Genomic DNA, 144,179 nt, shown 5'->3' on the forward strand with positions numbered 1-144,179 from the left:
TATCATCTCTAAGGCCTAATTCTTACAAGTTTCTACTTACTTTTTTGGTACGAAAAAAAAGTGCCAGATATCCCCTCTCCTCTTGCTCATGTTGACTCTGAATGAAATCTGAGTTCAATAAAGTAGTCATACATTTCACTAATACAGTTACTCAGCCTTCAGCACACATGGATTTTAATATTGTTCAGTTACCCAACCAGGTAAAACTGCTTAATTCCTGAGTGAAAACAGGTCGGGAGTGAAGTGAAAATAAGGTCGGGAGCCACTGCAATGATATGAGTGAGGCAGGCAGACCGGACGAGACGTTCAACTAACGTCAAGGTTAAGAAATGGTATTGTCCACTTTAGGGGTGTCCGAAATCGTACTACAAGATTAGTCCAGGCATGAATATGGGAAATATATTGTTATGTTTACAATTACATGAAGAACGATATATAAATGTTTCATGTTTTCGACCCCCCCCCCCCCCCCCCCCCCCCCGTCCCCCCCAAAAAAAGCCCAAAAAACTGGAGTCACCCCCTTTTGGAGGGGGCGGGGCAAATCTTAATTAGGGGGGGGTCAGACCCACTCTAATCCCCCCGTAATTCTAACCCTGGTTATATCTACCTTTATGATTTAGGACTGTGCGATATGACGATAAAAAACGTTTACATGAAACATCTAAATGAAAGGAGAAAAATAATCAAATATGAGTAAGTAGCCTACCTTTTTATTTGTCGAGTAATTAATTCAAAATGTAATAAGAAATATGCCTTTCCATGTGGTCATTTTTAATAAACTATTTATTCATTGAATTACAGAAAATGTGCTATATCGAGATATGTATCGTTATCGAGATATGAAATCGGGATAAGAGATTTTGGTCATATCGCACAGCCCTATCACACCTTCGGACGCTGCAAGTCAAGTTCCGCTCTGTTACACAGTCTGTTGTTTTGCTATAAACACCTCCTTTTCAGGGCGAAAATATTCGGGGCTATAGCCCCTAGTTATCGGACCTAAGACTCCACTGCTCCAGGCCAAGTCACATTCTTGCTATCCTGGCTGCACACTGGCCCTTCACGTTTGATATGAATATCGATCCATATGTAGTAAATGTTAATGTATCAACCATGCTGTCCTTTTTTTCTGCTGAAGAAATAAATTAATCTTGTTCTTTTTTGTTGGAATCTGAGCACTTGCAGATTTTTTGCATCGCCAGTGCCTCTAGTTAGTGTATAATAAGCTACATGCAATTCCGTCATCTTAAATGTTTTTTTTTTTTTTTTACCGAAACAAACACCATGCAACTGTTAGTGAGAACCATAACCTCAATTGACCTTTTAGAACTTGTCCGCATGCGGTGGTTGGACCTTGAACACATTCCTTTTCTATCGCTGTCTAATTAAAGGCATACATTGTGTGGATACTTTCACAAACTGATAGCCGAAAATGTAGCCTTCCATGGTTTTGGTTTTTACTTTAAATTTACCGTCTTTATTTCAAATTTATGTCCTAATTCCAAATTATCTGTATCTTCCATCCCGCTGCGCGTTTTAAGGATTTAAGTTGTTTCTCCTGGATTTCGTTGTACAGTAACTGTTAATGGACAAGAAATGAGAAAATTACTCTTTTACAGCCACTCAACTAGTAACATAAAATAATGAAAAAATATCGTAGTGTCACAGCGTAGTCTAGTCCCCATCCATTTGAAACTGCATTTCCTTTGAAAAGTGTTTGCTATTTCCTAATAACCTGTTCCCAACTAATGTCTGTATAGGACAATGTGCATGGTAGCAGGGAAAATGCTACCTTGAACTTAAAATGAGGGGATTCTCGATAATATTTTTGTTGAGAACTCCCTGACAGGACTCGCCGAGGACTATAATGTGAATCGGGGGGCTTCGAACCTCCCTTTAACGGGCGTGTCAGTCGGAGTGCTCTGGACACTCCCAGCGCGGCTGTCTCCAACCCGTTCCCAGCTTGCTTTGTAATGTAATTTTTTGGCCACGTCCCTGGGCCACGTCGCTGTGGGCACGCCATATTTCAACTAGCTATCTGACTTGCTGACTCCAAAAGAGTCTAGAAAACGTAGCCAGCCGGTTCAGATTATTAGTCAAACCGGAAAGGTTTTTGCACAACAAAAAGCTGTTGTAGCTACCGACGTCCTTGAGCCCAGCTTCGCCCATCTGAAGACACACCAGGTTCTGCATCCAGTACAGCCATGAACATTTTCAGACTCACCGGGGATCTCTCCCATTTAGCAGCCATCATTATCCTGCTGCTCAAAATATGGAAAACCAGGTCTTGTGCCGGTAGGTTCATTTGATTCCTAGCGAGCTAACCAGCTGTCTCAGATAGCCGCGTTGCAAGCGGGTTAGCTATAGTGGTTTTGTTCAGTCTGGCCAGTAAGGTGATCAGCAAAGTAATGGATGTGTTTGCATCATATAGCTAGCTTGCTAGCAAGGTATATGCCCAGCTAGCTAATAGCAAGCTACTCAATGGTAGCTAAGGCCTCACAAGTATAATCATACACTCTAACGGTAGCTAGCTAGTTCTGCAAGTAACTTTGTTTGATCGCATTCATTTTTTTGTTTTGCTTCCATTTGTTTTGTATTGTAACTCGAATACGATAGCTACCTGCGTGTTTGCTGTTAAAAGTAGACCGATAGGTCGCTAATGCTGGCTAGCTAGGCAGCTACTGCAGCTAACGTAGCGAAATCTCTGTAATATTACCTATTTAGGCGAACTAGCGTTAACACAGTCTAGTCTTGTTTGGAGTAGAGACATGTAAACATCTTACAAAATAGTGCCATTCTGTTGCATGGTTGGTACAGGTGTAGATGGTCAGCTAATGTCTTTGCTGGCTACCTAGCTATTCAAAATAATGTTGTACGTGGTAACCTCAAAAGACCTAGCTAGCTGTAGCTGTGGCGTAGCTACAGAGATTGCTAGCCATGCGTCTGATAACTATATGACGAATCACGTAACTTTAGACGCTGTATTGGTGTGGATAGCAATATTTCAATAATCCAGTTAGGATATATTGCACTGGATTTTAGAAATTGGCTAATAGCCCGATAGCGAGGTAGCTCATTGATTGCGGGGGCGAGGAAAAGTTCCTCACGTAAGTGGGGAGGCATCTTCACCAGTAAGTTAAGATGTGGTTCAGGTTTGACAATCACGCTTTGATTATGAAGCCTCAAAGTCTTTCTTAGAGCTAGACAGATTTACTGTATATCTATTTTTAGACTGGCGAGCTACCTGTTCATTTCGAAAGTTAGGCACTCGATGTCATGGTCTGGCTCTGACGTGGCAGCGCGGTCAGAATAGACAGATTGTGAAGCAGTTGGGACAACATTAATATAGCTGCAAGTTTTGGATTCATACGGCTCATACTCTATTGTTTTAATTCAATGGATAGTTTACGTAATGCAAAATGTTATTTAAACAGTAAAGCATTTCATTGGCAGGGTGTAGGATGATACGGCTTGATGCTGAACGCGGCCAGAAGAAGCGCTTTATCTCGGAGTTAGGTATCTTATGTCTGCACTTTGTGCTTCTGTTTAGATAGTTACCTAGCTACCGGACTTTGTGGCGTTTTGACGTATATGTTTAGCTACTTACAGCGATCAGCAAGCGAGGTCAGTCGATGCTTTTGAATGAATGGGTGTAGAATCAATGCTTTATCTCCACCGGTTGGTATGTGGGACCTCGGCACCGGCAGCGTCAATGTGATGCATGATACAGGGGACACTCCAGGGACAGAATGAAGTGTGTATTAGGAAAGTGCAACTCCGGGTCGCCGCACCACTTTCTCCTGGTCTGTTTGCATTTCACTATCATTGTATGTCTCCTTACCGGTTTTATAAGCATCGTTCACTTAGCAGTTTTTCCAGCTAAGGGGTTTTGCTGCCCTGTCCAGTTTTGCTTCAAACGAAGGACACCTCAGGTTTGGGTCCATCCTCTCCTCCGTCCTCCGCCTTTATTTGAGGTAACCAGTTGAAGTAAAACAAATACCACAGATGTAGGACTGTATTTGCATGAATTGCCTCTCATATGCTGTCCCTTAAACATGCCAATAAAATGGATTAAGAAACCGGTTAAGACTCAAGATGAGGCAAATGGCAAAAGACTGCGATTTTGATTTGTAACAACCCCTGCTTTTCTAAGCTATGTTCTTGTTGGTTGGCTGTTAAAATAGTGTTAAATGACCCCTTTGTACCTGAATGTTTTTGCATCATGGTCATATAAAGCAATGGATAACAGTCAAGAAGACCTTGTGACCGTATTTCAGTTTATCAGTCGTCCTGACTACAGATGAGTTTATAATGTGAGTGATCGCTACCCTAAAAATGAAAGTTGTTGAAGCAAGTCGGTTGTCAGTAGCATTTAACCTGAAAGGAGGAAATTGTAGGAGAGACAATCAAACCAGTTAGGCTACACTATTTTAGAGATGGAGGGCAGCAGACATTTAGATTATATTTTACATTTTTATCATTAAGTAGGTGCTCTTATGCAGAGTGACTTACACCAGTACACCAAGGTATACCATTAAGAAATAACAGGAATTGCCAACATCAGGGATGAAGAAAAACCTTACATGCTCACATTGGTAATGTGCATTGATGCTATTATTTATTCAGTGTGTGTAAAATGTTCCAGCCCAGCTTTGCTCGCCATCAAGCATCCACTCTGTTGTTTTCTATTCTCTTGATCTAAGCTGAGCTGAGTGTGAGTGTGAGTGTGTCAGCAGCTTCCTGCTTTGTACTCCTGGTCTTCAGTACTATGTTTTCGGTATGGTTTGACATGTGGTTTGTAATTGGCACCGCCAGCTTCGCTAATGCCGCTGTCTCATTTACTGAATAGCTTCCTCCCTGCCATTGCATGTTGTGTTTTGCGCGCATAGGGAAGGAGAACGAGATTCCTGTAGGTGGTTCTACCAATCAGGTGGTCCTTAGTAGCAGTGTGGATTAGTGCTGAGGTCCCATTTACCTGGGGTTTGCCAGATCAAATCCTGGGTAGAACTCTGGTGTTATTTCATAGAGCGAGGCCTAATCATTTTGCTATTTATCCAGCAGAATACAAGGATGTAAGTGTCTATATCTAACCTAATTTGCTCAACTTAAAACGGAACACTAAGCTATTTCACACACCCAGAGTATGTATGTCTGGCAAGCAATAATCTGTGCTGCTCAGCCTGTGAGTTCAGCAAGCTCAAGGTGTCCTCTTTGTACATTTACATTTACATTTACATTTATTTATTTAGCAGACGCTTTTATCCAAAGTGACTTACAAAAGTGCATACAGCAAGTATAGTGACAGTACGGGGACAGGATGTGTACAGTTCCACAATGAGACAGTTCCCAGCTGAGAGCAAGGTCTGTTTGAGGACACAGTACTATTAGATTTGTACAATTACAGCCTATAGGGCAACTAATATGATACACTTTCAAACGGCGGACTTCGACAACTTCAAACGGTGCAATGAGCGTCAGGGTAAAGGCGGTGCTTTGTACTTTGGCCATGTGAGGTTGTGTTCAAGGTAATGCTCCTTAGTTTTTGCTGTCTGTTTTTTTTTGTTTGTTTCTTTTCATTGGTACAAGCGCTTTTATCAGGACAGGTCTTTCCTCTTCTTCTGATTAGCTGACCCCGACACAGACACTGGGCTGTGCTGAAGATGCATGCTGGGGACTTTAAGTCAATCTTTCCTAATCTTTCCTGAGGCCAGTATTCTGGCTTATTCCATTTCAACTCCATTCTGTTGCCCGAAGAATATTTACATTCAGAAGATGTGATTAGAAAACGAAACTTAATTAAGAGGGTGAATTATGAGCCTGGGAGTTGCTTATGGCCTCAGACTTCCCTTGGGGCATTGCATACCTTAATGCCTTCTTGAAAAGGTAATGTATAGAGATTTGGGGACTTGTTTGAAGCTACCATTCATTTTAAAGTACCAGACATCCTATGATAGTCTGTTCATACATGATGGTTATGATCTTATTTTAAGTGTGTCAAAGTGTAGTTGACCCATGAGTGGGAGGGCGGCCAGTGTAAAACGAGTGGAAATCTGTCACCCTAACATTTTGCCCTGTCCTCCAGGTATCTCTGGGAAGAGCCAGATTCTTTTTGCTGCCGTCTTCACCACGCGGTACCTGGACCTGTTCACTTCCTTTATCTCCCTTTATAACACCAGCATGAAGGTGAGTGCTTACCATGGCATTTGGTAGTTTGAAAGGAAGCAGCCAGGGGGGGCTGCCCTCTGAGAAATACAATTAGTTCATTTTCTTGTAATGTGTATCTACTTGGAGCAGGTTCTACTTTGAAATCAGGTTTGTTTTTTGGAAAAGTGAAGTGTTTGAAAGCTCCACAGAAGGTGTTAAGCTATGCTGAGCAATGGCCCTCATGAGGCTAATGCATCAGTGAAAGTTTGCATGTGCAACGACACACTTTCCCATGTATGCTGTAGAACGTCTGTATAGGGCAAGCTGTGACTGTGCAAACAAGCACTGCTACACAGACTCTGAAAGGAGCCTCAGATAAGTGTAATGACCCAACTAATACGGGTGTCACCGCTGTAGTCTTTAACTAGTGCCTCTGATGATGAGTCACATTGAAAACATGTCTGCTAGCTCAAAGGTTTCTTCTGCCATGCACCATCTTGCTTACCTTCTTTTAAATGGAAAAGTAAAGTCCACAGTAGCTTTTACAATTGTAGCTCAGATTGTTGGCAATTTGAAGAGGTAGGGGGAAGGGTTGAAAGTGTACTGTAAATCTTTAAAGACAATATCTTCTATTAATGACTTTTCTTGACTTTTGAGGAGGGGCAGCTCAGTACTGTTGAGCACCAAACTGTGAAGTCAGAATACAAAAATAAAAGTGATAAGGACCTACTTGTCCCAACTTCCACTCCCCCGTAGGGTAAGGGGGAAAGGATCTTCATGTATTTGCGTGCAGCACTTGAAGTGTGTGGTTTCATGAACCCCAGAAATCAGTTAAGCTGTCAGTGACTTGCAGATTTCAACCAATTGGAGCATTCAGCTGTGGAGAGCAGAATCTTCTCATAGGTTCTTGCATGTGAGTGCCAGGTAGCTCCACCCACTCCTGTGTTTGGGAAGCCTTTTTCGCCCAGCACAGCCCACATAACGCCGCTGACATTTCCTCTCTGCTCTCCGCCCCTCAGGTGATCTACATCGGCTGCGCGTACGCCACCGTCTACCTGATCTATGTCAAGTTCAAGGCCACGTATGATGGCAACCATGACACCTTCAGGGTGGAGTTCCTGGTGGTCCCAGTTGGGGGGCTTGCCTTCCTGGTCAACCATGACTTCTCTCCGCTGGAGGTACAACGCGTCTCGCATTTGGGCATTTCGTCATTCAAACCCTCAGATCACCAATGGACGCCTTTTGATGAGGAATCCCATCTCTCTCTTTCCCTCCCTGTCTCAGATACTCTGGACGTTCTCCATCTATCTGGAGTCAGTATCCATCTTGCCGCAGCTCTTCATGATCAGCAAGACGGGCGAGGCGGAGACCATCACCACACACTATCTATTCTTCCTGGGGCTGTACCGCGCCCTCTACCTCATCAACTGGATCTGGCGCTTCTACTTCGAGGGCTTCTTCGACATGATCGCCATTGTGGCCGGTGTGGTGCAGACCATCCTCTACTGCGACTTCTTCTACCTGTATGTCACGAAAGGTGAGCAGCGTGCGCCACTAACCCCAGAAGCATCAGGAGTCAGAGGGTTGCAGGGTTTGAATCTGAGGCGGTCATTGCCTGTGGAAATCTTCAGCAGTATGAATGACAGGCTGCATGTGCGTGCGTGCGTGCGTGCATTCTTGAACAGGTAAGTTTTGTTCAACACATTTCAACACTAGCACCTTGAACACACCCAGGACAACAACATCTTGTGTAAGCTGTTTAAATTGTTCAATTTAACTTAATCGGTTGCGTCAAGGCTCCATTGAATAACCCACTATTCTCCATCAATATATTTCAATACCTCTCTGTGTCACTAATTTGCTGAATGGCCTCAAATGATAACTTACAGGGCACCCTCATTTGTATCCTTCAGTCACAACAGTTCATAGATCCAGATTCCAGATTTAACCTCTCCATCAGACATAATTCAGTGCTTGGTTGGAGTGAAAGCCAGCATAAATTGCACACACTCATGTTGTATGCAATAAGTCACGACAGCCTTGTTAAACAGGACTCTACAGATCTAGGATCACATCCATTCTAAATATGCACTGTATAGAATACCGGCCATTAAAGTGTTCTATGTAGGACTGTATCCATAAAAATGCTATATCTGTTGATAAATGTGCTGTATCAAGGATGCTGCTCCAAAATGTGCTGTTCCAGGGTTGTGGTCCTGAATGTGGGATGGCAGATTATAAATGTCTCCTGTTGTCTATGGTGCTAGTCCGTATGTGAGATGCTGGGTCATAAATGTCCTGTGTGGGATGCCAGTCATGATGAGCATTACACTGACCTGTGACGTCTTCCCCCCCAGTGCTGAAAGGAAAGAAGCTCAGCCTGCCCGCCTAAGTGCCAAAGACCTGCAGCACCGCCTCTGCGGTCTCCCAGGGCAACGCAAGTCACCGTTGCCACGGACCTAGCGCAAGATGCCTGAGACGGAGTGGGAAAAGGGAACATTAGTGGGTTTTGCTGTTTCAGTAACTCCTGATCATTGTCAGTGAAAAAAATCTACGTCTCCGGAAATGAAACGGGGTCTCTCTGGGTCTCTGTCATCCGCAGGTCTCTGTGTCACGCATCTTGCCTTACCGTAACTTTTGTATCGCTGTTTAAAGGTTAAAAAAGGTTTTCTACATGTGAGGTGTAATCTCTACGATTAAACATGCATTTCGATCAATTTGCTGATGATGATGCAAAATCAATTGCCACACCTAAAAGAAAAGGAACACTAAAAATGTTTGAGAATGTTTGCAGACCCAATTTTTTGAGGCCTGTTTTCAGGACATGACTGTACAAGATTTACTAGCCTTTCAGCTGAAAAGTAAGAAAAAAAACCCCTCAGAATTTATCATTAAAATGCCAGAAGTTAGCGTTAATGAGTTGGCTTTTTGTATTGGATTGTCAACTAATCAATGTCCTAGTTCACATTCCTGTCAGTGAGTTATGCCAATTGCAGAGAAGTTAATTAGACCCACAGTGCTTCCTCTGTTTTTTTCCCTTCTGAAAGAGATTGCTGACCTGTCTTTAATTTTTTTTTTTCTCGAGTTTGGTCCAGAAGTCAATGATTTCAAATTAGTGCTGAGATTTTTCCCTTTAAGTTCTTGAGGTCAAATGTTGCCCCCAAAGAGATTTTTGAATTGAAATGCAGGGTTTTGCAATAATGCCTTATCTTGATTAGGTGAGTTCCAGTGCTGTACATAGCTTTTTCTTTCTTCATGAAACCTACCTAAACAGGCAAGCCCCTATTCAAGACCAATCTTCAGACTTGACCTATGTCTCATTTAAATTGTTTTGGAGCCCCATGCATTATTGAGAGTATGGGATCGGCACCTGTGTGACATAATCTAGTGTACCAATAGAAGACTGGATTTTTTTCACAAACTGATTGTGTCCAGACTTGGGCCAAACTCTACATGTGGCCAGTTGGATTGCTGGGTTGTGGGAATCAGTTTGATACGAACCAATCAGGGTCTGTGAAATGTATCCACACTGGGATGAACAAACAGACAAGCTACCATGGTGGGACTCGATTCCTGGTATCAGCTCTCTTGAATTCCCGATGCAGTAATTTGTCCCTAAATAAAAAAGAAGAACATATTAAAACACCCACAGAATTGTATATGATGTGCATATTTTGAACTCACACAAGGAAAATTTATCTTCAATTTTGGAGGATTGTGTGACATTAATGGTTTTGTACTGGTAGAATATTAGTTCAGTATACGGTTATTTTGTTCACTTTTCTGAGACTCAGCCTCAGCTTCTGGTGTATTTTCATTTAAGTCATTCCTGTAGGTTTTTATGTTTTGCATGTTACCCTGTGATATCACCTCCAGTAAAGATTTTATGGGAAATGTTTGTGGTCCTAATTTACTCTTAACGGCTCTGTTTATCCAAAAGAATTTAATGAAGTTAAGGCTGTGGCAACTTCAACGGAGGTGTTCATGGTAAGTGAAGTCCAGAATTTAAAACTTAATTCATAATCTCCAACTATGTACTTCACATCCCATGAGCACTGTTACAAAACAATTGCTAGTTAAACTTCCTCCTTCCTATTTCTTAATTTGAGGTCAAGAAAGTATCTTTCAAGTCTGAACATTCAAAAGTAGAGGTCTGACTCTTATGCCTGTGACTGACTGACTCTTATCATGTGATTTTGAAATTCTACATTTGATTAGGGCCCTTTGACCTTCTAGCAAAGGTTGAGATGGTGAGAGAAGAGCTTAAGTGTTCATTTCAATTAACTGTCAAACAACTAACAATTGATTTGACAAGCGTATCAAAATTATTATTAGCCAGTCATGCACCTCATTTTAATGTAGTGCATATCAGATTGATCTTGGAAAGATGCATCACTCTCAGTGAAGCCAGATGTATCTGAGTGGTCCGATTCGTGAGATGCTGTATCATTTTTAGAGACTTGGCCATTCCTCGACATTGACTTAACAGTGCCGAGTTAACTTCCACGACAAGTCCATTGGGTTGTATATATTCTTTAATATATTAAAAATAATTTACAAACATGATCCACAATGTCAGCACATTCTTTAAGACATACGTCAAGACAGCTTTTCATTGAAGTTCATAGTGCAACAGTAGCAAAGGTGCGTATTAGAATAACATCTCACTGATGTTTCCAGCATGCAATATTTTAAATGCAAACAGCAGTGTAAAAAAATTAAACACTTGTTTCTGAAGTCTTTTCCCTTGTTGAAGTTCAAGTGTTTTTGGGAAAACTACTGGATTTCACCTCCATCTCATTTCCAACGTTCCACTGGTCTTCAATACAACATGACCAAAACAATACTATTTACTGTATTTCCACAAACATTTCATTGTGAGCTCCTGAAACTGAGTAAAACTGGCTCACTTCCCCTCTGACACACATTGATACCTGCTGGTTTATCACTCCATACCGGAAACCATCTATGATGAGACGAGCCAAACAGGTATCTAATACACTCATCCATTGTGAAGTGGATTTGGCTGAACCATACAAATGAGTGACATGTTCCCTTCGGTCTGAACCATCAGTACTGTAAACTGACTCTAACAAGTAATAGCTACACAAGACCTTTTCATTTTCCCTCATTGTTCCAAGTCTTTTTGAAAAATCTGGGAAGTTTTACTGGACAGTCTCCCAGTCAGAGCTCCTAAAAACTGGTTCGCTGCATAACAACTGAAATCAAATACTCCCTGGAGCTTTTTGAAGTTCCAGAACCAGACTACTCCAGTTAATGTTTTTCAGAAATGTCTCAACATTTCTATGTTCATTCTGAAGCATACTTCTCCTCAGGCTGCTTTGACTTCTAAATAAATCACAAAGAGCATTTCAGTTTTTTTTTTTCCAACAAAACCATCAGTGTTACCCTTTAAAGGATTCTGTAGAATATTTACTTGACAGTGAGCTATTTGTTTCCCAGGTACTAGACCTCACATATCTCAAATAATGATTGACATAATATTAAAAAATGCAATACAAAAATAAAGGCACATTTAGAACACTTCAAACATTTCACACAATCAAATAAATACTCCTCTCAGTAATGGCACCCATATAAAACTAGTCCTTCTCCCTGTCTCCAGTTGAGTTATTATATCAGAAAAAAATTACAATCACTGAATTACACCATTAATAAACATACTGGAAATTAAGTGCAAAATGCTCATTATCATAGATGAAATGGGTGCAAATAAAACAGAGCCAGCCAGAACAGATACCGAGAGCCAGATGATGTCAAGTATCATGTTAAACGGCAGATGATGTCAGATCTCAGGTTAATTAGCAGACGATTTCAGATATACTGTTAAACATCAGATATCAGATATCTGTTAAACTGCAGATGATTTCAGATGTCCCATTTAACAAATGGTTTCAAATCTCATGATGGGTAAACACTGGATAGCCATCAGGCTGCCGCAGCTGTGGAGTGGAACTGGGGTAGCGGTGCTGGGGTACAGGAGTCCCCTGTGAGCCCCTCCTGTGGGTAGCCTCTGTGGCCTTACTGCTTCTGTAACCCTTTGCTTTTCACTGGGTCCCTCTTCTCCAACAGTCTTCAGGAAAGACACAAACAGAGCCATGAATCCAGTCACAAAAGCCTGCGTTCATGTTCAAAATGCTCCACTGTTTCAGACACACAATAATTATGAAACTATACTCACTGAAGGAACTAATAAATGAAATTTATATTTATAAAATTTAAACAAATACAATTCAGTTCCTCATTTTATTGTGGAGAGTTCAGGAAAAGCTATTGTCCAAAATGGTCTCCCACTTCCCTTTCAGGCCTGACTTTTTGGTTTTGATTTGAGATTCTAAAGCGCACATTCCACATTTTCTCCCAGGACTGTGCTAATTTCAGGCCTACACCGTTCTGTTCCTTCACAAATTCCATATCCCCTTTTGGCAAAGCCAAAGGACAGTCAAGGACATGTCCCTCGCTCTCAACCAGCCCGGTATTTCAAAGCCTTTGTCACGCAGTAGCTGTGTATCATGGCTTGCCTTGTTTGGCTACCCCTGAATATGTCTGACAGTAATCATGCACTTAACAGAGGTAAGTATGCATGGACTGGCCCACATTGCGGGGTAGACCATTGCTCTATTGCCCACATGTTTCTTATATAATGAAAAATACCTGATAAGCGGTAATTGGGAGCTTGAAACACTTGCTGCTTTTGATTGATCAGCCCTTGTGGATACAATACATACAGTTTTAAGAACATACAGCTGGTTAGGCCAGATGGGTCAGAGAGGGCCTTGGCCATTTTGTAGTGTCAGATTGGTGCCTTGCATGCAGACCTGAGTGCTCGTACCGTTGGCTGTAGTAGAAGTTGAGTATGTTGGAGGTGGTGATGTAGACAGCGCTGAGGATGGAGGAGACTGCGATGGCCAGGACAGCCAGGCCACAGAGGACACACAGCAGGGTGGCACCTCCAAGAGACAGCAGGAAGACTGCGGGACAGAGAACAGGAACATAGCGAGAAAGAGAATGGCATACTGGGAACACACTGCAGGAGAAAGCCCAGCACACAGGGAACACACAGTAGGAGAGAACAGCACACAGGGAATGCACTATGGGAGAGAGCAGCACACAGGGAATGCACTATGGGAGAGAGCAGCACACAGGGAATGCACTATGGGACAGAGCACAGGATCTCACAAGAACATACACAGCTTTTGCTAAAAGGGACAGTATTTTTGGTCAGATTTTGTATTCAGGTCAAATGGTTCCCAAATGTCAAATGTCCCTGCATTTACAGGAGTGTTGTTTTTGACAGAGAAAAGGCCATTAGGGATATTAAATGCGGGTGTTATTTCAGAAGAGGTACTATTTTACCCTCTAATTCCCACCAAAACAATGTTTCAAAAGGCATCTACTCCGTTATTTTTCTGTTACAAAAATAAAATCTGGGGGAGGTGGTTGGTGGAGCATACTAACCATTTACATATCAGCCTCCAATGCGTCGGTGACTCATGGTTTCGTAACAAAAAATATATGTCTGTAGTTTTTTTTTACTGGCAATGTCAGATTGTTAATTCTTGTGATTGGCACCAGATGCTAACCAGGTTAACATGCAACAACTTGCTGCCTGGACTCACCCTCCAAGAGTACGAAGCCAATGGTGGCGCCTATGAACGTAATCATGGCGAAGCCCAGAAAAAGCCCAATGGGTACTGTCGCCATGGCACCGAAAACCAGCAATGCCAGGGCAAAGAAGGGGTGGCTATTGAGATACCTCCCCAGGGAGGTATTCATCAACTCAGCCATCTAAGGACAGGAAGACAAAAGCAGAAATGCAGGTAAACATGGTACTGATACTGATGTGCAGGATGTGAAACAATGGGAAAACCTACAGGACTACGTTTTCATGTTCATAGTACATTATAAGAGTGGTCATGTTAGGCGAGTGGCTTGGAGATTGGCTTGCTCACTTTAGGGTCCCTGTGCATGTGGTCCATCATGGCGTGCAGGCTACTCCGAAACTGCAACAGTGCTCTTGGCAGCGTGACTACATTGCTGCACTGCATTATGGGAGTGAAATCTTGATCAAAGCAAAGAGGAGAAAGAGGAAATTACATCTTTAGCAGAAAGGTTTGTGACGTTTCAAATCAACATTAGTGAAAACTCAAATAATCAAAAGGAACAACAGTGCTGGTTTTATTTCAGTAAACAGTTGTACAAAGTTTACGGAGCCTTTACAAAATCCTGTCATTTGCTACTGTTTAAACACAAAATAATAAAAAATAACCACAATTTAATGAACAGTTGCATGCAGGTCCAAACGGTGAAAAACAATCTAAACAGCAATAGCAACTGTTACTGTTATCTTTAAACGTTTATATTCATAGTGCATTATTGGTATTTTGGGGGGAAAAAACGATGCAATGTATTGGACTGCCATGGTATTTTGTATAACACTATTCCATGACATGGGTAATTTTAAAGTGCAATAACTACATGGAAATTTCTACCGAGACAATAGCTTGGTAAGGGGGTCTACATAGGGGGTCTAATATAGATTTTACTACGACAGAATAGTCTACCACTGGACTACCATGCTAACCTTATCAGTATTTCTTACTATGGGATTTTCTAACATGACACAGTAGCTACAGCTCCTGTAGTTGCCTGCAGTTCACCTTCCCTTTGAAGATAGCTGAAAATTTACTATAGCTAGGCTATACGCCGATGTTTACGTATGACGGACAATCGAACATGCATATTTTCCGTCCTCGTGTCATTGTGAACCTCTGTTTATCAAGCCTCGGCCTCGACTGTACTTAAACTGTATCTTTCTAAATTCATACTAGAGGAGGTGCTATCTATCTAGCTAGCTATTTGGCTTTAACTCACCAAGAATAGCGCATTTGGTTCTAGCTAGCGAGCTAAACCGATCACACCCAGTAAACTCGGGATTATTCTAAACGTTTAATAAATGCACACAACATGACGGAGGGTTTGGATTCGTAATGAAAATAAACAGTCCGGGTACCTGCTACAGAGGAAACAGCCTCGAGTTATAGGACGTCACAACAGTATTGTGCAGGAGGGCAAACCTCTCCGTCCGTCTGAGACTGATGACGCCTGCGTCCAGCCCGGGCCAAGGGAAGACGTGCGAGGGTGCGCCTTCTCTAAAGGAGGCGAGAAATTGCAAACGTGGTGACAAATAAAATAAACTAGGATGTGAGTCTCCTCCCAATGGTATTGTGTAATACGAGAAGGAAAAGCCGCTGCCACCTACCTCAACACCCTGTTTAAGACCGAATCGGTTCGGAAAGTTTTACGCACCGCTTGATAATACTTTCATATTAGCGTCAAAATAAATTGTGTTGAAATTTCAGATTTCATTAGGCCTACCAATGTAATCCGATTAGAATTCCAAAGCACACCAAATCGACACCTTTGGCATGCCTTCTAGTTCGTTTTTGGAAAAGAAAAAACCTATCTTGTGATTCATCACTTGATCTGAAAGCCGTTCGTATAACTGACCATTTCCGTCCGGTTATGTGTAAATGTCCCCATAACTCAAAAACGCTTCACTGTAGTGGTATTTCCAACTCTGTAAGAGTTGTCTGTAATTACCCCTATACAACCGACAGAGGGCACAGTATTCAACCTTCGAATGATCTAAATCAGTGGTCCAGTGCTTTTTCTGTCATCATTCCAGTTGTGGTGTGAATTGCCACTACTGCTGGCAGACGTCAGTATGCCCCTTTAATCTTCTAAAGATATAAGTATGTGTTACCTTGTTTTGTTTAAATATTTAAATTATGTCGAGATTAAATATTCATTATTTGATCAAAGCGTTCTCTGAGCATAAGTTTTACATATAATCTGCTCCCAAGATATCACAAGTTTATCATAATTGAGATTATAGTTGTATTGAGAAAAAGAATGTTTGAGGAATGGAGCGTGGCGTTGTAGCAACAAGGAATTCGCTAAATATGTTTAACTGGAATGGTTATGCAAAAATGCAAATAAGGAACGCAAAACCGAGATTGTATAGCCAAGATGCATCGCGGCTACAGAGATCGCGGGAGTAATTTGTAAATTTTGAAATGTGAAATTTACCTATGTGGGCACAGCAGCATTTCTAAAAAAATGCTGTCATGCAATTGGTAAATTAAGCATACAGATGTTTCTGAGAATTCCCAAAATGACAATTCTAGGCCTACCGATAAATCGCAGTCGACCCCTTTCCAGCATTGTCTGTAAAATTGTCATTCCCGGTTCAAGAATGTGACGTCATTACGCGATGTCTGGTCAACAACTCAGCTGTTGAAGGGAGAACAGAGGAAAATAGAAAAACGCACGACAACGGTCCCTTTAAGGGAGCTACTGCGAGTTAACTGGGTATTCAATTTCTAATTTGACATATATGAGGGAATTCGCGCAGTATTCATTGTATAAAAAATAAATACTTGTGGGGAAATATAACAAAAAACAGGACGTAAGCGTAAGGAGGGGAGCGAGAAGAAAATGGAGTTGGAGGATGGAGTTGTATACCAGGACGACCCGGGGACGTCTGCGATGATGTCGGAGCGGGTGTCCGGCCTGGCCAGCTCCATCTACCGTGAGTTCGAGAGGCTGATCGGGAAGTACGACGAGGACGTGGTGAAGGAGCTGATGCCGCTCGTCGTGGCCGTGCTGGAGAATCTGGACTCCGTGTTCGCGGAGAACCAGGAGCACGAAGTCGAGCTAGAGTTGTTAAAGGAGGACAACGAGCAGCTCATAACCCAGTACGAGAGGGAGAAGGCGCTGAGGAAGCACGCAGAGGAGGTAAACTGGGAACGCCTGGGACGCAGATAAGAGGATGCTCACAGATGATCAATGAATTCCGTTTGCTCCGCGGTTGCTACCCAAGCCGCACTGGTAGTGTTTCACACCGGAGATCAGTCGCCTAAATACGCGCACACATGTGCATGATAGCCCGTCAGCTCCTCGCTCTCAAGACCTGCGCTAATATGCGGGGAAAACGAAGTCATTCTGTTGTACAGAAATCAAAAGGTTCATGCTGTTACATCATGTATCGTTCCCCATATTATGGACCTGTCAGCGCCACGTTTACAGTTCTCAGCAAATCGTTCGTGTGGCTCATAACTTTTCACGTATGTAGCTAAGATATTTCAGATAGCTAGCAAGATGTGCCTTCTGTGAGATTGTTATAGCCTATCGTTATATCCAAACACGAGATGCTTAGTTTTGGCGATGCCAAGCATTTTCAGGCAAATCTTTTTTTTTTATTGTGTAGTCACACCGTTAGAGATTCCGCGGTTTGTATTGACAGGCTACAGACAGCTCACCAAATCTCAGATTATAGCAGAAATCCTTCGTGGATAGCCATAACAGAATGCAACTAACTATGCAACTAACTTTCTAATGGTTGAAAACATTATAAAACAATGAAAGGTTTAAGCGCTGATATGCACACTGCTGGAGTCTGGACATAATTTAAGATTTCATATCTATACTCCGGTAGTGATGTCTGTATGACTGTCAGTAGTAATTGTTAGCATTCGTTATGAGTAATCTTATAATTTAATTTAACAAAATTCGAACAGGTCTATTTAGAATATAGTCATTGTTCTGGCTTCCGTTCCTCTGGTTTTGTGCTGGTGGATAGTAGAAAGGGACTGCCCTCTGTACAGTATGAAGAGTTTATTTTAACAAATCCAAGACACGGGGTCACTCTGTGATGCAGTTCACGTGATGATAGGCGCAATAAGAATCTTTATATATGGCTTACAAAAAAACCAAGGAAAGCATTACTCAATGTGGACATATTCACCACTTTCTTAATTTTGCATAATCTCAGATTAGGGGTGCCTAACATGCCAACACTACCTCTCTCTGTTGGCTCAGTGGCAGCATCACACCATACTTAATGGTGGCATTTGCTGTTGTCACTCATACCCCTCAAGAAAGAAGAATGACAAAGACCCTCTGCAGCATTTTCCTAACTATTCCACACACACGCAAACACGCAAGAAGATGGTGAGAATGAAAGGTCCCCCCCATACAGCTCTGTAATTTTGTGGCAGCGTATAATAAGAAGAAAGGCTTGTTACCGAAAGGTTTCTGGTTCAATTCCCCCTTGGGCAAGTACGTAACCCACAATTGCCTCAGTAAACATCCAGCTATATAAATGGGTAAAATTGTATGTAATGTATTTATGTCTATGTAAGTCACTCTAGATAAGAGCATCTGCTAAATGTAATGTAATGTACTTCATTTGTGCAAACTCAGAAGGGTCTAGCTGTTCTGCATACTTTAAGGTATGACCCATGCTATTGAAAGAATGCCATGCCAATATATGACACCTCTTTTGACGTTGAATCCATTGTCATCCGCATATCAGTGTCACTTGATTTAACGTTATTGATCGTTTTTCCAGTTTACTCTGATTTACTGTTTTGTGAGACCCGTTTATAAAATCCTTTGCCTAGCTCAGCTGACATGGAGAGAAAGCCCCTCTGAGACGCTGCCCTGGGAAAGCCCTTGGTTGTATTCCCTGACCTATTTTTATGGGTGGTGTTTTTCTGCCTCTCATTGAGTGAACGCTCAGCGAAGGTGACGTGGAGCGTCTGTTCACTGGTATTTCGCCAGTAGGCAGCTGTGGTATTTTTACCCCTTTGTTGCTGTAGTGCTGAACCTGGGCCAGTGAGAAGCGATGGTCCAGGATGCCTTGCCCTGATATAGCACCACTGGTTTTCCACTGTGTTTATCCACCACCAGAGCTTTAGCGTTTGAGACACCCTCAGCTGCCATTGTTCAAGTGCCATGGCTGATGATGAAACAAGAGTGACTCAAAAAAAGGCAAAGTGTGCCTCTATGAAACTATGGAAACTGCAGAAGCCACAGCATCTAGAAATTGTATCAGAGTCATAGTGCTAATAATGTTGAAAAACATTGAATACAAATCTGAATCTGGGTTTTAACACTTTACATTAACAGAAAATGAAGTCCTCTCCCATACTGTTCTTTTCAACAAAAGGCCTAGGTCCAATGGTGGGGATGCATATTATTTCAATCATTTGATTTACATTTACATTTATTCATTTGGCAGACGCTTTTATCCAAAGCGACTTACGTAGGTTACCATTCTTTACAATGTTATCCATTTATACAGCTGGATATTTGCTGAAGCAATTGTGGGTTGGGTACCTTGCCCAAGGGTACAGCAGCAGTGTCCCAGCAGGGATCAAACCGGCAACCTTTCGGTTATGAGTCCTGCTCCTTAACCACATGATTTCTTCATTTGACTGAACTGAAACAGAACTACCCCCAACTCTGATGGCAACACCTGTACTGGTATACAGATGCTGCCATGTTCTTTTCCACAAAAGCAACGCTTCCATGCCCTGTCTGTTGATGTCAGTCTCTATAGCGTGTCTGTGGTGACACACATTATGCAGGCAGTCGGTTTTGCCATTTTCCTCAGTTCAGTCAATTCAAGAAATTAACTGAAATTTAGTTAATTAATTGAAAAATCTTCATAGACGATTTTCAGTACATGGATTGAATTTCAATGAAAGCCTTGAATTGAACAAATTTAAGTGGAATTGACCCCAGGTCTGGTTGTCATAGTGTTATATGGGGAATAAGGAGAACAAATTCTACCGTACATTCTACCGTAATCTCATCACAAGTAAATGGCAGTAGTTGAGTGTTAAAAAGCTACTGCAGGGCGTTTCCTGTGCAGTTACAAGTCTTTGCAATAGCAGGAAACATTTACAATGACAGCAGCATCTACAGATTGTGTCTGATTTAATTAGGCCATACCTACTACAGAGTATGCTCCACCCCAGCCCCAGCTTGGTCCTAGTGCAGGTGTGTCAAATAAATTATAGGAAATTAAATTTTATGGTTTGTTCCTGCTCAGCCAGACCGTCTCATGCATGTGCAGAGATGCATGTGAACAGAGACTTTGAATTTTTTGGTAAGGCAGGCAGAAAAAAGGCAAAGGGCATGGTTTTTTCTCCATGTTTTTTTCATTGCATTGCATTATTGTCATTTAGCAGACGCTCTTATCCAGAGCGAAGGTTTTCGTAGGTTTTCAATTTTTTGTATTATCCACTCATACAGCTGTACAGTTACTGAGGTAATTCTGGGCTGAGTACTTTGCTCAAGGGAAAAACAGCAGTGCCCCTGCATGGAATCAAACCAGCAAGCTTTTGGTTATGGGCCCTGGTCCTTACCACTGCGCCACACTGCTTTTCCCCCAGCTGCTTTTTCATCCAACAAGCACATAGTACTGAGCCAACGTTTCAGTCCACAAACTAATGCAATTCAATGAACTGTGGAGTTCATATTAAATTAATGATTGGCAGAAATTTATGACTGTTTACTTAGCTAGCATGATGCACCTGGTGGTGCATCTAAGACCATCAATCATATTAAAAATTAGGTATCTGGTTGCTTGGAAGTGATTGTATTGGTCTCAGATAACCTCAGCTTCTAGCTATCACTTCTAGCTATCACTCGCAATGGCTATCTGAAACACCACACACAAGAATATGCATGAAAGCATAATGTGTCTGTAAGTTAATTATATTTTTGAACTTTTACAGGCTATCCCCCACCACTGAGTAGTTTTACTGTTCTAATAAGGCACATTTTCGTCTTTGCCTGAATGATAAAGGGAAGGTTTTATTGGGACAGTGAGAGTGGCCTACATCAAATATAAAAAGGACAAGAGGCAAGGGAGTCTTTCATAACTGGTTTCTTGCTCATTTAAAAACACTCAGAAAGCTGGACTGTTATTGTCTATTTCCCTTTACTGTATATATCTATATGTAGGGGGAAGTCTGAAGACTAAAGATATAGATTAATGTATATTTTGGAACTTTGTTTAAAAAAAGATTATTATTGTTGTTTAGCAGTGTGGTGTAGTGGGAACCAAAAGGTTGTCACAGACCTTGACCGACTACTGTAGGAACACCTTGACTGTCTGGCTTGGGGATCATGTCAGGTCTTAGCTGGCCTGCATTCAGTGGAGGGACCCCAAACTCAGATGTTGGAGGCCTGGTGTGTGGGTGTGTGTGTGCTACTTCTCTCCCCAAGCCTTCATACCTAATTTCATAGGTAGCCCTAATGATGGGTGTCTGTTGTCAAAGTGATACATACTGCTGAAGATTGCACATGTGCCCTATATTTAAATATATTACTGCAGTGCAGCTTGGGAAATTCATCAGTATATGTGTTTACCAGCAATTTAAAACAATTAGGCCAATTAATCTGGGGTAACTGGTTGGAACACCAGCCCTTGAGGAAATACGTTTTGACAGCTCTGTGCTAATGTGTTAGGAGATGCCTTTCACACCTACAGTTCGTTCTGTACAGACCGCAGCCTTGCCTACCTGTCATGCGGTAGGCCAGCATGTCTGGTGACAGGGGAGCTCTAAATTGAGATAATATATACACAAAGCTGGCCCAATCAAAAGTGGTGGGTGACATACCTGTTCAACCAGAGTGCAGTCGGCCTATAAACGTATCACTTTATTTAAAGGAGCAATGGGCAACAAGCAACAGACCTCTCTGAGTGTGGTTTAACCAATGACCTAGTTGCATTACACATAGCATGTGTGTTAAACTAACAGACAAGCTTGTAAAATTACTGTGGGCTGATTGATTTAAGCAATGAGATGAATAAATACATGGATAATGGAGGCCATATTTTGTAATGTATCTTCTGGTAGAAATGAAAATACTGGTTTAGCTTGTTTGAAAACCAAAATACACTGTGCATCATTATATGCAGAGGAGAGACACAGAATGTTTTGTGTGTGAGCTTGTGTATGTGTGTTTGTTCATGAAAGTGAGAGAGTGTATGTATTTTGTGTGAGAGAGAGTATGTGTGAGTGTGTGTGAATATGTATGTGTGCAGAGTATAATAGGTCAGAGTATGAGGGCGAGTCTGTGTGTGTAAGAATATGTGTGAATGTTTGGTGTGATAGCCCCCTCTCTCTCTCTGCAGAAGTTCATAGAGTTTGAAGACTCTCAGGAGCAGGAGAAGAAGGAGCTGCAGGGCCATATGGAGACGCTACAGTCACATGCACGGCAGCTGGAGCTCCGCACCAAGAACTATGCTGACCAGAGTGAGTTACCGCTGCCAATCACTCATTTACACCTCACTCACTCACTCACTCACTCACTCATTCACACTTCATTCACAACTCACTCACACTCTCACTCATTCACACTTCACTCACTCACTCACACCTCACTTGCTCTTTCACTCACTCATTCAGTCACTCTCATTCACTCCCCAGTCACTCGCACCTCACTTAACTAACTTTTTCCATTCACACCTCACGGTCTTGCTTACTCTCTCATTCACACCTCACTCACTCACACCTCACTCTCATTTATTCATTCTCACTCACTCACTCATTCACACCACACTCTCATTCACACACTCTCTCACTGACTGACTGACTGACTCACTCATTCTCACAGAAACCCCACCCTGGCCAGAATGAGTCACCTGTCTACACCTGTTCCCACGCAGTGCTTCCTCCCACAATGCACACTCTAACACGAGCACTACACAGACACAGTGAAAATGACAGAGGCAGAGACTTAATGCTGAGGGTGACAGTAATTGGATTATATTTACAGGGCCTTTGCAATTCCCCACCCCTCATATGATAGCTGACATTACTGCCAAACCACCCCTTATGTAAGAGGATTACTGCATAGGAATAAAATAATCCATGCACAATAATACATCATCCAGGCAATGAGATGCTGTAGTGGATTTAAGCTGACCTTTCAAATGATATTTAAATGGTTTAAATGATTCTGCTTAACTAAACGTACATACTGTGTGTTATGTGGTCTGTATGGCAGTCCCTTTAAGGTGTTTCTAAAGGACTTGAGTGAGCAGCACCTGTCTAGAGATGGTTGTGTCAAATGGCTGGCCTTGTATTCCATCATTCTTATGACAGAGAGCTTTGACCCTTTCTGTGTTGTGTTCTTTAAACAAACCACTCAGATCACAGTGTCAGGAAAGCCTTAATTGTTCTATAAACAAAAGTGGGACAAAAAACAAGGCAGCTTTGTGTTTGAAATGTTTAGATGAACATCAGGTAGCTTTTTGAGTCAAAAATAAACAGATCAAACAAGAGCTCGCAAGCTACCTCAAATGCTTCCAAGCCCCAAAGGTGTAATGCAGTATAATATAACAATTAAACAAACTGATAAGAATTAACATCTTATTGCTTGAACTGTCTGTTCATTGTGTACACTGTTTTTTTCTGCACAGCATGATTCCATAATTCCATGAACACATTCAGTGCTTTCAAAACAAATTAAACAGCACAATTCAATGACATACATTCGTTTAATCACAGCTATATTCTGTTTTATAGTTACACAAATTTAAATATTGTGTAATAATAATCATCTTGTTGGATTTGCCAAGTTACGTGCAGATTCTACATAAAGAGGACTGTTGTTACATCATGACGCACACACTTCCAATACATTTTACCATATTAAATGAGTTACGCTTTGTTTTAAAGTTTAAGAAGTAAATTCTATGTACACAAGTATATTAAATATTAGCAACCTAGCTAGCACCCCATTCATATATTAAACTACTGCTGAAGGCATGCTGGTTAGAGTGAGTAAAGCAAAAAGAGTGGACCAACCTGCTTAAAATATCATGAATATCAGCTTATGTACTCTTAACTCTGAACAGGTCGTTCCTTAGGTAATGCATGCACTTCTTTCTTCGAATATGTTCTTCCATAACAAGCGCACTTCAGTTTTAGAAAAGTAATTCGTAAATGTATTCACAATACTAGCAAACACCCTTTGATATTAAACTACATTATGAAACATTTTCATTGCAGTGAATAACGTAAGAAACATTGGAAACATAATATCTTGCTAAGCCTGTCTAATTCAACAATACTGGCTAGGTGCCAGACATATAAGGTGAAGTTCAAAATGTTCTAATCTAGCGTTTCTGCTTTTTCCAATGATAAACAGAATTTAACACAAGATCAGCTGCAGCTGAGTTAATTTCAGTGATGAACGGAATCTAGCTTGCTAGTCAACTATGTTTTCATTTACAGATACAACACGCATTTTAAAGTGACAGTCATAACAAGATTTGTTCAAACAGTCCTTCAAATGATGCGTAAACTCACTGAGTCGCTACGCAGTGATATGACGACTTGCAACGTGTATTGAAGAGAAGTACTTTTCTCAGTTGAAGACCGAACTTGAGATTCGTAGCGAAGTAACCCTAAATTTTATGAGGTTCCTGTGCGCGTGCTCCGCCATGTTTTCATGTCCACCAAGTGTTTAATAAGAGTTTCCTTTTCAATACACGGGATTGCACCTCTCGTGGAAGACTTCAGTACTGCAAGTATTTGCATAGACTCCGATTATATTTTGAGACCATATTTTATAGGATTTTTTTTACGGAGGGGGGCTTCGCCCCACATCTGCAAACTTTATGACAGAATTGCATATACATATGCCACAAACCTACCAGATGTGGTGTGAATAGCTGTTACCGTTTTGGAGTTATAGCCGTGGGAAAAATCAGTTTTTATGTTTTTATGGCACAGGTAGGCTTTTGATCCAGGTAACTTCCAAATTATAGCAGATCTCCATAAGCCCCATGCAATTTGATTAATAGAGCCCTTGGGCTACATCCAGGACCAGATTTCACATTCCCTAGAGTTTTATGACATAGGAGGCTTATGGCATGAGTGAGCAATGAGTTTTTTTGTAAATATGGAGGTGGAGGGGCCTTTGGCCCTGATGCAAAAGTTTCCATGTACAAGTTCATGTCATAACAGACATGCATCCAAATTTTGTGTAAATTGGACTTATATTTCTACACATTTGGCCTGCCAGAAGAACAGAAGGAAAAATAATTTTTTAAAAAAAGAGAACAAAAACATGGGCTTGGAAGCATAAGTATTTGGCTGCCTGCCATATAGTTAGTGTTTTACATCAGCACTATGGTGACATTTTGCATTTTGCAACATCACAGAAGGGTGAGGAGAATGGCACGCTTTAGCAGAGGAATGGCAGTGCAAAGTTGAGAGACTGAAGGTAGACCTGACAGCAAATGGGATGATTATAGTGTTTAGACACCTCTAAGCCAGGCCTATTAATAATCATCTGGAAGATTACAGCATTTCCTGTCTTTTAAATTTACTGCTGGCACCAGTTTAGTATAAAATGCCTGGTTTGCAATAAATTTAGGACACCTTGTGGCCAATTGTCATTATTGCAGTGGATGGCGATTTCATTTTAATGAATTATGTCCATGGGTTTCTCATGCCAGAATATAGAACATTGTTTTTCCAACGTGTGCATCCTGAGACGGCCAATGCCGATCCAGATCTCTGAAAATTTAGAAGTATGGAAAGTAAGATATCCAAATATAATGCATCACCAGGTCTGAATTTTAGTCATGGGGTATAAAATGTATTGATAAATAAATTCTAGAAAAGTTGTAAACATTTTTTCTTCAATAACAGCAATATGATTGGCAGATTGGACTGTTATTAGTACCATGCCTCGTTGGTTGTTTTTATTTTTAGTGGAGGTTCACTGCTCCTTGTAAGACCTATGTTTGCCACTGAAAAACAACAAAAGTGGTGAAATTGTTCTCCACCAGCTGTTCTTGTGGACCAGTAGGAATTCACACACACTCTTTAGAATTTCAGTCTCATGTCTAGATGCAGTTTTAAGTGCAGCTTCACCGAAGTGTAGAAATGATCCTGACCAGTAGTGGGCAGTGTGCTCCTGAGCAGCTGTTCTAGACAGACTGACTGACCAATCAGAGGTTTCCTCTCTCAGTTGGCAGGTTGGAGGAACGAGAGGCGGAGCTCAAGAAGGAGTTCAACTCACTTCATCAGAGACACACAGAGGTAAGGAGAGTCAGGGGGCAGGTCTGAGGCATAAGGATGGGCTTGTCTTTGGCCAAGTTTAGCTCCTTATAAGAGTGGGTTAATTGCCTTGTCTGTATATTGTTTTTCATGGCTGTCCTGTCTATCAAGTCCTCTACCAGTGGTTCCATGTTACAGTGGCTACATGATATCTCCCATTGTGCTGTTTCATTTGGCAAGAATATGTCTGAGTTAGCATTAGACAAATAACCCCTTCCATTTCTAGGGGCAAGTTTCAGTCACACCCCTTCCTTCAGTCTTTGTGAACAGAAACAAAGTAATATGAACTGGGACGTATACATAAGATTCATTTATTTGCTCCACCCTCAAGGCTGTCATTCATCCCATCATTGGTCACAGGTTTAATGGACATGAGTGTTTCACTTGTTAATAATGACGGCTGGGCAGAACCATCGTGTTATCAATGGCTCATTTATTTGAACCAATCATAATGGTTTTTGCTATGGCAAGCAAAATATTTTGGCTTTTGGTTTGTACAAGTTAGTGATTGACAGAGCATGATTGCTTTCACCCCATTATGATGTGTCACTTCCTCTTAACCTGCTGATTAAGCTTTGCTTCCTGTCTGTTTGTTGCAGATGATTCACACCTACATGGAGCTCTTGGAGCGCACTAAACTACAGCAGCTGACCGGAGGAGATGCATCTGAGACAGGGACTCTGGGAAGAGTGCGGTAAACGCCACATTGCCTCTTTTCCATTGTAAAGCTGGAATCAGACTGGATTATTATTCTCCTTTTACACTGTAGAAACTGGAACCAGGCTGGCTCATTATACCCCTTTCCCACTGCAGAAGTAGAACCAGGCTGGCTCATTATACCCCTTTCCTACTGTGGAGCTATAACCAGGCTGGCTTATTATACCCCTTTCCTACTGTGGAGCTATAACCAGGCTGACTCATTATACCCCTTTTCCACAGTACACTGCAAAAAATCCAAATCTCACCAAGCATATTTGTCTCTTTTCAAGTCAAAATATCTCTTTACACTTAATATAAGACACAGTCACCAAACAAGCAAAACTTCTTGAGCTATAAGGACTTGTTTTTAGACGGTGCATCTTGAATATCTGTGTATTTCCACTAGTTCCATTGGCAGATTTTTTCAGCAAAAAACACCTTGTATTAATTATTTTATTTCTTATTTTTGAAGGGCTATTTTTTGCAGTGTAGAGCTGGATCTATGCTAGTATGAGCTATGTGTCCCAGTGAAGTATGATTGCTTTTCCATTCCGTTACCTGCAACCAGAGCCAGTCTACATGGTGTTACACTGAACATTACCATCTACCCAGATCAAGACGAGCACCTGGACGTCACCTACAGTCCAAGGCTGAGGTTTCCTTTGTAAAACTACACTCCTTGTTACTTTTGTCTACCTCTGGTTGTTTAATGTGATTGGTAATGGCGGTGTGCCCCTCTCTGCTTACCTTCCTTATCTCCTCCATTGTTGAGACTGACACTGACAGAGCTGAAGGTAGTTCTGCACCTTGTGCAGTTGTGCATAGCCTGGTGGGCTGGCAGCAGTAATATCAGTGGTCCTACCAGGCAAGGGTGAGCATGAGAAAAAAGACAATGGAAATGCACCAGGAACCTGAACTAAGCAGGCCAGCCCTACAGTGGGAGAGAGGTGAGTCCCAACTGGTTGCATGCAGCAGTCTGCCAGGTGTCTTAAAATGTCTACTCAGTCCAGCGAGTCTACCGCGGGCCAAAACCAACAATGATAGAACCGTGATACTGGTTTCTCCTTTTTTCAGGTCTAGGAGAGCTAATGCACATAAATGAAAGAATGTTTTCCTTGTGAAAGGGGTATGGCCATGCCATTGTGACCACTTTGAAGCTGGTCACAATGGCATGGCCACACCCCTTTTACAAGGAAAACATTCTTTCAATATGGACATTAAAACTCTGAAATTACATAGAAGGTGCAAATCTGGCTGGGCTGGTTTGAAACTGGCATTATTGGTCCAGAGCTGGCAGAGAGGTGATAGAGTGTATTCTGATTGAATGAAGTCAATCCGTCCATTTCTCTAATGTGAATAGATTGACATACTGCTGTTGGTGACACTTGCAGATGTTTAACTCTGGAAAAAATGACAGAGGCTGCATTGTGAATGCTCTGTGTGTGACAGGTGAAGGTGGCATGTCATAAAGCCTGATTAGGGTTAAGTTGTTGAGTGACAGAGGTTTTCTTTTTCTCACTTTGTGACAGAATTCCTACTCTGTGTGCTGTGTGTGGTATGATGCAGGCTCCTGTTTGGAAAGGCCTTTGTTTCAGCATTGGTCAGGAGCTGATTGGGGAGGCAGCGGCATGTTCGACTTGTGATTGGTTCACTGCTGGTGCAGAAGCAACAGTGTTCTAATTCAGGATTTGTCTGGAGCTGGGAGGGTTATGATACTGTATTCTGACTCACAATTGGTCAAAAGCTGCTGGGGAGATGACACTGCATGTTGTGATTGGATGAAATGGTCCATTCCTCAATTCTGTGTAACATTAGCAGAGGCTGCTGTCTAGATGCTCTATAATAATTACAATGGATTCTGACCTTTATCTCTTCTAGATGCAGGGCCATGCAGTTATTCATCCCCTTTGTATATTTTGTTTGTACATGGAAGATGTCCAGTGTTCCTATATTTGTCCTCAAGGTTGTAGCTAATTTGTATCTTTAACATGATAGATATATTTGATAACATTGCTGTGCTGATGCAGCTTGGCTTGCTAACACAGATGAGCTCTGAGTGGGTAAATTCACCTGCATTGTGAGCCGCTCCATATTTTCTCAGTGATTAGCCGCGGTTAGTGTGCTGTTTCCACTGTTTTTCTCACCTCCGCGTTTGCACTAGTGAGTGGGAACGGGGAGAGAGAGAAGAGAATTTAATTAGCTGTGCTGTGTGACAAGGAGAGAGAGAAAGCAGGAGGGAGAGAGAGAGAAAGGAAAGAGGGAAGAGGTGAACAAGGGACGTTTGAGCTGGGTAGGCAATCATAGCATCACCCAGAAACCAGATTCCTTGCTTTCCCTCTCTCTCTCCCTCTCTCTCTCCCTCATTCGGGGAGGTTGCAGATGATGTCATCCCTCCCCTCGCTGCAGCCCGCCCCCCCCTCCCCAGCCAGCCCCGTCTGTTGCGCCGCTGATGGGATTGTTTGTGTCGGCGCACTCGCTAGCTCAGCGGAGGTCTGGCCCGCGCTTGTTAGCGCTGCCGCATCCCGCCGGCCCGCGGGTGCCACACAGCCATGAGCCCCAGATGCATGCTGTTGCTGGTTTTCGGGTGCGTGGGTGGGGCGGTGGTGGTCAACGCTGCTGTGGTGGTCTCGCTGTCTGTGCTGCTGCTGGTGCACTACTCCGTCTCCACGGGCCTGCCAGCCCTGACGCAGTCTCTGCCCAGGATCAGCAGGTATACAGCGCCTCTGTTCTCCTCTCCTCTGTCTCTCTCTGTCACTCCTCTCCGCCTCTCTCTGTGTCGGTACCATTATCCTCTCCATCTAACTTTTCTCCATCTCTGCCTCTCTCTATCTCGATCTCTCTCTTTCTCTGTTTCTCCTCTTTGCTCTCTCTCTCTAGCCTCTCTCTCTGTCTTTCTCCTCTCCTCTCTGCCTTTCTCTATCTCTACCGTTCTCTGTCTTTTCTCTTCTATCTCTCTGTCTCCCTCTTGCTCTCTCTACTTTCCTCTCTTCTCTCTCTCTCTTCTCTCCTCTCTCGATCCCTTTCTCCCTCCTTTACTCTCTATCTCTTCACCTCTCTCTCCCTCTCCTTTCCTGTGTGCTGTCCTCCTTCCTCCTGTCCCTACCCCTCTTTCCCTAAACCACCCCCACCCCTAGCTGCTATGCGCTTGCCTCTGTAGCCATCTATACAAACACTGATTGGAGGGCAGCAGCTGCTCTGTTCCTGCTTCCTGCTGTCTCTGTTGTTTACCGGAGTTTAGAGGAGAGAGCGAGAGACGTCAGTGCGTGCGAAATCAATACACAGCAACACAATGTGTTTCAAAATGGCTCCCCGCCCCAAGATGGTGATGAGAGCAGATTTCTAACCTTTGATGGCTGTGCTGTATTTGCCTGCCCCTCGTGAGACTACCGCTTCAATCAAATATGTAAATGGTGCGCTTTTAATAGAGACGCCAGGTTGTACAGTCTGCCGGAGCCGGCAGGTTTTTAGAGACTCTCTGTGGTGCCTGTGTACAAAGCTTGATATGGTACAGTGTCATTAATCTGCATGACTTTGTGGTACTTGCTAACTGCAAATATATATGTCAAAGGAGCAGTACAATGAAATGCTACTTACTGTTGCTGTAGTCAGCTCCGCTGTGTTTGAACTTACTCTCATGTCCTTTTGAAAGTATGTCAATAGAGCTGTGAGAGTGGGGGCTTGGAGGATGTTGTAACCATGCACACAACAAATTATGACATAAGCTCTGCTTTAATGAAACAAGAGAGAGGACAACATGAAATTAGTTCATAATCATAAGTGTTCATCTCCACGGAGATCTTTTGTAAAGGGAGATTTATACAATCTGAAGAGGAACTGGAGTGCCCTAGAATATTTTTTTTGTTTGTTTTATCTAACATAGAACCAACCGTGTGTGTTATAAGTGTGTGTTTGTGTTGGTAGCTTCTTTACCCCAGAACTCCATAATGTAAAGGAGGCGTGGCCAGACAATCAATCTGTGTGTTTACATAGATGATTGGTTGATACTTAAAGCTGAAGGACCCAATAGCAGTGACTGGATAAAAGAGTGTAAGTGAGGTGTGATAATTTGGAATCCAAGGAAATATAATTCCTCTTTTTAACAACAAGAAATGTATCATCAAACTGTAATTTTTGTAAACCGTGAATCATAAGTACACTTTCAGACTGAATTGGAAATGAGTTACTATGTAGTTGCTAAGACGTTGATGGCATTAACCTCATTAAACCTCTCATGGTGTTAGGGTTCTTGGGACTGCATCTACACTGCATATTAAAAAAGCAAGCCTGAAAGAGACTTTAGACTTTCCACATGTATTTTCTGAGCTGGTCTTTCAGTTGGTCCACATTACATTATCTCAGGTGTTGTGGGTGCAGGTTTGAGGCTCGATGGAGGGTGGACTGTGACCTCTCTGCTGTTGCTGCTGTCATTCTGCCTCTGTGTTGTCTGTACTTAAACTTCTGCGCGTCTCTGTTTTTGTACAGGAAGGAGAGGCCTCTGTCCTTGGGGATTTTCCCACTGTCAACAGGGGGTGCTGTTCTCACTCCTGAACCCCAAAGGAAGGCGGAGACTTCGGGGACAGACACTTGGAAGTGCAACGACCTCAGCCAACCACGCGCTGGCACTTGCCTCAAGGTGTGTGTGTGTGTGCGTGTGCGTGAGTGACCACAACGATGGCAGAAGCTGTTGTAAATACACGGGTGATAGTGATAAGAATGGCAAATATTTGTCTGTATGACAGAAGCAACGACCCTGAGGCTGTTTACCATTTTAAGAGTTGCAGAGGCTGAAAGACGGGGGCGTGGCTGCTCTGCTTTCTGAAAAACTAGGCTGAAGTTTCCTGAAATGGATCTTTTGTGGACAGAGTTGTGTAGGGAACATCCTGTTCCTTTGTCAAAGGGAGCGAGAGGTCGCATTTAGGAAAGGAAAGCTGGGGGTCCTTCACCACCTGAATGTCTAATCAGGGCTCTCTGAGGCTGAAGGAGAGGAGAAAGCAGGAAGGGGAGCAGAGGCTGGGCCCATCCCATGGGACAGAGGGAGTCCCCTCCTTAAAGGCTTTCAGGAAACACTTATTACATTCAAAACACAGCACAATTATGTAATTATCATAACAATATTAGTGCATTATTGCCGTTATTACAAAATTTACAGTATTACATTATTACCTTTTATGCAATATTACTACTTACTATATACACAAGCATCTAAATCACTAGATGACAAAGTTACACAGGTCATTCTCTTTGTGCTATTGTCTCTTTTGCCCCCCTTTTGGAATGGAATTTTGGAGTTCTATCACACAAAGCATGTCTCTGCACAGGAGCACTGAAGAGCAAAAAACACAATGCTTCAACATACCTGCATATAGCCAATGGCTATATTTCACACTGTAAGTCCCATAATGCACCACAATGGAGCAAACTCTAACTGGAGGATGGGTTAATGACACAACTCAGACTCTGACACTGGTCTAGGGTGTAGGACTCAGCCTGTACTCAGGACAAGCACTCGAACCAGCTGACTTTAACTTTAAGCTCCTGGGAGGATGAGTTTTACACAGAAATAAATACACACTTGCTCGCACACACATGTGTATGTGCATGTACACATGCTCACAGATGCTGTAACTCACTGATACATGTTTGCACTTGCGCAGGCAGACACACTCACAGACGTGCACAAACGTGCACTCACGCTTACACATGCACACAGAGGCACAGTACACACTGTCCAAATTTTTACCCTGCTGACTCCACAAAATTCATTTCATGTTCTCTGCTGATCTTGGGTGTGTTTGATGAGCTTTTGTGCAAATTCAGAACAGAGGAAAATTAATTAGGAATAAAATAAAGAGGACTTTGTTTTGTCCAGCTTTAGGTCACTGCAATGCTGTAATATCAGTCTTTTGAGATGAGTATGATGTCTAGAGCAAGCCTGTGTGGTTGCTGGGTGAGAGGAACAGGAAGTAGGCTCCAGTATCCCCCACAGTGTGATACAAAGGCAGTGGCAGGATTTCCTGTCCACTCGTGTCACAGTGTGGTGACATGGGGCAGAGTGTGCTGATGTCACACAGCAAATGTGTTCAGCCTCTGTATAAACCTAACAGTAAGGAGCCAGATGGTCCTCAAGTTACTGCTGGTACTGTATAAATTACATAATAAATCACTTCCACATACAATACATATCAATACCACTGGAATAGAATGTCGTTTTACGATATTTTACAATATTTTACAACAATTTAATGTATATTTATTCCACAATGTGTTCATAAAATTATATGGGAAGAAATGATGGAAATTCATATATTTTGATGAAAATAGGCAGTATATTTTGACATTGTATGTTTTCCTTTTATCATTAGTTTCATATTTTAAATAAAAATATGAAATATGTTGTATAATTCTTGAAATTTACTAAGTCCAATGTATTTTATACTCTGCTTATTTTTGGTTTGTTATATCTGAGCAGATGTGGCCTCCCAGGCCCTGGCCTTTTGGCCAGAGTGTGGAGGAACACGGCATTTATGACGCGTCTCTGTCTGCGCAGCATTTCTGTTGAGCGCTCAGCAATCCGCAGCCTAATGCCGTAGGAGACACATGGCTTGCCCAAATTGGTGGGTGGGCACTGCCATGGAAGTGTGAGAGGACGATGATGTCGGCAGAAGCAAGGGGCTCAGGGGCATCTGTCTCCCCCAGGATGTGATGGCATCACGGCTGCATCATGTTCATCTCTCTGGTCTATTCACATGCCTGATACAACAGTATGTGGGTATGGAATGGAGTGGATGTTTTATCAGTGTTGGAAAAACCAGAGGGTGAGGTGGGGGGGAGGTTCTGCACCTGTGTACCCTTGCTGTTCCTCACCCCCCCACCCCCCCGAAAAAAAAAAAAAATTCAGTTTGTGAGCCAGCAGGGTGTGTAACATGGACATGCGCAACGTGGCTGTTCGCGCGCCATCCTGTGTCACCCAGGGGGGGACAGTGAGAATGACCCTCCCTCTAACTGTCTCCCCTAAGCAGCCAGAGGCTGAGGACGCGCTTAAGAGGGAAGACAGTAAGAGCTCACGGGACACCTGGGAGAACTCCCTGGCAGATGAGAGCAAGGTAGACACAGAAAAAAAAAAAGAAAAAACCCTGCTGGCACGAGCGATCATGATCACCACGTTTTCCTGTGGCATCTAGCTGTCATCATTTCCTGTATCATCGCTTGGAAGGGGCATTTTATTGTGTATCCAAAGCCTGAAGCCCACAGAACTGCTGTATGCAACCACTAAGGAACCTCACCTTTTCACAGGCATCCCTCAGAGTAGGCGATGCGCAGAGCCACTGATGTGTTGATTCAACAACCTATACATCTGTATCTAATTTTTTATCCATCCAGATGATATTAGGATCAGTGGATCTGCACAGCTCCTGCTCTGAACTGATGCCCAGTAATACTAAAAACACTCAGCATCAGTACAGTGTAAAATTGGTTTCCTTCCTCAGTGTGGTTGCAGACTGGGTAAAATCTAGATAAGTGAGTTGCGTTACCACACACAGAACTTTCTGGTTGCGTGCAGCAGCTGGGTGTGGCTCACAGCAGCATGGTCCTTCATCCACACTCTGTGGTACAGCTGTCCTCCTCATGGCAGTGGACATCACACCAGACTGGTTAGATCTTACAACCACCAGCGCTTATGTAGAACACTTCCGCTTGTCTGTGTCTTCAGTCAAGTAGCCTGTTAGTGTTTAGAGCCATAGACATTATTTCAGTGTTGCTTTTCATTTTCATGGCTTTAACTGTTTGTTGTTTTTTGCTCTATGTGCTTGGCCTTAATGGTCATGGCTGGTTTTGGGAAATTTGGACAGTGGGTTTTTATTTGTCAGTGTTTCTCTGTTTCCTTGAAAGAGTCTGTCACAGCTAAGTATTGTTTCAGCTTTGTTAATTTTTATGTACCGTTTTCTGGTGTGAAGTTTCAGTTTTGCCGCTGTGTACGTTGCCTCTGTGGTGATGTCATGCTTTTTGTGTTTGTTGATTGCTTGTTGCTGTGATGTTCCGGAACTTTCTGTTGAGTCCTTAACTGTTTTGCATTTGTGCTGTGTGCGTGCGTGCTCGTGTGTGTGCGTGCGCGTGCATGCACGCGCGTGTGTGTATGCGTGCATCCGTGTGTCTGTGTCTGTGTGTGTTTGGAGGGAAATCCTTTTGCCTCATCTCATCCTCAGAAAAGTGAAGTCAGTATGCCTATATATATCAGCTTTTTTTCTTTTAATCCTTTTTGTTTACTGTGGCACAAATAATTTTTGAAAAAAGTCTAAGCATAAATTGCATGATCTATGTGTGAATAAAACATGTGATGCCTTACCCACATGGCACAGCACCCTAGAACAGACACAATCAGCCTATTGCACAAAAGGCCCAGGTCCCTCCCACAAGGAGCTTAACAGACTTTTACCAAGACTGCAGGGCAACATCACTCTCTGTATCTTACTCATACACAGATCTCTGCTATAAATGCTACAAACAAGAAGGTCAGGAAGTATTATGTAGGTCATTGGCAGTGTGTCTGTGTCTCTGTCTCCACAGTGTGAAGTATCTGTCTGTGTTTGTTAGCTGTTTTATGTCTCTTAAGTCCAGGTACTGTGGGGTGCAGTGTTCTGGCAGAACTGAGATGTGATGTTTCTGTGTCTGTTTCATCAGAGGCTTTTAGTTTCACTTAGAGAAGTCAGGCTGACCCCTGACCTTTGGGTGACCCTTTTATGTGACAATGTGCATGGTGGGGTTGCCTTTTTAGGATGAACTCTCTGACGCCAGCCAGGGTGGTTCCAAGCTGGCCACGCCCATGTCCACCTCGGACACCCCCCAAAAAGAGGAGACTAAGGGGCTGAACATAAACCTGAACATCAGCAGTAAGAACATTGAGGTCCAGGTCGCTCCTGGTACCAGGTCAGTGTCAGTAGGTGAGTCCTTGGATCAATCGGTGAGATACACATCTGCCTCTCTCCCTGTAAGAAAGAGACCAAGAAAGAGACATAACGAATGTATGTATGTACATTGGGACATGTAACATTTCTAAATCTTAAAAAAAAGTAAGAGAATGAAAGGAAATATTTTAGGAAAATCACAAAAGAGCATGTTTCTTCTGAAAAGAAAACACTGGAGTCTTTTACTGATACAGCTCCTAAGGTCTGTTTGACATAAGTCATTATGAGTTTGTGAGTCTGATTATTGGTGATTTTCTGTGGCATAAGATGCACGTGTGTATCAGGTCTATTCAGTCTAACAGGTTAACTGAATTTTACCCTTAACATTGAGCAATTAACTGAGGTGAGAGTTACATAATACAAAACTGTCAGATTGCCAGCTGCTGAAATGAATGAAAATGTTATTTAACCCTTTTGTACATGACATTTCATGCTGTGTAGCGCATGTGTTATGCTACTTGGTTCCTTATGCTTTCATTAGCATTATTAAGCTTCTCATAGTTTTCACTGCTGCATTTGCTATACTTTCTACTGTTCCCTCAAAGCTAACATTAAATAGAATTTTTCCAATCTAGTGTTCTAATCACACCGCTTTGACCATACGTGCGAAAGGGCTAATCTCACCAGTGTGACCGTATGCACGAAAGGGTTAAAGGACAAACGTAGAAATTGCTGATATACATTACTCAAAGAGAAGTTTGATTGAACAGAGGCCTTGTATTTCTACTGCCAGTGCGAAACAGTTAGAGGAGCACTACATTAAGCCACTGATGCATTTAGGAACTTTTTAATTTCCCTGTCAAAAATGCAAAAGGGAAGCATGCCTGGGGCTCTCAGTCATATTTTTTGTCTGCATTTCTTGCAGGTTTAGCAGAAAATGAAAAGTCGGAGGTGCAGGACATCATTGAGTCCACTCCAGAGCTTGACATGGATATGAAAGGTTACAAAGGAACGAGGTACAGTGCTTCCACACACTCAGTGTTGTATAAGGAAAAGTCAGTCAACAGTTCAGCCACTGTAAGGTGTGACTCTGGTGTGCATGTTTGCTTTTTTCTTCCCGTCAGTGGTTGGTTTCCATTCACAGTTATGCTTTGTGCTTGTGGCTTTAGCTAAGAATGAGTGACTAACAGAAGCAGACAGGAACTTTCTCTTCTCTGAGAATCAGACTTATAATCCCTGTCTTCTACTCTCAAACACCATCTCATTTCTGTTCTAGAACCTTCATTCCACTCCCATCTGTCTTCTCTTTCCATCCTCGTAAGTCTTCTCATTCTTGTTCTGGAACGTCTGTCTCCATGAGTCCTGGAACCTTCATCCACCATTATCTTTCCGTTCTTGTTCTAGACCAGGGGTTTTCAAAAGGTGGACCAAAGTTTTGCTGTGTAAACCACTACTGCACCTCTTCTCATCACATGCATCCCACATTTCTGCTTATTGATCTTGCTTTTTTTCTCAGTGAGGCGTAGAACTGTTTAAGATGACACAGACTTACAATCAGGGATATTTAAACTATGCTAGTGTCTGTAAAGGTTGAAAGGCTCTGTGGCTAATGTTTTCATATTAAACCATCACAGACGCTAAAACAGTAAAAAATCTACTCTGAAGTAGTTATGCCCAGATGTGGCTGGTATGATCACATTTGTTATAACTATTATTTATTATTATATGAATATCAGCTCTGTCCTCACTTTGAAAACCGTTGATTATGCTCATTACTTTCCTGATTTTTGTTTTTGAACCTGTCCACATTTCTCGTTTAGTTCTTGCTCTAAGAGTATCCATTCCCTCCACTTCTCTGTGTTAGAGTTACAACATTTTGTCTTTTGGAGTGACTTAGAACTTGAGAGTCTTGCACTTACATGTTCTTGTATGAACATCTTTGAAATGTCAGATGAGCGAGGTGGAATGCACCAATCATGCCCTCTATGCAACTGTTCATGTAATCGTGCAGAAACACTTCAAATGTGCAAACTATGTACATACACTGTGAATATACAGTCATAGGAAACTGTTAACCATTACATTTTTAACTAGGGAGTGCTGACAAATCTTAAAGCAACATATGCAGACATGATTGAAGAACTGATTGAAAGACTTCAGCCCACAGCAGGCCAAAGTAATCTTTAGCCATTACTCTTTTTCACAGTTCTCCAACTAAAGGCATTGAAAACATGGCATTTGACCGGAACACAGAGTCTCTCTTTGAGGAGCTGTCCTCCGCTGGAACAGACCTCATAGGGGTCGTTGATGAGGGGGCGGATCTTCTGGGTAAGGTCCAGTGATGTGGGAGTCACATCCATTCAGTGCCAAGGATATTTACATATATGCTAATTTATATTTTGTTGGCTTGATGTACAATTTTGAAAGGATTAATGGGAAATCAACAGTATGACTCACATGACAAAATTACCCTACATTTGCAAAATGTTTCTCTTAGCTCAGAGGGAAGACACATATGTTTGATGCAATCAGGTCACACATCTAAAAAAAAGTAAATTTATACAAAATTCAATGCATGCAAATGTATACAAAAACAACTTCTCGAATATTCTGAGACTAATTTATGTAAAACCATGTGTACAAAATTCACATTATACTAAAACTCAATTATACCAAAATCCACTTCACACAAAGCCAAGTAAACTCACTAAAATCAAAAACTAATGTGGTCCGTGCCCAGATTCATATTGGTCACATCAGAACTCTGTGACCTGTTTGCAGGGTGTTGCTATGTTCAGTGTTGGGGAAGCTACTTTGAAAGCATAGCTTTGCAAGCTACCAATTACTTCACACTTGGAAGAAGTTGAACTACAGCAAAGCTACCCTAGAGAGAAATCTAGTTTGGTTAACTAAAGCCACTTAGAAAAAGTAGTTCAAACTACTTACTGCAAAAAAAAGTAATTTAACTACTTGAATCACTATGCAAATATGAATGTAGTTGAACTACCAGCAAGCTACTGCAAAATGTAGTTAAACTACTAGTTCAATTACAGGTAGTTCACAACTCCCCAGCACTGGCTATGTTATAGTCGTAATGGTTGATAGGGCAGTTTAATTTGAGCTAGTCTCTATCTCTCTCTCTCTTTCTCCCTCTCTCTTTCCTTTTCTGTTGCTATTGTTTTCTACTCACAAGGGGATGTTCTGGAACAAATGATGTCATTCTACCTATCAGCTGCTCTCTTTGTGTCTCTCCAGATCCACCCCCACTTCTCTCTCAGTCTCAATTCCACAGCTTTATGACTTGAATCATTAAATGTATTTTTTTTTTTTTTAGAAAAATTAAACTTCCGTAAAGTGCAGCTGTTTTCATAATGCTTCAATTTAGATGCTGTATTAAACAGAACAAAACAAAAACAAAACAACTGCTAGTGTTTATAATCAGAAAAGTAAACATATTTTTACTTTGGTAATCATATCTGACTAATACTGTTGAATTAAACACTGAAATATAACACAACATGGCAAAGGCATAATTTTCTTTTTTTTTTTTTTTAAATACATCCTCACAGCAAGTAGAATATTTAAGCTAGGCAAGTGTTGTGTACATCGTTAATAACATTTGTGTCACTGTGAGGATAGGTCCTAACACAAAACATCAACAGTACATCTTGTACATGTTTTTATTAAGCCTCCGTCCCTTTCTGTCATTTTCAAGGCAAAGCCGGCTGCCACATTGATATGAAAACATATCATGAGTACCAGCACCATCCGTGGAGGCATATGTAATGTAGAATTTTTACATTACATTATTGCCATTTAGCAGACACTCTTGTCCAGAGTGACTTACATAGGTTACAGTTTTACATATTATCCATTTATACAACTGAATATTTACTGAGGCAATGTTCGGGTTAAGTACCGTGCCCAAGGACAGTGCCTTTACGGTTATGAATCCTACTCATTACCACTACGCCACCACTAGGAGCATTTCTGACTCCCCTGTTCTCCACCTCTCCATTCTCTGAAGCTGATGTTGATCTTCTTTTCCCCAGGTATGGGCCGCGAGGTGGAGAATCTGATCCAGGAGAACACACAGCTGCTGGAGACCAAGTAAGGATGAGAAGCAGCATGCAGGACACGTGTGAAGAAATGCAGGCTCCATGTCCAGAGGCCGCATGGCAGCAGCAGCTGCAGGCCGCAGGGAGCCTCAGGAATGGAGTGCAACAGCTAGCATGAAACAGAAATGGAAAAATATTAATCACCACAGACTTTTATTTGTATACTTTGTATTCTGAAAAAAACAGCAGAATGTCAGGGTGTCAGTAATACAGCCCGTTCTCCCCCCCCCCCCCCCCCCCCCACAGGAATGCCCTGAACGTGGTGAAGAATGACCTGATTGCCCGCATAGACGAGCTGGTGTGCGAGAGGGAGGTGCTGCAGGGTGAGTTGGACTCCGTGAAGCAGGCCAAGGCCCGGGTGGAGGAGAAGAACCGCGAGCTGGAGGAGGAGCTAAAGAAGTGAGTGACGCAGCGTTCAGCCCCGCCCCCTGCCTGTGTGTCTGCGTTTGAAACCTGCAGAACGCTGTTAAATACCATTTCTGCCATACAGCACAGTGTTATTGTGGTCACATTCCTTTTTGCCTTTGCCTTTGGATTGCCTTTGGATAGATAAAACAGATCATAGCATTGCAGGCTATGAATTATGTATTACTGTGACTCCGTTACCATAGCTCCCACAGTCCTTGGAGATCCTTGAAAATATTTTTAACCTGTGTTCTTGAAATGTCATGAAAAATAGCCCAAATTTTGAAAAAACTGTATTCTTTTACAGCAGGTTTAATACATCCATCTTTTTCGCAGGCTTATTGTCTTTATAACATTTAAAGCGTTGTATCATCAAGTTTAGCATAACCAGTATGCTGACTATTGCCAGGCTGACAGGGTCATACATGAATCCCACTACCAGCAGTCATTGGTAACTACTATATGCTGCTCGGAGCGTGTATTGGTGCAGACAATACAATGCAATCTGTAAGCAGATGATAAACCATTGTTGTGAGAGCCGGACAGAACTAATCAAGCGCTCGTGTCTGTGGTTAAGGGTGCGTGCAGAAGTGGAGGAGGTGAAACAGAAGTCTAAAGAGGATGAAGATGTAAGTGTGCCTTATCTCTGAACACTGTGCTGGAACACAGCCAGAGTCTCACCAAAAAGGGGGTTTCTCTTCAGCAGAGAGATCCACTATAACAAACACATCCGTAACGAGATTTACATCCATAACAGATATCCATATCCATAATGGAGATCGACATTTGTAACAGAGATCCATCTTCTGACACATTTTGATGCATACAGTACATTAAGACATTTAGTATTTTATTGACATAGCTCATAATAAGTATACAGTTCATTTATACATTTAAGTTGTAATGTATATACACGCTGATATATTTTCCAAAGTTGGCACATATTTTGACTCATCATAAAACACTAGTAATAGGTTATATATTGTGTTAATGTGTTGTGTACATATTGCACTGTTATGAATCTTACGGCATTTGAAAATGTAACGTGCAATGTAATGTTCAGTATAAGATCTGATACTCAGGGAGTGTATTAAGAGTACCCCTCCCCCCATCCCCCACCCCCGACAGGGTGACGTGCCCACAGCCCAGAGGAAGCGCTTCACAAGGGTGGAGATGGCCCGGGTTCTGATGGAGCGGAACCAGTACAAAGAGAGGCTGATGGAACTGCAGGAAGCTGTTCGCTGGACTGAGATGATCCGGTGAGCTTCGGACCACCATGGTACATGCCAAACATGTACAACACACAACATACCGAACTTTAACACACACACACAACATACTGAACTGTAACACAAACACACAACATACTGAACCATAACGCAAACACACAACATACCGAATCGTAACGCAAACACACAACATATTGAACTGTAATGCAAACACAACACATACCAAAGGTGGACTGTAATGCAAACACGTGGATTGAAACCTAGCATATGGTAGATGACAGAAGTATATGCCTTAAGAAAAAACAATAAAACACAATGAAACTATTAAATATATAACAGAAATATTAATGTGTATAGTGTTTTGATGTTTTTCCTTATTTTTCTGCAGAGCTTCGAGGGAAAGTCCAGCCTGACAGAGAAGAAGAAATCCAGCATCTGGCAATTGTAAGACTTTTCATAAATCATGAATAGATGACAAATAGTTTGTACATGTCCATGTAAATTTCACATTTTATTTCGTTTGGTAGTTTCTATACATTGATAAAAAATAAACACGCACAAACCAGAATGCTTAGGTTTTTCCAAGTGTGTGTTCTCATTCAAGAGGAGACAGATAAGATAACATAAGATAGTATTTTATTAATCCAGAATGGAAATTGCTTTGCTAGCAGTCAAGCATGTGGGGGAAAACAGAAGCACACAACATAAAACAATACAACAACAAAAATTGCAGGTACCAGGTATTCATACATGTAAGAGTAAAAATAAGGTACTGCACTAATAAAATAACATAGTGAAAAATTTCATTAAGTGAGCTGATTGGTATTGGTGTTAAGGCAGCTATTTCCCTTTTAGTCTGATGTTTGTGTGAACCGTGTTCCACTGCTCCATTTCTGAACCTCACCCCTCTCCCCCTCTCTCCCCTCCGCCACCCCCATCCACCCACTCCAGCTTCAGCAGGCTTTTCAGCTCCTCCTCCAGCAACGCTGTCAAGAAACCAGAGCCCTTTAACGTTAAGCTGGGTGCTTCCACCTCCTACTCTGGCTCCTCGGGGATGAAAAGAAGCAAAACACTGTCCGAGCTCCCTGGCGATAAGTCCAATGTGTTCGACTTCCTTGAGGAGTGAGTAAAACCATGTCCTTCCATGTCCCTCTCAGTGCTGTGGGACCGGCACTCTTCACACAGCAAACAAAATGAGAAAAAAAGCATGATTTTAGCATCTAATTTGTGACACTTGAGCACATTACAGAGCATGATTGCTGTTTGCTGAAAACATGTTAGGGTGCCATAGAATTTTAACATGCATGTCTAATGGGAGGCTGCAGTAGTTTTGGTGATTTTGTACAAAGGTCTCTGACATCACCACGCACCTGTGTAGAACAATAAATGGCTAGGTTAGCAGTGTGCATTAGAAACAGGATGTGAATTGCCTGTGTTCATTAGACCTTTTATGACTGCCGTGACTTTCCTCCTCTCTCATCAGAGACCCAAGCACGCCGGCGTCTCGCCGGGACCAGAAGAGGGCCCAGCACCGGCAGGTGAAGCCACAGGTGCAGAAGCAGGATGGCCGGGTGCAGGCCCACGGCTGGAGCGTGCCACAGAAACACAAAGTGAGTCACCTGGGGCGGACCTTGCGCACACACCTTTATATCAGAACCTCAGGGAGGGCAGGGCCCAATACATGACTACCCTTAGTCAGGTGGATTGGATGAAATGTAATATATACTGTAAATTGAATAAACTTTAATCAAAAGCATTTTAAAAACAAACAGACTTACATTATGTTTAGAAAGCTGATCCATGTAGTGATCCACTGTTAGTTTCTTTGATTAATCTCTTTGCCTAGAAGATGCCCTCCTCCAGAGCAGCTTTGATAACTTAAATTTTATGTTTCATTTACAAAGCTCAATGGGTACTGAGGTAAATCGAGCTGTGTCATGCTCAAAGGTAGTTTGCTGGGGTACTGTGGTGCGATCTGTCAAATTCCGACTCTCCTCATACCCCTTCCCTGTGTGATGTCACCTCTCAGATGGCCAATGGCAGCCAGGCAGAGACGAGGATGAAAAGCCTGCCTGTCCCCGTGTACCTGAGGCCCCTGGAGGAGAAAGACTCAACGATGAAGGTGAGGAGAGACTGTTCTGGAACATTCTGCAGGGGTCAGATGCTGATGCTAATGGTAATGATGATCAGAAAGGTCATACCTATTGCAGCTTAGTTTCTCTGAAAGTTAGCCAAGTTCAGTTGGCACGAAATGCAGAATTCCATTACTCCGCAGTTACAGAAGGCATTCCGTCCATGAAAGCAAAACACTGATGTCTACGAAAGTTCAGACAGCCTTTGCTTTCATGGACAGAATGCCTTCTGTAACTGCAGAGTCACGGAATATATTGTGCTAAATCCCTTTTGTGCACATCATACTTTCAGTAATATAGCAAAATGGTTAAGTGGACAAATGAACATTTGATGGCACGGAATGATGATAGCATAGCGCATTCTGCATTTCGTGCCACAACAGCATAAATGCTGGCCTAGGACATCTGTTACGTGGACAGAATTACAAAAAACATCTACAAAATGAGTTTCTTTTGTTCACATAGTGCGAAGTGCATTCAGCCTTTTGTCCACAAAATGAAAAGCACAAAGGTCAATTCAGTCCACAATAGGAATAGTCCGTTTTGTTTTCTGTACACGAAAGTATGTGCTCTCTTCAATATTTTGTGGACACAATGCTAACATGTTTGTGTTTTTCATGGACAGAACAAGTTACAGTGTTACATGGTTTCGTAATGAATTTATGCATTTCGTAGCACAAAAGGCATTCTGTCTACGAAAAAAGGTCTGTTACACTTGGCGCCCCATATTCCCTCAGGCGAGGTTATGACAGTATTCAGATCAGCACTGAACTACAAAGCTGTTCCTACAGGTGAGGTTATGGCAGTACTCAGACCAGCACTGAATTGCAGAGCTGTTCTCACAGGTGAGGTTATGCCAGTACTCAGACCAGCACTGAACTCTAGAGCTGTTCCCACAGGTGTGTTGCGCTGCAGGGGTTGACCTCTCTGGTGGGGGGGCTCGCGATGGAGCGGGTGTCTCCGGTAGCGACATCGGCGGAAAGGATGGCCAGGGGCAGAGGAGAGACTCACGTGGCAGTCTGGACCAGGAGCAGGATCCCAAGGTGACATGGCTGAACCGCACAATCGATGGCCTTGATTAAATCAGTGGGCACCTGTTTCCATAGGCCTTGTGTCACCTGTCACACAGAGTCTGTAGAATGTCATTTACTCAAAACTGATTCCAGAGGGCTTTTGTTCAGTCTCATTCAGTGATGTAGGGGAGAGGACCTGACTCAGTTTATTTTGACTGATTTTGATCTGTTTGTGACCGGTGGGAAAACAGAAATAGCTGGGATGTTAGCTTAATCTTGTTTGTTTAGAATATACACCCTTATGAAATACATTTTACATGGCTTATATTTTAAATGCCTTTGACACAGCTGGATATCATACTGAAGCCATTGAGGTGAAGCTCCTTAGTTTAAAGAGTAACAGCACTGCCCAGCATGGGAACTGGTTCTGATGCAGGCACAGTTCAATGTGCCAGTTTTGTGCTAGTGAGAGGAGACCTGTGAGTGTGTGTGTGTGAGTGTGTGTGTGTGTGTGTGTGTGTGTGTGTGTGTGCGTGTGTGTGCGTGTGTGTGTGTGTGTGTGTGTGTGTGTGTGTCTGTGTGTGTGTATGTGTGTATGAGTGTGAGGGTGAGTACTGAATATGTATGTGTGTGTCCTTGCCCTCCCCTGGAGCAGGAGTGGGACACAGAGCTGTCTGAGGGGCTGTCCAGCCTGGTGTGGATCTGCTCCAGCTCCCACAGTGATGCCAAGGTGACAGTGTTGGATGCCAAGCAGCCCACCCATGTGCTGGAGAGCTTCCCCTTCTGCAGCCCCCACATCCTGTGTGTCTGCAGTGTCCCAGGTCAGGGGCGCTAATGGGATAACGGGCTAACGGGCTAACACACTGCTTTTACGTGTGTCTGTGTGTCCATATGTGTGAGTGGTTCTGTTTGTGTATGTGTGTCAGTGCGAGCATATCCCTGTGGATGTGTTCGTATCATTTTGTGATACGAACACACCCACAGTGAGTATTTGTTATCTGGTAATTACCGGTTTTTGCCTGGTAAAATTTATAAAGACCCGATAAATTAAAAACTTGCCAGTCAAAATGTCCAGTAGTAATGCTCATACAAAACGTAGCTATAACGAAGGCTATCCCTAAACAGGACATTTGTGTTTTCACAGCGAGTGATGCCAGCGCTCCACTGTTATGGGGGTTTAACTTTTGTAAGAGCTTGCAAAGTGCTTATTTATGAGTTCAGTTGGCTGTACCCCGACTGGGCTACACTGGCTAAAATTGCCTGTGTTCTGCCCATGTCAAGGGGGCTTCTCTCTGCAGAATCGAATTTAGACGGCGCTGCAAAGTTGTCTGGAGAAGGAGAGAGCTTATGCGCATTGCAAGCTGCAAAGACACATTGGACACATTTAATTTAAAGTCGGCAGCAGAGGACTTTGCCACAATGAAAAAAAGGAGAAAATAAAATGTTACCTGGTAGCCTGTAGGCTTCATTTGATGCCATGTAGGCCTAACCCTTTTTTTAAACAGGCTACAGATGTTACAGGTTACAGATGTTTCGTGATAGCCTACATTTTAGAGGCTAATGTTGAGGATTTGCTCAATCGTTACTGTTCGTTTTGCTTAATTGTTACTGTTCATTAAATGGTCAGACTGATTTGAGGTCGTTGTTATTCTTTTGTCAACCTAGGTGTACATTATATTTGCATTTGTAACATAGACTGTTATTGAAACGTGACTGGTAAGTTTCAAATTTGTCCAGTAAAACAAATTCTTTCCGGACTGGCAAGAAAAAATCCCAGCGGAAACCCTTTGTATGTGTGTGGGGGTGCTTCTGTGGGACTGTGCTTATGTCTGTGTGCCCCTGCATTGTGTGCATATGTGAATGTGTGCACATACCTGTGTGTTCCAGGTGCCCAGGAGACAGACTACCCCATCGGGGAGGAGGTGCCTCCTCAGATCCACGATGACAGCACTGCTGTGACGGGCAGCGATGGCATGCTGGGTAACATCATGGCTGTGGGCTGCACTGCGGAGGGGGCAGAGGGGCTGATAGCCGTCCCTCAGATAGGCATTGCGGCCACTAGCACCCTCCTCTCTGAGCCCAGCCCGCATGCAGGTACAGGTAACACCCCGTCCCCACACTGTCTGTGTGACTACTGCCTGTCCCAGTGCCCTGTGGGATACACCAAACTCCATGAACTGTATAGATGGTAAAAGTATGAAATGAGTAGGCAAAGGTTTAAGATTCTGTAGCAAGGATGTAACAGTATGTTTGAAAGAACTGTCTTCTAACAGTACAAACAGGCCATTAAAGTGTAACCCTGCTGAGTGGTGTAACCCACTGAAGGCCCGCCACCTTGTTCTCCTACAGGAGGGCCGTCACAGGAGCCCCGCCTCTCAGAAGAGGAAGTCCCTGCTGCAGAGGAGGCAACCGAGGCCACAGAGGCCAACGCCGGGTTGGGAGAGGAGGGGGAAGGACTGGATGGTGGCCGGCCGATTGTCTTTACAGAGCATGTGTTCACTGATCCACTAGGGGCTCAGAGCACAACAGATGCCCTACCTGGCCAGCACCCTCAAAGGTAAGGTACATACATACACAAAGGCACACATGCATACATAACAGAGATACACACACACATACACACATGTTTGAAATCAAATACCAATCTGTGAAACCCTGAGTTGGAGACTGCTTGTGCATTCATAACATCTGAATGTCTTTGAACTTGTGAATGCTGTAGTTTTTAACTATGACATCCATGTTCAGTTTTTATATGCGACTTTTTCAGGTGCAATTTGTCACGTTCTTTGTAAGTCACCCTTGATGAGATCATCTCCTAAATGCCAGTGCAGTTCAGTTCCATAAATGTCCTAAAATCTCAGTGATTCTCACTGAAGAGCCACTTGTGGCTAGTCAGGGTTGAGCAGGGTCTGTGAAATGATTACACCATTTTAAATAAGACTGCAGTGTTTTTTGCAGACACAGGCTTGCATATGGTTTTTGCCCAATGGGGTACAGCTGGTCTCTCCGGTCTCCACAGGGGGTCAGAGCTGCCTGGGAGCGGGGAGGCGTCCATTGCCGGGGACGGGGCGTCTCAGAGGATGAGCAGCGCACTTCCCACCATGTGGCTTGGGACCCAGAACGGATGGTGAGATGCCCCCTACAATAAATTAAATATGTGCACACATGATGGTTATAGTTGAAATCCACCCCCTGCAGTTTTTTTAACCTTTATATAAGTAAGAAGAAAGATATAAAATCTCATTTTCGTGGGACAGCTGGCAAGAAAGCAGTTTTACAGAACATATAGAGAGAATTAAAAACAGAATTACACAATACAATCCAATAAAATACAATGCAAAAACAATGTAAAAGTAATCAAAAAATGTAATAGGTGTTTGTGCACATATGACATTTTTAACACACATGGTGTTTGAGATGGATGATTTGAGACTGCATTCCCATACGGTGAAGGTTGTGTTTTGTCTCATATCTTTTGTCTCATGCATGCTAACGCAGTTATTCCTCCCTTTTCAGTCTGTATGTCCATTCGTCTGTTTCCCAGTGGAGGAAGTGCCTCCATTCCATAAAACTGAAGGAGTCGGTCCTGTGCATTGTGTGAGTACAGAGTGGAAGGACTGAACACACTGCTTTAGTACAGGCTTTAAAAGAGGAGGAAGCAGACTTTCAGCAAGTTTCAAGTTTCATCTTAAGGGCCTTTTTACACTGTTAGAAAACAATACCTCTTACACTGTTAGAAAACAATACCTCTCTACTTTTTATTAAACGTTTAACATTTTTTAAGCATTTAAGAAACTAGTATTTAATGTAGGTAATGATTAAACAAGTTTAAACCAGTTATTGTTCCGATTTTTATTTTGGGTGCATACTAGATCAGGAAATGTTTAAAATCTCACTATCTGTATGTAATGTGAGAACATACCTTTAATTTAGTAAAACAAATTTAACTTGATTTTAATTTCTAATAAATAAATAATTTCTAATAAATACACATAATTAAAATGTATTAAGTCACACTTTATAATTGTTAAAATTTTGGCCCATCTCTTATAGAATAATCAGTTCCCCAAACTAAAGTGTAACTCACTGTGTAGTAAACATGATCTTATTGTACTCTGTATTAAACATGGACCATGACCCGGGGGTTGTTTGCCTGCCAGAGTTGACGTGTGTGTCCATACAACAGTGAGGCCTAACGGAGGAGCTAAGACTATTTAAGACAAGTTCAGACTAAGATGGAGTCGTCAGTCAAAAGATCAGAGGAAGGCAGCCCTGGTCCTTGAAATGCCATGATCCTGCACACTTTCTAGGTCTCTAAGTAGTGCAGCTGTCAGTAAATTGAAGAAGTTATTGCTCATGTGACTTCAGATGCATAATGAATCCACTTACTTCTGGTTTGGGTGGAGGCTGTCCTCTCCTGGCTGAGGTGGAACATATCAATGCTGATCTGAGGTTGCTCTGTCCCCAGTTTCTGTTTGAAGCAATGGTCAGGCAGAAATGACAGTGCAGACAATATGTTTTTCTCTGTCTCTCTCTTTTTTCACATTCATATTCTGTCTGTCCCACAGCCATGTGAAGGGGCGTGTCCTAGTGGCACTGGCTGACGGGACTCTGGCCATCTTTCACAGAGGCGGGGGTAAGACGTTCCTTATAGTCACAGCCACCCTCCCCTTGCCGCTGATACTCACCGGCATTCAATAACACAGGAGCCCTCTGCAGCCAAGATCACATTTCAAATTCCACCATGTCTGTGATATTCCGAAGATTCCTGTGACAATTAAAACATGTCTATGGCATTTCAATCACATCCAGGTCTCGTCTGTGACAATTTTTTTCCAGTTACATAAATAGAAAGTAATTAGGAAGAAATGTCATCAAACAGAAATGCCGCATACTAGAAGTGGTTTTATTGAAGTGATGGGCAGAAACCATTTATAAAATGTCCCATTTGTGCATCCCAAGTGCAACCAGTCTCTGACCATGTGCATGGTGCTGCAGTGTGTGGACTGTTGTCCTATGTGTCTCCCCCCTTCAGATGGCCAGTGGGATCTGACCAACTACCACCTGCTGGACCTGGGTCGCCCCCACCACTCCGTCCGCTGTATGACTGTGGTCCATGACCGGGTGTGGTGCGGGTACAGGAACAAGATCTATGTGGTCCGGCCCAAAACCATGAGGATAGAGGTTTGCGTCCCTCCCGCTCACTAAGGATGAAGTACAGTGATGGAATTCACACAAAAACCAGAACACCGGCAGTTTATCACCCATCCTGACAGGACCAGATTTCTAGCTTTTTGAAGATATTTGAATTATTGTTCCTGTTACTGACATACTAGAGAAAGGTGTGTTTTTCATGGCAAAATGCTGGAATATTGACTATCGTACACAGTAAGCATTTCTAATGGATGTGCTGTTTGCTTGGTGCGCCCGGCCTTGCAGAAGTCCTTCGATGCCCATCCCCGGAAGGAGAGTCAGGTGCGCCTGCTGGCCTGGGCAGGGGAAGGGATCTGGGTGTCCATCCGGCTGGACTCCACACTCCGCCTCTTCCACGCCCGCACCTACCAGCACCTGCAGGATGTGGACATCGAGCCCTATGTCAGCAAAATGCTGGGTATGCCAGCCCCCCCGCCACCCCTGCAGTGCACTGCAGGACAAGCACCTGCTGGCTGTGTTTGTTGGGCTGTAAGCCAGCTGTGGGAATTACACACATGGGGATGCAGATATGGAGAGTGGATTCTCTCTTTCCCTGCTCTATCCCTCCTCTCTCCCCATCTCACTGTCTCTTTCCCCTGTTTTTCCCTCTCTCCCTCACGTTTTTTTTGACATTCCTGTTTCTTGTTCCTGCCTCTCTATGTTCCCCTCTGTGGCTCCCTCTTTCTGTTCATACTCTCCCTCTCTCAGTTTTTTCCACAATTCAGACAGCTTTATTGGCATTACAATTTGCTTCTGTTATTGCCAAAGCAAAAACAGAAAAAACAGAAAAAAGACACACAGATGAAACAGAAGAAAGACATACAAGTTGAACAAAAGAAGAGTCGCGTACAGAAGATAGAGTAACATAACATGAACATGAATGTATGTGTCTACAGGACATTGTATGTGTGTGTATGGGTGTGTGTCTCTCCTTTTTGAATATGTGGCTTTTTGTTTTGTGTCTTTGGCTGTTACTTTTCTGTAGTTTTATGGATTTTTTATTTTTACTTCTGCCTTTTCATGTATTTCTTCTCTGAAGAACCTAGTCCTTTATAAAACATATTACATAAGAACTTTTAAGAGTCTGTCTCCCTCTCCTTCCCTCCCTCAGGCACGGGGAAGCTGGGGTTCTCCTTTGTGCGGATCACGTCTCTGATGGTGTCCTGCAGTCGCCTCTGGATAGGAACAGGAAATGGCGTCATCATTTCCATCCCTCTGACAGACAGTAAGCACCCAAGCTGGGCCATAATCATAGGTTTTCTTATGGTATTCTCCTTATGTATTGTTGCGGTTCTGGCCATGCACCATACATGAAAAAACAAGTATTTTTTTTTTAAAGAAACACAATATGGAAACTAGCCAGATGTAAACCATAGCTAATCCTGCCATGCACCTGCCTTCAAAGAGTCTTTAATTAGACAGGTGTGACTCATTAATCACTTGCTCAGACACACAATTACTAACAATCACAAACACATACAATTAAACCCTTTGTGAATTGGTAGAATACACCTCTTATACTGTCTTATCAAATTGTTACTTGAAAGGAAAGACAGTTGAGAGTGGAGATGTTCAATTATAGACATTTAAACAAATATTTAATATAGAACACACTTAACACATCTTGCTAACACATTTCAGTTTTGAGGGAACGGATGAGGGCGCCTCCCTCACAACCTGAGCTAGAATTATAATCACACATTTCAGTTTTGAGGGAACGGGTGAGGGCGCCTCCCTCACAACCTGAGCTAGAATTATAATCACACATTTTACGGGGGAATTCAAAAGTGCTTCTTGTATACTGCACATATGTGGAGGTGGCGGAAATCATAAAGCGCTGTCGTTAGCCACATTTTTGTCGTATTTGCTTCTCCACATTTTGAGCCTGTACTGTGTGTACACAGCACCGTAGACATGCCACTAAGTAAATCCTGTGTCTTTGTTTCCTTAACGACGAAGCACACAGAGTTGGCACGGCGACACCAAGCCGGCCTGGAGGGGCAATGCGTGTGTATGGAGACAAGGGTGAGGACGAGGCAGCGGGGGGCACCTACGTACCCTACTGCTCCATGGCACATGCTCAGCTCTGCTTCCATGGGCACAGGGACGCCGTCAAGTTCTTCACCGCCGTCCCAGGTGAGCCCAGGCCAGGGGATGCTGATCCAGGATGAGCTCCCCCAGCTCCGGCCCAGGTGTTTAACCATGACCCCCAACACTGGTGCTCATGTCACAGGTTGCCCTCCTCAGGAGCTACCTCACGCACTGCTAACTCACTGTGGGAAATAAGCTAATCCTCTCTGCTGTTGTTGTTATTATTTCTGTCGCTATTATCATTATGATTATCATGATGATCATAATAATTGTTGTTCTTGTTATTATTATTTACTAATAATAGTACTCTGAGCCACGCCCACCAACCCTGTCGCTCTTATCCAGGTCAGGTTATCCCCCCGGTGGGACCTGGAGGGGAAGCTGCCCCTGACGGTCCCAGCTCTGCAGTCTCTGACCCCATGGTGCAGGAGCAGGTGAAGTCTGTCCTGGTGATGAGCGGTGGGGAGGGGTACGTCGACTTCAGGACCGGTGAGAGAAGCCGCTGATCCCGCCCCATCTCTCAGCACAGTTAAACTGTCCTTTAGTTTATCTCACATGATTGTCTGTAGCTTCATTACTTCTATTACATTACCATACATCTCCACAGAGGGCTGATAGTGTTTGTTAGCCTGTGATTTATTAATTGATTTATGTTTATTGATTGTTTTATGATTTTGTTTATTGATTAATTGACTGCAGCAGTGTGGCATAGTGGTAAGGGGCAGGGCTCGTAACTGAGAGGTTGCTTGTGCGATTCCCCGTTAGGGCACTGCTGTTGTACCCTTGGACAAGGTACTTTAAACCACAATTGCCTGAGTAAATATCCATCTGTGTTAATGGATGAAACTGTAACCTGTGTAAGTTGTTCTCAAATTGCTTTGCAGTGGAAGGGGTAGAGCCCAGCTGTGTGGTGCACAGTCGCAAATTTGCACTAAAACGCTCAGCGTATTAGGGGAAGGAAGGGAACTTCTTAGCCAGTTAAAGCAAGGGATGAGTTGATGGCCATATTTAAGAGTGTAGCAAAGGGCGAGAGCAGTCACCCCAACCAGCCTCGAACCCAGATCTACGGGGTACCAACCATGCGACTTTGACCGCGACGCCAAAGAGCCAGGCTTGTTAGTATGGCAGTCAGAGCGCATACTCAACCGTAGTGACGGCACTCCGTCACACTGCCCTCCCCTTCGGGAAGTGCGCCCATGTACTTCACACACCAAGGCGTCCCTCGCGCATCCCCCACCGTACTTCTCCTATCCCAGGGTGCCCCACTCACTGGTGCTTCATCCATCTCTGGGGTCCCTCACACACCGGGGTCAACCAAACCTGGGGGTCCCTCATACAGCTCACATACTGGGCACGCCTCCAATGGCCTCGTGGCCAGCCATCCCACTGACACCATTTGTAGCAAAGGGCGAGAACAGTCACCCCACCCAGCCTCAAACCCAGGTCTACGGGGTACAAACCATGTGACTTTGACCGCGATGCCAAACAGCCAGGCTCATTGGTATGGCAGTCAGAGCGCATACTCAACCGTAGTGACGGCACTCCGTCACAAAGAGCCTGATTAGGAATCTGGCCAGAACACCAGGGGAACACCTTACCCATTTCCAGTAAGTGTCAGTGGGATCTTTAATGAATCAGGGAGTGAGGGCAGAGTAGAATGAAGTGCTCTGTGTGAAGTCCAGTTTAAATGCAAGCTGTAGCCAGGAGGGTGTCAGTGGTCTAAAAGCAGCTATGTGCTTTCCCAGGGGACGAGGGGGGCGAGGTGGAGGAGCAGAACGAGTCTGCAGCGAGGCCGGCGTCTGGCCCGTCCAACAGCGAGCGCAGCCACTTGATCGTCTGGCAGGTCATGTGATACAGGTGAAGAGGAGGAGGAGGAGGAGGAGGAGGATGACCAGCGAGGAAGAGGAGGAAGAAGCACATCTCCCACAGAGAGGAGGCTTTAAGGCTCTGATCAAACTCCTGCATGTTTCTGTTTTTTTATACACAAATTATTAATGTTCTTGTTATTATTTTATTACTATTATTGATGAAATTGATTTCCATCATGATGTTATGTAATTTTTTTGGCAGCCTTTGATGGACTTACTAATTAGTGTGGGGGTGGGGGCGAGGTCAGTAACTTTTAAACAGGAAGGGAAGAACATGCTGCTCCTCCCTCCCTCTGCCTCTGAAGCAGATTGATGAGGAAATGCAGCCCTGTCCACAAACCAGGACCAATCAGACCAGGACTGAGCCGCACTACACGCCCCCCTGCCTAAGCACTGGGGCAGCACTGTCAGTCACTGGGGTTATCTCATATTTAAGACTGTGGTAAAAAGGGAATCGGAAAAGGGTTTCTAGAACAGGATGCCCTGCATGTCCTTTTCAGACCTCTTTAAGTCAGGTCTGGATTTATCTTAAATTTAAGACCGTTAAAAAAAGGAGTCAGAAAGCACGTCCCTTTGTCACATCAGTGATCTGCACTGTCAGTGTGTGCATCCTTGGCGGCTGCATTTTGCATTTTAAAATCCCCTTGTTATTGAAGTGTCTAAAGAGGGTTTGTTTGTGGCCATTGCATTGGCGCAGAGAATGTATGTACAGTTTTGGTGCCCTCTAGAGGTTGAAGCAGTCAAGCCTGAAACTGCTCTCAAACCAAAGTTTGGCCACAACAGTTCAGTCCCAGTCAGAGTGGTGACTTTGGGGCAGGTCCATGGGTTGGTCTCCGAGTGCTACATGGATCTCCGAACAGCAACAGGAATCAAACCAATCAGGTAGATGATGCAGTAGGTTGAGAGTCCTATGGCAACAGTGGGGGTGTTGGGTAAGAGACACTATTGGCTTTCATGAAGTGTGAGGGGTTTTTCCCCTGGTATGAGAGACAGGTTAGGTACAGGTGAAGCCCTTTTATAATCCCTGATCCTGTACAGTCCTTCTGTCTACACCCTCCTTTCTATAACAGCCAGAGCAAATAGACACTGCATCCTTTAAGTAGACCGCCTTAGCATTAGAATACACACACCACTACTACTAAAATATGTTAACGGTTCCACCTTGAACAAAGTAATGTGTATTTATCTTGATGTCTGAGGAAATGTCTCTAGTGTGCACTCTAGTGTGTCTCTAGTAGAACCTCACAAGTCCTCTTTAACATGTCGTCTTCTGACGAATCATTAAAGCAGACCCCTTCCTCATTATGACCAGGGAAGGGACATATACCGATATGACAGGGAAACAAAAATGTACCGAAACTCACACCTCCGACGTTGGCTCTGTGTCTTGTCATGGATGCACTCTTCAGCTTTTATGGCCGTTTTTTAAATGTGTCTTTTGTACTTACGTCTGTTAGACATTTTAATCAGTGTTTTACCGGTCTGTGTAACATGAAGGCAGATTAGACTGCTGTTAAATGTGTTGTCAGTAACCTGGGGTTGTGGGGGATCATGTTTTTTGTTTTTAAAACCAATTTGAGCGAAGAGAAAAAAATCTCATATCACAGTGTAGCCATTCCGGTATTTATTTTTTACGAACAAATCTTTTGTCATTCAGGAATTAAATTTGTACATGAATTGTATATTAGACATATATTACTTGTTAAAAAAAACAACAAGGACAACAACAATCTCTCTTGTATGGTATGTTTTGTTTGATGAAAAACGCAATCGTGGAAATGAGTGAGGACAGTGACAGTGGCCGCCGTGAGACGGTGAGTTTGCTGTACTTAGCTATGCATGTTTTATAAAGACGCACAGCGGTGTGTTTCGTCTCAGAGTCCATCTTATTCTGGCCACAGTTTTTTGAGGGGCAGGGGAGGGTTATCTGTGGGCGTAGGATGATGGTCCAATCAGAGCAGATTGTAATGAAGCCGTGAGGATGCCATGTACCTATGCCGTTAAGGATGGATACAGTGGTTCTGCCCGATCTTGACCCTCACATGTAAGGACACCTCTATCTGGAAAAGGTATTGTTCTTAATTTTTCGATGCGTAGCCTTTATGACCATGCTGGCATTTTTAATGTGACAAAGGGCGGGGACATGTGTAAAAGATATGCATTAAACTTAAAAGCGGAAAAATTAAGCCATTATGATTGGGTTGTGCTTTGGAAATGTTCTCCTATCACCAGCCTTAATAATTATGGTGTAGTTAGCCATACTGAAATAGACCAACCCTCTCCAGATTGAGGAGTGTCCGTGAGTCCATATGATAGTTCAACCCTTGATGTCCATCTCAAGCTTTACCCTTGATTGAATTGCCTTTATTTTGTGATCCGCATGACCCTCAAATGCTAAATGATATGGTCAGTCACCAATCGGTGCTGCCACACAGACCTGGTCAGCTGTTAACAACATAATGGTGAGTAGTTTCCTTACAGCTTGATTCCAGGCCTCTCTGTGTTTGTTTGCTTGAAAAGTTAACATTAGCTAGCAGAGTAGCAGGGGCCAGATATCCCATGCAGGGGCCAGATATCCACCTCCTCCGGTGCAGTGATAATCAATGTCATTTAACTGCAGGCATAAATTTTGTCTCATCAGAGCATGGTCGGGGAAAAGCAACAGATGAACATGTGATCTAGCAAATAGTTATGGCAAACATACGTTTTTACACAGCCTTAAAGGTAAGATGACAGGCAAGAAACAATTTTTCATTAGACCAACTGCCAGTGCAAGCATTAACGCAGGTAAAAAGAGATTCATCTCAGCAGGCAGTTTTTTGAAACACGGTCCACGGGCACAACAGACACCTCTCGTGGGCACAAAATTGGCCCACGGGCATGTCCTCTGAGGACCGCTGCTGTAGTGGCTTGTTGCCATGGCTGCAGTGTCTGCTGCTAGGTGAGGTGTGTGGACGAACAGCTCCATGATCTTAATTTGAATGGTGTATGAAACACAAGGAATCTACAGTGTGACTGGATCATTGATCTCTGTCTGAGAGGCGTAGGCTGCCAGCATGTGTCTGCACCTCTCTGCAAACACAGCTATACAGCAGTGGTTAGCGGTTAGCTACCATATGATTGATGCTCACCTGTGAATTTTGCAAAACAGAGCCAGGATCATTTCACACGTTGAAAATGGAAAGCATGCAAGGCTGGTTGTACAACAGAAGCCAGCATGCTGCATGACTCACTTCAATTCATGTGTGTGTGTGTGTGTGTGCGTGTGCGTGTATGTGTGTGTGTGTATGTGTGTGTGTGTATGTGCGTGTGTGTGTGTGTGTGTATGTGTGTGTGTGTGTGTGTGTGTGTATGTGCTTGAATTAACATGCTTTACCCCAGAGAATATTTGGCTGTACATTTGCATAGTCATGATCATAGGTAAAAAGCCACTTACAGCCTGTATTCTAGCTACCCACAATGCATTTGGGCCTTCCCATTGAGTATTGAATTTGGTTGTACATTTTTTGCAATGGGTATATAATACTGTGTGTGCTTTACACGCTAGGAAATAAGACAGCTTGTCTTACCCACACTGTAATTTATGATGTAAAACTAAATCTGGAACCGAATGCACACTCATTTAAGTAACGTGTGTCGTAGAGGTGTAGAGGCATGATCCTCTTCTCTAGGTGGTGGGAGTGGTAGTTGGAAACACTGAGAGAAATCTTCATTGTTTTGTGTCAGATGATGTGCCTGCCCAGATTAGACCAAGTGCTGTGTCAGTTTCATTTCCTGTCAATCACCAGTCCAAAGGCACACCATGCCTTCCCCTTCCAGTTCCTGGGTGTTGCCTGAATTCGCTGGTTTGGATCAGCAGCTCGACAGTTCGGTCAGACCCTGCGCCGAACGTTGTGAGTCCTTGCTAGTGTGTGCTGGATCAACACTTTCCAGTCATTAAAACAAACTGACAAATTGACTGCGTACTACTAGGTGAAGGAAACCATATGTAAAAAAATGCTGTGTCACAATGGAAGGTGAGTATCATCTTTCCATCTTCCAGTTAAAGGTAGATTTCACACTGACACTGGTGAGTATTCTTTCACTTGTCATGCATGGAGTGGCTTAACAGGGTGCATATTGGAAGCTGACCCAGAGCACTTAAGCACAGGTTTTACAAAGTGCAGGTACATAGCATTGGCCATAGCCAAAAAGACAAGCCCAACTGGAATGAATGACCAGCTCTTCTCATTAATGCTTATCCTGATCACCTCTTTCCTTCTGAAAGATAGTGTTTGAGGCCAAGAGAGACGATGTGACATCTCTCAGTCTACCACAAGATGGCAGCATAGCACCACAGGACAGTCCTAGCACAGTGTCAGTAGAATGATTGAAATGAAGCCAGCGAGGTGCCCCTCCTGGGAGCGCTGTCTGAGCCGGAGGCGAGTGCGTCAGGCATAACGCAGCACGCAGCATCACGCTATTGAGAATTCCCCCTGTTTTTCTCTGTTTAACTGAAAGTGGCCTTTTGAGACATCTTTACCCAAACCAATATGTGAAGTATTTCCCCCAGGGGCCCCTGTCTGTCAGCATTCTTTCATTACGCTGTCAGCACTTATTGAAATGCCTTTTTTCCGCACCCTCCCCTCCCATGCACCACTCCAGGTTAATTGGCGGAAACCATGAGAGGAACCGTGTCGCGGACGGGAGGGGAAAAGGAAAACAAATGGTGCCCCCGACATCTCACACCCTCATCCCTTCTCCCCCCTCCCTCTCCTTCAGTCGCAGCTCCAACAGAGAGTGTAGGATTCAGCTGTTATGCAATCGGGCAGCTGGTCTCTCCTCCTCTCTGGTGGGATCCTCCAATTTGCGGTGGCGCGCCTATATGCTCATGCTCGAGTGAGGGGACAGCCAACCAGAAACGCCCCAGCAAAGCCTCGCAATGAAGGACGGCCCGCTTGGCAGGGGTTCCACGGTCTCTGCAGCATCACAGGGACATTCTGTTCTTTCATGTGAGGCAAAATAAAATAATAAATAAAAACCGCTCCCTCATAGCAATGATCCCTGCTTTGCATTCAAGGCCATATGTTCTCATTCCTTTTAACTTGAGGCTGAGGCACTCATGTGAACTGCTTTGAACAGAGGCATCTTATATTCCACACACACAGCTCATCCAATGTGTGTGGTTGGATGATAATGTTCTCCCAACATTTTGACCATGCCGATGCTACGTTATTGCTTTGATACGAGGTTGCAAAACAGTTGCGATAACATCACACACTGGTTCAAAGGAGCAGGGGCAGCAGTCAGTATTTAAAAGTCACGTTTTCCCTGGCCCTCCTTCACTGTGGTTTGATATACCTGACCTGAGGTACTTCTACGGCAAATTGTTCCAGGAGTACAGTAAGTTGGCCAACTCAAAATACAACAGTAGTTTGACCTGGAGTCCAGGCCAGTAAACAAACATGCTAATCCTGTTTAAAATGATGTGACCAGATGGCATCTTTAACAATATATTATCTCAACTGGGCAGGACAGTCTTAGGAACATCAATGGTTCACATGAGAAAATAAACATACTTGTCAGACACCGTATCCAAATGTAACCGTATTTAAATGTAGCACTGCTATCTATCTCCAAAACAAGCATAACAGAAGGCTCAGAATTTCTTCCTCCCATCACGCACTAGTAAGAAGCCTCACAAATCTAGTGAGTGCCCTTGCTTATTTGTTAAGCACATACAATGTGTGTAGGTGTAGACAGCACCAGCATAACTGGATTCTGGCAGCGAAGGTGAGACTCCATCAGTTAAAATGCAAAGCGCCCCACAGAGTCACCTGAGAATGGCACATGCAATGCAGGAGGGAGAGAGGAAAGGAGACAAGAGTCTTCTGACCACATTTCAAACTTTTTGGGGTCTTTTCTGTGGAGGGTGGCAGTTCTTAAGAAAATCATGTAGAATCAATCAGCATTATTATCGACACACAAGACCCCTGTTGAAGAACATCCCCTAGTAGAGGTTTATTAGTTTGTTTTTAATGATAACATTGGCAAACACATTTTGCGATTTACCCTACAATTCCAATCAGAATTTCTTGTCATCTACGATCGCCTGTTACTGCTGAGATACTCTCCTCCTGCATTTAAAGACAAGTTTTTTCTGTCTGCCAGGATAGAGGAGAGGCGTTTCTGTGAACAGAATGGGAAGGATGACACAGCGTTAGCTAGGGAGCACCTACTGTTGAGGGGATTTTCCCTGGAGAGAAGACGAGCAGCGAGCTGCTGGAAATCGAGCTCTTGTTTGAACAGTCTCTCGCAGAGAGGGAACGCTACGCCCACCGGCACAATCACGCTTCGCTGTCACACGAGGATCGGTCTTGGGAGAGGGTGGGGGGGGTTGAGGGCTGTGGACCACATGTGTCAGTAGCATGTTAATATGCGTGCGTTTCTCAGCGTGACACCGAGCGTCACCGCTCGGAATTATCGCTGTCAGGTTAATTTGTATTCATTGGATGCTGCCTGAATTCCCCGCTTCAACTGCTCCACAGCTGTACGGTTTGGACTGAAATAAGGGTCGTGACGTATTCTTCGCTAACGATGGTGCATCATTTGTTCGTATCAGAGCCATCTCTCTACATGGCTCTGGTTCGCACGCACTGTGGTGTATTCAAATTTATATTCATGCTATCAGAAAAAGAAAACACATCTCAATCACCTCCTCTGTGTTCTACTGACAAGTAAAATAATTTGCAATTACACTAATATATGGTTGGAAATAGGCAGGAACACACAGAAACACTTTCTAGTCCCGGGGGGGATGTTGTTCCAAGCGTAATCAATATTTGCATCATTCATTTCATCCACCTAAGCAACAACATAGAGCCAGTCACTCACTGCCGCTGGAATCTGTGCAGCGCCTTTCCTCCAGTATACGCGGAGAAACATCGTGTCGGTTGGATCCCCAGCACGTGATTTTCACGGGGAGCCTCTTCTGTTACATAACACACATTTCCCATCATGTTTACTAGTAGGTGTCTGTGAAAAGGCTCAAACAAAGCACTATTTATTGTATTCAGTGTCTTAGATATAACTGAACATCTAAAATGTTGCCCACAGTCAGAGTCAGATAGCAGTACAAACACAGAGTTCCACAGTTCATGGCTAGATAAGAATTTGCGCGGGCATTTTGCTGGTTAGCGAAACAAGGCCATGTAATTTAGCACTAAGTACAGCTTCGCCAAATACGTTATAACCTAACGTAAAAACTAAATCTGCTCAAAACCTAAGTAAGATGTATAGCTACATTCTGCCGTCTTCTGGCCACTTAAACCGCTTAACGTAGCTGACTATTAACTGTCTATAGCTATACAGTATTGTTATGGGCGTTCTTTCGCATCTGCAAAATTAATGATTAGCTATCCAGAATGCACACTAACTTGATACATAAGCGTATGCCTGTTATAATCAGGCTTTCTTACTCCACTAAAGATACCGTGGATATACTTCATGTAAAAGCTAAGGATATTGCAGTGTTGTTAGCCTAGAAAATGTGTTGCATGGATGTTATATTACTTTTCTTGTATAACATTTATTAGGCTATATAACATTATTTTAAATTAATTTTCTGCTTAATGTAAAACATTATAATACAGTCTTAAAATGTTCCCAGATAGCAAAATCATTATGACCCAAATTTGGCCCAAGACTGGCTTGCCATTTTGGCAAAGTTTTGGAAGGATGTATGGCCCCTAAATGGCCCAAATTAGGGATGCCAAAATCAAAACATAAGGAGGCCAAAACTCACCCAAAACCAATTGTGGAATTCCAAAACATAGCCATAACTGTCCCAAAAAGAGTCCAGAATCCCCACAATCCAGCCAAAAAGTAGCCATAACTGACCCAAAGTGAGGCCATAATTATGCCAAATGATTGCTTCTACATTGAAAATCCTCTTTATAATCTTTAAGTTTATTTAATTTGCTATATGTCTACATGAGTTTATTGCTAATAATTATTAATTGCTATACCCTAGTGTGCTAGGGTCATAACGTTATATTGTTAAATTATATTGTGTGTCTGTATATATTTGTACAAAAAACAATAGGAAGATGAAATGCATTTCATTATGTTTTTATTGGCATATAGGCCTAGCTATTGGCTTATTATAATCAACAATTGAGTAAATATGTTTAGTTCAGTCATTCTTCTGGCTGGCAGGCGGCAGGCGCTTCTTCTGCCCACCTTCCCTATCCCCAGCCCAGTAGAACCAGCGCTTGATAGCCTGGGTGATGTCCAAGTCTGTGGCGGCGGAGCAGACTGGGTTTCTCCTCATGGCATCTAAAAGTTACAGCACATACACAAAGACAAAACAAACAGAATTACTAAATCTACCATATAAGTAGCCTCGGAAATTGTTTGGTGAAGTCAGTTTTCCATTTTATAGGATTAGAGATTAAAAGGGCTTTAAATGATATTAAAAGAATTTAAAAGTGTTCATGTAAAAGAAAATAAAAATGAGACCACAAGAAAACTACAAACACGTACATGGAGAATACTGCTTTCAGCGGACAGCCACGGCAAGGGAATAACAGATGCAGCGTTGCTAGTTAAGTTACTTATGATCTGCGCTAAGGTAAGGAAGCTACCAATTCTACATTGAGCTATCCATGCGTGGCAGCATTCATGTAGTTAAATTAGTGGGCTGGGTCTGCCTGTTTTACAGGAATCAGGTTTGCTTCCGGTAGGCCCACAGTAAGACATCGTGATAGTTAACGTTAATTGCTAGCTAACGTTAGCTATTTGCACGGGAGCTGTTAGCCTGCCTATTATCAGATATTTAAACGGGACAATAACATAAAATCCGACCTTACTAAGTACAAACCTATAGCATTTTAATCTGTACGCCTAATACATGTTAAGTATACAGTGGCTGTCTACCAGGAAAATAATGATCTGATCGCAGTGCATTTGCCTGAACTTTAAATTTAGTTACTATTTTGTGAAATGTATTGCTTGCGTAACGTTACAAAAACGAAAACTATAAACATATCCATTTATAGAGCCTATTGTGTAGCAGTAACAACAATATTTGGAGAAATTAAAATGTACATATCTTACTCAATGATCACGCTGGAGAAACTGAAGTAGGATGGCTCTTCTCTGGGTAGAAATTCTAAAAATTCCCGCTCTTTGCTCAGTCTTTTGGCTAACCAGAAAGATGCCAAAACTCACCCGTATACGTAAACAGACGCTGCCCCGCTCTTCGCCCAATCTTCTGGTTAACCAGACATATGCCATAACTCAGCCGTATATGTTATGTACCGCTGGCGCCTTTTAATCTATTATGGTAAACCATAATCATGCCACAGGTAAGCCAAACGCCTTTACCTTGGATACCTCTATGCCAAAACTAATCCAAAAATGCCAAATGTATGCCAGACTACAGCTAGAATGTTTGCTATCTGACTGAATTAAAATGGAATTATCTCAACTCTATACAGGTTGACAATCAAATTTTACCATTCCCTACAAAATCTCTCAAGGAGCCCACATTGGCAATCACCACATTTTCATAACGCTGACTGTAAATTTAATGTGTAGGGATAGGGATGCACACACCTTTGGCGAGTGTTGGGTCACATGACCCAAAGCACCATATCAGGTCCCATGGCTATTGGTCAAATGGTGACCGAGTGGTAAGGCTTTGAGAAATGCATTAAAGTGAATGGGAGGATGGAAGGATGAATAAACGAGTAAAGAATGAGTGCAAATGATATTTAGCCCTTGATTCTTAGTAGAAATCTGCATTTTGTGTATATTGAGTAGGCTAACTATAATATTTTACTACCAGAATTTGGCAGGTTGACTGAATGGATTGTAATTCGAGGGATGAGAGAAAGAGAGAGGAGGTATGTCAGAACAGCTGAAGAGTACTAGGTGAGTTTTTTTATTTCACTGGTCTTTATTTTTACTACAGTGGAACAATTTACAGATAATGCGAAGCATTGCAAGCCAACTATTGTTATCTGATAGTTTTCTTCTTCTTCTTCTTCTTCTTATTCCACCAAATTTTGTCCCTTCTCCTCCCACAATTTTTGAGATATCGACCCCAAACCAACTGTAACTCCTCCGTTCTGACCCCGATCGGTGTGCTTGTATACAGCTAAGCCGTACCCGCACTCGTTCTCCGGTTTTTGTTGTTTTTTCATCCCTTTTTTCCCATAGATTCCCATTCATTTTCAAAATCACCCCCCTCACACTTCATGACCTTCCCACTCAGTCACTTTAAACCCCATAGCCACCATACCTCACATGTTGCCACGGGACAAATCACCCAACACTCATCCAAGACCGTCTTGACCCACACTCGTCTTTTTGTCATTTTTTAATCAGTTTTTTTACTCATTTATTCATCCCTCCATCCTCCCATTGGCTGGCTCAGGTCATGCCACCTAACACTCATTGAAACCCATACTGACCTGCACTCATCTTTTTGTCATTCACTCATCCCTCCATCCTCCCATTGACTTCAATTAATTTCCCAAAGTATTACCGCTTGGTCACCTTTTGGCCTACGGTCACAGTACCTCGTATGCTGGCTCAGGTCTTGCCACCCAACAGTCAATGAAACCCATACTGACCCCGCACTCATTCTTTACTCGTTTATTCATCCTTACATCCTCCCATTCACTTTAATGCATTTCTCAAAGCCTTACCACTCGGTCACCAATAGCCATGGGACCTGATATGGTGCTTTGGGTCATGTGACCCAACACTCGCCAAAGGTGTGTGCATCCCTAGCAACCATATTGTCTACCCTAGCAACCGCCTGGCAACCACTTAGTAACACCCTAGCAACCACCTAGCAACACCCTAGCAACCACCTAGCAACCACTTAGCAACACTTTGGCAACCACCCAGCAACACCCTAGCAATGCCTCAGCGACCATATTGTTTACTCTAGTAACCACCTAGCAACACCCTAGCAACCACCTTATATACCTTAGCAACCACTTAGCAACAGCGTAGCAACCACTTAGCAACACCCTAGCAACCATCCAGCAACAACCTGGAAACTGCTTAGCAACATCCTAGCAACTACCTAGCAACACCTTAGTGACCACCTAGCAACAGCCTAGCAACCACTTACCCACTTCCTAGCGAATTTCTCATACACGTTACCACATTTTCGCTGCCGGGTTGCAATCACACTCTGCATTTTCTTCAGGAAATGCACTTTTCTAGTTTACTACAAAATAATACAGTTAGTACACATTAAATTTACAGTCAGCGTTATGAAAATGTGGTGATTGCCAATGTGGGCTCCTTGAGAGATTTTGTAGGGAATGGTAAAATTTGATTGTCAACCTGTATAGAGTTGAGATAATTCCATTTCAATTCAGTCAGTTCAATATAATTGAAATTCAGTTCATGAATTGAAAAATCATTTCCAATAAATATTATCAAATAATGAACCAAATTTATATTAATTTCTTGAATTGACTGAACTGACATGGAATTGGCCCAGCTCCAATTATTATTGCTGCTTGAGCACAGATGCATGTGTAGATATTGTTTTTTTTTTGGTATGGTATGGAGTGTTTCAGAAAATCACCTCCCTCATTGGAGTTATTTTTGACCTAGACTTGGTAAATATACAGTTTCAAAGGGGGTTAAGAATATTTTTCCAGAAAGCATAAGTGCTAATCAGATGAACCATTACACATAATAATAGGGCTGACACTGAGGCTAGGTAATGTTTTATAGTCAAGATAAGTTTCATTTTTTTGCCAGATGACAGCTTGAAGGGGAATTGTAGAAACTGACTTTGATTTTTTTTTTTAGATAAATCTGAAGCCCCTTTCAGACATGCACTGAAAGCCAGAACTTATCTAGCCATTACCCGGAGGAGCTGTATGTGAGAACGCAAATGTCCAAAGAAGGTCACTTTCCGGAGAATCCACGGTGAGCGAGTGGGCATGTTGATGACGTTTCTATCTTTCTATCATGTAACTGGCGCGAAACCAGAGGAATACAAAAATCTGCTTTGTACTGTTTTCTGCTTGCCTGTATGTTGCTTTCCACTCTTTCATTGATATTGCGGATACATCCAAATACAAGCTATTTTGAGTCCAGCAATCATTAAAGAGATAGTTAGCTATAGCTATACTGCCAAAACTTGTCTTTTACGATGATTAATAACATTGGTTAGTAGTTTAATATCTGGTTAGTAGCTAGCTAAGCTGTAGCTAAGTAATAGTGATAGGTATAGTGAGATAGGTGAACTGGTGACCTAACATTACATTATGAACAACTAAAACTTACCTTCCTGTTATAATAAATGTATAATTAATAATAAATTATGTGTACCGGTAGCACCATTTAGATGGCTATGTGATATTTTTTATAGGCTACCCAAAAGTACAATAGCTATGTTCGCCTTCTCCTCCTCCGTGCCACATTATGTGCCCGTATCACTAAAAGGTAAGACATTGAAAAGAAAAAACCTGAAAATACTTCAACTCACAAATACTTTTCGTGAACTCGTCAATACTTTTCACTCATGAGAATGCAAGTGACGTTTAACTGGAAAATACCACGAGGAAATCTGGATGTTTCTAAACTCGCAATGATTTCACGAGACATGTAACATACTACAAATGTAATCACTAATGGTTGCATACTGGGTACTACACTGAAAAATAGCAAGCAGTATACAGTATATACTTGTGTAGTAAGCAGTACACAGAATCTGAGATTTCTGCAGTGTACTTTTTGTGTCATGTCCTGCCTCCTGCACGCTCTACCCAGGCGCCGCCCCTCGCCTAAACCAAACAGAGTATTTCCTGTAGGTGAGAACGCGTCTGACACGAACAATCTCCTGTTCTGTGCTACATGTGTGAAAGGGCAACTCTGGACAATGTCCGGAGTTCATATGTGAAAATGGCTTGAGACAGATAACACCACCCCTTGTACAATTTGGATTTTTTAAGACAGAACCTAGAAGCTGAATCATCCTGAAGCTCCAGGGTGGGGGTACTTTCAGGTGCCTGCCGTGGTGACGAGTTGGCCTTGCCCTGACCTTTTTCTGCTGCCACATTCCTGTGCCTGAAACTGACTCTGGATCCCATTTCTTGTGTGCTGTTGGGGAACACGGCATGTTTACGGCACAGCATATGGCATGGTCTTGTAAATCTGCTTGGACAACACGAGAGAAGGTAAGCCAGGATGCTGCTGAGCCTCTGGGATCCAGAGATACACCACAGTGATCAGATGCAATTGGATGTTTTAGATGGCACACATGGTGAAAAATGCCATTCAATCACCAGTTCTATGCCATTTCCCTTCTTCCTTTTCTTAGTGCCTGCATTGATTGTGTGTCAGGAGCAGTGCTGTTTGCATGGAGGGTGTGGTGTGGTGCACAGTAGTATTTAATGGCTAGACAAAAGGTTCCTTTTATAGAGGAGGCTCTGCCTCCAACCCGGGCTACGCACACCCATGGTGTGCTTTTAACACAGGGAACAGGAGCGTAACACCTGAGTGCTTAACAGGGCAGATATCCAGACAGTGAAAGTTTATTTAATATGCAGGGGAGACATTCATGTACACATATATTAATGTCAGCAATACCAGTATGGCAGGTATGCCATCTGCTAGGCTGCAGATTAGCAAGGCAGACCATAGCCCTCTACAGCACTGAGAATTAGGCCCTGTTTTGTATAGGCTATACATCTGTTAAAGCGAGATTAATAAAATGTGCTTGTTCTGGAGCTTCTTGGCTGTGTGTTTGATGTTTTATTTGCAAGTATGGATAAAGCATATGATGGTAGACATGCTTTCTATCAGAGCACACAGACAACATGGAGGAATGTGTCTATTGTGTTATCTAATAAATTCCCCATCACTCAGAGATCAATCAATCTCATTGATGTGCTTCTGCAATCAGGATGGTCAAGGGAGGTGTATACAGGTGTATCAATACTGTGTTGTAACCTGGCAGAGATGGTCAGAATCGGCAGCTGCTCTGTTGTTTCTGTCCTCTGTTCTCTGTTTAATCTATTAGCTTCATAAAGCCCTTCCTTTGACACAAAGGCCTTGTAGGTAATGTCCAGAGACTAGGATCTAAAGCCATCATCCTTAAATCTGGAGACTGGATGCAGGAACAAACTTGACCTCTTTCAATGAGTGATGAGAGCTGTCTGTCCACTGCAAAATAGGGCCCTCAGAAACACTTTCTAATATAATACCATGCCTCCTGATCACCCTCCACTAGCCACTAGTTGGTAACAGCTTCCAGACATTTCAAAACAGTGACATTAGGGGAACAACTACCCAATTTCCATGCCTTCCCATAGCAGTCAGCACAGTGGGGTCAATGGCTGTCTCCCCTCATGAGTGGCTTCCATAGGGGCTGTGTTCTGGCTTGAGACAGCAAGGGTACATAAACTCCTTCAACAAGTCATTGTTTCATTGTTGTTTCTAGTGACATCAGAAGAAACACAGCAGCCCATTCTCCCATGGTGGTTTCCCTCCATCAGTTACCCAAAACTATTATTTAACGCCCTGTCTTTGCCATAGAAAGGTAGGGTATGTGCTAATGATTCTAATAGTCTAACCGGCAGATTTTGGAATGTTATGTCTAACATTAGGGGATAAGAGGAGGTGAATTCTCCAGCTTGTTGCTGTGGAGTACACTTGAAGGGCTCTGGACTCCATTTCCCATCAGCCCAAAGAATGAAACACTCTGTGGTACCAACTGAACATTGCGATTGCGTGAACATAAGAACTGTCGGAATGCTCCTGAAATGCCTGGAATAGTTACATTGGCTCTGGGTTTGAAGGCGAGAATGATAGACATGATTCGAGAGAGTTGTTGCTCTCTGGCTCATAGCCAGTGACGTCAGTGCCCCCTGCGTGACCGTATCACACATCTCTGTATTTCTGTCTCTGATGTATTTATGTCTCTGAATGGGGTGGATGTTATTACAGACGGCCACGTCTTTTTTTATCGCCCCTCAGGAGTTCTCAATTTCACAGGCAGGAGGAATGTCCCCGTCCCCTCGCCAGATTGCACTGGTGCCACTGTCATCTGTCTCTCTCTCTCTACTAATCTGCAGTGAATGTGTGGAGATAAAGGTCCTCTTTTAAAGTGTGTTTTACTGTAAGAGAGTTCAAGTTTGTTCCAGTCTGACCTTTGGATGATGTGTATCTTAGGCTACGTTCAGGCTGCAGCCTTTAATGTCCATTTCCGAATTATTGCTGTAATGTGATTTTTTTGTCTGACTCTTCATATTAATTTTCGAAAGTGGCCCATATCCAGCATCAGTGTGACAGCACCACTGTGCTGAAATATCCCACTTGTGTATATCATGTTTGTCTGGTCATGCAGAATTACGAGGGTAAGTTGTAGCGTGCAGAGTGACGTAAAAATCTCTTAGGCCACGTTAAACACACTCAATTCCGATTTGAGCCTTCACATACAGGTTGCACGCAGGTCACATGGCTAGATATCTGATTTATTTCCATATATTCATGTGGCCCAAATGGGAATTGCACTACTTTTAGCTGCAGACTGGCCGTAGCCTGAGGCTTATTTTTGTGCTTGTGTCATTCAAACCATCGCGGGCTAAGAAAATGGGACCATCACTATATTTGAAGGTGATATTTCACTGCTGGCGCTCAGTCCGGGTGCAGCTTAGCCCGGGTCACTCATGAGGCCTGAGAATTGATTAGGAGCTTTTACTGATAGTGGCTGAGGTAAAAGGGGGTCTGGGACTATGGGCAGATAAACATGCTGGCAGTTAGTCAAAGACCTGATCACGCGACAGCAGCATGCTCTGCTCCTCATGTCATCACCTGAAGGTGGCCGTAACATCGCAAACGTGACCATAAGATGACCACGAGATGAAGCCACCCATTTTGACCCTGTACGCAGCTGTCTATGGTTGTGGTTTCTTTTCCAACAATTTAAAGAATGTGTCTTCACTGCAAAGAACTTTTGGGGATGGCAGGAAAATGTAGCTTCACAAAGGATGAGACTACTGTGCACTTCCTTCAACTCCTGTGATTTTCCTCTCCATAGCAAAACACCGCGCTACATCAGTAACTGATAACACGTGATGGCTCCACCCATTCTGGGGTTTATGAAGGCTCAGTTTTCTCATCACTAATAAATATAAAGACTGATTAATGTGGCAAATACCTGCAGAACAATATGAAAAGTGTTATGAAGTAATATATAAAGGGTACATGAGACACCTTACAAATATGTCCAGGAGTCATCAATCAGCATCAGTAATATATACAGGCATGTGACCTTAGGTTATGCAATGTATAATACATGTAAGAATAAATGTGGAAGAGCTTGTGTTGTAACCGTGTCTGTGGAAACTTGGGGCCATGACCTTTCCTGGCTAACCTCCCCTCCCTTTTCTAGATCAGCGCGGGGCATGCCAGGGCTCATGGTGGAAATATGGAGACTCTATAACCATCACAGCGCGGGCGTCATTTCCACATGCCCAGACCCGCCAGCTTGACCTCTCGCTTAACCTTATTTAAGAAATGGGGCCGTGAGGGTGTGTGGGGGGAGGGGGGGGGGTGTTTACAAACATGCAGCGAATAAGATCTTTCCCTTTTCTGCCTTTCCACAGAATGCACAGAGTAGTTTAAACCCATGGCAGGGCCATTGCTGCATGCTGCATTACAGCATACAAAGTGCACTCAAACTGTACTGAAACTGTACTGAGAAGACATGCGCGATACGTGTTTCTCTGAAGCATGGAGTAACAGTCCTGTTATTGCAAAGGACATGGAATTCACCATGCTTCTCAGTGGTGCCCAATTCGTGCAGCTCCACACGTGCTCTTGACGCAAGGAAGAAGGGAACAGGACGAAAATACCCCCAGGCCTCTGACACGGAAGCATGAAGACATGCTCCTTGGCCAGCGCCCCCTCCTCCTTAGACAGTGCTAAAGTAGCGCGTTTCGCTGTTACTCACGCCTGGAATGAACATCTCCAAACCAAGCCTCCGGCGTGACCTGCAGGCCAACGTGCAGCCTCTAGGGGGTGGCATGCCATTTGCATGGAAGGGGGGAGTGGGCGAGGCGTGGACCGTTGGGCCAAGGGGCCTCTGGGGGCGTAGTGGGTTGCCGGCGGAGTGTGACATCAGGTTGCCTAGCAACCGCCCCTTAGAACTGAACCAAGACTCTAATGAGGCGGACGAGACAAACACGAATTAAGCCTGCTGAAAGTGAAGTAAGCGATAATCGTTAACTGCGTGCCCCCTCCCCCCATTTCAAAACCCAAATGCTATTTACATTTGTTGCGTAACTTTATTATTTACAGCTTAATATAGCACCTAATGGCTTTGCCAACTGCATTTCAGCTCAACTTCAGACCATTCCTGCTGCCCCTGTGGAGAATGGATGTGAGGACCCTTGTTAATTAATTTATATGGACCAAAAACATCCTTATTTGGTCTTGATAAGGAAAGCATTGAAGTCCCCTGAGCCATGTTTACAGGTGTATCAGTCATACTCCTGCAGTTGTAGCCGTGGAAGAATTTGCTCATCAGCTGAGAGGGACAGAACAGGAAAATAAACCATAATAACATGAAATTATTCATATGGCCATATGGATAATTAATTGGGGCAGCGGTGTAGTGCCGAGGGGATGGGTTTGTAACTGAAAGGTTGCTAGTTCAGTTCCTGGGGGAGAGTGCAGCTGCTGTTGTACTTCAATAGGGTTCATAACCCAAATTTCTGTAGTGATCGCCTAAATGCATGGTTAGTATGCAAATATGTATCATTATGGATAAGCACATCTGCTAAGCAAATTGCATGCCATTGTCATTTCATTACAATATCATTATTTCACAGTAGCTCTTATGCAGTGCGATATACACAGTGCATCTAATAAAAGTTGCACAAACAGGATGCCGATGAACATATTCGAACAGGCGTCAGTGCCAAACATAGACCTGAGATCACAACTGCGTGACTGGATCAACATGTAAGTGCAACCCAATACACATGACAGAAATAAAGGCCATCGTTCCATGTTTCATTTGTGCTTTTATGACTTCATGTTCTTCTTGGACAGCTTGGAGCCAGTCTTCCTAAATGACAAGCATGGCATGACTATAGCTCAATGGCCACACTGTTGTCCATTTGTCCGCAGTGATGATGTGTTGGTATTGATGCTGTATGATGCTAATTAAACATTTACATTTTCTGTATTGAAATGACTGGAAAGCATTTTGTTCTTGGTTGTGGATTTTGTGTTCGTCTCTGTCCACAAAGAAGAGTGGAAAATCTACTGTAATTGCACTCATTTCAGAGTGAGAGCTGTTATGGAATAGCATTAGTGTTAGATGTGAGGGATTCCTATGAGGGCCTGCTGAGCAAGTGGCAGTAAGACACCTCAGCAGTGAAGGAACACCACGCTGATGAAGAAACCGCAGGGAAGGGTGGTCAGCTACGCACCTGCGCTCCCATGAGATTCACAAAGCAACTCACAGCAATTAGGGGACGTTTGGTGAATGTGGACTACTGTACTGGTGAACTTTCTTATGCAATAACATAAACATGCTGCCAAGTTAGTAAGGTGGCAAAAGCCTTTGAGAGTCGGCCACCGCGTTTGAGAGTGCAAAGTGTTATCTCGGAGGAGTGATGCTGTTGAAGCTATTTTGGTGGGTATCCTGACTCAGTGCTATTTTGGGGTGGGGGGTGAGGGCATGCCCAGTGGTGCTCCAGTAGGGGGATAAGCGAGCCTCATGACAGGGGGACAGACAGGTGATCAGCAGGGATCAAGTGATGCCATGGTATTCATAAACATGATAACAGATGCTCTCTGACCTCTCTGTTCTGTCTGATGGCCCGTCCACTTTAAGGGGGCTCTTTTTTCCCCATTAGCACTACGTACACATGTTGGCTGACAACCCAGCAACCATCACAATGGCAATGGCTGGGCTGGCTTTCTCTCTTCCTCCCTCTGGCCCTCTTTCTCCCTCTTTCACTCCCCCCTCCCTCTTCTTCTCTCTCATTTTCTTCCTCTTACTTTGTCTTTCTGTATATTTTTCTTCTGCTCTTGTTCCTTTTACTTGTTAGTCTCTTTCTCTCACATCCTTCCTCGCCATTTCTTCTCTCTTTCTCCATCTTTCTTGTTTCCCCCTCTCTCCCTCTCCCTCTCTCTTCCATCTCCCTCCATGTCTCTTCCCTTTCTCATTCTCCTCTCTCTCACTCTCTCTCTCCCACATTATGTCCAGCCAGCCTTTCTGGCTGAGTCTGCCAGGCTGCATGGCCTCTGTGAAAGATTTTTGTGCATTCCTCAACCATAGGAAGGGCTGAGGAAGCGCTGCGGTTGAATCTGATCCTCTCCTCTGCTGTGTGCACTGAAGAACATGCTGACTGCCTATTTCTCAAGCATTGAGCCCGATCGAACCACACGGCTAACGTTTCAGGCTGGCCAGAGCCAGCACTCACCCTAAGAATACATTCAGTGATTTAGGAGGCACAAGTTTGAAATCTGCGCATCTTAAAATAACTAAAATGTGATAGTCTCAGCCATGTACACTCAGAGAGCACACTCACAAACACATGCACAGAACATATGTACACACACATACCTGGGTCTTTCTAAGGTTTTAAGATCACTTGAAGGATTTTGTTTTTTTCTTAGACCATCCACAGCCGAAACGTTCTCCCGTCCGACTCCTTAGTGGCTCAGTCAGCTAGGTGCTGGTCCCAAGTGTAGAGAGAGCCTTACATCCCAGAATCAATCAAGGGTGTGTCATTAGCTGATGATGACTCGGGGCCCATAGGAGTTCAGCAGTTTCATTCTAGCAGGGTACAGGTGGGCATATCAATCAGGGTCTCCTTATCTCTCTGCTCTTTCTCCTGCCACAAGTAGCTCCGAGGATGTGAGCGGAGTAGCATATGTCCTCGATATGGTACCAGCATAACAATATGTGTGTGAGTGCAGAGGCTGTCATGGCGACACAAGCCTAATGTACAGTTGGCGCTTTCATAAATATGTTTTTAACAAAAGGAGGGAAAACATTTTCTACCATTAATTTGCTTTGGCCCCAGTGGTTGCTGTCACTCAGTACTGACACATGTAGAAACTGGCTCTGCCTCCTTGTGAAAACAATTGCTGTTTCTTTGGACTCCCAGACAAGGCAAGAATTTTTTTTATACTTGGTCCTTCTATTCAAATTACCCAGATATTACAAAGTGAGTTTTGCTTTTTTTGGCTTGACATCACTGAGTGAGAGCGTCAGATATCCTTTGGGGTGAAATATGCAAACAATCCCCCACACACACCCCACCATACCCCCACCTTATTTCATGTGCCAAAGTGCTGGCGGGGCCTCAGAAGCTATCTCTCTGACGATAAAACTGACAAAATTCCCCTGCAGGATAAGAAACGACATTCATCCAAGTAGCAGAACTGATACCGAGGCAGGCTTTTAATGCCTGGAGTTCTGCAACCAGGCCTCTGTCCTCTGTAGGCACAGCTGTTTTCAGCTGCATTCAGACTTGACATTTAGTTTGCATGTTATCATGTACATGTCTGAAGGTTCCTTTTCTCCCTTGTAATTACATATCATGTCAGTTAGGCCTGTCAGCATCTGCCTCTCGACATAATGCTTGGGGTTGGGATTAGGGGAAAGAAACTCAGAACCTGGATCAGTGGTCTGGGGATGGAAACTCCCAGGACACTCGTGTGTGTGTGTATGTGTGTCTGTGTGTGTGTGAGAGAGCTTGTGTAATAAACTTGTGATAATAGTGTGAATGTGTGTGTGTCTTTCCGTGTGTAGATGACAGTATGTATGAGTGTGAGTCTGTGTGTGCTGGAGTTACCTGTGCTTATGCTGTTAGACAGGTTATTTTACACACATGGTACTAAGCACATTCACACTGAGCTCTGCGGTTTGTTTACACCTTGCATACGCTTTTAAATAAATACACACGCACACACAGGCTCACACTCACTCATACATGCTGTCATTCTCACACAGAAACAAACACACATTAACACTATCACACACCCATACACAGATGCACACACAAATACATGCATACACACCCACACACACACACACAGAGCCCTGCAGCCTCCTCCTAGCACAGCACATCCCCCTATAATACAGGGGAAGCAACTGGGTGTGAAAATGCACTGATCTGTGCCCTTTAGGTAAAGTAGTCTGGGAATCCTGCCAGAATGGCTTCTCTGTGCCTCTGTGGGAATGGCCTGGTCACACTCTCCTGGTTACAGCACGTCTGATAGACATGTCCCTCCCCCCTACAGAGACACGGAGCTAATAGGGGTGTGCTCAACTGGAGCAGGCCCACAAACCTGTCCAGAGCCCAGCTCCACTTGGCCCTGCTCAAGAGATTCATGGACTCACGACCAATGAGAAGCGCATTCTCTGTTTGGGTCATGGAACATAACATGACAGACAGGCTGAAGGAGAGCAGCAGGGTTTCCTTCTATCTCATACAAATCGCCCTGTCTTAATAGTCTAACCTGTAATATTTCTCTCCCATAGATTTGCACTGAATTGAGTCTCAAAAATATGGAACAAAGCATGTCCTGTATCAGTTTAATATGGAGCACATCTTTTAGTTCCCAATTACGGGATGATTCTGTCAGGGCTCGAGCAAGGACTCAGTCGCAGACCACCGTGCGTAGATTTCCGGGCAGATTAAATCAGACGAGCAGATCGTAAACAGTATACAGGCAGGGTTGAAAATCAGAGAGGCAGTCCGAGGGAAAATCCAGGAAAGGGTAAACTGGAACCGGCAGGGTCGAACAACAGGCAGGCAGAGAGATCGGGTGAACAGTACAGAGCGGCAGGCGGGGACGAAGACAGTCAGGAATTAACTACTACGAACTAGCAACAGGACAGGGACACGCAGGGCAGATATAGGGCAGGGCTGACAAGGGGATGGGAAGCAGGTGTGCAGGCAGGCAGGTGAAGGCGATGAGCAATCAGAAGTGTGGAGAACCGGGCGGGGAGCAGGGCAGGGCTAAAACACAAGGAAAACAAAAGTACATGGATCGGGAAAAAACAAAAACACAACGGCTAGGGGGCGGGAGCACTGACAGATTCCGTATTTTATGGGACAGTTGGCAACCCTACCTGAGTTTCTGAGCAACTCCCCAATTCAGTCTAACCACAACGAGTTTGGAGAAATCAACAAAAAAACATGTGCAGGTAAAAGAAATACAAAAAAGAAACATCTGCTTAAATTTAGGGAAAGTTAGGGGTGGTGAAATTGTAGTTAGATGGTAATTTTACATTAGTTTTTTGTCTGCTTATTATATGCATTTGTTCAGGGTGACTTCCATGTGACATGTCATCCCTTTATAGAGCCGGTTTGCTAACACTGAAACTGAGTACCTTACTCAAGGCTACAGCAGCAGTGCAGCACTTAGGAATAGAGCCTGCAACCTCAAGGTTACCAGCCCAGCTCCTTACCCATTCCTCACATGCCTCCACTGGCATCGCTTGCCATTAAAGCACAGACACAGCAGGAAATGAGGAATCCACAGTAGCCAATCCCAAGTTTTAAGCATCTGGCATTGCCTGGGAAGTGCACCAATCGGACAAGAGGTCTTTATGACGCATTAGCAGCCTGTGGGATAATTGGTGAGGGCTAAAGCGCTAAGAATAGGAAGCTCCTGCCGGGAGGTCTACGGGCGGCAGGATTAGGGTCAGGTTTACCAGGCGTCCCAGCTAGGGAGCATGGCTCACAGAGGCACATGATTAGTGCACTCTAAGCCTATCCCATATCTGCCACTGACCCACGGGAAACCCTCTCCAAAAAAACAAAAGCTAACCGCTCAGGGAGATCCACCAATCAGTATCCTGCATCCCACTATAGTGTCACAAATCTGGTCCTTTTTTGTTCCAGCTCAGCTCTCAACTGATTAGGTTTGATTGAGCTGTTGATACGAGTGCTGGTCTGTATGTGGTGTCCGTTGGAAGTTGTCTGGTAGTCCTTGAATTTGAAGGTGTGCTACCAGAAACATGCAGCTCCTGAGTTTTGCTGTGCACTATACAGCCACAGCATGCAAACCAACTCAGTAAGGGTCTGCCAGAGCAAAATGACATTACATTAGACATTAGAAATTACTTACATTAGACCAAAGCACTTACAGCCTTTAGCAGGGATCTGTAAGGGCAGCATCACACTGATCTCAGTCAGGGGTTACAGTGATCAGGGTTTTGGTGCTAGCTGTAGAATGTCCTAGTTGTGAGAGTCAAGGTGTCCATCCATATATGCTGACATGCGTGCATGACCAGAGGCATACGTACATACACATGCACAAGTGCATGCATATGCACCAAGTCTGATGCATTTGTTTTGAAACTTTCACTTTGATGTGTGTGTGTGTGTGTGTGTGTGTGTGTGTGTGTGTGTGTGTGTATGTAGCAGCACCAGCCAAGGTGAGGCTCTTCTTTCTCTAACTCCCTCAGTGAGGGACAGTGAGTGTGGCATGAGCCTAGATTAGAGGAGCAGTGGGTAGCATCTGGTAAACTATGCCTAATCTCCATGGTAATGTTTGCCCTGCATAATTTCACTAACAATCTGACCCATCAAAGTGTGAGGTTGATACTCCCCAGAGGTGTCAGCAGAGCTATTAACAGCCAATCAGCTTCAGTGGTCAGATTAGCCTCAGGGGATTGTGAAACGCTCACTTTTTATTTTTTTTGGGGGGGGGGGGGGGGGGGTGCCACCAGGCCATGATTCCCTGGCTAGTCAAATCTAGGGAATCTGCACTAGTCTGAGTTCAGATGCAATTTAGGGGAATAGCAGGGTGGTGTAGTGTTAAGGAGCAGTGTTTGTAACCCAAAGATTGCCAGCCCGATTGCTAGGCGGGGCGTTGCTGTTACACCCTTGAGTAAGGCACCTAACATCAGTAAATGTCCAGCTGCGTAAATGGATAACATGGAACTTGAAAGCTCTATAAATCACTCTGAACAGTAGCATCTGTTAAAATAATCCCTCGACTGGACTACTGCAACGCTCTCCTCGCAGGCCTCCCAGCCTGTACCACCCAGCCTCTCCAGCTCATCCAGAACGCAGCTGCCCGACTAATCTTCAACCTCCCCAAATTCTCCCATGTTACTCCCCTGCTTAAATCCCTCCACTGGCTTCCTGTCGCTGCCAGGATCAGATTCAAGACCCTGACCCTCGCCTTCTCTGCAATCAACAGGACAGCCCCTACCTACCTCCAAGAACTCATCCAGCCCTACACACCAGCCTGACCCCTGTGCTGGACGCCTTGCTCCTTGCATGGTCAAGGCAGGAGGTGCTCGTTCTGCCAGACATTAGCGTTTCACCTACATCGCTCCCCAGTGGTAGAATGAACTCCCTGTCCTGCTACAGACAGCTCCTTCACCCCATTCCTTCAGACAGGGCCTGAAGACACACCTCTTCAGACTCTACCTGGTCTGACCCAGCACACAATTGCTGCCCCCCCCCAATCAGTGCTGTTGTAAATTGCTGTGCTTTTTAAATTGTTTCTTGTTGCCGCCTTTACCCTGACACTCATTGTGCCGTTTGAAGTTGTTGAAGTTTGCTGTTTGAAGGTGTATCGTATTAGTTGCCCTATACGCTGTAGTTGTACAAATCTGATAGTACTGTGTCCTCAAATAGACCTTGCTCTCAGCTGAGAACTGTTTCATTGTGGAACTGTACACATCCTGTCCCCATACTGTCGCTATACTTACTGTATGCACTTTTGTAAGTCGCCTTGGATAAAACATCTGCTAAATAAATAAATGTAAATGTAAATGTAATATACTAATAGTATATTTTTGCAATTTTATTCCCCACTTCTTTTTAGTGGTTTTTCCATCCAAGTCATTTACAATATGATGGAAGAGTTTATAACATATATATGCATCTTGACAATGTTATATTGGCATATCTCTCCAATCAATGGTACATGGGATCATTGGAGCTCTGATTATAACACTTACATTTTCTGTTATTGTAGTGCCATCTCTATTAATTTAAGTTAAATCATTTTAATTGCTTATATGAAAAAGACTTGCTGGAGATCTCTGTATTAAAAGCACTAGCTGTATTAAATATACTTTGATTGATTAATTGATTGCAGTGAAGGTCAAAGCAGGCGTGGCCGAGTTTGTCACCATCCAGAAATGGTGCTCTTGGGGTAAAAATAACCTGCCGCCTGGCCGTTTGGCCGTCGGAGCGACCCTCCTTGCCCAGGATCTCAAACGTACCAGCTGGAAAAGGGCGCGTGTGATTAGTGCCTTGGCTATCGGATGAGATGTTGAGTCACCGGCCGTCAACGGTTCATCATCCAAGCTGTTAACGAGCCTGTTGACTGTGGCTGGAGAAAAGGTCTCCTTCTTATGGAGTCACCTTTTCTGCCTTGAGCGCTGAACAGTCTTATTTGCATGTGTGAAGAAGCTGGTCGAATATGTTGCTTAAAAAGGTTTGTTTCTTAAAAGACAGGAATAGAGATATTGAAAAATACATAGTTTGTTATGAATAAACACGACAGGTTAAAACAGGCAAAACTGTCATAAACAAGGACTTAAGAATGTTTAAAACCAAGCTGCAAAATACAAACTGCTCTGCCCTTGCTGCCCCCCCACCTCTCATTTATTCCACCCAGTGGGTGACATCAGTCAGATAAGCAATTACCTGTACAGGCACACACACACGCACACACACACGTATTCCTATGCTTCCAAACTGACAGGCAAAATTAGAAACCTAGGGCCCTGAAGACACAAACAAAAAACAACAGGAAAAAGAATGTCCATGTTAAACATTCCATCGTCACAGCATGAAAACAAGATGTGAAAGCCATTCCCTGAATGGACAGCATGGCAGTTGTCCTCTAGCTACCAGTTTACTTGTCCAGCTGGACTTGCAAGGATGTGGTCATAGGTCTGCAAGGACATAGCACATAAAAGCAAGAAAAACATCGATACAGCATCAAGCTAAAACCATACACAGTTTGTCAGATACAAGAGTACACTAGAGAGCTTAAAATGATCAAAGGGCAAATCTTTCCTGATCTTAGAGCATTGCCAGTGACTAACAGAGAGCCGGAAGGTTCCACATTGACTTGCGTCACACGAGCGTAGGCTACTCATGGTGTTAACATAGCACACATTGTTTGCTTTGCATAGTTTCACAGAAGACAATGAAGTACTATCAACCGGATGGAGAGGAGAGTTGGGGGCAGGGCATTCAGTCAAACCTCTGTTGTAAAAAAATATGTATGTATATAACTGGGTGTTATATTTTCTTGATACTGACACATCACTGTACAAAAACAGAAAAAAGTTGACACTTGCTTAAATTCTTTACTCAAAATTAGAGCCAGCATGCATTCTCAGTAAGGTCACATATCCCCTATTAAGCATTTTCTGGAGCAGCCAAACTAACATCTCAAGCAATCATAATGTTGGACTTTCAGAGGAGGTAGGACTTAAAACATTTGTTTTAACACATAGTAATAATTGTAATTATAATTGTGCCAGGTCTGTATGAACATTTTAGGACAGCTTCAAAACTTTAAAAACTTGGTTGATTGAGATGGCGGTAGGGGCCAATATTTTACTTGCAGGAGTCAGCTCCTGGTCCTTATAGGCTTAGGGTAACAGAGACCATAGTGCTGTTTATCTGGCAAGCTGGATGGGGACATGCTCACTGGAACTGCAGGGTTATCTGGGGAGCTATTTTTGGACAGCTGGAGTGCTATCTCCATACCCCTCCAACTGTGCATAGAGGCAAATCCTGCCCAAATATTACGACTGTTCCTCTAAGCAGCTCATTCGTCACGTTTCACCCAAAAAAAGCTGAAATGTAATTTAAGGAGAGGCTGTTTAATTATACCTCACCTCAGTCGTGCAGAATGCATTGAAGCCATAGGATGGTTTTTAATGCAGTGTTTCCTTTAATTGCTGATATTGCTACCTGCACACCATGTGCTTCCATATGCTGTGCTTTGTGGAGCAGCCGTTCAGTCAGATGTGTTGATGCAGCCTCAGTCTCTTTAAATAGAAAGGCTTTTAATCTCAACAGGGACAGCACCGCCAGGATGAAGAAAAGAAATGGCCCAAATGGAGACATTTGTAGGGAGGAGATTAATTGGGAATTTTGACCAGATTGATGCCAAGCGGCTCATCATAATTTGGTGTACCCAGTGTATTATTGGAACGAGAGCGTGACCAAGTGTGTTCTGTTGTATTTCATTGACGTCACCACAGTGCTGAAAGTGGATTGTGGGAAATGCAAACCACTTTGGGGGCGGTGTCTGCGCCTTGCTGATACTCATTCTGTTTTTTGCCTTTGTTCCTCTCGCTGCATCTGTGCACAGAGGGCTTATCTTAATCAGTCAGACCTTAACAGAGCGAAAATCCCTGAACTGCCTCCACCTCAGTGTGTGTGTGGGTGAGCACGTGTGCGAGTGTGGGCGTGTGTGTTACTGTCCATGTGTTTGTATGCCAGTGTCTGCTACCCTGCTGCCTGTATATCATACATACATGAGAGTGGCCATGACTGGTATATTTTTATAGATGACGTGTTTGTATTTGTTTATATGAATATACAAACACCTATTTCCTTATATTTATGATTGTGTCAATATATGGTGAAACAATTTTACATTTTCTTACGGGCTTATATGTATGTGTGTGTGTGCATTTGTGTGTGTGTATTTGTGTGTGTCTGTGTGTGTGCCCTGTTAGTAAATTTCCATACAGGCTCCCCTGCTCTCTGTGCAGTGCACATGCCCCTGGCTCTTTCTCTTTTTTACGTAAGACCATGCATAAATATTTGAGCAGCTTCAGAGCAGAGCCGCTGTCAGGCTGCTGTGAATCCCGTGTGTACCTATGACTCCCCCCACCCAGAAATGCAGGAAAAGCCACTTAGTGAGGGTGCCATGGTACCTCTCATCCTGGGGTTCTGTTCCAGCCCCCCAGTCCATCTCATTCCCCAGCAAGGGTTCCAGCAGTTAGGAGGAGCATGGAAAAAGCTTCTCTTTCAATTATGCATAAAGAGAACAATACAGTCAGTGGGGGGTGCATCCAAGTGCAGTGCTGGTTGTCCGAGTGGTTAAAAGAAAGTAAGTATTGAAGAGTGAGATAATGAAACCCAGGAAAAATGTGTTGGATGTACCACGTACGGCTTTTACATTCAAAGTGGTGAATTTACGTAATTTGGCTAAGACGCAAAGCTGGCTTATCAAACCCAAAAGAGCACTCCATGACACCAGATCAGGCTTTAACCTGCACAACCTGCAATCCCTGTTCTTGAACCCCCATGACAGTGTCACACCAGCCATATACCCAGAAGCCAATGTGTTTACCTGTTGCGCCAGTTTAGTCTTTTAACTGAACTCTTTTCCTGGGGTTCATTTTAAGACAACTGTGGACTTTTTTCCCAGACAACATCAGTTACTGTAGATGTGCAAGTTAAATAAAAATGGCGATTTGGTCATTCATTGTTTAAAAAATAACACTTAGGTGCCTGTCCATCGTATTACTCAGTGCTTCTGTTGTACAGACAGGCAGCAATTCATAGACATCAGACATGAGAGCACAGCACTGTGTGAAATACTTGTGACCCAAAATATCCAAACCAAAAAACCTATAACTTCTGCTAAGGAGGACAAAATGTATGAAATGAATTAGGATGAAATAACATCTGGTGAAAATAATGCTGGGAAGTACACTTTTTTGGCTTATGGCCAATGATGCAGTGATGCTAATCAAACTTTTGAGTGAATTCCATTAACACTATCAGTTCGACTTCTGATCAGGCCCACTTCCTATAGTTGCTGTCACTTCCTCTGAAAAGGGCCCAGATGATACCTGGGGGCATGGCACCGTTTCCCATAAATCCTAGCATAAATCATCAGTCATCTGCTTGCAGTGCAGGAAGTCGTACATGACAGCAGGATTGGGTGACACCTGTTTTTAGCTGGGATAGTCTTACAGGAGTGTCCACTGGTCAGGCTGTGTCACAAAGATGTAACACCAGTGACAGAGTTGGGTTGGTTGTGCCCTGTTCCTCCAGTGAGGCTGAATCTTGTCTTCCCCAGCCCACAGTCCACCCTTCTCCTTTTTACTTTTCAGTACACTGTCCACTTCTGTTGGCCCTTGTCTGAATGAATTTTGTAAAAATTAAACTAAAGCCAGAGTGCAGGCTTTGTTTCTTGCACTATGTAAACAGGTTTTAAGTATTTTTATTGTGTTAGGATTTGTTCTGGGTTTGCAAACCAGTTGGAGGTGGTCATTGAGAGGTGCCTGGATGAGAGGAACTCTGTGAGGCACTACCTTGCATTGTGTCATTTGGGCTCTGACAATCAAATGAACAATGATATAACAAGGACAAATGGAATGTGTTTGCACAATGCTGTCCTCGGAAGGCATGGTGTAAATCAATATGCATATCTGCGTATCAGAACCTGGATTTATGGGAAGGTTTTCCTGGAGCTCATTTTGTGCAGATTTTCTGTTGGTATATTTAATCATCAAAGAATGGCCTTTAAGTTTGACAAAGCAGGCTCGTAATAAAAAGGGGACAGGTTCAATTTGTGGGTGGCTGCCAGACCCTGGAGCCAGATATGTAACCTGAATTTCTCCAGCAACTATTCAGCTGTGCAAATGGATAATCTGGGAAAAATGTGCTGGGTACATCGTGTACGTTCCTAACATTGGTAGTAAGGAGCTTGATCTTTGTTTATAAGCACATTTTATTCATTACGCAATGGATTAAACTTAAAAAGTGAAACAACCAATGGTACATCATACCCTCCCCCCACCATCAAATTATTTAATCTTCAAAAATCATGTGACCCCAGTCTCCCCCCTCCTCAAATCTTGCAGCCCCCAGACTATTATTCAGTCAGGGACAGTGGCTATGAGAGGGGTGACAGAAAACAGTACCAAACAGAATGTATGAAGCTTGTAGATTAAAGGAAATTGTGTCTCTTTAATGCTTCTGCTGTTACATCCTGCTGGGTGCACCTGTAAACCTTCTGTTCCTTCCTTAGATTAATAATGAACTCTTTATTGTCTGGGCTAGTATCTCCTCATGGTTGGAAGAATCTCCCAATTGATCCCTCCTGCTCTCTCTCTCTCTCTCTCTCTCTCTCTTTCTGTCTGTCTCTCTCTGTACAGGGGTCAGTCTCCATTGTTTTCACATCTGCATGAGAACACTTTCATTTCCATTGAACAATGGAGCAGGTGGGGAGGAGTGATAATGTGACTGGTGGGTGGGTGTTGGGGGGAGCATGGGCAGGAATTCCACCTCTTGCCTCAGTGACCGAATTGTGGTGTGTCTCCACTCTTCCCTCAGATTAGATCTTGGTGACCTTTAGATGTGGTAGAAAAATTTTCCAGGGACCCACAGAGTCCTCGTGGTCAAGCTGATCCTTTCAGCCCCTGCTTTTACTGTTCCTGCTGCTGAGCCATGTCAGGGAACCAGGAAGCAGTCCAGGATGCTCTTTCAGGAGCCTCCTCTTCCTCACTGGTACAGATACTCTCTGCCAGCACACTACGGTTCACCCACTGGGCACTGGCAACAAATAAGCTGACCCACAGAGGTCAAAGAGGTGATGTCTCAGCCCCTCTGCTGAGGTGGTTTTGAAGCTGCCTGCATGTCATGTTTTTGCAAAAAGTGTAGAAAACTCATGTGTGTGTGTGTGTGTGTGTGTTTGTGTGTGTGTCAGTGTGAGTATGTTGTATCTGTGTATGTGTATGTGTATGTGTTTGTGTGTGTGTCTGTGTGTGTGTATGTATGTTTGTGCTTGAATGTGTGTGTATGTATGTTTGTGTTTGTGTGTATGTGTGTGTATGTTTGTCTTTTTATGTTGTGCTTGTGTGTGTGTGTGTGTGAGTTCTGACCCCATCCTTATTCTTATTCCAGTCATGGCTCAGTCTGTTTTATGCGCTGGTTAAAGTTTGCTTAGAGTTAATCAAAGGTTGTGTTCACGGGTAGCTTGTCACGCAGGGAGGAGTGTACCGCTGGGTGGGATCTGCGTGGAGTCTGCTGGTGGCTTTATAGCACATGACTGACACACATGCATCTTTAGTGTTAGTCAAGCAGCAGTGTTTACGTCACCTTGGCCTGCTCTCTCCAGAGAGCTATGTTTTCATCGCTACAAATGTGTCTCATTTCAAGATCTTACTGCTTTTATTCTTTTCAAAAGATTTTCTATCAAGATAATTCTGCTAAACAAAATTAAATCTTGTGTCAGATCAGTGGCATCGTTAGGTCCAATCATTCGGGGCTATAGCCCTGAATATTTTAAGCCTAGCCCTTAATATTTTTGTCTCGAAAAAGGAGGTGTTTATAGCAAAACAACAGACAGACTGTGTAACAGAGCGGAACTTGTCTTGCAGTGTCTGAAGGTGTGATAATATTTATTTATTATAAAGGTAGATATAACCTCCCCAACCTACTGATGCCGATCTCCCTTCCAAAAAAAAAGACAAGCCCCAGGCAAACTTGACATAGCCCCGGATCTTTTCAATAGCTAGAAACGTACCAGTGTCAGATAAAATGTTAGCTACAAAAGAATGTTTTTATATGTTTGTGTGTGTGTGTGTGTGTGTGTGTGTGTGTGTGCGTGTGCGTGTGTGTGCTTAGATCAAACAGTGTTATTAATGTGCAATAAAAGCTGTGTTGGTGCCATCATCTCAATTGGCTGCAGAAAGTGTTAAATCTCATTATGAATGAGAAAATATTTACAATTTCTGTACTAAGTTAAATATTATTATAATCCCTTTCTTGTTTTTTTTTTGATTAGATTAAAATTGATTAATTGATTAATATTTAGTTGGCCTTTACTTCTGAATAGTTACAGTGTCCATCTGTGTCACTCTTAATAAGGATAAACTGCACCTGTATTAGGTGTAGATGGCTTTGGGTGCTGCCTCTGCTGCTGGGAAAAGCTGTCAGGCTGGTGTGCTGTGTGAGGCCTGTTTTTAAAGCTGGAGAGTGTCTGGCTCCAAGTGCGTAGCTCCGGATGGCAGGAAGTCAAGGCACTCTGCATTCTTTTGTTGTTTTGGCCTGAGGTCAGAGAGAGGAGGCTGTGGCTGCACCTCAGCCGAAATATGCGTCCTCTTCAAGAATTCCCCCTGAGCTTGCTGCTGAGCAGAGCCACAGCAGATTAAAATTACCGCTTTATCTGCAATGCATCGTAAAACTCTTACAGTGGTCATTGTATTTTGCGCTCTTTGCAAAAAACTTTTTAAATGTTGTTGGAGTAGATGTTAGGGAGAAGAGGAGAAACACAGTGGAATACTAATGCATCCATGGTAAGGTGATGTTCATGCTGGCTGACCATCTGCGTGAACCACACCCCCAGGCTGTAGGGGGAGCCCCCCACCCATGTGGAGGAAACCACCTTTGCCTGTGCTTTCTTTCAGAGCAAAGGTTTGTGTTTCAGCAGGCAACATAAAGGATAAATTAGAGTCGGCACTGAGTGTTATCTTCTCGCCATGTCGGTGTGTTATCATGTGGCCTTTATAGCTCTGGAGGGTTATGTTTGCTTCTGCATGGGGGGAGGAAGAGAAAGCAGAGGTCGCACGTGAGAAAAACAAACAAAAAAAACATGTACGGATTTTCATTGGTCAAAGGTAAAAACAGGGGTGTGCACACCTCTCTTGTCATTTTAAGACATTCCTAGTATGTCGTTTAACCTTGACTTTGGGTTAACTTTGGGAGTCCAAAGTTTAACATCAGCAGTAAATACAGTGTGTGAAGAAATATCCTTTTGAGATTCTTGAATATCTTGCTGATGAATACAACTTTATAAGCACAAAAGGTGTAGCATTCAGTTGTATCTTTCTCTGCTTGTCTTTTATCAGGTCTTTATAAAATGTTGCGGGGAATTCTGAAGCCAAACAGGAGCTGTTTTGAATGTGTCACATGATGGCCATGATGAATTGCCTACCTCCTGTGGTGCAGCGCTGCCAGGAGATTAAGATATTGAATATGAAAATGCATAAAGACTCAGCACCTTATGCTGTGTTTGTTTAGGGACATTACTCTCCATTTCACACTCACTTTGAGATTAATTGAGAGCACCCCGGTGTATCACAAAAAAGTTATTAAAACATAAAACTTTTCGCCTGTCTGAAGACAAGCCTGTGTCTCGCGGTGAAATGTGTCAGCATTTACCTGAATGCTGAGGGTACACTGTTTTTTTTTGTTGTAATTTTTTTTGGTACTTCAGTACACTGTCATCTGATGCTCTGTGAACCCAGTAAATGCCATGTGTACCCAAGTAACCCTAATAGGAACCACTGCACCATGTCTGAGACAAAAAACTCAAAACTATCTGTATAGCCCTATCTGTGTAGGAAACAGGTGGTGCTTTTTTCTTTATCACCAGTGATCAGGCGAGGTAGAGAAGTACCCTTTCCAGAATGGTCTTATCGACCTTGACCACCCTGTCCTCAGTGTGTTTGTTAACTGCTGATTTTCTGCCTTTTTTCCAGCTGCATTTAAATTGCATCTGCCTCTGGAAACGCTCTGCCCTCAGCTAAGACCCCTGGGTGCCCAACACAGAATGAGAACGAAGACAGAACGGCAGGAGAGCAAACTTTTCAAACCTGCCTCAGACGAAATCTTCACTCACTCACTGTCTCCACAGCAAAGGCCTGTCATTTCTCTGGGAGGGAGGGAGGGGCGGGGGCATCAGCACAGTGAGGACCAATCAGGCAGAGGGGTGGGGGATCTCCTACCCGGCAACAGCCTGAAGGGTGTCTCCCTATCATGCTACGGCAAACAGGTGGCCGTCCAAAACAAACGCAGCGAGCGTGCAGATCTCAGAATGTGTCTCTGCAAGCGTTGTACTCACTCTCCCAATGCACATGCATATTCACACACATACACACATATACATGTATACATACAGACACACATACAAATATGCACACAGACATACATAAATACACACACACACATATACACATGTACACACAGACATACATACATATGTACACATACACATGTGCAGACACTCAGTGAGGGAGGAGTGACTCGTATCTATGTGTTGAACATTATGGATTTGCTCTGAGGATAAAATGCGGGAACCAGATCTAAAACTGGCAGAAAGCAAAAAAAAAGGGAAAAGAAACACTATACTCCGCGCAGGCAGTAATTACATTGCCCGACACGCTGATGTCGGGCTGGCTACGTTAGGAGGACAGCAATTGTGCCAAAGCGAGAGATCACTGATGTTTAATCTGCTATGTTGGGAACGATTCCCTCCCCCCCAAATTCTGCTTTGTGCCAATTGCACACAGTTGTAGACCACACCAACACTATGGCTGGAGGCCGAGGTCTGCGGGTGCTGCGAGTCCACTGTGCGGTACGGTGCAGCTGGGGCAGAAACGGGAGGGCTTTGCCTTCCTGCAGAACAGGCCATTTGCATGTGAATGTGGTGGGCAGCCATTAAGGGTGAGACATTAATGCTTGAAGTATCCAACCTCAGCCCCCCCCCTTCACCCGGAAGGAGGGAGATTACCACGCCAGATCTCGTTCACTCCACAGGGCCTCGTGTTCTCTCTGAGTCTTCCTTTTTCTTCTCTCCCTCCCTCCCTCCTGCCCTCATCTCTCTCCCCTCCCTTCTCGAAAGAATGTTGAAAATACCTGCCTTTTGAATCAAACAGAAAGGATCTTTTCCCACATATCTCACTCTTTATTACCTTGTGAAATATTTCAGGCCGGCTCTGCTCCGTATAGGAAACACTTTAAATTCAGCTGAAGTTTTACCCCTCTCTGCACTGCACAGGCTAGATAGAGACAGCTAATAGGGGGCTAAGCACACTGCGCTGTTCATATGGTGAGAGAGTTCTGCTGTTCAGTTCTGGAGTTCTGATGTAAGGGCACTCTAACTTAGGTTTTTTGTTTTTTTATTTATGGAACAGGGAATTGGCTTAGTGCATTCCACATCTCTGTTCTCTGCCATTGTGGATTCTACAAGTGTTCTGACTTGCTGGCTCCTTATGAACATTCTCAGAGCAACCTGGTCTAAAACAGAGCATCCATAACAGACATTATGTCCATATATACAGCAGTGTACCTTAGTGGTAAGGAGCAGGGCTCATAACCAAAAGGTTGCTGGTTCAATTCCCTGCTGGGGCACTGCTACTGTACCCCTTACTTAACCTAAGCTGTTTTCACATATGAACTCCGGAGAATCAGGTCCGGGCATTGTTGCCCTTTCACACATGTAGCACACAACAGGAGATTGTCCATGTCAGACGCGTTCTCACCTACTGGAAATACTCCGTTTGGTTTAGGTGAGGGGTGGCACCTAGGTAGAGCGTGCAGGAGGCAGGACATGATGCAAAAAGTGCGCTGCAGAAATCGCAGTAGCTGTACGTATTCGAAACCGCCTACTGCATACTGTGTACTGCATATTACACAAGTATGTACTGTATACTGCATGCTATCTTTCAGTGTAGTATCCAGTATGCGACCGTTAATGATTATATTTGTAGTATGTTATATTGTCGTGTGAAATCATTGCGAATTTAGAAACGTCCAGATTTCCTTGTGGTATTTTCCAGTTAGATGCCACTTGCATTCTCACGAGTGAAAAGTATTTGTGAATTGAACTATTTTCAGATTTTTTCTATTCAATGTCTTACCTTTCGGTGGTACGGGCACATAATGTGGCACGGAGGAGGAGAAGGCGAACATAGCTATTGTACTTTTGGGTAGCCTATAAAAAAATATCACACATAGCCATCCAAATGATGCTACCGGTACACATAATTTATTATTAACTTTACATTTATTATAGCAGGAAGGTAAGTTTTTGTTGTTCGTTATGTAATGTTAGGTCACCAGTTCACCTATCTCACTATGCCTATCAGCATTACTAAGCTACACCTTAGCTAGCTACTAACCAGATAAACTACTAACCAACGTTATTGATCATCATAAGAAACAAGTTTTGGCAGTATAGCTATAGCTATCTCTTTAATGATAGTTGGACTCAAAATAACATGTATTTGGACGTATCTGCAATATCAACGAATGAGTGGAAAGCAATATACAGGCAACCAGAAAAGAGTACAATGCAGATGTTTGTGTTCTTCCAGTTTCACGGCAGTTCCATGATAGAAACATCATCAACACGCCCACTAGCTCGCTGTGAATTTTCCGGAAAATGACCTGCTCTATTCACACATGGACTCAACCGGACATACACGGACTTTGTACTAGGGAGCTGGCAGGGTAAAGTTCATCTACTGTCCGGTCCAACTGATTCACACATTTGCGTTCTCACATACACCTCCTCCAGGTAATGTCTAGATAAGTTCAGGGTTTCAGTGCATGTCTGAAAGGGGCTCTAGAATTGCCTCAGTAAATATCCAGGTGTATACATGGATAACGTATAAAAATGTGACCTACATAAGTTACTCTGGATAACTTTGTCTGCTAAATGACAATAATGTAATGTACTTTACAAAATATGTGTCTATAGTTTAAGGAGTTGTAGCCAGTTAATTCCTCAGGGTTTTAAAATAGAACAGTAGTGAAATCTTGACATCAAGTTGATGAGAACCATCAAGGAGTGCCTTTGTCTGGGTATGATGAAATATTGGTTGTGGTAATGCAACAGAGTGTGAAGTTCTACTTAAATTTCTGTAAGTATGTACAGTTGGACATGTTGGCTCCATGGAGTGTCTTTGGTGGAGGTCTGTGCTTGGAAAAGCTGTTGTGTGCATGCATGTATGTGTGTGTGTGTGTCTCAGGTGTGATATTTAGCTGTTCTGTACTGTGTCCACGACATTACACGGCAGCTTCTGAGGGGTGGAGCCTTCTTATTATCTGCTCCTTCCTTCCCACCCTTACTCTGTGCCACACATTGATCTGTTTTTATCTTAATTTTTTTAATCTTAATTTTACAGAACTGACAACAAATCAGCCATTTGCTGTGATCAAAATCAGGGCTGTCTCTGACACACATGCTGATCAGTTGGCAGAGAAACGGAACTGTTTGAGCAATTAGTCAGTGTATTTCGGCCTAATTGTTCAAGGGAAACAAATTACTTTATTTTTTTGTCAGTATGATTATAGGAAGACAATATAAAATAAGTGAAAATCTCTAGATATTTGAAGGTAACATTTATACTGTAGCCTTGGGCAGTCAGCTGTTTCAGTGCCATCACAGATGTTAAAAAAGTAGACAGGGTCAGCTGAAGAGGAATGATCTGCAATGACAAGGAAAATAAGTGTATTAAATACATTACACCCTCAAGGAAAAGTCACTACAGAAAGGTTTGGATTATAAAATTGTATGTGTGTGTGTGTGTTAAACATCATTAGACAGCCTACAAATAATGTACATTAATAGAATGAAAGCTTTTCTTTAGAACTCTGTCTCCACCGTTAAATTAATGAGACCTGAATATTGGTGTTTTGTGATTTTGGCTGTTCCTCCATGGCTCTGTACAGCCTTCAGCTTGGTACGACAGCTGGTGCACTGCTAGATCCCAAATTGACCTTACACGTGTCAAAATTATTTCATTTGATTTTTTTTCCATTAAGTGTTTCAATTTTTGAGCTAGCCCAAATCAAAACGGAACTGTCTCCATTCATAAGACTAACCTTTAATCCTCTTTTCTATGCAACAATGGAGGTGGGGGGGGGGCTGAGACAGAGGGAGAGAGGGTTTGTTTCCGTTAGTGATGGGGTATGGGATGCTGTCTCGGCACCTGTTCCTAATGTAGCAGCAACACGTGCTGTCTGCTGCACGCAAGGGCCAGACATCACAGGTCCCACGTGGCAGACTGGGCCTCATCCAATCAGCTCTCACGGAACCCCCCCCCCCCCTCTGATGTCACCCCCCAGGCTGTGCTCTTGGTATGAGCGTATCAAATTTCATACATAAGAGCATTATTTTACTTCATATGAAATACAAACACAACGCTCAGCTGACCCCTTATTTATTAACTTAAATGCCCCTTTCCTGGAAGACGGAAGGACCAATGCGTTTGCATTTTCATCAAACAGTTTGTATTTTTTTTGATAAGATCAATTTTTCCCCCAAGTGGCCCAGACATTTGTTACAAGCGCAAGATGAGCCCTACAGCCTGGGTCTGAACCCGGTCAAGCCATCCTGCAGACAGTGGCCTGGAGCCCACAGCAGCTGAAGACACTGGCTTCGTTTCATGCGTCAGCATCAAGGAGATGCACTTAGCCTCTGATGGGTGTCTGCTTCTTGGTGCATTGTGGGACTTGTAGTGTGGAAAATAGTTGTGGTATGTGTGAATGTATACAGAAGGATTGAGATTATTTTTGTACAGATGTACACAGTTGAGAAATCTTAGTCTTAATACCTGGAAACACAGAGGTAACCGGGGATGTTCAAACTCAATGTTTCTCACTTTATTTAGAGAATAATTCAGAAGATTCTGTGGCATTTACAAAGAGGCAAATGCTGTACTTCATGTTATAAATATGTTCCCCTGAACTAGAACGGCTGAAGAATTGCAAGGTCATAATTGCTCAAAAATCAGTTATCTAATGTGGGAGTTTTGTTCTGGCACCCTGGACACTGTAGTCCCTCACTCTCTGACTAAATAACTGACTGAGCAGCTGCCCCCAAAGCAGCAGCAGCACATTTGTTTCACCACTAGGCAGGTGTCACCAATGAGAGCATCCAGCTGCTGAACAGCACCTCCTCTCTACTTGAAATTATGTGAGCTACTGAATTTGTAGCAAGACCTACATAATTTTGAAATTTTGGGATGAAGGTCCAACACCAATATCAATGTAATGTAATGAGTTAGAAGGCTGAACTCAGTTCATGCTCTGGGCAGCTTTGGGTGGATTATCTACTAAATGTTTAATGTAGACAGGTAAGTGATAAGTATAGGCTATTCTTATGGAGGACTGTAAAACAATAACAGAGCTAGCTGGCCTCTGGGAAAAATAATAATGTTCTGAATTAGTTTTAAGGAGCGATAGCACAGTGGGGAATGGCTATACTCCCATTTTGCATTTTGGAGTGGTGCTGTACTGTACTGTTCTGAATAGCTATCAAACTGTCTTGAAGAAGCTTGTACTGTATGTAGTCTCATGTGATTCTGGTGTTGCTTAGTGCATCATGAATGAAATTCATTTTAATTTCAGGTTTGGTTGCAGATGCTGTTCACCATGGAAACAGACTACACATTCCCCTCACGATTTGGTGAACATAAACCTTGTCATAGTCTCTATCACAGGCTAGTCAGTTCAGCTGCCTTTGGAAGGACGCACACATTTCCTGGTTCGGCTGGGCTTGGCTGAGCATCTTGATCTTGGCTCATGTTACCCATCTCCCTTATCCTTCTGAATGCAGCTCTGCTCTACCTCCGACTGTTGCTGCTCTTAGCCGTCTCTCTCCATCTCTGTTCCAGACTTGGCCACTGTTGGAAAGTGTAACGGCTGTGGAGATGCTCAGTGACCATTGTGTCCTACTGGTTTGTCTTTAGGTGTGTCTTACAGAGGTTCGACAGTTATCACGTATCCTGATGGAGTGTCTATTTACACCAGGTCTCTAAGCAAACCCAGCATTCACACAGCCACCAAAGGTTTAAGCAGAGCTTACACATTTATGAACAACCACTCTGGAAACCACACTGGACTTCTCACTCATTTCATGAGTAACTGCCAATAAATCCACCTTATCAAGAGTTCGAGGGGCTCTTAAAAGCTGATTACAAACGAACCATTTTCTCTCTCCTTCTCTTTCTTCCCTCTGTTGGATATTTCTAGAGGCAAAATAAATCCATCTGAATCATGAAGCTATTTTCTGCTGCCAGATTTCCGGAGGAATTAGCTCTAAAAAGCCTGTCCTGTGCATGCCGGCAACAGAGGGGGTGGCAGACATCGACTGAGCCCCCAGGGTGCTAGGAATTATGCAGGATCCTCAAAAGATTTCTTTAAAAGGTGTTTTCTTTTATTGAAGGTGATCTCTCTCTTTCTCTCCTTCTCTCTATTGTCTGTGGAAAAGATGCTGCAAGAAATACCTCTTTCGAAATCAGATATGTATGCTTCTGGAGGCACTTAATCCCAACATGCCAGGCAGGGCTCAAACCATTGACACGACACATTGGTTTTGTCATACAGGATGGGATTGGTGTGGACAATTGCGTTTGTGCAGGGTCACAAACTCGTTGGAGCAGCGTGCTGGACAATGACGCCATTACTTGGGAGGTGACGGGTGACATGGCATGGAATTAAATGTCACCCCTTAGAACCCCCAGAAAAAACCGCCTGGGCGGACTTTGACAGAAATCCATCCCATTTTCCTGTCTTTTGAGCGGGCAGATAGTCAGTCATAATGAGAGCAGATGAGAGTAGAGATGTTTGCTGGGCCTGCTAGGGGAGGGTAACTTGCTGGAAGAGCAGGCCTTGCTTTTGTCTCCTTTCTCTGCATAATTGGTGATGTCTTAAAGCAGTCAGTGCTCCATCTGTGAGGAAAATAATCTGATTTTTTAAATATTTTTGTCTCTTTCTGTTCGTTCTATAATAAAGCTTTGGTAGAGACAGACCCTCAGCTTCTAGGACATGATTTGGAACCCAAATGTACATGGAAGTGTTTGATAAATATTGCAAAAATCAGTCTTTCGGTGCTTCCACTGTGTTTGGCCCCAAATACATCCAATAAAAAGACAGGAAAAGCTCTCCTTCTTCCAGGAAGGAAAGATTTTTACACCAATACCATTTGTACCAATACCAGGGCCATGACCTGGGTCAGATATATATAGACTTATACAAATATAAAAAAGGAAAATCTTACACAACTTAACTTTGTAATTACAACATGATTTATCCCTAAAATAAGACTGTGTGAGTTTGAGCTTTTGTCTGATTTTGGTTTTATCTAACAGAGTTTTCTGCAAGTGGGGGAAAACGAGATGCTATGTACAAATGGGACACATCTACATCTTTTTAATATAACATGTTTATTTAAGAAGAACCTTTTTTATAACAGGCTTTTATATACCAGTTCCAAATGTTGGTTTAGAGGAAATCATGCATGTGGTAGAAAAACAAAATTAAAAAGGAATTAGTGCAAGTGTGAAAATATGTGGACCCCAGGTTGCATTGGTTAAATCAAGTGGGTAAGTAGATTCAGGTGGGTACCAAATTAACCTAATGAAAGGAGAGATTCTTAGGAAAGCGTTTGGGTGGCACTCTGATAAATAGAGATAAGAAACCTGGTCAGAGGAAGAAACTATGCCAAGAGGAAAGAAGATCTCACAGGACATCAAGAAGAGGGTAGTGAGAGCACATCACTCTGGGCAATGTTATAAAACCATCTCAAAAAGATTTGAGCTCCATCAGTCCACTGTGAGGCAAATAATTTACAAATGGAGAGCATTTAAAATGACAGCAACTCAACCTAGCAGTGGACATCCAAAATATCCCCAAGAGCCACAAGAAAAATAATAAATCGGGTAAAAGCCAACCCAAACATAACAACTAGAGATTTGCAGCCCGCCCTTGTGTCATCTCAGGTAACTCTGCACACTTCAAGAATAAGAAGAACACTAAATCAAAATGGCATTCATGGAAGGGATGCCAGAAAGAAGCATCTGCTGTCAAAAAAGACCAAACTGCCTGTCTTAGGTTTGCCAGAGACCACCTGGACACACCTGAAAGATTCTGGAAGTTCATATTCTGGAGAGATGAGTCCAAAATTGACCTTTTTGATCACAGTTGAAATTGCTACGTTTGGCAAAAATCCAACACTGCCTACCACCAAAAGAACCTAATCCCAACAGTCAAGCATGGTGGTGGAAATGTCAAGATCTGTGGCTGCTTTTCCTCCTCTGGACTTGGATAACTCAACGTCCTTAAGGGAACCATTAAGTCCAAAAATGGGTCTTCCAACAAGACAACGACCCAAAGCATTCTAGCAAATCTACCAAAGAATGGCTCAGGAGAAAGACGATTTGTGTTTTGGATTGGCCAAGTCAAAGTTTTGATATTTGTGTTTTTTCTTTGGAATGTCTTTATTACAAATTGGGGTTTAGATAAAGGTTTTATGAGTTCATTTCAATATTTCATAATAAAAAAATGACCATCCCTGTAGGGTTCACAAACTTTCAAGCAGCACTGTATTTACAGTAACAGCTAAGCACGTGTGTATTGGAGACACCCATATTGGATTGCTCATATCAGATATTTTCCTTAATCCAAATGAATATTTTTTTGTGACTTAGACTGTTAGGTAACTGCTCCCCTTGTGTGTGAGTGTGTGTGTGATTACCGTGTACACAGTGCACATTGATTAACGAGTGCGTGTGAGAAGGTTGTGTGGAATCAGTTGTAGGGAGATGGACTTATGACTGTATTATGGTTCAGATCCCAGGTGGCACACCCTTGAGCATGGGTAATTACTCTTAATGGCTTCACTTAAATCTCCAGCCAATACACAGCATGTAACTCACCCAGGCAGAGGCTACCTGCGAAGTGAATAAATGACAAATAGTACAGTCTGACATGCAAAGTATCCCGGGTATCGGAGGCCTGGGTGTAGGAGCATGTCTGGCCTCTGTGCTGAGTGGTCAGAAGTGAGACGTACCGTACACACAGAGTTCGCTTTGCTCTGTATCCGTTGGTCTCTGTGTGACTGACCCCTGGTTGACCTATACCTCTGTCCATGCACCCCCATTTCTATATTTCTGTCACAAATTCAAATACACTATATGTCCTCAACAAGACGTCTTGTGTTGATAAAGCACATACAAATAGCCAAAATATAAGATTTTTCTATATTTCCATTTCTCTTCCTTTTTCTGTGTCCTTATTTCTCTCCCTCATTCTGTTTTTTCTGTTTTCTCTCTCTTGCTCTCTTTCTCTGTCCCTCATTCTCAATGACTTCAAATGAAAGTAGGAGAAAGTCTGCATGTAGTACAATTCTGCATCACCCTTGAAATTAAGTCAGCGTTTAGCATAGTGCTCCAAGAAATTTTACTAGTTTAGCAAGCTATCTAACAAGCAAGAGGAATTTTTAAAAAACACATTCAGCCTCCAGAATGAAAGCTGTGTTTTGATCATGCTGAGAGATGCATTCATTTATAACACATTCATTATCAAGCCAAAGGGTCACACCACCATGCCCTGTATTTACCTATGCAGTGATTACGCAGCAGTTCCCTGAGTGTGACGCACCGCACGCGTCACCGCCCTGCAGTCAAACGGCAAAACCTCCCTTTGGGTCGCACGTCGTGACCCATTTAATGACAGCATGTTTGTGCGCCCGACCAAGAGGCTAGTTACCCTCAACCATCCGAAAAGGAAAATGTAGATTCAGTATTATCAGCATGTCACCGTCATGTTTGCGGACTGCTGGGACAGTGGTGATTCCATAGCTCCCACTCTGAGGAAGAAGCAGCAGGCATGGTGACAGGAGACTTGGTGCCTTCTCATCAACCACAATCAGAAACTTGGCAGAATCTGGATGAGATTTTTTGTGATTTGTTTTTCCTCCCCTGAAATATAGGTGATTGGTGTGACTGTATCAATTATACTTGCCCTTCTTTGTCCCCATTTTGTTCTTGTTTTTCCTGCAGTCCATTTAGAGTAAAGTGCTGTTTTTCTCTGGCCAGCCCCCTCATTTCTGTGCTCTCTCTATTCGGCTCAGCAGTGTGTAGATTTCTGTTCCTCTGTCTTCACTGTCAGAGTCATCCATTTACAACAGTGGCTGGTTAGTCCGGGAGCACTGGGTCTCACAGCAGAACAGAGTGAAAGGGTGGTGAGAGTGCTCTCCAGAACAGCCCACAGCTTGTAGGACAAACCCGCCTGTCCTCAGGCTGTGGCCAGCTTCACAAACAAACCCGTAAAGTTTTTGTCTTTGAGAAGTAATTATAGACTGGAAGAAACAAATTCAGGATCTCTTCAGTCTGGGAAGTGGTAATAGTGTATGAAGCTCAGCCTATACAAAATGTTTACAGAAAGTCTTGCACACCAACAAACTATGCATTGCAGTCATATAAAATGCAAGAGATTCTGTTTTCCTGGGTTTCTACAACTGCTGTTCAGCCAAAAATAAGTTGTTTAACACACCTTAATTGATGTACGACTCAACATATCTACACTCTGCCTCTGAAAAGCATTGCATAGCTGTATCTGAATCCTCATAAATCTGTGTAAACATGTTGTGACCTTTGACCTGAGTGTCAGTGACGGAGGAATGTGTAATTTGCTGCTGCGAGAGGTGTAGATTGTGAAATTATCCCCCTGCTTAAGAGCAGGGAGAGACTGTTGAAAACAACTTTAATTACAGGCCTGTGGCTGGTGCTAACATTACAGTGGCCGAGCTGCCAGACAGAATGCTCTGTCACTGTATGTGTGGGTATGTGTGTGTGTATATGTGCTTTTGTGTGTGTGTGTGTATGTGTGTGTGTGTGTGTGTGCATGTGTGTGTGTGTGTGTGTGTATGTGTGTGTGTGTATGTGTGTGTGTGCATGTGTGTGTGTGTGTGTGTGTGTGTGTGTGTGTGCGCGTGCGTGTGTATGTGCGTGCATGTGTGTGTATGTGGTAGTGAGGGAGGGCTGAATATGCAGACCTGTATTAATTTATTTGCTTGTTTGTTTATCTGTCTTCCTCACAGCTCTCTCTTTATGCAGAGCTCTGCTTCTTCCTCCTGCTCATCCATCTCACCTGTCTCCCCTCCGTTAGTAAAGCGTCTGTCCAGCCGTAAATCACAGTGCAATTCAAGAGGTTGCCTCTCCTCCTCCATTCCCCCTCCATTTGCATTTCATCCTCAGACACAGACAGAGGAATACCTGCTATAGGTATTTGATGTAGCTGGATAAAAATACCCCATGAAGCAACTCCCCACACATCACTGCCACCCCCACATTTAACCTTCCTCTCCCCTCGCCTCTCTGATTTCCCTCTCGTCCCCGGTACCCAGCATCTCTGTGACGAAAAACAGCAGCACAAAGGGGGCATGGTAATCTGCAAGAATGGTTGCCTTGGATACACTGACATCATCCTGGGCAACTGGGGCTGGGAGCTCTCACTCCACAAGGTCTGTTTGCATTGTAGGTGAACTGGAGGGCCGCCCAGTGATTAAAAGGCGCACGGCACGCCTCTGCCAACGGCAGTGCACGGGCCTCATGCAAGGTTGCCTGGAGCAACCACTGCTGAAGGGCACAAGTGCGCACGTGCACACTCATGCACACACTCAGATGCGCACACACACACCAGCTCTAACTACAGCTGTGACGCAAGCTGTGGTATGGTTGGTGATCGATGGAATAATGCGACATTGGGCCACATTGGCCACATTGGGTACATGTGTCATGGACATAAATGTATTTCCAAAGACACGGGCTGTGTATTTCGAAGCCTGGGGTCAAAGCCTGGGATGCTGAGATATGCAATTCATTCACAAGGAAAGTTGAGTTTTTTAGCTTTCATGTCTCTGTATTTTTTCATGCATTCTGTTTTCAGAGATGCCTCTGAGACAGTAAGATCCCACCCAGAGAGGCGCCCTTGTTTTGAACACAAACACAGCGTCTCCATGCGCTCAGACCCTGAACATGCTGGGTGCTCTTGAACAAGCTCTGTCCCCTGTGACGGAAGCTGTTATGTAACTGTCTTTCTGAGCTCGTAAAGCTTCCGTTTTGCTCGTGTGAAACCCCCCCGCCAGGTTGTCCCATGCTCTTCAGAGAGGAGCCCTCTCCCTGTGTGGTTTTTTAGCCTTGTCGTGCTCCTGAGTGGAAAGGCTGTGACCATAGTCATGTCTTGAGAACATGCTCTCTGTTTAAAGCTGACCTTCGCTCAGTGATGTCCCAGACAGGATTTGTGCCAGAAGAATGCATGATGGGTAACCTTGAATTGGGTGAGAGCACTGAAAAACATACACACCCCCAAAAGCATCTGCAGCAAAGGGAAACAAATAATTTTCTGCATACTGTTCAAACCATTCATTTTAAAAGAAAAATACCTTTTCCCCCTTGCTTCACCCTTATGAAAACACCAAGAGGACATTAAGCTCATCTAAACACCTGAGCAGAGCCTCAAAACATTACACTCTGCATAAAAAGGAAGTGTATGACAGAACTGTAAAAACAATGAAGTATTCCCACAGATGGCAGCACGTAAATCATACCCTGGCAAATTACATTATCATTAGCACAACTGTCCCAATCAATGGCATGAATCTCTTACCCGGTGAACGATGGTACTATTGGGAGAGCTCCATGTATTTTATTGTTCTTTGCCCTGGTCTGGGTTTTTATGATTCCTTTCATTACTCAGGACCAGACCAAGGGCAAATAAGATACTGTATGTCAATAAAGACACACACACCACAGGCAAGAGGGCAAATGGTCTACCACCATAAATACCCTGAAATTAGTGACCACAGGTCACATACCTACTTAAAATAAGCAGCCATTGCTTTAAGATTGCAAGAAGTTACCTAAAACCCAATCAGATACTTAAAACCTCAAAGTAATGATTGCCTGTTTGGATTCACATTTGATTTTGCCAGGTAAAAGCGGAAGTAGGGCATGGTACACCCGCTTTGTGTATTGGTGAACATTAATCTGCCCCTCAGATGTAGAATCCTTAGCTAAACGGTGGCCACAGTCACGTTTGGTTTAATCTGAAAGAGGGTCAGGTGACAAATACTTCTAATGTAATGTTAAAGAACTCTGCCTTTTTAGCCAATCTTAGTCAAGTTACTTCTTAAAAACAGTAACATCCAGATAGACCACAACTGTAAGGGGTTGCCTTCTCCCCCTCTTCTCCCCTTCCTGAGAACAATTGGTGTGTGTGTGTGTGTGTGTGTGTGTGTGTGTGTGTGTGTGTGTGTTTCTTTGTGCGTATCTACATGTTTGGATCACTTATACCCCACAGTTAATTGTACCCTCATGTCATGGTAAAATGTTGGAAAACCCAATGTCGTGTGATAACGTGTATTTCTCAATATAGCAGCAAAACCACCATTCTACCGCTTCCTCTCAGCCAACTTTCTCCTCTCAACCCATGCCTATTAATGTTTGGAGTCATTGCGATGCTCATAAAGAGCTGAATGTAAAAATGACAATCTCGAAAATATATGTGGTATTTCCAGGTGTTGGGATCTAAAGCACAAAATTAAATCCTGAAGAAACTTCCAGGCACTCCCCCACCATAAAATTAATTATGCATTATGAGGTGGAGAGGGCTTCTTCTTAAGTCAGGCTCAGAACAGGCCTCAACGCTCAGTCTTATGCTCAGTGTGCTCAGGCATCTGTTCAGTCATCCAGTCCGTGACTCAGTTTTTGTCTGCACATCTTGGCTCAGTTTTTGTTTGTGCTCCATCCAATCTGCTCAGTTTCTCCTGCAACTTTTTGGATTTTTTCTTTTGGAGTTTTGCTGCTATTGTGAGTGGTTCCTGTGTTCTTACTTGGGAGAGGTAAACATTTAAATTTATTTATTTAGCAGATGCTTTTATCCAAAGCGATGTACAAAAGTGCATACAGTAAGTATAGTGACAGTACGGGGACAGGATGTGTATAGTTTCACAATGAGACAGTAGTTCTCAGCTGAGAGCAAAGTCTGTTTGAGGACGCAGTACTAACTAATTTTACACAACTACAGGGTATAGGGCAACTAACAAGGTCCGAATTCAAAACAGCGCAATGAGTGCCAGAGTAAAGGTGGTAACAAAAAACAAGGGGGGGAGGCGATTGTGTGATAGGTCAGTCCAGATAGAGTCTGAAGAGATGTTTCTCAAGGATTGGAGTGATGGAGCTGTCTGTAGCGGGACAGGGAGTTCGTTTTCACCACTGGGGAGCGTTGGAGGAGAAACGTTGTTGTCTTGCAGAGCAAGAACCTCCTGCTCTGTTTTTGCGAGGAACAAGACGTCCAGTTGCTGCTGAGCGTAGGGTCCTGGCAGGTGTGTAGGGCTGGATGAGATCTTGGGGAGAGGGGCTGTAGGTAGGGGCTGTCCTGTTGACTGCAGAGAAGGTGACGGTCAACATTTTGAATCTGATCCTGCCTGTGACAGGAAGCCAGTGGAGGTTGATCAAGGAGGATGAGGAAGGATGCGTTGATAATTGAAGAAAGAAATGGGGCAATCTCACCGGATGTAGATTCGAGCAGAGTAGAGAGGATGGGGTCCAGAAGGCAGGTTGTGGCATGGTGGTCTGAGATGAGTTGAAGCACATCCAAATCGTTGAGCGGCATGAAAGAGGACAGGTGGTTGATACAGTTTGTTGTGGTGGTCAAGGGTGTTGTTGAGGGAGTGAGGGAGTCTTGGATGCTGGTCACCTTTTTCTCAAAGTAAACCCCCTCAATCATTGGCAGAGAGGGGGAGGGAGGAGGAGGATGGGAGAGGAAGGGTGAGAAGGTGAAGAAAGGTTTCGTGAGTTAGTTATGTTTGCATTAATTTTGCATTGGAAGAATAAGGACTTAGCTGATTTTGTTGCAGTTGTGAATGCTGTTAGCAGAGAGTGATAGGTAGCCAGGTCCACAGAGGATCTGGATTTCCTCCACTTCCTGTCAGCAGCTCGCAGAGCAGTCCTGTCAGAGCGGAGGGAGTCAGTCAGCCATGGACAGGAGGGTGACGGTCGTGATGGCCTGGAGACAGTAGGGCAGAGAGCATCTAACGATTGAGAGAGACATGTGTTAAAGACTGATGTAGCAGACTCAGCAGGCATGATGGAGAAGGAGGGAAGGGGACGGAGGGTAGAGAGAACAGTGGAGGTGAATGCGGAGTGGGAGAGAGTGTGGACGTTTCTCCTGAAAGTGGAGGTGGGGGGGTCAGTAGGGGGGTTGAGGGTGGAGGGGAGAGTGAGGGAGAATGATACAAAATAGTGGTCCGATACGTGGAGGGGAGTCACCATGAGGTGGGTTGTGGTACAGCTTCTGGTGATCACAAGGTCTAGCTGGTTGCCGGTCTTGTGGGTCGCAGGTGATGGCGAGAGGTTGAGGGCGAAGGACTGGAGGAGGGAGATTGTGCTGGCCATCGGGGAGGTCTCAGATTGAATGTTGAAGTCTCCCAGTAGAGTCAGTGGGGTGTTGTCAGGAAGGGAGTTCAGGAGAGTGTCGAGTTCATTAATGAAGAGGCCGAGGGGACCTGGAGGGCGGTAAAGAACAACAATGGTGAGGTTTAGAGGATGAGATACAGATATGGCATGGGTCATTTTCTCTCCACGCATTCATTCATCCATTCCGTGATCCATCCATGTTCTTGTTTTGTTAATGTCTTCATGTAATTTAGTGTCTGTTAAGGTAGTGGTCCAGGTCTGTAGCCCAGACTCTGAATTTTGTCTTTGTCTTAGTGTAACTGCTCAATAAACCTTTTTAAATTATTCCAGTTGTGATTGTATATTTCTGGCAAAGGTTGATACACAGACTGCTCATTTCCTATCAACGAATTTGGCGATTTAATTGATAATTAATATCTTTAATAATAATTAATAAATTTAATCAATTTTATAAGTTATTTTACATGTTGGTTAAGTGAGGAGTTTTAGTAATTGGTGTCATTTGTATTCGGTATATAGAGTGCCGGACAATAAACAAGGGCATTAATTTCTATAAGACTGCTGGGTTCAGACCATTTAATTTTTATTAAATTCTCGCTTCCCCAACAGTACAGTGCAGGAACTGTCATGTAATGTTTAATTGCATAGCTTTCCTGGGTGAAGTATGGGGTGTTAGAATGCCCTGAAGCTGGAAGCGAGCTGTTGGCACAACGTCTGGCACAGTATGAAAGGGATGTGTGAGCCACATTTTTCGGTTCAGGTTTTTAGCCGAATATAGACAATGTGTGCAACCGATTTATTCTTGGGTTTCTAAAGCTCAGTGTGAAGATCCACATGTGGTGATCCATTGGAAATGGTTATCAAGGGTTGGTCATATGAATTGAGCTGACTACATAAATAATACCTATTTTGTGTAATACTAATTATGTAGCTCATGGGATTGCCAGCATGGAAAAACCCCCACATGTTCCACTGAGTGTGGCCTGCAACATGTTAAAATCCAGCAGCTTCTGGCCTTAACTGCAGCAGTCACGTGCCCACCTCTTTGAACAGGACTCACCAGATGTTGTATTGCGTCAGCATCAAGCAGAGCAGCTGGAGAGTTACAAGGTCAAGAGCAGCTAGCAGGAGCCAGCTGCTTCATCCAGCAAATTTGCTGGAAATACTTTGTCTGTCAAAAATGGGCTCCATCTTTTCAAGTCCATAGTACTGGACAATCAGCATAGATACTGTTATCTAAGAGCGGGGGAAGGTTGGAAGCATGTGCATCTCCTAAAGGACATGTCTGAAGTCAAGGGTAATTAAAGGTCAATTTTCAATTGAAAAGGATGAAGGCACAATTCATACTGATTGTATGTGTACAGATTGTGCATTAGCGGCCAGCATAGTGTAGTGACATCATGTCCCAAGAGAACTCTAGGAGATGAATTCCATGCAATACACACTTATCAGCATGGGGTTTCTTTGGTATAGGTCCAGAAATGTAATTCATTCTGTGTCCAGATAAAGCTCTGTGACGTGCTCTCTGATTTAGAGAGGGGACCCTTGAAGGAGATGGGAAGTAGTGGGGGGGTGGGGGGGGCTGGGACTAGATAAAGCTGCTTGTTTTCCTGCCACAGAGAATTCATTCAGTTCAATGCAATTCTGCCAGGCTGGACGATGGATGATCCAGCACACAATTTCATCCAGACAATTGTGCTTACAATCACAGTGAGCACCTGCATGAATGAAACTCATTTCCTTATTACACAGGCTCAAGGCTTTATTAAAAGATGATAGCACCTACACTGATCGTGTGCTTGCATCTTGTATGACACAAAATTTTGCCATGATCAGAATTCATTACATTAAAGCACTTGTAGTTTTCTCTGCATCTCTGAATGTCTATACCTGTGGTCGCATTGAATTATGTATTACAAAGTTGTTACTGGTTTTATGTTTTATTGCATGTAGAGCATACAAAGGGAATGTGGGAGGACTTATGGAACTATGGAACATTTTGTTTGTCAGCTGCTGGCTGAAAAGTGTATAAAAGGTATTTTTAAGGCACAGCCAAACAAATGAGGGCTGATTCAGTGGAAAAAGTAAAAAAAAAAAAAAAATCAAAAGAAAAAAAAACACATTGTATGTAAACTTAGGAACTTTGGGTTCGGAGTTCGTTAGCCAAGTGAAGGTGTCTCTTTCTTCAACATAAAACCTGCATGTCCCATCAGTCCAAATATGTCACTGCCAAACACCTAAATGACAGCAGAGGAAGAGACCATCACACTTTGTAACACATCTCACGGCAAACCAAAGGGCGGAAAGCGACTTGCTGCAGTAGTTCACTGAGTACAGTTCAAAGGCATTTCCCAGAATGCAGCACTGTGACTCCTCCACTCAGTCACACTGACAAAAGGCCCTGAGGCTTCACAAGAAATGGAAGCTCTGCAGGGGCAGACTGCTGTAGCATTGATCATCGGACTCCACACGAAGTTGGCTTTCATGCCTTTGCTCTTTTGTTGCAACGTGGTCACCCCCCGTTTGGGTCGCCCTCATCTCTCTGTGTGGGGTGGAAGAGCAGCAGGACAGGCTTGGAGGACACTCGAAGGAAAGTTGTGTCAGGTCAGCCGAGGGGAGATGGGGAAATATGCCCTGTGGACTTTCTCCTCTTAAGCCATTCAGCCGGCGACAAGCATGTGATTTCAGAATGTGTGTAACACATTGGACACACAGCATATGACTCGGGGCATTCTCAAGATATGTGTGCGAATGCAAAAGGAGTCAGGGTGGATTCTAGGAATCTAACAAACAGGACTTCGTACGTTGACACACATGTACGACTCTCATGCTGGCTTGGTCCATTTTCACTATGTGGACATTCATCTGCTCTGTGTGTGAGTGTAGTGCTGTCAAGGTCAGACACAGAAAGGGCCTGCACTATCAGTCTGAGCTGATCTAGCCAGACTTGCTGAATGATGAAGGTGAGCTTTTGTTTAAATATAGTAACTCCACCCCTAATAGCAAGTTGAATTTACATGTAAGAGATAAAGGCAAGCTGTCTGAAGCCACACTGTATTTGCTGAAAACTCATACCTCCCTGAACTCTTCACCCTACTGTTACAGATGTGTAGAGCATACCATATTGCTGCTCAAAACTACATGAAACACATCAGCATACCTTTCAAGCTAAATTTAGTATTTTGTCCCATTTTATCAAAGTTTTTTAAGATTCATGAATATTTGAAATACCTAAATATTTGTTGTCTTTATGAAATCGTAGATGTCCACAATGAAATCCTCAACCAAAACTGATGTACACATGTAGCAGTGCTTTGACCATATGTCTGATGACTTGTCCTGGCAACAGTGAGATAATGATATGGAACATTCAATGAATCAGAGGTGCCTTTGGCTCTCTTAGCCAATCAAAATGGAGATTTTGGAGGAGCTATTTTGTTTGACTTCGAACTTTGACTCTGTCCTGTCAGACATATGCATTAGTGTGTTTTATTCAGACAGTGATGCCCTTCTCCTTTTCCTTAAACTACAATTACAAAACAAGATGCATTTGCTGACAGTTTTCTCATTACTGCTAAAATATGACAAAAACACATGGCCTGATAATGTGGACATTGTAGTAGCACACCCCTTGATATTCATAATGAAGGAACAGCTGTCCAGGCTGCGTGAATAGGGAATTCATGCAGTAGCCTGTGTCCAAAAAATACAAAAATACAAAATACAAAAAAAGCAAAAGTTGATGGCATAATAGCTGAATAAAATTGAATGGACAATGACACATGTAGCTACCTACTGTCTGAGGTGGCTTTACATAAATATCTTACTTGCTATCCAGTGATCAAAATGATCAATCACAGCATCATTCTGATATCCTGCTAAAATGGTTGTTAGGTCACCAGCAAACCAGCTAACTAGACACTTAGCTATTTATAATAATAATGCTATTCATGAATTCAAACATATTTGGACATGTTTCAGAAAAACAGAGGATATATCTCCACATAATCACAATCACACTGAACCACATGACACTTGTCTGATGCAGAATTGCTGTGGCTGTTGACTTTTATTCCCAGGGGTTCCATACTGTAGGTCAGTCATCACCACAGCAAGCTCAGAGCTCAGGACCCACTTGCCCAGCGCTAATGCTAACCCAGCAAAGCTGCTTGCACCCTGTGCCCTGACTGCATCCTTACTGAGGGGATGAGTCCTCTCTGGATTAAACGGCTGGTTGTGGGGACTTGTCCGAGAGCTTCACCTTCCCTCTTTCTTCCCTGTGGTGTCATAACAAGGCGGGGGTGGGGGGATGAACACAGAGTGTGGGACCAGGGGGCTTCTGAGTATGCTTGGAGAGCAAGGCCAATGACAGGCCAGTGATAAATCTGACACTCATATATTTTCTCCTTAAAAAGGGGGGTGAGAGGCAAGAAAGCTACTTCATCTCGGTTCAGCTCCTGTTCTTCACTCTTGCTCTGCTCCCCCTTTCTCTGTCTCTCGCTCTCCCTCTCCCTCTTTTTCCCCTTGCTGTCATAATTCACTCGTCACAGAGAGCCGGGCAGGCGTTTACTGTGCAAACACATGAGGCTCTGAGGTCCATGTTAAGTAATAACAGCCACTGACGTCAAACGCCTTAGTCTCTGCAGTGTGTTTCAGTCCGTGCCAAGAGAGGGGAGGGGAGGGAAAGGGAGGGGGAGGTGTGTGTGTGCGGGGGCGGAGGGAGGGGGGTTGGCTCTGGTAGAGCGTGTGGAATCTCTACTGATTTGCAGACCATGTACTTTTCCAGGAATCCAGTTTACTTTCAACTGTATAGATGCAAGAACAGAAATAATATAATGGTCACTAATTCACTCCTGAGTGAATTCACTCCCCTATGCAGGGCTACTTAGCAGAGCATGGAGAGATGTATTTGATGGCAAATAAGCAAATGCAATGTAGCTATGTAGCATGGCAACAAAAGGCACATCACCACATTACAACCATCCCACAACACAGTGAACAGTGATGTGGGATACTACTCCCTCATAAATGAAGTTTAATAGTGAATAATGCATCAATGCACCAGGTAATGTCACATCCATTGCTATGCAGTAAAATTTAATAACATCTCCTCCACCCTCACCCCCTACTGTTTTCATTAGAATGAGGGTTAGGCCATTAGTGCTGCAAATGATGTTGCCATACAAAAATGGTCTGGGAAGCCTTCTGTAAGGGACATTTCCTCCTTCTATGCTTTCTAAACTGCTTTTACTCTCCCCTGGTGGAAAGAAAAAATGAATCCCATTGGGGACTAATTGGAGATTAAGGACCTTAAAACGCTTTCACCTCTCCTCTGGAACCCATTATAGCAGTGAGTGGAAAGGCACTGCACAGGATTAAAGATAAGGCAATATATACATCCTCATGAGATTAGCATCACCACTACCCTCTGAGACACTCTGATACCAGCCCAGCAACCCACCCAGGCCACCTTACCAACAATAATATAAAATAATATGTATGGAACACTTTTACAGTGCAGCTATAATACATGTGTGCGCATTTCACTGTGGTTTCTTTTTGAAATGCTGGCCATCCTGAATGCAAAGCAGTTGAAGGAACATGACACTGCGTGTTTCACAATTGGTGTAGCATGGGAGAGTAAGGTAGCATTTTTGCAGCATGTTGTAAAAAGAAAAAAAATTGATCAGCTATTGTAATTTCAGATCAACACAACACATTGGCTGAACACAGCGGGAGATTCTCAGAAGGGCATGCCAAGACAAAGAAGACGGAGATTGTTCCTGGGGAAAGTGCTTGTAAATGTTTGACATTCTTTGGAATCATGGTAAGGGGTGGAGTAGGCTACGTACAAAAGGCTGGGTTAATATTCCTGCGGGGGGAGGACTCCAACACCTGCAGCGAACAGAAAAACACTATATGGACAAAAGCATTTGGCCACACCTGTTTTTCCGGGTTTGGGCTAGGCCCCTTATCTCCAGTGAAGAGCAATCTTAATGCTTCAGCGTACCAAGACATTTTGGACAATGCTATGCTTCTAACTTTGTGGCAACAGTTTGGGGAAGGCCCTTTTCTATTTCAACATGACTGTGCCCCAGTGCACAAAGCAAGGATTATAAAGACATGGTTTGATGAGTTCGGTGTGGAAGAACTTGACTGGCCCGCACAGAGCCCTGACCTCAACCCCATCGAGCACCTTTGGGATGAACTGGAACGAAGATTGCGAGCCAGGCTTTCTCGTCCAACATCAGTGCCTGACCTCATAAATGCTCTACAGAATGAATGGGCACACATTCCCACAGAAACACTCCAAAATCTTGTGGAAAGCCTTCCAAGAAGAATGGAAGCTGTTATAGCTGCAAAAGGGGGACCAACTCCATATTAAAGTATATGTATTTGAATACAATGTCATTACAATGTAATGGGCAGGCGTCCAAATACTTTTGTCCATATAGTGTATGTGTGCAGGGAAGCAATAGTCTGAATGCTTTCACCTGGGGAATGTAAGTTATACTCAAGAGGAGCTGTTACAGATGTGCCAGTAAACTCACTTGTTGCAGTCGAGCTAAATCAGTCGAATCAGTCTCGTACAGGGAAAGGCGCATTCATAGAGGGGAGAAATGCTCACAGGGTTGCCAACCGTAAAATACAGAATCATCTCGTAATTGGAAACTAAAAGACGTGTTCCGTATTGAACTGATACGGGACGCGCTTTGTTCCATATTTTTGAGAATCAATTCAGTGCAAATCTGTGGGAGAGAAATATTAGATGTTAGACTATTAAGATGGGTCGATATGAGATAGAAGGAAACCCTGCTGCTCTCCCTCAGCCTGTCACGTTATGTTCCACGACCCAAACAGAGAATGAACGATACGCCTGACAGTGCTCATTATTGAAATTCTTTCATAATACCAGATCAGTTTTATTCAAAAGTAGGACTGGTCGATAAAACGATAACAATAATTATCTCGATATAATTTTCCTCGATAGAAATATATCAAATGTTCGATAAATGTTCGATGTAATTACTTTCAATGCTTAGATAGCATGCACAGAAATGAATCATGAACTGCCAATCATGTCGCAGGAATAAAGGTATGCATTGCGCAGTTATTGCACAGTGAGAGGTATAAATTCAGACCAGCACGTGGTATTGTTTACACTCCAGACACAGTGGCTGACAGGCTTGTAGAGCAGAATAAGCAAAATAAGTGAAATGAGCGACACCGAAGAAAAAGCAGTGCCTATGGCCAGCTCGAAGGACGAAGACATCGTTGACAAGAAAGGTCACTCAACTACTGGTTTGGAGATATTTTGCCTATTTACAATCTGCCAAAAAACAGAGCAGCGTGCACTGCAAACTGTACCGAAGACACCTTCTATCAAAGACAGGCAACACCACAAACCTGTTTCATCATTTGAAACAATATCACCCGTTAGAACACGCAGAAAGTAAGAAATTACAGTCCCAAACGAGTGTTGTCAATGGACTCTCGACAAGCACCAGGCCAGTACCCAGTGCGACTAGCCAGCAGCAAACGATCGTATCAGCATTTTAAAGCACCGTGCCTTATGACATAAAAAAAACAACAGACACAAAGACATCACAAATTACAACTGCATATTGCAGATATGCTTCCCATTAGCACTGTCGAAAATGAGGGATTCAAGACGCTTATCAGAGTCCATCAAATGTAGTTTGTATATATATTGTTTTTTCTTAAATGCAATTCTGTTTTATTCTGAAGAATGAGAAAATAATATATGGTAAACTGTTATTTTGCACAGCCGAAATAAAATTCTTGAATGATAATCCATTACACACGTCCTATTCCTATCACTCAAAAATACAAAACTGATCAAATTCAGGTTTGTGTGTTTGCTTGTCTTAATACATGGGCCTATAGATACATGTCTGGTAAATGGTTGAAGCCATTGCAGTTTCCTGGATGTGATTATGTATGGTATGGATAAGACTTCTCACAATGTTATATCTTTAGATACAGTAAGTCTACTACTGAAGGGTAAGGCAGGTGTAAGACTCGTTATATTTGTTATAGGTCCACAGGAGTCGGAGCTCCTCAGTCCAACACCCCCTGCCCCCGTTCCTTATTTCCGTTTCAGGAAGTTGGCAACCCTAGAAATGCACCTGCTTTCACTCAGTAGTTACATGAAATACTCTGAGCATCACAATGATGGTGATAGCCAATATGTTGATCAGATACCCGAGTCTTGTGCCTTCCCTGCTGGGCTAATCCACTTTGAATCACTTCAGCCTGGCCCTCACATCTTGCATTATTTACGTGCTTAGCTTACATAACTAACTTGAATTTGACATAATATCCATTTACACAGCAATGTACTCACAACAGCAATTCAGATTAGGTGACTTGCTCAACTGCATGACAGCAGGTCTCTGCTTGGGGAACACATTCCTGCAATATGCCGGTCATAGATCCAATTCTATACCCCCTGAGCCAGGTACATTACATCTACTTAGGAGATGCTATTATCTAGAGTGACTTGCACAGTTTACAAATTTGTATAGCTGGAAATTTACTGAGGCAATTTTGGGCTTTGTACTTTGACTAAGGGTACAACAGCAGTGGCTCGGCTGGGAATCAAACCAACAACCTTCGGGTTACGAACCCTGCTCCTTACCTCTACACCACACTGCCCCAACCCCACACTATCACTTTGAGAGCAGCCATGAGGGTTGGCTGACCAGGGGATGAGTTACAGTGTGGAGTCCTTTTAGGCGGTTTCTGCACACATAACTCCCTTGTGCTGTGTAGCTCCCTGTCACGGTGAGTCACACTTTAGTGTTGGGTATGTCCTGTTGTGTCGTCCCCTCGATCTGTCACAGTCTTGGCCTGGGAAACAATCCCCCACTCATTCACTGTGTACTGTATACAGGCACTGTACAGTACAGTAGCCCTGCAGTCTGTGACCATACAGCCATTTTTAAGGGCTGTTGATGTGATAAAGGTTTTCCTGCTGTGTTTAAATTCTGTCTGTGTGTGAGAGAGAGATATGGTACTTTTTATCACGTGTAACATGCAACAAAACTAAAATGCATTTGGTATCAGAGTTTGTACACATTTAACAACTTAAGTGTGACCTTTCATCAACAAAATTGGGAAATACAATCAAAATACTGTTACTTTTGTTACAGGGTGTCATATGGAGTGGTGACAACTGGAACGTGTGGTTATATAGCACTCAACATGTGCTAACTTGCCATGGCATACGACTATACTTTTACAAGTCCTTGACAGCCTGACGGATTAAACTGCTGGAGGCTTAGAAACGTCAGAATTTTGCTCAGATACACAACACGAAAGCGGTTTCCTTTCCACAAGAGTAAATGACAAGGTGTCCCTTTAAATCTGAAGAGGGGCGTGTGTCGGTGTCCCATTCAATCGTTATATGACGTATGAAACGGCATCAGCACCTGGCGTCTCCAGTCCTTTTTTCAACCAATCGCCATCACCTTTGAATTTTTTCTGCACGCGCACGGTGACAGAGCACAACTCAACTGCAATCCGCAGAAACTGGTATCACTCCGCCTCCCACTCTAACTTCACTTTTAATCATAAAAAAAGCGATGGTTTCACTGAAGTACCTGTTTCATCACAGTTTCAGTTACCTTGCTCTTGAGGTATATATACTTGCAAGCAAACCATGGAAATCCATGGTATCTAATGTAGAAATAGCAGCGATTTTATATCTAAACTATTGAAAAACAAGCTTTTTTACGACAGATAAAATGAACATATTAACACTTCAGTCGAGTTAGCAGGTAGCATATGCATTGTATTCATGAACACTTACATATGCACTCGAAAATGACGCAACAATCCTTTCATAATTTGCCTATTCTAGCGTTACGGCTAAAGTTACATAGAAAATGTTTGTCAAGAATATCATGTCTAAGAAAACTGGTAAAATATCTCCGCCTTGCTCTAGCGAACAGTCTGCAGTTTAAGGCCTTGTAAAAACAGATAACATGATCTACAATCATCATTTCCCTGTAGCTGCCCCAGTTATCATACATCTAAGTTGAGCTGGGTGGTTGGTGACGCAAACGTTCTTGTGACGGGCGTAAATTCGTTTGGTGACTTGATTGACATTACATTATGACCAATGAATTGGGGGCTATGAGCTGTTATCAAGAGTTGAGGGAGGCGGAGTTCTCATTGTTTTGACCTCTGAGAGCCGCATCACCGCCCACCCTTAGCCCGTGGCGGAAGGAAGCTATAAAACAGGACAGACGACTGCAGCTGAAACAGAATTGTGAAAACTCACAAGGAAGTGGGAGGAAATCTGCCAGCTGTCACAGAAAAAAAAAAAAACGCGAAATACCTAAAAAAAAAAAAATACAGCATAAGCAAAAATAGCAATCTACAGACGTCCACACGGAATACATTTTAAATGATTATATCAATAAATTGTTTATGAAGAACGTATTTATATCCACTTTTCTATTTGCACTAGTTGGCTTGATAACGTTGGCTAGCTGGCTACTTCAAAACTGCTGAAATCTTATCTGCCCTGATGTAAGTATTAGCTTCTGTTCTGCTTTTTGTTTTTATTTGAACACACAACCTGAGTGTGAGTAGCCGGAGTCAACTGGTGACTGTGAGCTGTCTAAACTTTATTCTGAAATATTTAGCCTGCTAATTAGTTAGCGTATACTAGCAAGGAGCGTCAGGCGAAGCGGGTATAACTTAGTCTGCCTCTTTAACGTTAGCAAACTTAAACTTGGTAAACTAACCTTAACTTAAACGGTTGACATTGGTATTGGTAGTTAGGCGTTAAATTGCGACTATCAGTTACGATACAATTGTTGGCTGTTAGCTAGGTGGCTAGGCTGCTAGCTAATCTGCAATTAATCGTGTTTGAGGCGTAGTATGATGCCTGTCAGTTGTGGAACGCGTTCAGCAAGTGAATATATCTGTTTTTGGAATATTAGGGAAAACTGTCTAGTTTAGTTAGTTATCTGTAATCTTGGGTTGTCGTTGATGGTTACTAGTCAGCCAGCTAGCTATGTGTGTTTTTCCCCAGCTGTAGCTTGCTGAGGAAGAAACTTGTTTAAACGTGCACATATTTTCCTTTTTAGTTTAGATCAATGCCATCGCCGATTTTGTGTTTGCTAACATTAGTTAGCTAGACGAGAGTTGAGTAAATAAGAGATCTGCAGGTAACCTTCAATAGCTAACAGCTAACGCGGACATTATGGCTTCAGCAAATCAAGGTTTCGGTGAAGGTGTTTGGGAAAGCAAAGCTCGCAGCGTTTAGCCTAGCCATCTCATATAGCTGGCTAGCAATTTTGGAAGGGGTAAGATGGTTCTGGTTCATTCGCCAGCTTGTGACGACTGACTAGGTATTTTCAGCGAAGACAAACGCGATAGGTATATTATGTAACTAGATCAGCTCCAGTGTCGCACTGTTTTGTGAAATTGTATTCGCTACCGTTAGCTTGCAGGCTAGATGTCTTTAGCGTTATCATCATGTTGATATCTTCCTGTTGGCGAACGCTTTTAGCTAGCGATCTTCTGCGCCAGAGTTTCGCAGCTTGATTCGCAGTTTAAATTCCTAATGCTTGGTAGCCAATGTTAGGTAGCTAGTCTAGCGAGATAAAGTGGTGTTTCTTAATGACGTTTTGTGTCGTGCTGTGTTTGTGTGTTTGAGAGATTTCGGTTGAGCTCGTAATTAGGTTTGAATTAATAGTTGATTAAACAGTGATCTGGATCTGATTACACTTGGTTAGCGTTCGGTTGCACGGCCATGTCTTCAATACGCATTTGTGGTATTAGGTGTAAACATGTTTTTCCACTTTATTTTGTAGCCACTCCTCAAAAATGCGTTATACAGATTGGTTGTTGTCAAGATTAACGTAAAGAATGTGTCCGGCATACCTAATTATGCAGAGAACCAGCGTCGATTAGTGCTTTTTTTAAAGATGAAAATGCCTAATGAATACTTAGCTACGCAAGCTGAACTGAAATTTTGAGTACGTATTGGTTCATAGGCGATCAACTCTCGGTACACACCCAGTCCTAATGGTCCATAATATAAAGGTTATGGCATTGGTATGGTAGTTTAATATACGTTGTCGAAGCAGAATTTATAATTCCATTAGCTACACCTTCAGGTTGGGGGATGAGCGGGCTGGCGGTGAATGAAATGATATATCACTTTTTAAGATGAAGCAGAATAGCCAACATTTTGAATGCATTTCTGTAGATGGGTGAGTGACTGTATGCTTGGCATGCTCGTGGCAGAGGAAATTGATTGAAATTACATTTTTAAAGGAAAAATGACTTTCAGGTCTGTCATTGAGGCATAAGAGAACAGTTCAGGTGTCACAGGTTGTGTGCAGCCCATGCAGTTTTAAATGTAATGTTGACTATGCTTTTTGGCGTGCACTCTGTACTGCTTCAGTAAGCCAGGTCCTGATCTGTTTTCTTTTTTCCTTCTGAAGGAACAGCGGCATTTGCCTGCGGAGCAACGGACATATTTCCTCTGCAACCAGCACTTTCTTTTTCTGATTTTTTAAAATTATTTTTTTTAATGAAGTTGTAGTTTCTTTGCTTGGCGCAGACCAAACGCAGCCTACACAGGGAGTCCTTTGCAGCACCCAGGGGAAAGTGCAACCGAACTGGGGGAGGGAAAAAAAACACAGGGGTTTTATTTTTGGCATCTGTGAAGTGCAGCAGCAGCTATGCAGCTCGAGATCCAAGTGGCACTCAACTTCATCATCTCCTATTTATACAACAAGCTCCCGCGGCGGCGCGTCAACATCTTTGGCGAGGAGCTGGAGAGGCAGCTGCGGCAGAAGTACGAGGGCCATTGGTACCCCGATAAGCCGTATAAAGGGTCCGGCTTCAGGTGCATCCATGTGGGTGAGAAGGTGGACCCGGTGGTGGAGCAGGCGGCCAAAGAGAGTGGGCTGGAGATTGAGGATGTGCGCCACAACCTGCCTCAGGACCTGAGTGTGTGGATTGACCCGTTCGAGGTGTCCTATCAGATCGGCGACAAGGGGCCCGTCAAGGTGCTGTACGTGGACGACAGCGGAGAGAATGGTTCGGAGCTGGACCGGGAGATCAAGAGCAGCTTCAACCCGGAGGCGCAGGTTTTCATGCCCATCGGGGAGCCGGCAGGCGCGGGGCCATCCCCAGGCTCCAGCTCCCCGTCACCCCCCTTTGGCCGCTCAGCCGCCGTCAGCCCCTCCTTCATGCCGCGCTCGGCGCAGCCGCTGACCTTCACCACTGCCTCGTTTGCCGCCACCAAATTCGGCTCCACCAAGATGAAGAGCAGTGGGCGTGGGGGCAAGGTGGCCCGTGCCTCCCCCACCAATCTGGGCCTGGCACCTGGCGGTCTGCTCAAGCAAAAGCCCCCGTCCTCCTCCTCCTCCTCCATGCACTCGCTGTACGGGCTGAGCCCCGCAGGGCAGCAGCCGCCACCCCCGCAGAAGGGCTCTGCCCTCTCCCCCAATGCCAAGGAATTTGTGTTCCCCAGTGTCCAGGGCCAGGGCAGCCCCAGCGGGGCGTTCCCCGGGGACGGCCCCCTCAGCCTCAGCCCACTGCAGTACGGCAACGCCTTTGACGTGTTCGCAGCCTATGGCGGCCTCAACGACAAGTCCCTCATGGACGGCCTGAGCTTCAGCCTCAGCAACATGCAGTATTCCAACCAGCAGTTCCAGCCAGTCATGGCGAACTAGCCGACATTGTGTGTGTGTGTGTGTGTGTGTGTGTGTGTGTGTGTGTGTGTGTGTGTGTGTGTGTGTGTGTGTGTGTGTGTGTGTGTGTGTGTGTGTGTGTGTGTGTGTGTGTTGGGGAGGGAGGGAGGGAAGGGCTGGAGTGTGTGTGGTGGAGGAGCGTATAATGCACATTTAGGAAAAACAAAAAAACCAACCAAGTGACAAGATCCCTGTGGTACATCAATTCAAAGCATAGGAGCCCAAGGGTGTTTAGGTTTCTGCCCCCTTGAGTTTTTTCTTTTTTTTTTTTAACACAAAAGCTTGTAGTACAAAAGGTCCAAGCTTACATGGTTACTTAAACTCAACATGCATCATTGTTTTGTTTTTTCTTTGCCAACCAAGCACAAAATGGTTTTTGTTTGTTTTTTAACTTTTACTGAATTTAAAAAAAAAAAAAAAAGGAAAAATGAAAAAACCGACAAACCTTCAAGTGAAGGCCTCTTACAGTATTTAAAATTTTGCAGGAACGGCCAATTTTCAAAGGGACTGGCATTAATATGTGGGGTTTCATTGTCTTTTTTTTCTAATTGTATAATTTAATTTAGTACAGAGTTTGTAAAATATCAGAGAATATATTGTTTCTACGACACGGTATTGCATTTATATCTTTTTACTACTCCAGTGATCTGTGATGGCTGCAGCAGCTTTGAGTTCTATTTTCTTTTTTTACGAGAATTGTAAAATACATCCATCTTTAAAAACATCAACTATTCTAAAGATTGTGTACAGAATATTCCTTAGTGGTGGAATTTAAGAATATTTGCTTTTTTGAAAATAAGAGTTGTATTTTCTGTTAAGAGTAAAGATTTTTGCTATATTATGGACAAAATGTAATCGTATATATTAATTTTGTACCAACATTGTGCAATACTTGATAAAGACAACGGTATAACAAAGTATATTGAGTCAGTGTCTTACATGTTAAGAGGGACTGATAGTTTCTATTAAGTTTGTATTAAATGCTTAAAAATATGCTTGTCTTTATTTTTTTTAAATTTCATATTGGCATCCTGGTCTTTTTAATAAAATGATCTACAATGAAAACTCAAAATGTCAGATTCTTACATTTTAAACCAGGTTATGAACTCTGTATGTGGTAGAGAGATCCATCTCTCTGTGAGCTGTCACATCTGAGTGCTCTGAAGCGCTCTCAGTATTACGAAGAAATGTGCCTCAGCTACAGGGCCTTATGCAGCCCATAATGACCTGCCCTCCCTCAGAGCTCCTCATGTGGTGAGAAAGCACAATAAGTAAGTTACACTTGTCAACGTCAATACAGCTCCTGGCTATGCTAATGATGTGACACACTTTTCTTTGCAGGACTCGCAGTATAATTGATTATGTGGAGCTGCTACTTTGAGGGGAACTTGGGTCTTCTGTTGCAGGTGACCACCTGCTGGTTCGAAGGCATCTGTTTGTTGCCTGTATTTGGGATCAATTACCATTTGGTAAATAGATATTTGCCGCTGGGGTTGTGCGATTGTGATGCCACTTTAACAAAGCGGTGCATTTTAGCAAACATGCCTGTGTGTTGGAGAGATGTAGCTGAAGGGCTCAGACCAGCACCTCAGTCTTGAGGAACATTATGAGCATCATTATGAGGTGCTGGTAAAGTTAAGTTGAAAGACCTGATAACTGAAAGCACAGAGGGGCTTCTGTAAAGCCATGGTGTGGAAGGAGGGGGCCACCTAGCAAACCATATTTCTGAGTCCCTTGTCCAAGCAGAGAATCCGCTCCCTCAGCAAGGGGACCACTGGCCCACACCTCACGACAGAAGAGGAAACTGTAGCACAGTTGTTCTTGACTGAACTGTTGAGGTGTGTGTTTTTTCTGTTTCAGTGCTGTGTGGATTTATTCAGAGAGTTAACGAAAGTTGGACCTTGGTTTGCATTTTATTTTAGGTGTTAGGGATGCTAGTATTCGAAAGTACACTTTGATAACCAGAGGTTGTTCTGTTGAAACGCCTAACGTGTGTTTGAAAAGCCTGCACACACACGCCTCCAGCTTAAACAGCTGCAGTTGACCCTGTAGTCTGAGCAGTGAGTTTTTGCTTTTTCCTTTGACGTGGGCGGAATGGAAGGTCAGGGGCCTCTTGATCCGGGTTCATGGCTGCAGCTGCTGTACGACCCATGTGGCACTGAACTCGACTTGATGTGCAGCTATTGAGTGAGGGCTTTACCCTGAGCAGTTTGCTTCAGTAAATATCCAGCCAACAGATATCCAGACATGGATAAAGTATCAAGTGTAGACTGTGTGACTACACTGCAATGGTTTTCAGCAGAAAAAAAATCACTAAAAATGAATTAAATTAGTTAAAAAAGATAATGATATAGTTTGCTCTGCCCCTGAAGGTGAGAGTAGCTGAACTGCCTGCATTACAGACAGATGAAAGGGGTGGGGCCTGAAGCCAGGCATGTGCAGGTTGTTTAAGGAGAGATATGTATTTGGACCACGATTTGGGCTGGTTTGCCGGCATCCCAACAACTTCAGACTCCTGTGGACAGCCTTCGACAGCATGACAGCTTGATGTGGCCAACTTGCGGAGGCCTCTGCATGACCGTGGAGTGCTTGTACATTTTCCATGGTGACGACCTACAGTTTCACATACTCTCCAGCGGGGGCAGTCACACTGGTGGGGAAATTTTGACATTTGACAAAACCTTGAGTGGCATTGTATCCTTAAAATCAGTATGTTTGGAAGAAAGAAGGACCAGAATTGGAAACTGGATGTGGGTCACCAACAGTAGCCTGTGAAGGCCTGGGAGGGGGTGGGGGGTTGGGGGCTGGTGTGGGAACAGCAACCAGACAGGCAGCACTGCTCTGAATTAATTGCTGTTCACACTCGTGATAACAATGATGAATTATTTTGAACGGGGTCATTGTCAGGTAAGAGCATGGCATTGTGGTCCAAAGGTGCGCCCCTAGTCTCGGCCCCCCTTTTCTGTTCCGAAACCTGTTAGTCTGACACTGTTTTCTCCATACAACTGACACACATCAAATGGTGAACTTACAAGCAATTAACTTTATTTTTCCCGTCTCAGATACTGTAGAGAACGTACTTTGTGTACACTGCTGTCAGCATGTGTGCACTGGGGTTTTCAGTCTAATTGCCATGGTGATTGCCCTTCACCTATAATAATACACTTACACAAGTATTGGTTTTTTCTTTCTACTTAAGTACTTTGTTTAAGACAAAGTGTCATCATGGTTTGATTGAATAACTCCCTCAGTTTTACTCTGGGAAACTGATAAAAATTATAAAAGAAATGCATCCCTCTTATACTCATGGCCTTGCTATGCTTTTATTACTAAATTCCTTGTTTATTTGGAGGGCTTTGACGTTGCGGCGTGCACAACCTTTCTTGAGTCTGATTTAGAGCAAACATGCACATTCATCCACACCATCTGTTGACAGTCGTTATTCCCAAAAGGTGGCGAAAGTCAGCCTGAAAGCATTACACAGACAGTAATCATGACTCAGATTAAGCAAGCCTTCTCTGCAGCGGTCAGATTGAACGTGGAGGTGTTTGGAATAATAACACGGCCGATGCTGTTAGGCTCATGCAGAAAAATGGCTTGGCCACCGTGGCGGCTTAAATGTCTCCACCCCGCCTGGGGTTTGGGAGGTGGTGGGGAGGGTGCACTGAAAACAGGAATTGTTTTGGGAGTCTGGATGGCAACTCCTCTGTTTGATCCCCGGTCGGGACTTTGACCTGTTCCTCAACGTGTTTTTTTAATAAACTGTTTTGTGGATTGAGGGAAGGTATTGTCACCGCCCCCCTGTCTGCATGTTCTTGGGCCACCCCCCCTCCCCTTCTCCCCAGTAGTTTTACACAGTCTAGCAGGAGTACAAGCTCATCAACAGCCAAAGTTTGGTGGTAGCCCTAAGGCACAGGGCAGGTAATCCTAAGGTTGTGGGTTCAATGCCCAGGTGGGGCATTGCTGTAGTGCCCTTGAGAAAGCTGCTTGAATAAATATCCTTCTGTTAGTGGATGTGGTGTAAGCTTTGCAAGACTCCTGTGTCTGAGTAAGGGAGTCTGTAGGGGACATATTTAAAGATAAATAAGTCAGGGCCTAAATCTGTTTGCACAGTCAGTGTTGTTTCCTGTGGTCTGCATTTGCTTTGCTTTCTTTGTTTGTCGATCGCTGTGCTGTTTGATTTATTGATAAACCAGCATTATTGAAATGGCACACGACTAGTGCATACGTGAAATGGGTTTTGAGCACAATTTTGTCTGCATGGCATTTCTGAAAAGTCTGTCTCTGTATCTTGTGAAATTATCATAAATAATGAGCTTAAAACATGGTAAATACTGTAGTTACCCAGCAAAGAGAGGTGTGTCTTACAGTTTTGGTGCTGGTTATACTAATAACCAGTTTGTGCACTGCAGCCTAGCTGGGACATGTTGGGCTCATGACGTAGATTCCCCCCATCATGATGTTGACGCGTAGCTCTTGTGCCAGCTCTGGAGAGGGCATTGCTACTTGGCAGGATGTGCCGGGTCTGAAATCATTAAATATGTGAATCAGCAGCCACAGCTTTGCTAAGTAAGGGCTGGCAGGTACAGGGCATCAATGGTGAATATCTGTTGATCACACAAAATCTCCTGGAAAGGTTCACCGACCAAAACGTCACTGTTATAAAGATGTGTTGAGTGTGTGTGGGAGTGTACACCTTTTCTGTGGTACCTCGTTATAAACCAAATCCTGCTGTGACTGCAGGACTGTTTACCCTGAGTCAGGGCTTACCTGTTCTTCAGGCTTTGGGTGTACTTATTGTACAGTACACACACACATTCACACACATATACATGCATACATACACACACAGACACACATACACTCACACTCAAACGCACCCCCCACACACATGCACAAAAAACATATACATGAATACACACACACACACACATAAGCATACACTCATACACACAAATATACACACATATACAAATGCACATACATAAACACACACACACAAGCACTCACATCTCTTTGCCAAAGAGACTGAGAGATTGTCGCTGCTGTGCTGGCAGTGTAGCCACAGACTGCTGCCCTGCCAGCTCTTATCTGCAGCATCTACCACAGACTGAAGCAAACACGCCTCTTTTCTGCACCCCCGAGTGCGTCTAACTCCACCGCCCATGTTAGCCATATCCAGCCTGCCACGCGCGTCCCCACCCGGCTGTGCCCTGATACGGCAGCCCGGCCAGCCTTCACCAAAACGGCACACACAGCGCACTCCTGATACACACATACAAGCTGCACTTAACCAGAGTATGCAGAACACTGCAGTCAGCAAAAACAGTATAAAAATACACACTATCTGTGTGCTGTGCAAAAAATGGAATATGCAATTATCCAGTGTACAGTTATAGGAAGTTGACTGCATGTTCAAATGTAAGATTCCAGCATCGAGGCATGTCAAGATATACTGAACTTACCTTAGATAGCATTACAATTATTCTCAAATATAAAATTCACTAATATAATTTCATGTATATTGTGCATTTTATAATACATTGTCAGATCCCTTAATTGGATCCCCCACCTTGGAATATAAAAGAAATAAGGACTTGTAATAAGGACTAATTGGTGCACTTGTGCTATAAGTTGCAAGAGTTTGACACTGCACATTTAACAAATAGTAATGTACATTTATTCTTATAAATGAAACAATCAAAGAAATTTACCCTAAAGCACAGCCCTTCTGAACTTCAGCTCGCTTGCGGTTGCACTGTACGGAACCTCGCGGCAAAGCTGAAAATACTCGTTTGCCGCTTTTACGTTTCTTCTTTTGGCTTCATCATCATTATCATGGAAGTCGAGTTATTAAAATAAAAAAATTGCAGCACACAGTTTGCTCTTCACAGCATTTTCGCTAACTTTATCACAGTCCTTCCACACGGTACCCTACTTTTATATGAGCTGTCCATTTTTCACATAAATGACTGATGAGCAAATGGGCTCCTAGAATCTCCTCGCAGCTTCAGAGAAAGCGTGGACGCACAGGCTAGTTTTAAGGTTTAATATCTCATACTTTATGATGAAAATGCACCCTAAATCTGGTATCAATTTGCTTTATTTCTTATGCAGTGATTACCATTGTTCGTCCGATAATTGAATATTTTTGAAATAGCAATAGGCATCTGTTGCGTAGCCAAAATCAGATAACCATAGAGAAATTTACCTACAATGTCAATATTAGCCCCCTTTTAGTAGGCCCTGTCTCTCTCCTACACCGTCTCAATCGAACGTGCACACCCTCGCACACACGCTGCAGCTCAAACGTGACCCTCACAGATAATCTGTAATGCCAAATGCGGTCATTTTAGTTATTGCAATTTTTAGTTTTTTAGTATTTTTATCTCTGAGAAAGAATTTTCATTTGATCTTTTTGCTCTTTGTCTTTATTCTTGAAAACATATGACTAAGTAAAAAGGGTTTGTAATTAAGTCTGTGTTGTCACAGCCTATTTCTTTTCACACTGAAAAAAAACCATGCTAAAAGCATTCAAATATTGGCCTGAAATATCTGTAATCGTCCTCTTTTTGTCACAGATAATCATTATCATATCAGCCTTGAAAAAACCATATCGGTCGACCCCTAGTTCAGGCACAGTTTGCTGTCACTCAGCACTGGGCAGATCACCTACAGAGCAGAACGGGGTTACGTACACGAGGCTACAGGTGCTATCACTCTTGTCACTTTTTTCTGAGGTCGTTCTGAATCTTCTGAGTAAGAGCTACCTCTTGGTTTCCATGCTCTGATGGCATTTTAACCATATGTTTACACATGGTGTTTCCTATCAAGGGTTAATGGTTCCATGCAAGAGGAGCGTATGGGTTTGAGTGTGGGTTTGGGCCACAGTGTTACCCCAATTTAGCACACAGGATGCTACAAGGGTTTATTTCTGTGGCCCCCTACTTGTGTGATAGCCTTCACTCTGCAGTCTGTCAACACAGTGCTGAAACCCTGACAGAGAAAAGGCTGCAACCTTCTATATCAGTATTCCCCAACTCTGTGTGAAAGCACCATGGCAACAGCCTCTACACCAAGGAGACCATATCAGAGGACAATAACCGCCATCGTCATCACTTGAAACCACGTTAAAGGTGGGGAGGATTCCTCTGACGGATTGGCCTCGCGTGCCATGGCAACACTGAGAAGCTACGTCATCGGCCCAATTGGGGGACTCAACTGTTCAACTGTTGTCTGTGGGAGTGTCCCGGTCAGCTGCTCCAATAGAGTGCAAGATTGACGTCACTCTATCTCCCTGATTGGGCCTGGCTTTGGTCTGCCTCTTGTTTGATCGACTGACAGGGTATGATAAGAGTGCAGTCATGGAGCTTCAAGGCAGTGTGCTGCTGGCTCACCCACAATTCATTAGGTGTTCAGCATTCAGCAGGTTGCTTCAAAGTGCTAATTTCTATGTGCTTTGCTATTTTACATTTTCAGAAGAGCAACAAACATATGAAAAACAACCTCTCATTCACCCTCTGCTACTGCAAGCTCATATTTTGATATGTGACCTATGAAAACATGAAACATGTAGAGGGACCATCTCTCTCTCTCTCTCTCTCTCTCTCTCTCTCTCTTTCTCTCTCTCTCTCTCTCCAACTTTCTCCCTCTCTCTGTCGCTCTCATTTAACCCTAGACCTCTAATCTTTCAGTGATGTTGATATGAAAAGGGATCACTTGATATCCATCAGAAGGCCACTGTCATAAACTGGGGGGAAAACACACTGGGGAAAAAACAGGTATGTGTTGGCATGTAGGTAATTGTGGTGTGTCCCAGTGATCTTGCATTTAGGGGAGCAAGTTGTGATTGCCAGCCCTGTGAAGTGCAGGTCCCTTCATTGTGACTCAGTCCTCCCAGCTTTGGGGGGAATTAATGAAAGCCATGACTGGCACATTGTATGTCCCTCCCAGACTTGCTTAAAGGTAAACCATCTGAGCATGCATGCAGGAGGGTGCCTGTGAGCATTGGAGAAGGGTACAATTTGCCAAGCAATGCAACAAAAGCAGGGGACGAGAGCCAGGGCCAGGAGCTGAGATGCTGCCGCTCTCTCTAGGGCCGCAGTCAGGGTGAAAGATGACGAATTGGGTGGTGAGGCGAATGCGTGTCTGAGAGAGGCAGGATGAAAAATGAAAGTAGGTGATCTGGGTCAGAGGACTGGCCTGCCAGGTGCTTCTTAGAGATTACCGACAGTGGGCCTGTCTCTGGAAAGTGGGCTTGTGTAACCAGGGCTTGAAAGAGCTGGCAGGTGTCTGAAACTGAACACCAGGTTGAGTGGGTAGGTGGACGCGGGAGGCAAGCATCAAGTCAGTGCCAATGTGTGGGCAGGACAAGACCTCCATCGTCAGCGCTAGACCTTGCATCCCCTGCACCGCAGTGCCTTTCCCACTGCCTGCCTGTGAGGCAGTGAGACAAGGGATCAGCTGACCCTGATGGGGAATCAGCAGCATCAGGCATGCCACAGAGAGAAACCTGACACTTCTGCACAGGTCACGTTACTTGCAAGAGGTTTGGGGTGTAGCCATGAACTCAAGGCATTGCGGAGGCAGAGCGTTTTGATTATGAGCCAGGACTGGCTTCAGGTTAGTCCAGTCCTGCCTTGCAGTTAGAGAGATGTGCCAGGGGTGGCACTATTGAGAGTTGAAGATTTTGGAACAGTGTAACCAGTGAACCATTTTTCATAATGGACTAATGGTGGAAGAGTGCAAGAGTGCCATTTAAAATGGAAGTAGCATCAGCGTAAGACTTAAAAGGAGGGGTGACAATGTCTTTCTACTGTAAGTGTTCTTTTGGAATAAAGAAGGAAGAATTCTTGAGAACATGGAAAGGTAAGGTTAGGAGTGGAGCACAGAAGATGTCTCTGGTTTTTGTTCTCTGTGAGATATTAGTTACCTAATTGAATTCATTAAATTTGCTAAACTAATGCATGTAGTCATGTTCTGGAGGGACTCATTTCATTTCATCATTTCACCACTCAGGCCGAATCACCTGCATTAATTTAGCACAATAACTTGTCCAATTATGTAATTAAGGATGTAGGTATAACAAAAAACAGAAACAGCTCAGGTGCTCCAGGGTCAGGATTGATTATTCCTGTTCTAGAAAGTACGAGATGTCCCAGCCAACAACTTCAGCTTTAGTTGTGATTGTCTGAGTGCGGTGTATGCCTGAGAGAAATTGAGTGAGTGTGTGTGGATGTGAATGTATGTGTATGTGTGTGTCTATGTGAATGTGTGAGTTATGTACATGCACGTGCACAAGCGCATGTGTGTGCATGCATGACAGTGTGTGCATTAATATTATGTCTGTGTAACCCTTGTGAGTTGCACTGATGTGTTGCACTCTTCATTGGTGGAGTTCTCATTCTGCTAGACCTGTCTGCAGCCTTCTACACGGTGAATCACCAGATCCGTCTGTCTACTCTTGCTGGTCTGGGCATCACCAGCACCAAACTCCACTGGTTTGAGTCCTACCTCACAGGTAGATCCTTCAAGGTATCTTGGAGGGGTGGTGTATCTAAGTCACATTCACTAACCACTGAGGCACCTCAGGGATGGGTGGTTGGCCCCCTCCTCACTGCACCCAATCATTCAGGTGCATGGCTTCTCCTTCCACTGCTATGCCAATGACAACCTGCTCTACTTCTCATTCCATCCTGATAACCCCATGGTCTCAGCATGCATCAGGGTCTGCCTCTCGGACATCTCAGCTTGGATGAAGGAACGCCACCTCCAACTCAACCTGTCTAAGACAGAGCTCCTCATCATCCTAGCCAGCCTGTCCATTCAGCACAACATCACCGTACAGCTTGGCTCAACAACACTAACTCCATCTAGGAACCTGGGGATAGTGTTTGATGACCAGCTAAATTTTAAGGACCACATAGCAATGACAGCCAGATCATGCAGATTTGTGCTGTACAACATCTGGAAAATCAGGGGCTACCTATCTGAGTATGCGGCACAACTCCAGTCCAGGCTTGTGTCATCTCAAGACTGGACTGCTGCAATGCTCTCTTGGCTGGCCTTCCTGCATGTACTCTGCAGTTGATACAAAATGTGGCTTGCGTGTCTGGTTTTCAGTTAGCCAAAGAGGGTCCACATTACACCTCTCTTTGTCTCGCTCCACTGGCTGCCTGTAGCTGCCTGCATAAGGAACAAGGCCTTGTTATTTGTGTTTAGAACATCCAGCAAAGCTGCACCTACCTAGCTGAACGCTCTACCATGCCTGTAACCAGCTATGAGGTCACCGAGGTCCAGACCTCGGTAAATTTTTTAGAGCTAAAAATAAAATCTGAAGTTAAATACAACTGGATAAAAAATCAGTGGTTGAGAACTTCTCCTCTGAGACGAGTACAGGCTTAATTCAGTTTAGAATTGTTATTTAGAGTTGTGAGAGAGGGTGCAGCCCCTTGCATCATCAGCACTTCCACTGACAGCAGCAATTGGAATTTACGTACATTAGCAGCAGCAGCAGGTGGCTTGTGTGTGATCTGGCAGTATACCATTCGGTAAGACAAAGCAATGATCATAACAATGATCGTTATGCCATTATCTGTAAGAAATGTTCAAAACAGTAACCTGGTACAGCGTCTGGAGTAAAGGCAATTGTATGAAACATGTTAAATATACATACTGTGGCCATGATGACAGCTAGGCTAGGCCTATTTCTTTCATGTTAGTAGGCTAGCTAACATTTCACACAATGTCATTGATTAAAAAACAGCTTATGCAGGCAGCTTATGTAGGCAACGGTATCAATAATAGTAGGCCTACGAAACATTTTCAAAGCCAAATGTTTTTCAAACCTGGTTACAGCCACGCGCTCTACTACAAGTCTATGTTCTCTCCAGACCACTACGCTCTGCTACTGCACAGCATCCGGTGGTCCAATCACATCATTTACATACATTTACATTTATTCATTTAGCAGATGCTTTTATCCAAAGCGACATACAAAAGTGCATATAGTGGGCAAACAGGCACAAGGGCAAGATGTGTACAGGTCATACAATGCAGATAGTGCTGAAGCTGAGCACAAGGTCAGTGTAGCGAGACAGAACTAATCTGATCTAAGGTTACATATATCAAATACAGTCACTGGGACAATAAAGTCCTGCTATACTACCTAGGCAAATATGTGCTACAAATACAACATAAGAGATAGTGCTACAAGTATAAGCCAAGAATCTTAGATTTACAAGGTCAAATGGCAAGGGTGTCAGTCCAGGTAGAGTCTGAAGAGGTGTGTTTTTAGCACAAGTCTGAAGGGTTGGAGAGAAGGAGTTGTTCTCAGGGGGGTGGGGAGTTAATTCCACCACTGGGGGGCAATGATGGAAAAGCGACGTTGCAATAAGCGTGGGCCTTTGGTCCTGTTGGTGGGAGGAGTGAGGCGCCTGGATGTAGCAGAGCGAAGTTGTCGAGCAGGTGCATAGGGTAGGATGAGGTCCTGGAGGTAGGTCAGGGCAGTCTTTTTTGCAGCAGAAAAGGTGAGAGATAAGGTTTTAAAGTGGATCCTGGCTGCGATCGGGAGCCAGTGGAGCGATCTCAGCAAGGGGGTGCTGTGCGATAACTTTGGGAGATTGTAGCCTAGCATCTGCGTTTTGGATGAGCTGCAGCAGCTGAATGGTGCAGGCTGCGAGGCCTGCAAGGAGGCATTGCAGTCGTCCAGGCGGGAGAGCACAGTGGCCTGGACAAGCAGCTGGGTGGAGCAGGTGGTCAGAAAAGGGCGAATCCTCCTGATGTTGAAGAGAAGGAATCAACAGGAGTGTGTTGTCTGCGAGATACATCACTGCACAAAGTCACTATCCAGAACTTTCTCTGCCATTGTCCCCTGATGGTGGAACAACCTTCCACACTTCATTAGTTCTGCAACATCTCTCACTATTTTTAAGAAACATCTGAAGACAGAGCTCCTCTGTACTCCTGATCACCAGAATCACTAACACCTAAAGCAGTTTCTCTGTTCTCAATTGTTTTCCTTATAAAACATGTTAACGGTTTAATGCACCTGTGTTTCTAACAGCTAGCTTGTACCTTGTCTGGCCAGCTATTGAATCTAGGTCACGCAGATGTTCTAATATTGTGACTCTGTGTATGGCTTTCAATTGTGTTGTACTCTGCCTCTCTTGTAAGTCTTGAATAAAAGCGTCTGCCAAATGAATAAATGGAAATGAATAAATGTCTCATTCTGAGACTGTGTGACTCAGGATCACCATAGGCTGCTCAGACTTCATAAATATATGAAGTGGCAAACAAAATGACAACTCATCCTGCTGAATTTAAAGACATGCTGCTGTCACATCTGTGTAACCTGAAAATAATGATAGATACACACTCACACTCACAGGCATACATAGACTCACATGCAGTGACACACACTATTTCTGTAGCATGCACATCTCCTCAGACAGTGTAACATTGTGTATTGTGCAGAGCAGTCCGTGGGCTAATTGTACTGTCACTTGGGGATGTATGGGTGCAGAAAACCAATGGAGAGTAAGGCTGTTTCTCAAAGTCAAGGATGCTTCCTTGGTAGGACGGGTCCTTCCAAGTCAGGTCCTTCAGAGGCTAGGCAAGACTCCTTCCTAGCATTCGGAGAACAGATAATGGAACAGTCTAGCGAGTGTGCAGGTATGCGTCATTGAAAAGGTCCTGCCTTCAGTTCTGCACCACAGACTCTTCTACGTGCGCATAGGATTGTGGGTTCTTTAAGGACGCTGAGGATACATGCTATGCATCCTTGAAAATTGTCTGAACGAAAGACTCATTCCTTGGTAGAATTCGAAGGATTCTCAATATCGGAACAGTCCTTTGGCGGGATTAGATGACGTAGCATCCTTGAAATGCAGCCGTTAAGGATCCTTCCTTGACTTTGAGAAACACCCTAAGTCATGAGGGTGCTTCTGCAAACAGGAAGCCTAGATCAGTGACTGATTGTCACTGATTGTTTTACATGATCAACAGATGTGCCAGTTTAAATGATGATCACCCATTAGTAGATGATTACCGCTAGCCTCACGACTAGACCTAGAGTGACAATGTAACGTTTTGCACCTTATACAAAATCATTTTAGTCAGTCGGGGGAAAACAACTTACAGTATTTAGCACTCTTTCGCAATATCTTTAGCAACTCTTGCGTTGTTGTTGAAATTAAATTAAATTTAAATAGCGTCTGCCTTTGATGAAACCAGTTTCGTCTAGATGAATGAAAGATAACCGTTTGTGATCGCTGCTATTGCTTCAGTAGGCCTAATCATTGTGAGAGGCAGAGACTTAAAAGCGCGATACCCAAAAATGTTGCACAGATAAACTGATAAATGTGTATAATATGTTCAGATTGGAATGTGAAATACTTGCAATACTGCTTAAATGAGAAGTCAATTGTTTGTGTATTTGTAGCGACCTCAGTGCACAGACCGCTTTAGAAGAATTCTTATCATCTACCCGCTGTCATCCAAAAAACAAAGAAACAAAAAAAAATAGAAAAACAATGCTGTATTTTCTTTCATTTTTCTGCTGCACCATGATAAATTGCGAGTCTGCTATCAGCTTCTATGGGGATGCTTGGTACAGGATGTTCTCTGCAGCAATTTTAAAAATGGATGGGGGTGTGCCCGTGCCTGTGCACGGAAACAGGCCGTTATGGGTCCCCGATCCCCCTTAATGACGGTCCCTTTACGAGCACAGCAGAGCGGCGTGCTAGTTAATGATGTGCTGGGACCTGCTCCCAGTCTGGGCCAGATGGACCGAGAGCTTCCACACTGTTTAGCACTTCTTCAAAAATGAATAATCCACAGAGTCTGATGTAATTGGGTTTATTGTGTACGTTTCATGCAGCATACAGTAAACCGGGCCGGTCCGCTCAGAGCAACTCTCACACTCACTCTCCCACTTGCTCTCACACACCTTCTGAAAGCACTCTCTTTTATACTTTTCCCCGGCTTCTGTACACCATTGTTTCTCATTTTGGCATCTGTCCCACTCCATATCTTGACTGCACACCAGTATTTCCAAGGCCACACACTTCTAATATATAAAAAACACATATGTGCCTTTGTTATACACAATTATCTTTGCAGGTCACACTCTGCTATAAAAAAATGACTGATCACTAAAAACAACCAAAATAACTGGTCACCACACTCTGTTGATCACGACACTCTGCTATAGGCCTAAACTGATAAACTGATCACAACACATTGCTATAATAAAATAACTGATTACTGGCACACGATTGGCAAGGTTTATGAACTACATTTTGTCATACTTTTCCACCACCAATGAGCTGCGCACAAGTTAAACATGAAGGTTGCCATTACTTTTCTGAAGTGGTGGTGTGAACTGGTGCTGTATTCCTGAGCAATACGTAGATACATACTTTACTGTTTCCATACCAGCATTCTGGCAGCTACATGTTAAGCTTGCCCCTTGTACAGGACTGACAAAGCCCGATTTTTCGCACTACAAGTCCCACAGTGCACCACAGAGGAGGCAATGCAAAATGAAGGATGGACGCATGCATCATCGAAATAACTCGCAGGCGGCTGATGAGTCACGAGAGGTGAAATTAAAGGGTGATTTAAGCTTCAAATTTGTATGTGAATGCAAATGGGAGCTGCCTCCGCCAGCTTCACCCTTGTTTGCTCCACCCTTCATGCTTGGCAGGGCACTATGTGGCTGTATGTATCAACCAACAAAATAGTCAGTTCTGACCCATTTTTCATATTGGTGAACTTGCGTTCCAGCCATTACAATAGGCTTATTCATCATTAAATCGATTGTTCATCGTGACGATTTTGCGGTCGACTGCACAGCCCTTTGCATTGTTACAAAATCCAGAAATCTGCGCAACACGACCCCCTCTGCGACTGGCTGTTATTGTCGCAATTACGTCATTTCGTTTGTGTGACAGTTACGGTCACGCTGACCGCGAGAGGCATACATGAGCCATAAGTGCTGTGATGAGGGGATCCTGGCCCCAGTTTTATTCCACCTCTGCGGATTCCGGTCATTGTTCGCTAGTGCCTCACCTGCGCTCATATAGAGCATCCTTAATGGACTGAGCAACATGCCTAATTTGAACCTCTTCAGTTAATATCGTGTGTATGAGCTGATGACCGAGCTGATATGTGTATAACATGTGAATCTCTGACAAGCAAATAGTATTACATTACATTATTGTCTATTACGCTGTTATCCAGAGTGACTTATGTTACAGTTTTTATATGTTATCCATTTATACAGCTGGGTAGCTACTGAGGCAATCAGGGGTCAAGGACACCCAAATGTACAATAGCAGTGCCCCAGCAGGGAATTGAACCAACAACCTTTTGGTTACAAGCCCTCCTCCTCACCACTATACCACACTGCAAATGGACTAATACTAGCCCACTCCCAGAAGCATGCAAGATAGAGACAACGACCCATTAAGGCCGGGGCCACACCGGTTGTGTTGCGTGTGCGTAACGGCTATGTCGCTGAACTGTTGCAGCTTGCGTGCGTGTGTTTGTCCACACCGCCAGCGTTGCTGATGCGGTGCTGCTACTGCCAGCCCTATCTTTCTACATTGAGTTTGTCTTTGATAATGGCCATCAATAATAGAATGTTTGATTTAATTTCATTATAAATTTAATTTATATTTAGTTTAGACAGACAAAGGGTAAGAAGCGTGTGCTCAATTGTAAAATAATAATAATAATAAATAAAACATATACAGCAATCCCTCTTCACTTGGCCTGGCTCAGTTTACAAGCCATTTCCATCAATTCCATGGGAGGTTTCGGGGTTCGGTTCTACAGGTTTCCAGGGGTGGGCTTATCGAGAAGTATCGCGGGACCTTAATTTACGTTTATAGACGCCAAACCAAATCTAAAACTGTATAAGCAGATGTTCTGGGTTCAGTCTCTGTTGAATCAGAAGTGCTGTGCGTTTGTCTTGCCACTATACCTTGCTTCAAGTTTGACATTTTTCCCCTTACAAATGGGAAAGTGGGCTCCTCTGTTAATTGTTTAGTTGAAAAATATTTTGTAAAACAGCATGTTGATCATGAAGAAAATAGACTGCCTAGGACAGCTTGTTATTATCTATTTATTTTCTTCTTTTTTAATATGTAATGTTACTTTTTTTTCTTAGGCTACCTGTCTATTCGCATTTTCGAAAATAATATTAACGTGGTTAGTTCATTTTTTTGTTGGTTTTTAGTGCAAGTTATAGACAGAAGGAAAGCCATCACGCTTTATCTTTTGCTCCGAATGCTCCGGAGGACAAACCGACAAAGAATTTGGGTTCACTCAGTACCCCAGAGAGAGCTTTTCACCATCTAGCTGCTGAACTGTGTCTTGATAAGAACAAACACCTGTAGTATTTCAGAATGAGCGCTGAGCAAATGGATCATCTTCTTTCCTTGACTATATAGTACACATGTAGCCTCCACTTTCCCCTTTAATAACATGCAGTAGGTGATTTGAGAGGGGATGCTATCCCCCTTGTTAGCAAAATGACCAAAATACATCCCCCTTGTTAACCTGCCACCCCCCCCTCTTCATCCCCTTGTTAGTAGCAGAGAGAGTGATGAGTGTGCATCTGCCATCCCCCCTGTTAAAAATGAACAAATCACCTACTGATAACATGCGATTGCTAAAATGGTTTAAAAAAATATTTTTATTTTTTCATGTCTGTGACATATAGCCTAGACATTGAAACTACAGTGAAAGGTGTCAGTTATGTAATGTTGCTGGTATGATGTCAATATTAACACATTATCAGTATCAACACATTGTTTTTACTGCCTATTTTTACTGAGAATCGCGCGCGTCATGCAGAAAAAAAAGGCTCCACGCCGAAAGTCTAGATGACTCGCAGCTGCAGTGAGGCCCAAGCCGCGCCTGAGACGCGCGTCTCACGCAGGCTGTGTGGCTGCTCTAACCTCTTAACATGGGCGCTGAAATGAAAATTAGGACGTTCCGCGACCGTCACGCACACGCGACTCAAAATGTCATGTGAAAAGTACAAATCAACCGCTGGATCACCCTGGCCCAGTTGTTCAAAAAGTTTAATGTTTTGCTATCCAGGATCAGGTAATCCATCTTACTTTTGTGCTGGTTTTTCAAAACAACATTGGATTGGATCACCCTGATCCAGATACAAATTTTTCAAGATTACCAAATCCGGATTAATAAATGCTCAAAATGGGACTACATATCACAATGTAGGCTACTAGCTATGTGAAGAACAACAGGTAGAATAGCCAGCGTGGGGCCGCTTAAAACAGCACAGGGAGCGTGCAACATAATACTTGCCTGTATTGTCCTGCACAGCATCGCTACCAGGTGCAATGTCCCTCTCTGTGATGACGTTTATGATGCACCTGAGCCCGTTGAAGACCCAGACCATCCTCCGGCGTTCTCTCAGAATGAGGGACTGACTGGACGTGCAGTAAGGGATGCATTGTTAGTAACTACTTTTGACTGGTTCATCTCTGATGTGTCATTGTAAATAATATACAGTGATAAATGACAGGTAGAATTAAATATTTTCGTTTGATATTGGCAGCTGTTTGGGGGATTATTTTATGAGGACAAAATCCTTTTTTTTCGTACTTTACTGCACTGAAAGCTTAATAGGAAGCCTTTATCTAATTCACTGTAACGTTTAAACAAATCAAGTGCAAAATATAAATAAATGTTGTATTATGTGACTGTCCTGCAGAGGAGGTCAGCCCATCTCTGAGGTCACTGTTTAATGGTTTAATGTTGGAGCGAGGATGCAGGCAGGTGGTAACAGGGGGTCAGGGGGTGAGGAGGGCGTGTCCTCAGGCTGATGTGATGACCACCTCCTTGTGACCCTCCTTTTATCACATAGTCTGTATGAGGTACCCCTGTTTCTACCTGTGGAGGAACATACAGGATGAACACTGTAATTATAATCATGGTAACTGAGTCTTAGCTCTTTAGGGCCCAGGATGCCCACCGGTGTTTTTAATGAACCGGTGACAGGTCTCTCTGTTCCCAGAGTCATATGTCTGCAATAGGGTGGAACTATCTAGACCAGAGGTGGACACCCTGGCTTCAGAAAGTAAAAGTCCTACCATGTATTTGTTGTAGCCATTCACTAAACAAGGTGATTTCACTAATTAGCTCCTCTACCTGGCTGAAGAGCTGTACTAATTAAATTCAGATGGTGTAGCGCATGGGTGGAACAAATACGTGGCAGGACTTTTACTTTCTGAAGCCAGCGTGTCCACCTCTGATCCAGACAGGTGCTGCTTAGAGGCGGTGACTACTACTATTACAGCCTTCACCACCTAGTGGTGAAAGGAAGATACTGTCAATGCATTTCACTCTCTCGATGGGTGGGTAAGTGCTGGTTGCTACTGTTTCCAGGCCCACTTAGTTGTGGCCAAAAAACAATGCACCTGCTTAGGGGTGCACATAAAGGTGCACATAAAAATGCGGTATATTCTGTGATCAATGGCGTGTTCCTGTCTCTAAAAGTATTTCGCCTTCTACTCTTTCATCAACCCTGTCTCACAGTTTGAAGGAAGAAAAGACAAGAAATGGACAAAATCCATCAGACAGTGTTTGTCATGGAAGCTGGCAGAAGCGTACATTACATCCCATAATTAATATCCACTGAGCTTTTTATTCTCAGTGGCTTACACCACTCACGCTGTAAACATTACCTTTTAACATGGCTGCATGCTGATGGAAGAATTTCAACTATAGTACCTTGTTCAAAGGTATGAGAACAGTGCCCAGCCTGTGATGTGAACCTGCAACCTCCCGGTGACAAATTAAGTGTGCACAGCGAAATGATCGTTTCCTTTATCCGATTAAGCTTTATCTGACAAAGAAGTGATTTCCACTCCTCAGCAGAGAGGAGTAGCACTGAAAGTGTGTTGTTTCCAGAAGTGAGCAGCCATAACGGAGTTAACTTTTAGCTGAAAGGTTCCGTGGATCTGTTGCAGTTCTGAGGTGATTAATGATCCCTGACGGTTCCATGGACCACATTAACTCTACCCTCACCCCCAGGGGCACACGGTGTACATGTGTAACGGGTGGGAGTCAGCGAGCAAGTGAGTTTCGAACTGAGGTTCTCACTGCTCGCTGCCAACCCCTTACAACCAGCATCGTTGCCAATTGAGCTAAAGGCAAATTGCTGTTAGCCTGTCGGCAACAACGCTACTTATCCAGGTCTTGGGGGAGTGATGTAGCCGCTGCAACTGCTCGGCTACCTGCTACCTAAGGCTTTTTATGCAGGACTCACACAAGCTTTTACTTCAGCTCTGGGAGGAATTTTCAGTGGATTTTCAGCTGTATGGTGTCTGTAAAATTTGAGACAGCTGCACCTTGAACATTTCCGTGCATTTACCATGTGACTTGTTGTTTAATTAATGGACACTTCCCATGGCCCCCTATGTCTCAGCAGTTCCATGAGAGTGTTGAAGAAGCCCCTTCAGTTTGCAGCTATTTACTTTTATTTAAATGATCATATTTGCATTTGATTGGTTAATTGACTGCCTTAAGTCATAATTATTAGCTCAACTGTTCCATCAAATTTTAGGTTGATACAGTTCATAAACAAACCAAATTTCATGCCAACTAGCCAATTGGTTCAGTAGGTATTTTTGTCTTGAAGCTTGCAAAAATGTTTTTATTGTGCTTGAAGTGCAATGAAGTGTTGACAAACCAGAAATTATCAGCATTTTATAAGTTTTAAATGGTGGAATAATTGAAGTTCCATGTGAAGATTAAGAAGGAGAATTTTCAGACAGTCTGTATACAGCTGACAAACCTGTCCCGTCTACAAGTGTAAAAATCCCATTCAGCGCTTCCTCTTCCCGTCAGCTGGCCATGGCATCCCTGCTCTTCCCCATCTCCTCCTCTTGTTTCTGTTTTATAATGTCCAAATGGGGGGTCAGCAATCTCAGCCCATGGCATGGTGCGGCCCCTTCTTCGTGCTCTGAGCCAAAGACCAGTGCCCCTACAACCTCATCAATGGCACTGTTTCTGTTTCTTACTCTATTAATTCACATCTATTGAATAATAATGACATTATAATCCAAACTCTTACAATGGGGTGCTTATGCCTACAGTGCCTGGCCCCCTAATAAAGGGTTCCAGAGGCCTTCTCCGCTAACTGCCAAGGCCTGTAAGCTCTATTTCCGGTTGTTGGGGTGTCCGTCATATTCTCAGAGCCTTGGCACACACTGGAGGTGGACTGTCACTTGCTGACAGTGCTGCTCTGCTGTGATTCATGGACTGTTGTGGGTGTCCTGGTGACAGCTTCATGTCTTCATGTTTCTCTTTCATGACATCCCCCCAGGAGGACCTGTGGGTGTTACCAGTGCCACTCTAGAGTGGAGAGGGAGGCATGACCATTAAGATCAACTTTGGGTAAGAGTTCCACTGAAAGGCATGGGAGAGCATTCCTTGAAAAATGTACTTTATTATCTGAGTTTTACATGAGCATGTAGGAGAAGAGTTTTCAGACATTCCTTTCCTCAAAACTTCAACTTGTTTTTTAAACCCAATATTTTGCTTTCTCAATTTAAACTTTTTTTTTTAGTTTTCACTAGATGTATGACTCATGCTGGATTATACTAAGAGGGGCTTGTAAAAATGAGACCTTAAAACAGAGTCTGCATCACCAATTTGAGTGGGCTATATTTCACTTTTTGTGTGACATTTCATCCTCCTTTCACACCCACTGTGAAGTTAGTTTTTTTTTACACAGCACTGAGAGGATCTGGAAAGGAATTGCCATTAAATCAGTGCTCACACACTCACTCTTTTCCAGCACCCTCTATTCTCACTCTTTTACCACTGTAGGGCTGGAACCAGGCTGGCTCATTATACCCTATTTCTCACTGTAGAGCTGGAACCAGGCTGGCTCATTATACCCCCTTTCTCACTGTAGAGCTGGAACCAGGCTGGCTCATTATACCCCCTTTCTCACTGTAGAGCTGGAACCAGGCTGGCTCATTATACCCCCTTTCTCACTGTAGAGCTGGAAGCAGGCTGGCTTATTATACCCCCTTTCCCACTGTAAAGCTGGAACCAGGCTGAAGTGCACCAACTAATTGCAAGGCAAGGATTATTGTAAAGTATAGCTTAGAGAAGCTTTTTTTTGTTCGTTAAAAAAGAGTGAGGTTACAGCTTCCAGTTCCTGTTTAGCTTAGCATGGTTTTGAAAGTAGAGAAAGGTTAGTAGGAAAACAGCTGATCATCTCATAGCAAATTATAAAGACTTTAATTGGTCCAAGGCCAGGAGGCAAATTACTGTGTTCAATCCAATGGCATATATGGCTAAATGATTGGCTATTTATCACTAGAGTTTACTGGGGAAAAAGGTTTTGGAAAAGTGAACCCCAGCAAAGTTTTTGGATATACTGTACCAGGAAGGGGGGCACTGCTCTTCAAAAAACAAATGGATAAATGCTAAATACATCAAACCAAATCTGTTCCCTTCATGTTTTTCTTCTTCATAATGCAATCCTAGGCACTCCCAAAAGGGACTGCAAAAATGAACCGTGTGTTAAAAATAGGCCTTCAAAACATTGCCAGGATTCGCTCTGCTTTGTTTGAGCCCTGCTCCCTGGAGAGGGTTCGGGAGCATCACTCCCCCCAGGTGTCCCAGGGGCTCTGCAGTGAAGTGGAGTGAGACATTTCTGGGGAGACGGTTACTCTTGCTCACCTCATGTGCTGCCAAGGGAGCTCAAGCCTGCTGCATTCTGGGGCCTGTGGCCAAGCTGTCAAGGTGTGTGTGCACACATCTGTGTGTGTATGTATGTTTAAGTATGTGTATTTACTTGACTTTATCTCACCCATTAGGTATAGGCAGAGAAAAAGCATTTGAGTGCTTTCTTATTGTGGAGCAGCTGTACTGAGGAGTGCTATCACTTAATGTCCTCATAAACCGATTGAGTTGCCCTTTTGTCACAGCTTATATTTTGCTTGCTACCTAGCAACTTATCAGAGCAGGAGCAAATGAACAAATGCAGAAATGGGAATGTATGGGGACCTTTACTTAGCTTGTGATATTTACTTTACTTTCTATAGCAATCAGAACAGTGTACAGTGGAAAGGAAGATGTTAGGGCAGTGTGCAACATGCATGTTTGAATGTTCTCTGCCTGTGTTCCACACTCCAAGTGTCACCCAGTGCCAGACGGAAAAAATACTGGCACCAAGGCTCACCCAGAATCACATTCAGCTGCTGAGCGAAAATCGATCTCTCCTGATCCTCTGGCCTGAACCGTATCGGGTATCACCAAGCGGCTCCTTAAATGTATCAAACAGGACTCCCCAGGGGCAAGCTCCATCAGTCAAAGTCCTTGCACCTTTGCCACGGTGTACATTTTAAGGCTATTGTGTTACACCTTTTGCATTGGTCTAATTTCACATCTGTTAACTGGAAAATTTTAACCATTGGTTAGGACCTTGTTGTCTCAGCCTCACTGTTGTCTCCACCTCCTGTGGGACTCTTCTCAGTTCCCTTGCCTGTCAAGACAATGTGGACTCAGGAAGTGTAACGCCTGGATGTGTCATTCCTGACTGTTCTGTCTGGTTGCCAGGGGTGTCTCCATGGAGGTCTTTTCACAGTCACCCCACGAGGGGGAAAGAAGATGTTCTAATCTTTAAAGTAAGATGGAATGTGTCCAAAGGGTGCCCCAAGAGAACACTCCTCAATGAGGCAGAACCTTTTTAGAAGGGATCTGACAACAGATAATAACTTCCTGCCATGTAGCAACAAAGACATTCATGACTCTTTCTGCTGTCCTGCGCTTACCACCAGTAGGGGGTCTGTTCAGTTTACTTTAATGTGCTAACTCTTGCACTAGAGCTTAGCACAAAACCACATTGATCATGAGAGGGAGATGTGAGTAAGTGATCCTTACAAGAAAAATATACAAGCTCTTTGATTGTGAGAATAGATCAGGCAACAGGTCCAGAGCCATAACTGTTCTGAAGATGAGTCATTTGTTTCATTCTTAAGGATCACCACTGTAATTTCTATTCAAGTCTACATGCAGCCGATCAGATCTGTTGTCTGAATGGTGTAATGAATCGTCTCACATGACCCTGTTAGCATAACTGAATTTAGCAGATGAATTGAAATCTTTCGTTCAAGAAGAGGAGCAGTCTCTCAGCTGATGGAATGGAGCTACGCAAAACGGAAATGGAGAAAAGATCAGAGTGCAGAGACTGAGTGCTAAGCATTAGTGAAGATGTGACGATAAGTGAAGCATAATATCATTCATGAGAATTCCTAAATGTTCATAGCAGCTTGTGGAAACAGGCATGATCTGTTCAGTGTGGTGGTTAACTTCATTTGATGCCGATTGATCACTCTTATCTGGCACCAGCTTAAATATTTACAAACCCTTTTGAATTATGTTAGATCACACTTGCAAAGGCAAAGTTTATATTTGGAGGATATCCCCACTCATTATGAGGGACAACCTAAAAGCTGTTATCGTGAATTTTAAATTAAAAAGAACTGTTTTCTGAAGAGAAATTAATATATTTAGCCATTTAGTCACATATACATATATATGTATATGCAGTGGGGTCCAAAGGTCTGAGACCACATTGAAAATCTCTAATATTTTCACATAAACCTGGAAATAATCAAAAAGTTTGAGGATTCAGAAACATTTAAAAACACAAGTTATGTCATGTAAAATGAAGAAGAAATATTTAAGATTCTGCACTATTTCTAGGTCAGCAATCAAATTTAAGCAAATTTTGGGCACTGACCAACTTAACTTTATACAAAAGTCAGATTTCCTTGAGTTGTATCCTTTCCATTGAAGCATGTGTTTAGATGCCACTTAAGTGGATTTGATCTACTCATCAGAGGCTCATTCAAGTAACTCAACTTGCAGCCAGTGTTCACCTGTTATAAATATGGCTGTGCCTCAAGTTTCCAGCAGATCAGTGCTTACTAAGTAGCATTGTGATTGTGGGAAAAATGGCATCAGAACTAAGTGAAAGTGTCAGAAGTCAAATTGCTATTCTAAGCAAAGAGGGGCTTTCTCAGCATCAAATCATGGCTAGACTAAAGGTTTCTAAGGGGGCAGTGCGTGGAGCTCTAAAAGGCTTTGCAGAAACTGGATCAGTTGTATCCAAAGCACAATCAGGCAGGCCAAAAGTGACCACACCATCAGAAGATCAATACATCAAGCTTAGTTCCCTGAGAGATAGAAAAGCAACTTCATCACAGATACAGAATTTGCTGAATAAAGAACGCAAGACTCCAATCAGCAAAAGTACTGTCAAAAGAAAGCTGTCTTGTAGTGGTCTCAGAGGATGAGTAGCAGTTTCTAAACCACTTCACAGGAAGGGAAACAAGGCCAACAACGCTTGGAGTGAGCTAAGAAATACCAGCATTTCACAGTGGATGACTGGAAAAAGTTCTATTTACTGATGAATCCAAGTTTGAGATTTATGGCAGTAACAGAAGGGTGTATGTAAGGAGACGAACAGGAGAGAGAATGATACCGCGGTGTATCAAACCGACAGTGAAACGTGGTGGTGGGAATACTCAAGTCTGGGGGTGTTTTGCCTACTCTGGAGTTGGACACCTGCACCAAATTGACTACACCCTGACCAAGGAGAAGTACTACTCCATTCAGAGACATGCTATACCCTCTGGTTTGCATCTTTGTAAAGAAGGATTCTTTGTGTTTTGACAGCCAAAAAACCAGCTCTCGGCCAGGAAAACTGGTTCGAGAGTGGCACCAACCCTCTGCTGGTCTAGAACAAAGAACCGCTACGTCAGGGGCTGGGGGCGGGATTATCGTGACCAATAAGTCCAACTAAAACTTTGTGATCACCATTTTTAAAAAACCAGAACTAGTGTAGCGTCTAGTCTGCCTAAAAAGAAGAAGAAGAAGAAAAAGAAAAACCAGAGTTTTATTTTTCATTTTGAAGACTGAGAAAGTCAAGCATTCTGTGACATCACAAGAACCTCTTTGGAGCATTGTCAAATCATGCTGGGATAACATGGATCATCAGGTTTTGCACAAACTTGTGGAGTCCATGCCAGCTCGAGTGCATGCTGTCAGTAAAGCAAAAGGGGGACATACCAAATACTAAGATATTCTGAAATTCATGTACAAAGATTCAACTTTTCACTCAAAGCTGTTAAGCTGATATTATCATTTGTAATGAAAAAATGCAAAATATTAGTATTTTGACTAGTGGTCTCAGACTTTTGGACCCCACTCTGATTATATATATATATATATATACAGGGTTTCTGATAGCATTTTTTTCTTGCCGGAAAGAATTTATTTTACCGGACAAATTTGAAATTTACCGGTCACATTTCAATAACAGTCTGTGTTAAAAACGCAAATATAATATACACCTAGGTTGAGGAAAGAATGACAACGACCTCAAATCAGTTCGTCTATTTTCTGAACAGCAACGATTAAGCAAAACGAACAGTAACGATTGAGCAAAACCTCAACATTAGCTGCTAAAATGTAAGCTATTATGAAACATTTGTAACCTGTAACATCTGTAGCCTGTTTTAAAAAAGACTAGGCCTACATGGCATCAAATGTAGCCTATAGGCTACCAGGTAACATTTTATTTTCCTCTTTTTTTCATTGTAGCAAAGTCCTCTGCTGCCAACTTGAAATTAAACATATCCAATGTGTCTTTGCAGCTTACAATGCGCATAAGCCGTGTCACTCTTTCCTCCTCCAGACGACTTCGCAGTGCCCATCTTAATTCGATTCTGCAGAGAGAAGCCCCTCTCTGCCGGCACGCTTGACTCGGGCAGAACACAAGCAATTTCAGCCAGAGTAGCCCAGTTGGGGTACAGCTCGCTGAACTCATAAATAAGCACACTGTCAAAAAACAAATGTCCTGTTTAGGGATAGCCTTCATTATAGCTACATTTTGTATGAGCATTATTACTGGACATTTTGTCCGGCAAGTGTGTGTGTGTGTATAATGTACACAGCCATTAATTAATTTGCTTGGGGTTCACGGCAGGTTGTGTCCAGGAGAACAGTTTCCTGTCTCAAAGGAACAGAAACAGACACATGAGGCAACGGTCAGCATGTGTGTATTTGTGTTTATACACTTGTTATGTGTGTATGTGTATGTGTATATGTGTTTCTGTGTCTATGCGCTCATTATGTAAGTTTGACTGTGTGTACGTTGTATGTGTGTGTGTGTGTGTGTGTGTGTGAAAAATGTCAAGTGCTGGTTATTTATTAGGGAGGTCATCCCAGCTCTATAACGCTCTCTCATTTCAGCAGCGATCTCTCCAGCTGTTCTCAGTGGCTATTCTAGGTGGCACTTCACACTTGTTTTGCATGCCTTTGTTATGGAAATTTCAAAATGCCTTTTTCTTCCCATTGCTTGTTCTTTGAGAACCCATAGTATAATTTTTCTTTTATCATACGTAATCAACAATGCTGCTTAATTTTTCCCCACAATGCAGTATTTACTGCTCTGATAGAAAAATAATTCTTAAGTTACAAAACATAGACTTGATGGATGTTGAGAGGGCCTCAAAATGAACTATGTAAATATTATACCCACGTATTGATTCACATGGATCAATACGCTTGTGAAAACTCTTTGTTCTCTGGTGGTCACAGTACTGATTCAGCTCTTTCTGCATCAAATTCATTCTGGTGGTAACATTAGAGATGTTCCTGTATTCAGGGAGATAATGGATGAGAACTGAGAAAAAGACATAATAGTGTTTTGTATGGAATTGATGCCTATATCTGTTAAAAAAAAAAAAAAAGACAACGATAATACATTAAAAATTTGATTCTGTACAGTGTGTTCATAAAGAATGATATGTTTAGTGCTGCAAGGGAGGTTTTTGCTGCAGAAGCAGGTGGTTTTACAGTCAGTGCTAAGAGCAAATAAAACACCAGTGTGTTGAAAAAAACATGCTGCAACAACAGGAAGAGATCCCTGTGAATTTATGTCTAACACCCTCCCTCCCACCTCTCCATTCCATCATTCCATGGGCCAGCCCTAACTGTCCACTCTCAGCTCAGCAAGGCTCTTTACAGCCCTGCCTCCCCTCTCCCAGGCACCAAATATGGGCATAGCGACATCACAGACACAAAGTGCCTATTTATAGAAGGATGTGCCCTTGCAGGTCCCTGGAGGTCTCTCTGGGGACTCAGCACTGCACAGCTGTTACTGCGCTGATGGCTGGACACACAGACTCACACACACACACACACACACACTTACACACAGGAACAAACACACACTCATACTTATGCACACAGAAACACATTTACACATCACGCACACACATACACTCAGAAGCTCTCGCTTGTACCAGCACTGTTGGAAACACAAACACACACAAATATATCACACTAGATCCTGTGAATTCATCTGTAACATAAATATAGATTGTTGTTGTCACTCTGCTCCGAAGCCCCACATACACTGACAGCCCAAGATACCCACCCTAATTCAGTGCTGATCAGATTTCAAATCCTTGTGAGAAAAATAAATAAATAAATAAATAAAAATAAGAATCAGCGTATGAGAATTGTGCTGGTGTCTATATTAATGCGAGAGGATTTCAGGCATATGTGAGCAGTGCTGTTTCCAGTTGTATGTGTGTGGGAGTGTGGGAGACATTT

General features: G+C 43.4%; 4 protein-coding genes across 4 annotated transcripts; 3 read left to right on the forward strand and 1 right to left on the reverse strand.

Annotated features, from left to right (window-relative positions):
* The first annotated feature begins 1,968 nt into the window (after positions 1-1,968).
* LOC118794357 (ER lumen protein-retaining receptor 2) lies at positions 1,969-10,014 on the forward strand. Its single transcript, XM_036552593.1, has 5 exons — positions 1,969-2,295; positions 6,083-6,183; positions 7,164-7,322; positions 7,429-7,681; positions 8,502-10,014. The coding sequence occupies exons 1-5, from the start codon at positions 2,205-2,207 to the stop codon at positions 8,534-8,536; spliced, it is 639 nt and encodes a 212-aa protein (XP_036408486.1). The 5' UTR covers positions 1,969-2,204; the 3' UTR covers positions 8,537-10,014.
* A 1,744-nt stretch (positions 10,015-11,758) lies between these two features.
* On the reverse strand, positions 11,759-29,207 carry LOC118794064 (lipid droplet assembly factor 1-like). The gene is made up of 6 exons (XM_036552205.1): positions 28,875-29,207; positions 15,179-15,317; positions 14,118-14,227; positions 13,785-13,953; positions 12,998-13,136; positions 11,759-12,238 (listed from the first exon to the last, which is right to left on the reverse strand). The coding sequence occupies exons 3-6, from the start codon at positions 14,211-14,213 to the stop codon at positions 12,187-12,189; spliced, it is 456 nt and encodes a 151-aa protein (XP_036408098.1). The 5' UTR covers positions 14,214-14,227; positions 15,179-15,317; positions 28,875-29,207; the 3' UTR covers positions 11,759-12,186.
* LOC118794063 (C-Jun-amino-terminal kinase-interacting protein 4-like) lies at positions 16,444-55,487 on the forward strand. The gene is given in 31 exon segments (XM_036552204.1): positions 16,444-16,965; positions 22,163-22,283; positions 26,017-26,087; positions 26,705-26,799; positions 31,287-31,437; positions 33,821-33,907; positions 35,578-35,743; positions 36,633-36,723; positions 37,914-38,035; positions 39,760-39,817; positions 40,072-40,224; positions 40,808-40,859; positions 41,359-41,489; positions 41,848-41,858; positions 41,861-41,903; positions 42,411-42,581; positions 42,943-43,069; positions 43,489-43,581; positions 44,491-44,634; positions 45,260-45,425; positions 46,492-46,704; positions 46,954-47,161; positions 47,624-47,731; positions 48,121-48,201; positions 49,173-49,240; positions 49,640-49,788; positions 50,044-50,215; positions 50,909-51,022; positions 51,757-51,933; positions 52,234-52,377; positions 53,634-55,487. Coding segments are annotated over 31 exon segments (3,894 nt in total). The 5' UTR covers positions 16,444-16,665; the 3' UTR covers positions 53,741-55,487.
* A 57,546-nt stretch (positions 55,488-113,033) lies between these two features.
* Positions 113,034-116,477, forward strand: LOC118794454 (protein Tob1-like). The gene is made up of 2 exons (XM_036552706.1): positions 113,034-113,310; positions 115,239-116,477. Exon 2 carries the CDS (start codon positions 115,479-115,481, stop codon positions 116,475-116,477), a length of 999 nt encoding a protein of 332 aa, XP_036408599.1. The 5' UTR covers positions 113,034-113,310; positions 115,239-115,478.
* The last annotated feature ends 27,702 nt before the right edge of the window (positions 116,478-144,179 follow it).

Source organism: Megalops cyprinoides, chromosome 19 (assembly GCF_013368585.1).
Source record: "Megalops cyprinoides isolate fMegCyp1 chromosome 19, fMegCyp1.pri, whole genome shotgun sequence".
Lineage (NCBI taxonomy): Eukaryota > Metazoa > Chordata > Actinopteri > Elopiformes > Megalopidae > Megalops > Megalops cyprinoides.

Excerpts from the sequence above, each read along its gene's own strand:
- LOC118794064 (XM_036552205.1), bottom strand. The coding sequence starts at position 14,213 with ATGCAGTGCAGCAATGTAGTCACGCTGCCAAGAGCACTGTTGCAGTTT. Across the intron at positions 13,954-14,117 it reads ACATGCACAGGGACCCTAAA|ATGGCTGAGTTGATGAATAC; the intron begins GTGAGCAAGCCA and ends TCCTGTCCTTAG. Across the intron at positions 12,239-12,997 it reads AACTTCTACTACAGCCAACG|ACTGTTGGAGAAGAGGGACC; the intron begins GTACGAGCACTC and ends TCTTTCCTGAAG.
- LOC118794357 (XM_036552593.1), top strand. The coding sequence starts at position 2,205 with ATGAACATTTTCAGACTCACCGGGGATCTCTCCCATTTAGCAGCCATC. Across the intron at positions 6,184-7,163 it reads TTTATAACACCAGCATGAAG|GTGATCTACATCGGCTGCGC; the intron begins GTGAGTGCTTAC and ends TCCGCCCCTCAG. Across the intron at positions 7,682-8,501 it reads CTACCTGTATGTCACGAAAG|TGCTGAAAGGAAAGAAGCTC; the intron begins GTGAGCAGCGTG and ends CTTCCCCCCCAG.
- LOC118794454 (XM_036552706.1), top strand. The coding sequence starts at position 115,479 with ATGCAGCTCGAGATCCAAGTGGCACTCAACTTCATCATCTCCTATTTA.